The following is a 144179-nucleotide window of genomic DNA, read 5'->3' on the forward strand; positions in this document are numbered from 1 at the left end:
TTCACACAATTGTGATATTTTCACGCCAATTTCGATCATTCAAGGGTGTTATACTAGCATGAATCTGTGAGTAAATTAAATTCCAACTTGTGGTAAAAATTTCAATGGATTTAATGAACTTTTACATGAGAAATTAGATCCAAAAGGGAACATCATCCACCCAGCGTAATGAAACGGTGCATCGTTTTTAGCGTTGAGTACGTCGACTGTGGGAGCGGTTGTGTCAACGAAATGTGATCGGGGTGGTGGCGGGACGCATACGCCACTAACGCCATCTGTTAGCTTATTGCCACTTGGCGATTTGTGGCGGCCATGTTTTTACACAAGTGGCTGAGTCTAACTTGAACGTCTGTCTGCGGTTAAACTCTAAACACAAATTGTAATTGCTAAGGTAAAAATAAAAATAATTGAAATTGAAAAAATAATGACACTAGACATTAAAACAATGTTTTCGAGGTCGAATCCGATGTGGCTGTTATTGCCCCATTGCCCTTATTATTGATCAATAACGGCGCCGGTATAGTTCTTACAGTCAGTTGGGATGGGGAAGGAATGTTAGTGTGTGGTGATTGTTGCTTCTAGAGACCGAGAATACCAAAATCACGACGGGAAGGTTGTTCATTAGTGAGGGAAGAAAAAAGATCTGGGAGTCACCTTTGGTCGGTGGTGCGATTTATGGATAAGAAGAAAAAATACAACAGTAACCTGAAAGTATTTTTGCATTTTTTTTTGTCTGGTGGTGAAAAAATATTGGTAGAACAATAAAAATGTACGTCGATATTTACAATTGAAACATTTAAAGTTTATTTTTAGTAATGACGAGCAAAGGAAGGTATGTGTATGTTTACATTATATGAAACAGGAAAAAGGGATCATGTCGACAGTTGAAGTGACGAATCAACTGTTCGAAATCATAACGTTGCCGCGACAAAAATGTATTATCATCAGCATGGAACGAGCTTTCTTGTTGATAATACATCCTCGACTGAACACAAATATCTTTTCGCACTCGAACATCACGACACGACACGGTTGAACTTGATTCTGTCGCTCGTCCTACAAGAGCATGCAACGAGATCAAAAGAACACACACTACTCAACCTGGTATCAATCTCGGAGTTTCGGAGAAAAAAACATTAACAAGGTCCTTTTCTGATAGATAAATTTTATTACATCGTAAAGCCAACATTTGATAATAAATATTACGGTTGTTTTTTGCACATAATATTAGTTAGACTGAGTTATCATATCAGTTGCCTTTATTGATGGTTTTTATATGATGTAGGTAAGTTTGCAATTATTAAGCGGTTATGCTGCCTATATATGGATGAAATGTTTACAGTTATTTTCCAGTTCTGTAGTGTTGAGCCTTCATCAAATATCTTTCAGTGTTGAGTCCCTCTAAAAAAGCACGGATGTCAGACTTAACTTCTTCAAATTACAATTGTTACCAGCACTTGTATTTCGTAATGAATATTCACATCTCGTCCGTCCATTATACTGACATGAACTATTTCTTAGCTTGGTTTAAAGTCCCTATCGAATCCTCAATAGGGCCTAATTGAATTTCATATAAGCGGTGATGCTGTTAGTGATGTTAGGGAAGGTGTCTGAGGGATTGGTGACTTCTTGTCAATGTCATCAAACTCATCGTTCTGATTCATTTTCAACTCGTACAATACAGAATTAAGCTTATTCCATTCGTCCATCCGAGGGCTGGCCAAGTTATCTGCCACATCGTAGACATAAACGCGACCTGCTTCGTCACCAACGGTCACATGCAATCCCGAAGGTGTCCAGGAAACTCTATTCAAGGCAGGTTGGCCTTCCACCACAACCGATGCCGTTGGAACTTCTGTATCTTGATTGAGATTCCACAAATCTAGTCGACCACTGCCATCAACTCCAGCGAAGAGAGCCGGATGAATAGGGGACCAAGCGACATCCATCACATAATCGGAATTATCTTCAAATGAGTACAACGGCTTGTTATCTTTTAGACTCCACAGTTTGATGGTCCAATCGATGGAGGATGTCAGGAACAAGTGCCCAAAGTCAGGCGACGATTGGTTATGATGTGCCGAAATACCAGTGACAGGTCCCAAATGCTTTTCGTACGTTTCCCCGATTCCGGAACGATTACCGTGACGGCAGGCTGAGTAAACGTATCCGTCTTCGCTACCGAGAACGAAATTGTTGACTTCATTGTGCGGGAAGGCCATGCAAGTGACAGAAATCGCCTTCGATTGTCGCTGTTGTAGTTCTAGGACGTCCTGCGGTTGCGAAAGCATATCCAAACTCCACGAGCACAGCTTGCCGTCCGAACTGATGGAAATCACGTTGTGGGCATTTTGTGTACCCACCATGGAAAGACAGTACACCGGTTGCTAAAATTAGAGAATTTACAAAAAAGTTCAATGATCAATTTACCTCATGTCATACCAAGTGTCCACAATTAAATACAAACGTGTAATTGATCATCATCGATTGCGACCAAATTTTGATCTTATGCTCATTCACTTGAAACATGCAAAAAAGTCATTTTTTATGTCTATCGGAACACGGCTTGGCCTCCGTGATTTCAAATTTGACAAAAACCTATGGTTTTGATTAGCTTCTTAAATTTATATCTTCGAAACTATTAGACGTTGAAAAAAATGACTTCCAGCATTTTTTACGAAAGACTTTTGATTTTTTATACAATCTTGCCAAATATATTCATTTTCAATCTTTATATTTTGGATCTGCTGGTAGGTATTAAATTTTAAAAATTTCGATTTAATTGTGTTGATTGGGCTTTTTCCTGCCGAAAACACTTAACTCTTCCAGGTGTTTTGAATGAGTCCCGAGAAACAGTATTTTGTAGTTAAAACCGCCCCGAATTTTCCATTTAAATCTCAAGCAATATTGACGGAAACTTCTGAAAGCTATTCAAAATTAAAGAAACAGTCATTCAAGTCATCGTGCAACAGCTTGGGTTCACCTGAACTTACTTGAAACACGAAAATTCTGTGACAGCTCAAACCAGTAATGTATGCGCCATTATTTGCGTTTGAAAAGGCTATGAACTATGAACCAAAATTTCGTGAGTGCTGTTCTAAGAATATAAGATTACGATTCTAATAACACATTGATTTAAAATTTTGGTCGATCCAATGCTGAGGAAATAAGCTATGTTTTCTCAGTGTGTTTTTTTGAAAAATGTCTCAACTTTAAGTAAAAATTTAGTACGCATAATTCAAAATATGTTTTTGAAAAAAATGCATATGAAGAACGAATAACTCATTGCCTTCTGAATGCGCCATAGAGAGATTCAATTCGACGTTTTTTCACAGAGATAACACTTTTGTATGTTTTCAGGGTGGCCACCGAATTTCGATTTTGAAATTCCCGCTTTTTTCCCGGTTTTCCCGGTATATTTTACATAATTTTCCCGGTTTTTCATCTATTCTTTCGAACAACTTTAATTGAGTTTTTCTGTATCAAAAATCGTTTCTATGAAAAGCACTGCAACATTTTTTTTAAATTGGTTTAAAAATTTTCAGTTGTTTTTTTTTTTCATAGTAATTTGATTGTTTATCAATAGTTTCACTATTGGAACAATAAGTTGACTATTAGATTGTCCTAATCTGTATGGAATCTTATTCCGAAAACTATGGCTATAGTATTCATCTGAATCGATTTGTCAAATCAAAATCAATGGAGCTCTGGAGCTACCTATCATAGGAAAGAGATGGTTAACTGTGCTAATAAAACAAATCCTACTCTAGAAACGACAGGGATTTAATTTGAATGTTATTTGAACCCTATTTACCAACAATATGACCTTTAAGCCAAACTTCGAATTGACAAGTTTAAGTTTTAAGATCTACAGAATCTGACAACCGTTCGCGGTGAAGATTTGATGGATTGTTTACATTCTGGTAATGATAAAACGATCACAATTTCAGCTCAGAGCTCTGTTTGGTTCTCAAGACTCGTGCTCTTGAAATTTTTAGATTTGGCTTTGGCTTATCATCATCTTAAGTGCATCTTAATGCTGAATTTCAGATATTTGGCCGACAAAAGCCCCAGGTGTCTAAGTAAATCATCAAGATGCCCAAGTGGTTTTTACCGTAATTGAAATTATTTCAATTCTTAATCCTCTGAATTTTCTTCATAAAAATAAAGAGTTCTCTAAAGCAAATAAGTTTAAGGTATGGATGGAACAAGGCCACACATGTAGAAGCACTTACCTAGTGCTCGCTCACCGAAAATGGTCATTTTTGACATACACACACTCTCTCGTAATGCTTTTTGTATGAATATTCTACACATTTTATACGAGCTGTAACAACTTGATCGTATATTAAAATCGTAAATGAGCCCTTATTCAAAACTTTGTCGATTAGATCACTAGTGACATATTAAAAGCATTTATAAATAGGATTGTTTTCCAGATAAGTTGTATTGAGCTAAGATATTGAGTATTGAGATAAGATATTGAGCAATTACAGAAGAATGCTAAACCAATCTGCAATAAGTAATTCAACTTCGAATCAAAACGTGTGTACAAAATATATAGAGAAAAATTCAAAAAATCGCCTTGACAATGCGAGGACGAAAATAAAAAAAAATGTTTCGAAGCATTGCTAAGAGAGAAAAGAGTGAAACATTTTTAAGAAACATGGTGTAGCATAGAAGAAATTGAATCATGAATGTTTGAAAGCAACTGGTTCCAAATTGCGGATGCCTCATGGAAATATCATTAAACATAACTACTTTCTATATCTTATTTTGGAGGTTGGTTTGTAGATTACTGCTTGAAGATGTTCGTTCAAAACGATTTTCCCGGTGATCGCCTCAAATTCCCGGTTTTTCCCGTCTTTTTCCCGGTGGATCCAAATTCCCGTCTTTTTCCCGCTTTTCCCGGTTCGGTGGCCACCCTGTGTTTTGCAAACTTTTGCACGAGAGGGTATATTTAACTGAATAAATTGTAATTCAGCCTAAAATGTTACTTGGGTACCTCGCATTTAAGTAGTAACAACTACGAATTGTACGATCCTCTATGCTAATGCTCAGCTTTATACATTCAAATATATTTTGAAATGTCACTTGTTTTCAATTTATTTGATGTTTTTCTTAGTTTGAAAGGTTTGTTTATTATTTGATTCCTGAGGAGCTTTGAATACAATAATTGAATAGATTGAGTACAGGGCTGGTAGCGACTAAGTATCTCTATATCAATAACATATAAAAGTTGCTTTTCGTCCTTTGTTTAACTCAAAAAGTATTTAATACATTTTCTCGAATACTCCTTGGAGGATTTTTTGAGCAATTCCTGGGAGTAAATGTGGGTGAACTCTTAAAGGAACTCGTATGAAAATGCCTAGATAACTGGGGAAATTAACGTAAGAATGCTTGTACAGCTTTTTGGAAAATTCCTAAACGAATTTCATCAAAAATACTGAAAGGAAATTTTACGGATGTTTACGGAGTTCTTCTTAGGATTATTTGGAAGATTTCGTAAAATAATAATTGGGGAAATCGGTGGGAGAATCAATCAAAAATACTCAGACTAAATCCTGAGTTAGTCTTTGGAAAATTCTTTGGAAGAAACACCGATGTAAGAATTTATGGAGAATTGGTGGAGGAATCACAAGAGAAATTTCTGGAGAAATTTTTAAAATTATGCCAGTTGAAAACTTTTGAATTTGAAGCAAATATTAAAACAGACAAATCAGTTTTCTTCAAAATAATCCACAAATTTAAAAAAGTAAACGCATAGCTGATTTATTTCCCAAAGAAAACTGCTGTGTTTTACTTTGCTGATTTTGTTTTGACATTTGCTCTAATTCAGTTGTGAAATTTGGCCCAATTTTACTTGGGCCTTAAAACCTTTGAGACCATAGGACTCACTATGAGCAGAATAAAAAAACTGACTTTAAAGACCATTTTGGTTAAAAGGACTTTAGAGACCTTCCGTTAGACATAGGGACTTGCATTAAAATAGAGACCAGGGCTAGCCCTGTAAATAATACGTTAATTCAAAAAACGACGTAAAACCTCACTTTTTTTTCAAAAAATGTCGTAAAAATAAACTGAATCAATTTTTTTTTTCGTGCAGAGCAATGTTCTACATGATGGTTCGTATAATCATAAAACATTGAATAACACAAAACCCTTTTTACGTCGTTTTTTTTTTTTTTTTTTTAATTAACGCGAGTTTGTTACGTCGCTTTTAAATTGACGCAGTTTTTTTTACGCGGAACGCGGGGCGAGTCAGACTGCTTGACGCGCTCGCTTGGTACAAAATAAGCAGGAAATCATAAGCATATGAAGGTTTAGTATTATAAAAATAAAATCAATTTTAACGGGACTTGATTTTTTTGTTTTTTTTAAGAGCTAAGTCCTGAAAATACATGTGAAGTGGTGTCGTTAAGTAACATACCTTATTTTCGTCAAAAATGTAGATGGGACACATATGCGACCACCGGCAGTGTAGTGACGAACCATCTATAGTTTGTTTGATAAATACCTATATGAACGTATAACGTTACCATGATAAAAATATGTGATAACATATGAATAAAACGAGCTCACCAATTGTTAATCGCAACTTTGTCATCAACACGTTCTACGCACAAGGCAGATATATATATATATATATATATATAAAATCATTCGTGTCAAAACCCGATTTTATTCAAACATGCTGGAAGTCAGTTTTTCTCTATGACCAAAAGTTCCGAAGATATAAATTTAAGAAGTTAAACAAAATCATTGGTTTTTGTCAAAATTGCAACCACTGACCGAGTGATGGTCCGATAGGCATAACATTTGAGCTTTTTGCATGCTCCAATTGAATGAACATTTAACTAAAATTTTGTTAAAATCGGTGTTGGTTGATTACACGTGTTGTGGACACCTGACGTGGAACAACCCATCTAACAATATCCAATAACTTACCGTGTGTGCATTAGTGCTCAGAGGGGTCCTCTGGATGGGTGTTCGCTTCTGTACTCGATTGTCCCACAGTACGATCTGACCGGAGTAAGTTCCACCCAAAATCAAATTCGGGTGAAACTTGGCAAAGCAGGTCGACATGACGGCGCTCTGACAGTGGAACACATCCTCCGGGGTGTGCTTCTTGAACTTTGTGTTCCATACGATGACCACTCCGTCCGGTTCGTTGGGCGATTCTTCGTTATTGTGATAGGAAGCTACCATTAGCTCCGGGTGGTGCGTTGACCAATCAAACGAAGTGACGCATCGATTTTTCGACCACCGATCACAGTAAAATGTACGATTCAAAGATAATCGTGCAAGGGAACGTTCATCGCTAAAACAAATGGTTTGTGAGGCTAAAACAATGACCGTTACTTATGGGATCTTACTTTATATCATCAGTATCGCCTCCTCCAATATAATCCATGTAAATATCCACTTGTTCGGATAGAGCGCGTTCCATAATTTTACCAGTCCTTAGGATGAACCGCTGGAAGTCTTCTGATAGTATGATCATCTGTTTTTGCTCCGCGGACAGCTCTTTGACTACAATGAGGAAAATGGTGTTTAGGTGATCATATTTGAAACTACCATGGGTACAAAACTAACCTTCCTTAACTTCTTCCTTTTTCTGTTCTTGCGGTGTGATTGCCGGGGCCACTTCCTTGACCGTTGGCAGCCCATGGGGTAAAATGCCCGGCGGTAGTTTCGAATGGAAGCCATGATCGATATGAGTCAGGGAGTTCTCCTCGTCGTCACCTTGACCATCGCCAAAAGTAAGCACTGCATGAGTAAAACTAATCTTGCTCTAGACATCTGATAGCGTCGCAGCGACATGGTATATATATATTACATTTACACATTTGGGGTTAGTCAGACATGTGCGAAAGCGGGGGAATCAGGACTGTGCAATGGCAATGAAGGAATGTGAAAGGATATTTCAGCAACAAAACAGTAGATATTTGTCGGTAGTAAAAAACAATAGCAGCGTTGTCGGTATTACCAGTATTACCAAACAAAAGCAATTTTGTCGTTCCTATACTCCCATATCTCAGTTGCAAATAATAACATGGAAATTCAAGTAAATTAATCATTTTTTTATACTCATATGCTACTAAACTATGTTTTTGCCACATATAACCCTCAAATCTAGACATTTTGAGTCCCTTTCTTATTTTATTTTTCATAACAACAATCTCCAGAGTTTTTACCGTATTTTTTTTAAGTTTTGATGATAGAAAATATTAAACTTTCAAAGTTTGTTTAAGGTATTTACAATTTTATTAACACAGCAGAAATGTTGCACTTGGATGCAACTTTAATTAAATTTAGATTATTTTAATTTGATTTAACATATATGTAACATTTTGTTTGTAAAAATATATCACTAGGTTTGAAAAAAAAAATGATGAAAATTGACCTTTGTGACTGTGAGATAAATATGCATAGAACGGCAGTAGGGACAATGGAAATTCGCAGTAAAATTCTTTAAATTTCACGGGTGACGAAGGTAATGAAACTAAAATTGCTCGGCTTTGTCGCGGACCCATTCAAATTTTGCACTAAAGCGGTGTGTTAATAATTGTAATTTGTATTTTGCAGATCAAAATAAAACAGTTTTTGCCAGAGTGTTATTTAAAATTTGAAACGAAACAAGAAATCAGAATGAGCAATGTTGGAGGAACCTTGCTTCCTAAATAAATAAACCATTTACATAAGCTAAAAATTACTGCGTTTTTCATATAAATTAAAACGATCAAACAAATTTCGCGGATTTTTCTGTATTTAGCGTGAAGACTAAATTTTGTGAAGGCCGAAATCGCGAATTTCCATCGTCACTAGTTGTAAGTGTCCTGAAAAGCAGCTTTGATGGCACTTTTTCTATATACGGTTTATATTCATAGAGCGAATTTCACCATAAATATGGTTTTATTCTTTAATGAAGAAATAGAATCATAACGTTTACACAAACACAATGAAGACTAGGACAAGAACCTTTGATACGCAGCTTGTGGATGATGATCACGCTTTCAATATTTATACGTCCAGAAGAAGGAGGATCTAATAGGAAAACAAGCATTCGAATAAATTTCAAGAGCCAATCACTGAATTGATTTGAAAAATTGATTGTTCATTGAAAGTTTATATAAATAATAATTCATGGAAATCACTAAAATATTCTATTTTCAAAATCTAAACTGTTATAGTAAAGTGGCGTAAACGTTATTCTAAAAGAAAAACGTCAAAAAAAATCCCGCATCTACAAGCATTATTAAACTTATAATCCAATAACATCTGTTATCTAATGTCATATCGTAAGGACGAATGACAAAACTAGCACAAAAAAAAACAACACTAAAAAAACATTTTATTTATTTCCCCCCTCTGACTTTTTGAGAAATTTGAAGGGGAGGGGGCTGTGACAAAAGTAAAATTCCAAATTTGTTCCGGCCTTATGGGAAAAAAAATACTTCTCTGAGGTATATTTCCACAAAAGGGTAAAGTTCGATAGCCAATACATTCATAGCCTGGCTGATTTCTAAAGAAATTCTTGATCTGGTGGATCCCTTGTTGAATCCAAGGAGAGATCTTTTCAACAGACAAAAAAAATATTGTTCTCCTATGAAGCTGGCTATTTTTTTTTTTTTTTGACATAAATCTAAAAAAGCAACGTGTTTATCAAAAATCTCGTTTAAAACTTAACAAAAATCTTTCTAATAATGCCTAAAAGGACCTCTCTATTCATTTATCCATCAAAAATCTTACCTTGAATAATGTTAGAAGACATTTGTTGAGAATGATTTAATGAATTCGCTGTAAATCTGCAGAAATCTCGCCAGGGCCCTCATAAGAACTCATAGATCATTCGCACCGCCGCTCACTGCCCTGTGACGACGGCGTATCTGTCTGCGAAGCATAGCTGTCAGTGAGTATGTTGGTACACAAAAGGGAGAAGGCAAGGACATAAAGAATAGTCAAACTAATCGTCCAGAATTAGTATCATCACTTATTCCAGAAATCCGCCAAACGTAATTCTCAATCAAGATTTCAGTAGATCTCTCAAGAAGTTTGTCATTTTTGTTTTGTTTTAGCTTTTCGCCAACCTCTACGAAGCTTCTAACAAATTTAAGAAAAATTACCCAAGTATTTTTTTTTCTGAAATTCATTAAAACCTTATTAGAAATCTACTAACTACTCTGGGGACGGACCTGGCATAGTGGCTAGAACACACACTTCTCACGCCGAGGATCTGAGATCGAATCCCATCCCCGAGCAGGCATGGGAAAATCAGTTCACGTTACATTCATTTTGCACTCCTGAGCCAACGTGTCTTACCTGTGAAGCCCGATCACAGCAACACTACATAGAAAGTGTCGCTCGTTCATCCCGAAGAGAGAGATAAAATGCAGACAAGAAAAATTAACCAACACTCTCTGATGTGTGTGTTCATTTGTAGATTCATTCGCATCAATATGAGTCGCGCTGCGAATGTATCTCAACACAATCACAAGTGAATGCAATCTTTCATTCTCCGTGATTCTTTCGGGAACGTTTGTAGGATTGTTTGCCGCGAACGTTTGTTGGTCGCGCTTTGTGCTGGTATCTGACCGATGCAAACAAAATAAATAAAAACTACTCTTCGTATCGAATATGTCTACTGTCCACTGTCCAGCTTATAGTTACTGGATGAGGGTGGACAATTAACTAGGCATTGTACACAAATTACGTAACGTAAAAAGGGGGTGAATTTTTCGTTACTGCTGTTACAGGAAGGGTCAGCGTTTCGTAAGCAATTTACACAACTGGTGATATAAACTTCTACAACAACAAAAATTTTTATTGGCAGACGAGAGGAAGATACGTATCATTTTCAAATAAATTTGCAAAACGATGTAAGGGGTCGTCCATAAATGACGTAGCTTTCTAGGGGGGAGGGGGGTCTTCACGAATTTGTGACGATGTGTGACGAGGGGGAGGGAGGGGTCCTAGCTAGCGGACGTAGCATTTTAAATCATGTCGGTAAAAAGAAAGGCGCAGAAAAAAAGCATACAGTTATTTTTTATCAAACTTTTTTTTTGTTTGACTTATAAACTTGTCTTATAAAATGATGATTCAGCTTCAAAACATTCGTATGACAAGATTGAAAAAAATCTAGGAAATTTTAGATTTTCTTGATAAATGCAATCAAACAGATTTTTAAAGCTTTCAATAATTATGTAAATATTACATTAAAGTCGTGTCTAAATTAATAAATTTATAAATAAACAAAATCCAAGTTTAAAAAATTTATTAAAATTCAATGCTTTAACTACTTGAAGAACATTGTTTTCTCATTTGTTAACAAGTCATAAAGTCAGCCGTTTTCAAGAGAATAAAATATGCTCTTTTTGGCAAATATTACATGAAACAAGATATTTATTTCGTGTATTATGCATTCACTGTTACAGGAGATCTCCACTCAATCAACTCATCGATTTATTTTGATGTATCAATGCTCTTGATGGAATAGCCTGAATATTAATGTTAATGTTAATATTAATATTAATATTCCACAGTTATTAACTGAGAGCTTACTATGCCAATGACCATTTTTACATGTATATATCGTGTGGCAGATACGAAGATACTCTATGCCCTGGGAAGTCGAGAAAATTTCCAACCCGGAAAGATCCTCGATCGGTGGGATTCGAACCCACGACCTTCAGCTTGGTCATGCTGAATAGCTGCGCGTTTACCGCTACGGCTATCTGGGCCGCATCGTTCAATTTAATTGATAATTCGGTTATTTAAAGATGTTTTTAAATTATTTAACTGTTTCATTATAGGTTGTGTAAGTTTATTTTAGTATGAGGAACGATAATAAAGTTCAGCTGAAATATTAATAGAGATCAATAATTTGTATAATAATCGCTCAAATTTTCTAAACATTCTAAATATTTCAAGTGCAATCATTTCTTTATCTGGCCACTGATTGCTAAATGAATTTGAATTTGGATGATAATGACGAAGATTCATTTAGAATTAAAATATTTTGTTGTTCATTTTTATTGAAATCTATTTCCTTACAAAGAATAATTAAAAAAAAACAATCCTCCAATAACAAAATTTCTGTTCAATATACTAAAAAATATATTGTACCCTACAGTAGCGCAACCAGGATTTGGTTTTAGGAGGGGTTTTGCAAATGTTAAAATACTTCTTGAGAAGATATTTTTTATAAACAAAATCGACTAGAAAAAATAAGGAATTTAATTTAAAGAATTAAGAACGATTACAAAAATAAGCATGATTCTATTTAAAATTGTTCCTTAAATATGTTTTCGAGTTTTCCAATAAGAATGACTTCTAGAGTATTTTTTAAACGCAGCAATTTGCAATAGGAATATTGTAACAGTAGGTCGAAAGTAGATCAACATTCGAAAACTCAACTGCCGGTAGAAAACTTAGTAATTATCACTTCTTAGAGAATTGGCAATCTATAAAATCGAGTCAGAAGATTTTATGTACAAATATCTTACAATTTTCAATACGACCATTAAAATTTGTTTTTGGATTACTTTTTAATCTGATTGATATACTATTGAAGTGGGACGCTAATGCATCCATATCTCTAATGGACAAATCCGTGTCACATTTTTTTTTTCAAATTTTTTTTAACGAACGCTTTACATTCTTGAGCTTGAGCTTGAGCTTGATTGGCCGCCCGTGGTTGCTACACTCCAGTATCGCCAGATCAGCTGCACTTACACAAGGAACCAATCAGATGACTGCTTGGGATTAACAATAAGTGCTGGTGATCTTCTATTTTTAACTGGCTCCCACGGTTGACCGTATATACCACTGCGTCAACGCCAGTTCATGCGGGAAGGGTGAAAGGGTGGGGTAATTTTTATGGCAGAGAGGCTTGCTGGTTTGGTTAGCAGACTGCCTATGTATCAGGCGTAAAGGAAGGCATGCTTCAATGATGAACGAATGGAAGTGTAGGGAAACGGTTTATTTCTGTCCGTCTCGGTTTCTAGCAAATGCTTTGAACTGTGATAGATACATCAACTGTGATATATTAAGAGTGGTAGATAGAAGAAAGTGAAGATACAACTACAAAGTACGAGGAAAAGGACGGGCCTGGGATTGAACCCATGATTTTCTGCTTATGAAGCAGAAGCGGTAGCTAATAGACCACCAACCCCGTCTTCGAACGCTTTACTTTCACGATTTACTCAAAACCGAAAACCAAATAAATCAATAGCATTCGCAGATATTTCATCTCCGTAATCTTTAAAAATCAAAGAATTCTGAAGGTTGCAAAATTTAGCAAAATGTTAAGGCAGTCAACTATAAGAATTTTGATAATTCGGATGCTAGACCAATGAAAAAGTTCCAAAATATCTTAAGGTTTGCCAAACTGTTGACACAACGCCTTCAGTTTGGTTTTTTAAGAAGGCTTGAAAATTGTGTTTTTATCAGTAGTAATGTAATTGTGTTTTAAGAGTAGTAATAACTCTTTTAATTTTGTTTTTATCGAACTTCCTGTAGAGTTTAAGAATAAAAAATCACAATTTAGGAGAATATAACTATGAAAACCACCGACTTTCCCAGTTTTAATAAGAAACAAACTAAATTACTGCTCTGTAGTTGTAAGATGTGTAGTGTTGAATTTCAAAAATATATTGGTAAGTCTTAAAATTTTACGGCGCTGGGGGGGGGGGGGGGGTGACCCCCCCCCCCCTCGCCTGGGTTACGCCACTGGTACCCTAACTCAACAGTAACGAGCTTCATCAATCCAATCATTTTTTTTCACATTTTCTATAGTAAACTTGTTTGTCATTGTGACAACAGCAAAAGAAATAAAATTCAGCTTATATGAAACTGGACACCAAAATTATGTAACAGTAAATATGTTTATTTGAAACTGGTTTTCCAAATTACTTCTGAGCGCTACTGTATATCAAACTGTTAGATTAGATTATCCTTACATTTTAGTCAGTAATTAATATCAAATTTTGTATTGAACTTCTGAATTCCAATTTTTCGTTTCAACCCAATTGCTGAGGAAAACAAATAAAAAAAATATAGATGGGGGGGCGTGCTTGATATGCTACGTATTTTAAAAGGGGGAGTATCAGCATTTGTGACGAATTGCTACGAGGGGGGCGGGGGTGTAAATCAGTAAAAAAAATGCTACGTCATTAATGGACGGCCCCTAAGGTATTCTTGAGTGAGCGTTATGAAATAATCAAGCAGGGGGGATAGGGGTTTGAAAATAACAAAAAGAAAAACAAAATAAGCAAATTGGCCAACTGCGATACTTTTATATTTTGAGTTTTTCGCTCACGAAAAATGGGTTTTTTCGAAACCCATGCTTCGGAGCTAGATCGAATAGGGTGCTTTTTGTAGCACACCCAGCTTCGCAGTCTAGCACTCTATGCCGGGCGTTAGGTCTAACGCAGAAAAAATGATTTACGTGATTCGTTGGTTCTGGATTTAAAATGCAGTTGCGATATGAAAGTGTGTAACCGTCATCGATCATATTATAACACATAAGCATTCTTTCCAAATATTACATAAGTTTTTGTAAATAATGAATCTTAATAATCTGAACAATACTCCCAGACGGGGCTACTTTTGATTCTAGGGGCGGATACTCACGTTTTATTAGCAACATAAATGTTGTGTCTTTGGCACTTATAACAACCAACATATGCTCTACAATCAGTCATGACCCAATTTGTTTTTGGAAGAAACAGCCTAATAAAAATCGATTTCTGATGAATAAGGACGCATTCCGATTGCAGATCTGTTTGTAATGCTTACCAAACCCGACACCATTCCGATATTTGTCAAGCCCGAATTCGACCATTACCCGATATTTAATTTTTAGCCTTTCAAATCCGACCCGCTCCTAAAACTGAACAAAATAAAATTTTCAAACTCGAACCCGACCATCTCTACTACCTATGTATGTAACGCATCATCAGCTGCACAATTTGCGGAATCAAACAGCAATGCTATGGATCGAAAGAATGAATACAATTTCGCATTCAGTTGCGAACCAAGAATTGAATCACTTGTGAATGTTTGAGCGACAGCCCTGCGATCCAAAACAAACAAGCGAACTACGATCGCTTTGATTCATTTCTTTTTGCGTTAGTCATTCGCTGTTCTCATTCTTTCGGTAGTTCATCTGTATTTAGAGTCGTAGTGTTCCATTGGGAGAGGAACCATGCGACTGCGAATGAACAGTTGGAGCCTGACAACACACTGAACGGATTCATAAAGAAGAACGTGAATGAATGACTTTTCCCATAGTCTCTAAAAATTTCAGTTACGGTTTCCTTTGGAAGAGAAGTAAAACCGTTGGTCCCGAGATGAACTAGCCCAGGGCTAAAAATATCCAGAGTTGCTCGCTGTCACTATCAACGCTTAAAATTTGCTGATTTGTACAGGCCGACTGCTATACAATTCGGATCAATCTATATCACATCAACATCATGCTGTATACTCCATCACCAGTGCATTGATGGCGATAGACTATGGATATCACTGATGGGTTAAGTTTAGCCTTAAATTAAGCAAATAAAATGGCAATTTATCAGTACGATATTTTTGACATTGCTGCAAATAGATTAAAACTATGTGTTGGTCATAGAAAAACAATGGATGACATGGATAATTACCACGTGATCACTCATTCTGCAGTGATTATGATCTAGAGTGCGCTGTCGCATCACTGCTGTTGGTTGTCAAATCAAAGTGATATTGAGAGCTCGCAAGTGATATTGATAGTTTTAGAGCATCAAAGCATAAAGACATTGAAGGTGAGTTGAAAATTGTTATGTGGCAGAGCCGCATTGAGAATTGAGGAACTGAAGTGGCAGAATGCCACTGACGTTTCCGATATCCAAAATATGCAAACATTAAATTGACTCGTTTCCCTGTCATCACTACTGCAAACATTTGCTAGGTATAATGTAAACAGAAGATTTTTTTTTACATCCGACGAGCACTATGAGTGCAGACATCAAGCGATTGCCCGGTATAATACATTCAGCATTTTCTGCAAAAGAATATTCGAAAATTGCACCAAAGAATTGAAGGAGCAGGGGTCTACAAAAGTTTGACAATCGTATTAGGTATAGAAAAATGCACGTATTTTTAAAATCCTACATAATCATAACTATGGCGTGTACCTTGGACTTAGCGACCGATTCTGTTTTCCGATCTTTTCTGCTTTTCGGTACTTTCCGCCTTTCGGTCTTTTCTGCCTTCCGGTGTTCTTCACCTTTCAGTACTTTCTGTTTTCTGGTATTTTTTGCCTTTCAGTTCATTCCGCCTTTTGGTAATTTTGTATATACATATATACAGCCATTCCATGAAAAACCGATCTAGTGGGTCTCCGAATTCCGTGAAAATTTGCTATTAAGGATACACGTATTTTTGGATTTTTTGATTAGGGTGACCATTTTTGAACCGTTTGACCGATTTTCAACCTTTTTGGACGAAATGAAGGCTAAAAATTTTGACTTTTCGGGAAAAATAAAAAAATTCACAAAAATTGTGTTTTTTTACATGAAAAAACTCAATAGTTTCCGTTTTTTCGTGTTTTGAAGGCCTCGGGACCAAAGGGGCTATTGCTGCTCTCATTTTTTCTTAAAAGTTCAGGAAATTTTACGTAAACTGTCAAATTTTCAGCGATGTATGTTTTTTAGTTTTTGAGATATATTTTTTTGAATCTAAAAAATCAGTCATTTTTCATCGGCACACACTGTAGATCTCAGCGCATTAGATTTGTAATGTTTAAAAAAAATCATAACTTTTGAACAGCTCAACCAATTTCCAATCTTTTTTTATGGAATGAAAGCTTAGCTTAAGGTATATATATATATATATATATATATATATATATATATATATATATATTATTATTTTTTTTTTTATATATATCCCAGTGAGCCGTAAGTTGTGAGACGAATCTGAAAACTGATTGCGATAGAAATGAAAACGATACGACGAATTGAGAATACGGCAAGATGCAATTTCATTGCATTATTTTCAAAACGACGAACAAGATTTATCCAAACCTTTCGTACAATGTGAAAGCCATTTTGGGTAAGAATTGTTTGGAATCGGTTTGTATCAGCATCATTCACTGCAATACTGAGAAAATTGCAGGTTTTCACTGATCAAAGCTTAATACGATGGATACTAATACATCACCCTACCGGATTTTCGTAAATTTGCTCACCAAGGCATCCGCGTTAGTTATGATTTTTCAAATTTTCATTCTGTAGTCTGCTAAGTTTAATTATTTTTTACATATAAAAATCAACAATCTTGCGTTTGGTATTGTTTTGAAACAAATTACAGGGCACATAATTTTTTTTTCAAACTTATTTTTATCCAGTTTTATGGTGTGGATCTTGGAGAGAATAATGTAATTATAATGTAATTATGTTCTGCTACATGTTTAAAGTAGTCATTCCTTGAAAACTAATTGAAAAAGTAATACCTTCATACAGTTTGAAGCAAACTTCATAACTATTTTTGCTTTTCTCTTTTCTCACAAATCCATGAAGATTTACGAGAATCCGGTACCTGTGTATTTAGGTACTTTGGTATAAGCATGAGCTAACTAATGGTTTTAGTTCTTAAAATTTCATAACTACTAGGCAGTGGGCTAACTAGCACTTTCCCATAACGCGGATAGATCACCTTTTCGTGGTGCGTTATGGGGCGAAGATCTACCAGTGAACCCTATTCCTGACTGCTTCAAACGAAGAGAACCGGATATTATAGTAATCAAAGGAACATTTTTTAGTCCTTGTTACATTTTCAAACCTTGTTGAAAGTGACAAGACTCGGTTTTCCCATTTGCCGAGAATGATCTTGAGACAAGGAAAAAAATGAGTCGAATACAACAATTTGTTTTCTAATCTTTTATTTATTTAGATCTCTAGTTTGAACAAGTAAGGACTAGGATTCTAAAGGACATGGACAGCATCGGTGTGATTTCTTGGCTTTATCAAGGGATCCGATTTTGACTGATAAAGGGGCGCTCCTGTGGAGAGTGTACCCACCACATCCTTCAAAGGGTATAAATAGCGGAACCTTTCAATTAGAATCCTTCCTGCGATCAAGTTAGGAATTACAAACGTAAGAAAACCGAATATTTTATCACTTCTCAATAGTGATAAGGTAACACGACATGTACTAAACAAAGGCACGAGGTATACTACAATAGATCAAATATTGGTCGCAGTGGTTTATGTTCCGAACAGAAAAAAAACTTACACTTAATGATAAAAATATAACCAAAACCGAAAAGAAATTTTGTTTGATTGAAGCTAGGATGTTTGCATATTTCATTTGATACTGTCAAATTAGACAACCTAAGCCTAAAATGCAAAGGTTCGACTAAGCGATACAAAATAGAAGTCAAAAATCCATGTTGTACTACATCGCAATTTCCCAAATAACAGACAAAATTCAATATGAGTGTTTGTAGTCCATCATTCTCATTTGAAAGTTTTGGAAAGAGTACTAAGCGCACCATTGGATCTTCTTAGCTTTATGAAAACTTTCGTAACTACAAACAAAGGCATACTGGCGTTAAGGTTCGATTCCACGAACGGTCGAAGATCTTTCGCGGGAAAACAGTTTTAACTTTCTGGTCGTTTTTCGAAATGCAAATATAAAACATGTACCTTTGACTCTGATTGTTTTCAATTACTTAAGAAAGTTACCACTTGCGATTTTAACAATTACTATAAGGTAACCTAATTCATAAGTATGCCTTAACAAGTCTAATGTTTTGAATAGATAAATAGGATGTAGGACTGAGGATAAGGGAAATTTTAATACTTCAAACGCCTGTTACACGATGAGTGAGTTCAATAGACAGTTGGGAATGAATTCAGTTGATGTTATCTGTGTATATTAGAGCATAAGCGGTAAAACGAAGGGATGCGGGTTATATACAGATGTTTCTCTAGCGTTGCTTTGTACAGAACAGAATAGAAACTAGTTGTAGTCTCCTTAAATTTAAAACTATTCGACGAGCTGAATTGCAAACATGTAGGCACTTCCTGAAATCCGTTCACTGATCAGTACATACGGTCATTAATAGAATAAAAATTTACAAACTCTAATTTCTCCACCCATTTGTTCGACATTGATCCCGTTTTAGCTCGTTCCTTGTGGAAAACGCATATGTCTTCAAATTGTATTACTCATGGAATGAACTAGCCTTCGATGACTCGTTATGCGTTAGTATATCGGTTCGATTTCCGCTGGATGGTTGGTTAGGTATTATAGAGTTTTATTAGACGTGATACTGGAAAAATGTTAAAACCCGCAGCGAAAAGCCGAAAACCAACAAGTGGAATCAGGAGTAGCAGGATCAGGAAGAATAGGACTTAACATGAAATTTGAACATTGAGTTTACGAAGCAGGTTTGGGGTAAATCCTATTCTGCGAAAAAAAAATCTACGTATTGGTAGCACACATATTTCAAAAAGTGTTGGATGCAGAATAAGGAGGAGATAAAGTGAAGAATGAGAATAAGGGAGAGCACTAGAGGTAACAGAGTGAAAAGGCAAAACATTCACAGAAAAGTCATTCATTCAAAAATTAACCTTCAAAACTGCAACTATAAAATAATATTCGTTAACAATATAAAATATATCACGGTATTGTACAAATCTATAGATAAAAGTGCATTTTTACGGCAAGTAAAATGAAAAACTAAAGCAAACGCATTCGCAAGTATATATTCATTAAGATACTGATCTATCTATATGTAGGTATATATGCATAAGAGTAGGAAGAAGGGTCATTCTTGGTTCACTTTATTACAAAAATATTAACAGGAAGTACGAGACTCTATATAAGCTGTTTTTAGAGTGACTAATAGGGATTAGTCATGTTAGGAAAAACCTACCTGTAAACTCATCCTCCCACTCTAAACCGGGGTTTAGATTGTATTCATCTTGAAACAGAAAGAAAGTTCAACTTTAACTTGGTTGTCGTTAATTATGAACTGAAGAATGGTAATTGATCATAGAGAGTGGGAAAGGGGAATAATATATCTGGTGGGAGCAAGCATTCTTTCCAAAGGATGGTAAGGGTACTAAATAAAATAAAGCAAATTTATCACGAGTGGAGTTATTATCTTAGCCTGTTTCAAATCACTACCTCCCCTAACAACTGATGCTGGATGCGTTTGGCGAGTTGCAATCTTATTGCGTTTAATTTTGCTTTTTGAATGAATGGGAACACAACATTGAAATGAAATGGCGAATAGAAAGTGATTGTGTAATTTCATTCCATATTGTCCGCGGTAAATGGTGACCCTTACGATTTATGTTACCATTTTTAGGAACGCAGCCAGAGTGGGATAGAACAAATGGTTTTCGCAGGAATGTTGCACTTTTATGGAATTGATGGAAATAATTTGCTTATTGATATAATAGACCTAGTGCATTGATTTCTGTAACGACATTTCATATTAATTAGTATTGGAAAAACTTTAATCGTGTTTGAAAACATATGATAGAAAGAATTAATATCGAATATTCAACGAGCAATCATCTTTACTCACTAGTTGTTTTTATGCCGGCTTGCATCGACTGTTACTCGAATCCAGGATAGGAATTCCTCATGTACAGCTAATTGTTATGCGTATAACGACTTCTATAATTCTATATCTTCTATAAAGGATTTTATGGAGCATTTCTTTTGTGGAACAAACTAAGCTTAAGCTGGATCGAAGTTTTACCCGGTTCGGTATGACTTGATGTGAAATATTTGATTCCTCCGAATTTTGACTTGAGTTTGAAGTTCAACACAGTCACTCCGGTTGAGCCATTAGAAAATTCCAATGATAACGAACGAAATAAAAACTCACCTGCTTGCATTTTCTAGCAGCCTAACTGAAGCTTAAGGTGAAACAATTCGGAATACAAAGATGACCGACTTGTGTCCCTACTGACCTCAAAAGCATTAAACTGAAAAAATAGTCGTCAAACGTTCCTGATTTTCTTATACTGTGCACTGTTGTACGATGCTTCCAATCCAAGTGCCTTTGCAGTTTTGGTGTAATATTTTTAAGCTGTTTCACCTTAAGCTATTGCTAACAGACATCGACCAGTCTTTGATATAAAAACAGCTTGGTTCAAAATGCACTTGTCGAACCCTTATTAGGTTTTGGTATGTGATGTAAAAATGCCAACAAATAATCAGTCTTTTACAACAAGTACTAAAACATGGTGGAGTACTCATCAGCTTTATGGGTTCTATAAAGCTCTATAACAATTCTCTTTGTCCTAGAGTATGGCTTTTTTGTTCTCTCAGCATCAAACCTTATTAAGTTGGAATGAATTCAATATCGTGCTTTGCGTATCGTCCTAGATCATGGTTTCCCAACCGGTGGTCCGCCGGCCCCTAAGGAACCGTTACGACATCTCAAGGGGTCGGTTACGCCATTGCAAAAAAAAAAAAATTGAAACGTTTTTTTACTAAGCAAATACTATTCGGCAAGGTAAAATCACGATCTAGTTTTTCCTCTCCCAGCCTTTTTAGTACGATCTTGTAAATGAAACTAAGATCGTTCCAGAAAGCATCCGTTTGAAATAACTTGCATATTTTCAGCCTTATCCTTGGTAGACTTACACAGCTTCATAAAAATTGTTCGTAACCCTGGAGGACTATTGGTGGAATAATTAAAAAATCTTTATTATATCCACACACACTATTCCTCAAACCCTTTCGAATCTATCAGCAAGATTCAGGAGAGATTTTCGAATGGGTTTGTCCTGGAATATATTCTGAAGGATTTTGGCAAGATCTGTTTTTGGAACATCCTTATCGGTACTTGGTAGACTCCTGGCTATATTTTATGTAGACTTTTTCAAAGGATGATGACAATATTCTAGCTTTGTCTGTGGTGGATTACAGACAGAGTATGCCTGTCAATAATATTTGTAGAATAATTCTGAGAAATTCGGCAGGTTTTTTCATAACATTGATTTCAAGAACACCAGTTTTCAAGGGCCCGCAAAATGTTAACAAAAGAAAAAACAACAAAGGGGGCGCAGCTTCAAAATGATTGGGAGCCACTGCACAGTGGTCCATAAAGCAGTTTTACGCGGAAAGATGCATTTTGAGTTTTAGAATTGGAACATACGATGTGCGTATCGAGAAGACCAGCAAGCGGATTCGATTTTCACATCGCCGGAGTTTAAGTTTCTTTTTTTTCCGGTTTTCGGACAGTGTACATCGAGAAGACCAGCAAGCGGATACCATATAGCTAACGGTCAAATGGTTCTACGACATTGTTTTGACGATCAGCTTCAAAATACTACACAAGGAAAAGCCGGTGAGATCTTTTCATGATGGATTGTATTATTTGATTATATTTCCAATATTATATGCATTGTGGGTTGGGTGGGACCATCAGGGCACCCGATTGAAGCGAGATGGATAGGAAGAGTGAAACTGTCAACTTCCTATCGCTAACATTTCGCGGTAAAAGGGCGGGCTCTTCTCTTCATCTATTGGGTCTTTCTGACAAACAAGGACTTGATTGTACGATTGTTTGTGTGAACTTGCTTCTGGAAGGAGATTTTTTTTCCCTTGCGGGTTTCGCGTAAGTGTCTCTGCTTAGAAAGGAGTATGATTGAATGCAAATAGTCATACAATCTTGAACAAATTGTTCTTTTAGAACAGGCCATTGCTATCGGTGGATACCTTGCTACAATAGATGGCTGTTTTAGTGAACCGATGAAGCTGAAATTTTATTGGGTTGTGCACTACATATATAGAATCATAGTGATACATTTTTCGCATCGATATATGGAGTGGTTCTTGGGATTTGCTTCTACAAATGGATAGGGTGATCATGATGACGTCCCGTGCGGCCTTAATGCAAATTAGGGTGGTCCACATCAGATAAAAGTTGTAAAAACAACCCTTCGATTTTGGCAGCATGAAAATTTTTGGAGATATTCTCCAAAGGAACATCTCTGGCTTTCTTAGATTTTTTTTTCTTATCTTTTAGATTTCAACCAAGAATTTTTGTAAGTGGCCAAGTCATCCATAAAATTATCCAGGTACTCTTCCAGGGATGAGACCAACGAATTATGACGAAATTTATCATCCAAGAACTTTTGATTAGCTTTGGCAGTGTGGTTTTTGAACTACAGAGCTCATATTAGACCACAATATGCGTCGTACTGATGTGTTTCTTATTGCAAAGTTGCAGATAGTTTGACCGAAAAAAACCCCCCCATGCCGAAGTGAATCATGGTAGTGCCCAAGGGGTTCTGCACCCTAAATATTGAAGAAATCCCGGATTTTTTTTTTGAATCACATTATAAAGCAATCTCTTATGAAACTTCTGTATAAAATCCTGGTGAGCTCCGGCTTGGACTCTTGAGGAAGTGTAAAATGATCGTCTAGCTAAGATCTGCGGAATTCCGTGGAAAACATCGAACGAAAGATACTTGTGTAGAAGTGATAGTAGAAATTACTGGAATAATTGCTGGTATGAAGTGTTAAATTAACTTTTGAGATTTTATTTGGGAAATTAATTTAGACATATTCGGAAGAACTGCAAACAAAAAACCATGGAGAATGTGTTGGAGAAATGTGTGGAGGAATTGCATAAGGGATTCGTGGTCGAATTCAACGATGAATTCGTGGCAGAAATCTTGATCAATTTTCTGGCATAATCCCTGAAGGAAGTCCTGGGAGAAACCGTTGATGGATTCTTGAATCCACATTCATCCCAATGTTGTGCGCATCTTCACCAAAAGGTCGTATAAATTTAATTTGCATCGTGCTAGAAGCACATTTCCAAACTATGTAACAATTATCACACTTTTGATTTCAAGAGCTAAAAGTAGTAAAAATGGTGCAAAAGTCCAAACTGATAAAGCAGTTTTCTCCTTTTAGATAGCCAAATCGAAGAAAATAAAAACACACAGCTCTTTTATTTGCCAAATGGGGACGGACCTGGTGTAATGGTTAGAACACACGCCTCTCACGCCGAGATAGTCACTAACAATTTCAGTGACGACTTCCTTCGGATGGGAAGTAAAGCCGTTGGTCCCGAGATGAACTAGCCCAGGGCTAAAAATCTCGTTAATAAAGATAGAAAAAAAAAATTGCTTTTATTTCGCATTTTTTTTTTTGAAGGCTGTGTTTTTATTTTTATCAATTTGTTGTTTTAAAAGGAGAAAACTGCTTTTTTCAGTTCTGACTTTTCTGCCATTTTTGTTGCGCCTTAATCTTCTGTTTTGCGTTTTTTTCTTCTTCTATGAAACGCTATCCAAGGACATCGTTTTTCGATCTATAGTGAAAAACTTCGCGAAAGCTTTCGTATTGCACTATTATAATCGAGAAAGGAGGGAATCTATCACTAATACATAGGCCCTTTCGAAAAAATACGCGAGACATGTACTCGACCGATAATGGGAACTTTTGCTAGCATACTTATAAGGTTTGGAGTGAGCAACAAACTCGTTTCATCGATATCCCTAGGAATCTAAACTATGGTCTAGAAGATCAATAATTCAATCAAAAATAACTCCAGAGGTGCATCTTTTTCTCTTTCTTCTTTCTTTTTTGTGCAAAATTGTTATTCACGATTTTATTTATATTCAACCAAGAATTTCTCTAAGTGTACCTCCGAAGAAGCCCCCAATGAATTAATACAGCACCTTTTTCAAGAATGATTCCAAGGATTTTAAAGATATTATTGGAGAAATTCCCAATTTTTTTAGGAGAAACCGAAGCTCAAATTTTCAAGAGCACAAATACGGAGAACCAAACATCCGTTCAAGCTGAAAACTTAAACGATTGATCACTAGGTGGTGGTGACCAATTGATTAAGTTTTCAGTTTAAATGGGTGTTCGGTTCTCCAGATTTGTGCTCTTGAAAATTTTAGGTTTGGCTTCGATCCAATGTTGTGCGCATCGACACAAAAAGGTGGTTTTTAATTAGATTTTCAGTGTGGTATTATTCTAAAAGCTTATTGAGCTCATATTTTGCCACACTATGTGTCGTATTGCAGGGCATATTATTGCAAAGTTGACCATTCAGTCTGTGTTACAATTAACAAAAATAAATTTAAAAAATGTTGCAGACAATTCGACCTTAAAAAAACCTTCGATACCAAGTAATAATGGAAGTGCCCAAGTAGTTCTTCTATTGCTTTACACTCTCCTTCAAACATTACAGTGCTATTGCTAACCATAAGGCTTCGATCCATCGAACTCGACGAAACCTCGATTGAAATTTTGGGCTATCATAAAGGCAAACCTTCGTAAAACATCTAAGGCAGGCCTGGTCCAACCTTTTAAAACCACGTACCAAATCGCAGAACGAATTTTGAGCTTCGGGCTATTCTTTAATGCACAGACCAGACAACCGCATGAAATCTGATTAAAGTAAGTAATTTATGGAAATTTCTTTTAGTAATTTCGAAAATAAAATAAATGCTGTTCACCATCTTGCTTTGATATTGCGAGAGTGCCATCCGAAATTGTGCAATAATCTCATCAAAAAGCCTACAATTCTTGGAAAAATTGTGTTATGAACTCTGTGACAGTGATTTCCAGGATTTTTTAAGTATCCTACTCAGAATTTTGCCAGAATCTTACTAGTACAGAGTTTTGAGAAAATTTTTTACAAGAATTGTGTTTAGGATTCCTTCAGACTCTCGCCTTCAAAAACCTACGTTGAAATTATTGAGAAAACTTCAAAAGAAACCAGCTAATAATCCTATTTTGAATAAGTCTAGAATTTCTTCAAAATTCCACCCAGGGCTATATTGGAACTTTGCTCAGGATTTTAGAATGTTACTCATCGACTTCAGAGTCCTGGCTATAAATCTATGTAAAATCCTGCACAAGTTATCCATGAAAGTTGTATCCAAAATTGTTTGAGAAACCTGCCCAGGATTGTGTGAAAGGTCTGTCCTGATAATCCTGCCAAGGATTCTACGTAAATCACTTCAAGGATTAGGTTAAATTCATGCCCAGGATTCTGTGAGAATATTAGCCTTTCTTGAGAGGAATTATGTTTAAAAAATAAGTCGTGATGGAGAAATTGTTACTGTAAATCCTAAATTCATATAAATTAAAAACTTGTTTCATAATAAACCTTAAATTGGTTAGATTAGTGTGTAGAGTGTTATTCAGCAGTTATTCAAACTAAAAATGACAGTGCTTTCAACCTAGCAGTAGCATATTCAGAAATGAAAATTGAAAACATATCCTTGGTATGCTTCTACTTCTAATAGTCAATGGGCCAAATATGAGACGAGTTTTGAAACACTCCGCGGGCGGCATAAAATGGGGTCGTGGGCCGTACGTTGAACAGGCCTGATCTAAGCTATTCGAGAGTGAACTATCTTTGAAGAAATAGAGGCAAAAATAATTCGGCCACACCATTGCCCAAAACATTATTAGAGGGGCAGAAGGCAGAATGCATTCGATTATGGAGAGGAGATTTAATAAATTAGATTTCTAATTTCAATGTCGCGGTTTTGTTTTTTTTAAATCGGAATTTTCAGTGATAGTTTTCTGTGAATACTTTTTTCGAGTACAGTTTGAATGTTAGAATCATAAAACTAGCTCCGATCTTGGAGAACATTCCGGGTCTCCATAAAAACCGATCCCAACTAGGTCATTTTATTTTTCACAAAAATGTGGTAAACTTTGTCGTTTCGGAAACTTACTTAAGGATATAAGCCATCTAGAATTAAAAAAAAAACGACGTAAATATGCAAAATAAAAAAAATGAATCGACTGAAACGGTACATTTAGTGTCTTATTTCCAATGACTATGAGCATGAGATGACTTACGGGACAGTTACCCTACAAATCCATGCAATATTAGTCAATGCTAGCTGTGAAAATGCTCATGAAAATACCAATTTTACGAGGCGGGGAATGTAAGTGGGAATTATACAGTTGAACATTCTCCAACTTTTTGTCTGTGGCCTGTGTCACAGTTAGATGGTGTTGTTAAACGAAGCATCTTTTTGTAGTACGCCGCAATCGAACCACTACTTGCTGCCCTGCTAACTACAAACAAAAGTAATACTATTCCTACAATACTTGCTCAGAATTTCACATAGTTGGATAGTCGACAGTGTATTTACAAGTGATTAGATTCCCAGTTATTCTACCTGGCTGCGTTCCTATATACTCTTATTAGCAGATACACCGATTTATCTGAATAGTGAACTCTAAACCATGCGCATTTGGATTTATGTTTTCTTCCATTTCGGAAGCTGCAATCATCGAAACCATCGCACAACTCAAAGCAGATCCGGTTGATCCACCCAACAAGCATCAATCTTAACTACAAAGGAGCAGCATTTATCTTCTTAGATATTAACTAACTTAAACAACGCATAATGCTAAACATAAATAATGGGTGGAGAAATTAAACTTAACGACGTATTCAATGACGAACAGAGGCATTCATATTTTGCGAGTTTGATTTGTATTCAACTGATAAAACAGATATTGAAGAAGGAAAAATTAACTAGTCAGCAACTTAAGGAGACGACTAACGGAAGAAAAAGCTTTCTTACAGCAACTAATGATGCTGGTTTTGAAAAAAGGTAATGAAAGAGATAAGTAGTAGTAATATTCAACAAGAGCTCCTATAGGCTATTATGTGTTAGCGAAGAAAGAAGAGAAATGTGATTTGTTGTCTGGGGAACTGAAACAGTTCCTACAGTCAACGTGACCTAAATTGTTAAGATAACTAAATGATGAAGGTAGTAAGGAAAACTAACACTCACCGTAATAATCCGTGGCATGAGCTAAAAATGACGGTAGGGTACAGAGAAGAAATACGAAATCATTAGTATACATGTAAATACCATTTGGCGTTGCTAACGATTTTACATATATATCAGTCTATGCAATGCAAATTTACATGAGATGGAGTTTTTCCGCTTCGCTTCTGCGAAATGAGAACCTAAACCATACAAACAAAGTGATGTATAAGACTGATAGAAGCGCGCTGGAAAATCGGATTCGATCCAAGCAACAAAGCAAAGCAGTAAGCTTGCCGGCAGTTTTGGTAACACCATGCCTAGGAACAACACTTAAGGATTTCCCAGATATTTATCGTTGAAATTGTTAAGTGCTGTTTGGAGCATGAAGAAAGTAGCGATTCGGTGCTGACCAAAATAACAAAATGAAAACAGAAGAAAAATGGGAAAATACTCCATCGCAACCGAACAAGCAGCTCTTCTTCGATTGATTACAACAAAATATAACAACTATTATACGTATATTGATTAATTGATAGAATCGAAGTAAGATATATAGAGTAACTGTATAATGCGACACACTGAATATATGGGTTTTGGGGTATATGCTGGTACAATATAGGCTATCATACTCGTTTAGCGTTGCAGGGTTGTTTACCTTTACGGGGTCTCCACCAATCCTCCATATATCCTGACAGAGGTGAGGAATGGCAAGAAAAAACTGTATTTGTTATTTCATTTCAATTAGTTGTCTTTTTTATTGGAACGAGAACAGTATCAGTCTGGCTATTAGTATGGGATCGAATGATTGTTTGATTCACTATCGGTGTCAAGGGGGAAAAGTAGCGATCATAGGCATACAGGGTGAAGCACTACTTGGGCACCTTTATGATTCACTTTGTCATGAGGAGTATTTTATCTATTAAATTGTTCGAGACTTGGCCACAACATGGTCTATTATACAAAGAATATTGAGTCAATTTTGAGTCCAACAGTTGACAAAGTAAATCAAAAGTGCCGGGAATAGGATACGTTTCCTTTAAGGCTAAGTAGCCCGTCATTCGTTTTGGCAACAATGTTGACTTTTCAGCTTGCATTTCAAAGTGATAAAACTCAGTCTTGATAGTTTATATTAACTTGAAAAAGTATCACTGTACTCGCTAACATGCATAAAGTATGCTGATACTTTTTCAGCTGTATCAGTGCAAAACCAACTGATTTTCTTTGATTCGAAATCGTGAGATGAATTAGCAACAATCATCAACGACGCGTACAAATGTCAATGACGGCCTACTTCGCCTTAAGAGACATGTAAAAAGCAAAATACTTAAGGATTTAACGATGTACAGTGTGTGGAGAAATACAATGATATCCCTGCACGGACTAGTGTTGTATAGCTGAAATGTTGTCCCAACCCTTTTTTTGGAACGAAATTGATTTTAACTAGCTACAAATACTACATAGTTTTAGTTGTTTGTTATGTTTCATATAATAACTGATGTAGTTTAGTAATGATATGCCTTTTTAAATGCTAATGCCATAAAAACACTCTATATAACAAAAGTCACAAACTGAGAAAACGAATGCCAACGTTTGAGAATCCATAATCGTAATCATCATCAGAATTTGAAACTTCAGAATTAGTAGTAGCAGATTTTCTTTTCAAAAACTGCCTTTGAAAATTCTAGAATTATTGATGGATTCTACCCCCTTGAAGTATGAGTTTACATTTCAAATGCAACTAAAAGAAAAGTTATATCGAATCAACTTCATGAGTTATTGGCATCATAAAATTTCATAGTTTTTTACTTGAATATGATCATAACTTTTATATGACAAGAATTATAAACTTGCAATTTTCGGCAAAGATGTGTTTTATTACTTCCTATTCAACTTTTCCGAAGATCACAAAAACGTTAAACTAAACAAAAAAGTTTCTTTAGCATAGTTGTTGATAATAACATTTGCTAAAAGTTTGCAGATGAAGGCATCACAAATTCACAAATTACCTGAAACAGAAATGTTCATTCAAAATTTAAACCTTAAGGGTCTTTAAGGACTACGGTAAATTAGAGATGCGCGGAAACTGACATTGCAGTCAAGGGGTGAGCCAAACAAACTTGCGTTAGGTATATTTGTTTTGATTTTGTTTTAACAATTGAAGTTGTTGTGCTAAAATTCATTTTGCATAGAGACAAAACATGAAATGTTCGCATTTTTACACATTTGTCATTGCGGTATTAAGCTGTTGATTTTCTGCTCTTTATTAGTTTCGAAATGATCTATTACGTATCATTTCAAATCTCTCATATAAAGGATTCCTAAATAGGGCCACCCTATCCAACTTTTTGCTTGGAAAATGCAAACACAATTATCGATTGCTTAAGTAGCTTAAGTAGCGATTGACGAAGGTAGCTTTGAGTTTGTAGAAAAATAATTGAGAAGAACTAAAAAATTATTTCGAAATCTATTTTACAACAAATCTACAATTTATAATTTTTCTTCATGTGTATTCTTAAAACTACATACAAGCAGCACGTCTAAAATTCTTATTTTCTATCATGCTCCCACAAAAACTTTATGATAAAATGGTACACCGTTTTGTTCAACTACTTACGACGTTTTGTCTCTCCATATAACAAAAGGGGAAAGTAGTGTTTAATTGCGAAAGTTGAAAATCTAACTGACGTCGTTTTGTAATTCGAAATTAGACGTTATAAAAGTGGAAGTCAAGTTGCTTCAGGGCGAAACGTGTAGAATTTTGTGTGTGAAACATTTAAGATCCATGAGAAGGTTTCTGACTGATACCCAGTTGGTTTGACCTCTATTTTAATCTGAAAACTTTTTAATTTGGCACCCCGGTAATCATCGTTCAAATTGATAATGGTTCGTCATTTAGTTCATGGAACGAGCGAAATGCGTGTTGGAACGTCGTGAAACAAATCAAACATAGTGAAAAACTCATTCAACTGCTTAAAACCAAGGTGGTATCAAAATCCAAGATGGCCGCAAGATTTTTTAAATCAAAGTGATACTTCTATTCTTGACTCGAGGAAATAATCAACGATTGAAAACTTGATACTTTGCTGTGAAACAAATGATGTTTCGCATTAATTGCACTCGTCATGTACCTACCTATATCAAAATGATAGAACATGATTTAGAAAATTGTTCATTTCATAGGGTAAATATCATTCAGGATGGACACCAAATTTCCATTTTGAAATTTCCGCTTTTCCAGGGATAGGGATGTGAAACGGTGAGCCGACAATCAGGAAGGAGCGTACAACATAGCTCTGGTCCTTATATGTCCCTACCTCACGCTTCCACGGGTCAAACGATGACAAAGACCGCCAGCTAAAGGTTGCGTACGTAGCTGGTAGTGCAGCCTGGGCACGGTTGTCTGTCTGAAATCAGCTAGAGTGAAGAGGTGCGTATCAAACAGCGTCTGTTCTGGCATATAGCGGCTGAGTATGAAATGCTGTATCACGTCAGCTACACATAAGGTGACAGCATCACCATCGTGATGTATGTATCGTGACCCTGGTAAGGTAGTATATCGTATTTGTCACCTACCATGAAAAATGGTGAAAGGAGAAATGGTACTTGCGGCAACCGACCTGGCAACGATATAAGGACTATAGGGTCGATGTACCAATAGCCGCATAGCTAAGAACAAAAATTCGTATAAAATCGAAAAATAACGCTATCGTAATTATTTTTTCATCATCTGAAAGCTTTTTATCTTGGTTTTGTGGGAAAAATATGAAAACTACGAAAACTCAAATGTTTGCATTTATTATCGCGTGTGCCACTATAGGAATACATGTGCCTATAGTAGCACTATTTCTAATTTCTGTTCCTATAGTAGCACTAGCATCCCGGCGTTGGCAAAATACTTATCGAAACCGTATTTTTACAAAAGTTTTATATTTTTCCTACAAAGTGTGGATCATAAACTTTCGTTTGATGTAAAAAAAGTTTTCAATTCATCAATTATTTTGTAAAATAAAAAATAGTTTCTCTCAGTAGTGCTACTATACGAACAATAGGTTTACTATAGGCGCAAGGGAGCTCAAATTTTAAGCAAAACTAATTATTTAGATCATTTTTTGAACAAAATCAAGCTGTGTATCAATGGTACTTAGATAAATAGCTCCTGACCTTCATGTCAAAAAATGTTTTGAAAAGGTTTATAGCAAAACGGCCGTAAAAAGCCACTAGTGCGACTATAGGGGACTGTCCACTAAGGGAACACCGACCCTAATTGAAAACTCGGTACCTAGAATGTCAGGTCGTTAAATGAACTTAGACGAGTGAGCCTTTTGGATCGTGAATTGCAGGAGATTAGTGTGAGCGTGGCTGCTATTCAGGAAGTAAGATGGCCTAGATCAGGAGAACGTGATTTCAGGGCGATGGATCCCGTCGCCAACACAGCTTTCAAATATAACATTTACCATAGGGGCAGCGATAAGGCAGAACATGGTGTCGGATTCATAGTGATCGGGAAGCAGATGAAACGTGTTAAGAGATGGAAACCGATGACAAAACATGAGGTGAAAATTGTTATCGAGATTGCCATTGTTCAGGTCGGAAGAGATGACTTTTTGCGAGCCTTCACTCCGCCACCAATGACAACGGCCTAAGATTAATAACTTTCGATGCAGCTCCGGATAATCGAGTCCAACCTGTACTTCAAATGCCAAAATCTTCTAAAATAATTTATTAAACTTGGATTCTAAACTTCAAGTCAAATAAGTTAGAGAAAAGTTCAACTGCTATTTCTGACGAAATTCAAAATGACGACTAAATTAAAAACGGCCGGTATTTTTTTTGCTTTAAATGATCGAAGGAAGGATGTAGTAACTTTATACGATGCCAGTAATTTTGCTATGTGTTCCTAGGAAATATGGGATATATCACATAAAGAAATTCTCAAGATTTATACTGCCCATAACTGCATAACAGTCACATTCGACATTTTTGGCAAATTGGAGTTAACACCATGGAGAGCCATCAAATGATAAGTACTTTCGATCAACTTACTGAAATCTGTGAGATTGTTCTAGAAAATTCGAAAAAAATACCAAGTTGTTTTGTCACATTGGCAATTGTAACCGCATAACAGTCACATTGAGATTATACATGAGCCTCATAATGTAGTAGCAACGAAATTTCTATCAGAATTATTTTCTGACTATTCACCCAATATGCGATATGAGTTGTACAAAATTTAAGCCTCAAATAAGCTCTTTTGAATTCTCAATGATTTTTTGAAATTTTAGTTTCCTCCCATACTGCAGTAAAATGCAAACTTGGTATCCCATTTACTCAATGCCTACTTTTGTCGAATGTTACAAATATGCAGTTATGGGCAGTATAAAAAATGGGCTTTTTGCAAACTGTTTAGCTAGCTGGTAAAAGAGGGGTGCACCAATTTGAGTAAACCAAAACGATCCTCCGCTAGTTTCAATATATACTAGGGATAGCTTTGGTTTCAGGGAGAATGGCTCTTAGACCTGTTCATATTTGAAAAAATGTCTAGAAATCTACCGGTCAAGCAGTATTCTGAATTCTCATGCTAAGTACAATGTCTCGTCAAATTTTCAGCTCATTCAATAAAGATTTCAATATGCTTCAAGTTAAACATGTGTTTTGTTTTGTCTATTTTGTTAAAGTTTGTCAAACACGCTAATAAGATTAAATTGAGTTTTAACATTGTTTGATCGAGATTTAGTCACCACAGTACCCTGAAATCACAGTTTTTCTAATATATATGGTACAAAAAAACACACATTGACATTATTTTTTTCAGGGCATAGTCAAAGGGAATAGAATATTGTAAAGCTATAAATTCATTAACCATGAACAGCTTACATGTTACCTAAGGCAATAAATTACCAAAAATGCCCAAAGATCGAACACTGCATCGCAACCTGATGATAGTTAATTGCGCATGACACATGTACCGACGAATGCATTAATTGAACACGTTAGCATTGCTTTTTCTTTCCGATTGATGATTGTTTTGATCGCATTTCATTGACGATTTAGAACGATTTGAAAACAATCATCATCATCGACTGAGAAAAAGCAGTGCTAACGTGTTCATTTTTTACATTCTTCAAAGCTCACGATGGTGCTTTTTGCTCCCCCACAACGGATTTACATATGTGCTTCATAAAGATTTTCAAGAACCTCGAAGCACAAACCTCAACCAAGCTATGTTGAAACTTGCTCCAATCATAAAATCGTGTTCGACAAAAGTTCGTAGAATTGAATCAACTACTGTGTAGAGGTATTTTCAATAATTTTTGGAGGTCCATTCGGTAGTTATGATTTTTTAAAGCTTGAAATTAGCCCAAAAATACATAATTGATTTGAAGCACATCCAATTTTTCTCCAAATTGATTGAAATTTTGACCAGAAGTTCATTTCAATATGAAAAATCTACATATTGGTTGACTGGCATTTTTGAAAATATGAATAGGTGTAATGGCTATCATTCATTAGGAATTTTCTTGCAAAAATCATTGCACCAATAGTAAGAACACTGTTATTTAAGAAGGAGATATGCTTTAAGTATGGTTCCTATAATGGTGCAATCCACTGAATTCTTATGAGACCTTCACAATGGGTACTGGTGCACAATCATAGGTGCAAAGAAGCAAATTTTGAGTACAAATTATCAGAGTACCAGTAGCAATTGGTTCAATATACCTTTAAGAATTCAACCTGGAACTTTATAAGAAAAAACCCCAGAAATTAATTCAGATTTTTTTTCACAAATTTCTAAAGAAAAACATAGGGTTCATCCAGTTATTCTCCTACTGATTTCGTTAGAGCTTCGTCCAAGATTCCCGTGTTGAACATTTTCAAAACCTCAAGTACCGTGACCTGCTCTAATTCCGTGTGTTGCCTAATACCGTGTATTTGGGAATTATGTGGATTTCTAACATATTATATTATTTATTTTTCTAAATGATTGGCACAAACGTTAGCACATTAGGTAGTATTTAGAAAGCCATGACAAACTTGAGCTAAAGTTGCACACACAAACAAACAAAAATAATGTTAGAATGTAATCGCCTGGTGCCAACACACGGTATTAGGGCATGGTTGCTTATGTGTTCCAAATACCGTGTTTCAGTTATGATTCCAAAATGGCTAAGTGAAATATATATTTTATTTCCCGAATCAATCATGCAAACCTCAATACGTTGTTTGATACAAAGGTTTTATTTTTGATGCGCTTCGTTCGTTCAATTGAGAGATGTTTCAAAATGTAACCCGGCAGTCGGGGTCAGATGCACGGTATTTGGAACACTGGTATGTTTAACAATATCAACTGTAACTATGGTTAAAAATTTCAAAATGGTTCAAATCATATTTTTTATGCAAAGTATATAAAACGGTTTACTATAAAAAAATGAAAGACTTGAAAATAATCATACGTTATTTTTATTTGATCGATTGAAACTTGAGTTTTTTTGACCTCACGGTAATAGAGCATGTCACGGTAATAATTTTGCCAGAGATGCCTTCACTGATTTCTTAGGATTTTTAATTCAGATTTTTCATGATTCCAACCAAGAATTTCTCTAAAGATACCTTTAGAAATTACTCCATAGATCCTCCTATGACTTATTCAGAAAGTTCAGCAAAACTTCCTAGAGAAATTTCCCAAGGAATTTAAAAAAAAAATATTCAGAATTTTTTTTAAAGAAATTTTTGAAGAAATTGTTGATCCCTGAAATAATGCTAAAAGTAGTCCTACAGTAATCTTTGATGATACATCTGTAGAAAATCCTGATGAGCTCTTGCGAGGATCTCTGAAAAACTACCTATTGTGTTTTTAAGATGAATTCCTAAGGTAATTATTGAAAAGTAATAAATTGAATCCCTGGATAAAATACTGCAAGATTTCCAGGAGACATTTCTTGAAAAACATTGAACAGAAGAAACTTGTGATGAAATGGTTGGAATAATTGCTGAAGTCAGGATTCGAGGAATCTACTGAGATTTTATTTGAAAAATTACCAAAGAATTGTCTGGAAAAACTGCAGAAGTGAATGAAATGTTGAAATTTTTTTTTTTCTTGAAGAATGTAATGATGAATCGATAGTCTAATTTATTGAGATATTCATGAAAGTTAACCGTTACATTCATACGAATATGGCTGAAAACTGGAATTAACCGTACATTCATACGAATATGGCTGAAAACTGGAAAAAACGGTGTAAGAACTTTTCGAGGAAATCTTGTAAGGCTTACAGGAAAAACCATTGACGAATTTCTTCAACACTCTGGAATAAATCTTTGGGATTTTATTTGAAGGAACTACTGTAGAAATCTTTAAAAGACCTGCTATAGTTATTAGGTACTGTAAAAATCGGTATAACACTGGAATGGATCATTGAAAGTAGCTCTTTCGGCACTCATCGCATGAAAACAGCGACCGGATTCTATTCAAAACACTTTTGCTTCGCTTTGGCAGGGGGGTTTTCAAAAGCTCATTTTATATAATAATATGCACCGTATTGAAGTGCTTCTTATTGCCAACTTTCAGACAATTTAACCGAGAAAACCCCTTCATGTTGAAGTGAATCATAGAAGTGCCCAAGTAGTTCTTTTAGTAGTTTTAGACAACCACCCATACAAAGGTGCCGAAAATAGAACAAATCGCCCTACATTCTTCGATTGCTTGTATAAATTTTGCAATCGTAGCAAATATAAAATAGTCATTTATTAGTGTGAAGCATGGAAATGAAACGTTTTCATTTATTTCTGTATACACACTACATCCACTGAGAGAGCGTTTACCCTATAAAAAATGTCCATAAAAAGCATTGCTATACTCAGAAACACGGATAGTCAGAAAATCACTAGCGTATGACACTTAGTATGACTATTCTCTATGTGCCTCTCTTTCACTCTGCCGGCAATTTGTATGCTATATGTCAATTCGCTTGGGTTGAAGCAGACGGTTGAGGTAAAAATCCACAACATAATAGAAGAGACAGATAAAAATATCATTGAGGTGAAACATCTCGGAGTTCAAAGATGGCCGGCACAATGGCCGACTTTTACCCCTACTCACGTTTTCAAAGGCACAAAACTGGAGAAATAGTAAGCAAATGTTTCTGATCTTCTTATTTTGAGCTTTCTGCTAGTGCATAAAGCCAAAATAAAAAGTGCACTGTTGTTGGATGCTTTCTTCGCGAGATTTGTGCCTTTGAAGTTTGAGTGCAATCTTAGAAGTTGATTCCAAACTGTTTCACCTTAATGCAATTCTGTGACTATTTTTAATGTTTTAAACTTCCGGGACGCACGCCATTCTAAAAAATGCAACAAGGTAATGAAGGATGCCTCGCTTGTCGTACCTTGTGGTGAACATCACGATCACACTCTAAAGATTTGTCATAAAAAAAAAGAAAACTGGAATAATTTAACATGCCAACGGAAACAAAACTAAACAAAACAGTTGCTAAAACTAGACGAACATTTTTGGATGACAAACAAACGCACATGAGGAATTTTAATGGTAGGTAGTGATGAAACGAATGCTTCGACAATATACTCCACACATTGATTAAAACATTTTTGACCGTAAAAAAAAACGACGTATCGTTATGTGGAACTATCAGATGTCAAATTTGTTTTGTTGGATTTAAGGTGAAACATGTCGGAATCCAAACAAGGCTGTTACAATAGCCGACTACTCACGATTTCAAAGGCACTTATCTGTGGAAATAATTAACGTACGAAGTCGATCTTCTTATTCAAAAATTTTTGCTAGTGCACAAAGTTTAAATAGAAATTTCACTGTCGTGTGATGCTTATTTCGCGAGATTTGTGCCTTTAAAGTTTTGGTAAATTATTGAATTTGAATTGCAAGCTGTTTCACCTTAAACGAAGTGATTGATTTGGGTCTCTTAATAAATGCGGTGAGATGGTGTGTAGTCTAGTGATATGGAGAAAACTATCATAGAAAGCAAACTTACCATCGCGTTCGTGACCTCCCGTGCTGGTGGTTTGGGTTTGTTTCGAGTACACTACGGTTTCTTTAGGGGGAATGTTTGTTGCTTGAACCGACACCAGGCTCAGGTTGATCGGCTTCTTACGGGTACTGGAATCGGAAAAAAATAGTTCAATGAATTCCAAGATTACTTGCAGTCACAAATGCTTACGTTTGTCCATTTACGCTGGGCTGCAAACTGGCATCTGGCGTATGGTTGGCCGACTGATCAGATGTGGCCGAGTTTACCGATGAGAGCGATGAAAGCACTTCCGAGACTGGTGCCACGCCTAACGAAGAGAGCATCTCATCAAGGTCCCTGTAGAAGATGTAAATAGAATTATTTTCATTGGCGTAAATAGGGAGGGGCCAGGTGGGGCCTGGCCCTCCCGAAACGTGGACTTGGCCCCCCTTAAAAATTTTGAAAAATAGATGATGAGATAATTCAACTGCATGTTGAATACAAATTTTAAAAATTTCTGGGTGATCCCTTTTTTGTTATACCGTAAAGTGCCGTAATTCAGCGCAGTTAACGAATAAAACATTTCAAATGCTTAATTAAAATTTAGTATTGCATCAACAAAAAAGCTTTATGGGTGGATCGCTAGCAAATCTGTTTTAGATTATGGCAAAAATATAAACTAGACTGTATTCACACGTTACAATTGTGATTTTTTTTTTGAATTAGTTCACTCGTTAAAATTGCTTAATTCCGCGCATATTTTTAACGCTTTTCCATATTCCGCGCAGAAGAATGCCTAATTCCGCGCACTTGCCAAACAATCAAATTAACATTAATTTTGTATAAGGCAGCATCCATTCATTACGTAACGCTGAAATTGAACATTTTCAACCCCCTACCCCCCCTCCACAACACTTTTTGTATGAAAAAAGTAAAGTTTTGTATGAGCCGTAACGTAGACTTTTTTATATTTTTTTGACTATCACATGAAATAAGGATAAACCTTTGTTATAGTCTTTTCCTGAGACGAGACTCGCGAAGACGGTCTTCTTATTCTGTCATTGCTGAGTTTTTTACTTATTCCTCTGGGTTTGTATCAATCATGCGCAAACCCTCACATGAACATCCCAGCAAATATGCAATTGCGATTGCATCACACCGAAACATTAAAAGCCTTTGAAGTGAAATTTTATGCCAGAAAAAGTTGCAGACATTTGAAATAACTATAGTCTTGTGTTTAGATTTATCAGCAGCTTTGGAAAAACTGCTCCGAACACTGAGGTTTTTATAACAGTTTATTTTGAATACAATACTTTTCAATTTTTCAGCATTTGGACGTTTCGCGACTGCGGAGACGTTGATATTTTTTCCTTTTCCTTGTCAGCTTTTGGGTTGCATGTTATTCCAGAAGAAATTTAAAAAAATATGCAGTTTGACGAAATCGCCCCGACTACCTCTATACACTTAAATTATTTTACCGTAATTCGTGAATTTCACCGTAATCTCAACAGCTGATCAGTTCGGTAAAATAAAACACCGTAATTCCGTCGAAATTCAACGGATTGCGGTGAAATTTTACCGAAAACTGTAAAAATTTACCGTACTCCGTTAATTTATTTCACCGAAATTTTCAGCTGTTGGGATTACGTTGAATTTCACGGATTCCTGTAAAATAATTTAAGTCTGTTATTCGTATTCTGCACTGTTCATTAGCCTGGGACACGATTATTGTAATTGTAATTGCTCAATCCACACCCTGGCAGACAATTATCCGCCAATCTAGACACGGGCTGGGTGAGGACCTACCAAGCCTCCCCCGTTAACATGTCCTATACCGTTTAGCACACCGGGTTCTTCCACAAGCAGGCGCCGGAATTAAAGCGGTCCCACAAGTTTCAGATACATTAAATAGATATAGTCCCTCTGCCACTAAACCGAATAGCGCCCTCCACCTCATCACCAGCACTGCCCATCCCGCACACCAAACAAAATGTCGGAAGTGGCGTGCCGTGTAGCACATCAGATGTTCTACAGAGCACACCACCTCCGACACCATGCTCAACGTACAGCAAAGACAGCGCTAATAAAAGCGGAATGCGCCATTCGATTCAGTACCAGAGGGACTATAAATGTAACGAAGAGGAAATGAAAAGATAGTAGAAATGGTTTGGCTGTTGGATTGCTGGAACGAGAAGAAAGAAATAAAGTTATTACGTTAAAACGTGATTTTTATAGTTGAATAAATGTATCGATAGTTTCTCATCTGTTTCTTTTCCGTATCGTAGTTCCGTCGATTCTATCCACCTCGAGTTTTGTCGACTCCGCTCGGGCAATGAGGACCGTGATGAAATGAAAAATATAAAAATATAAAAACATGAGCATTAGTGTTTATCTATTATTTAATGTGGTTCTCATTTGCTTTCAAATACCTAAGTAACATGTGAACTCTGCCTCTATTAGAAAATTCTAATAAATCATAATTTATTCTCCTCCACTTTCCCTAACACAAAGTATTCCTATTTAATAAGACAAGTGCAAAAGCACAAATAAAAGTGTGAGACCGCATCGAATCATGTTGATGCCCTCAGAGCACTCATTCTTCGATTTGCGAAATATGAGTCCGCTGAAAACACCGACCCGACTCGACGCAATCGCGCACCTCTACCGGCACCTCCGCACATGTAAAAACTTCTGCGATAATCCTGTGATGTGAAAGAAATGCGCAATATTATTTTGATTTCAATCCTAACTTCATGACCCGTAGGCTCTACGCGTATGATTGTTCATTATTTAGGCTAAATATACCTGTTTATACCTGTACATCAGAAAAAAAAACGAAAAACGACTACGAATATCTTGCAGCGTAAAGTTTAAGTGATCAAATATTCATCCTCTCTTCGACCCTGCACTATAATAACCTCCTAATATAACGCCGAGCTAAAGATTCTTTCTTGCGTTACACAATCTGAACAAGAAACCATTTTCAAATACTTCCCATAATTTATGCGAAGCAAAACAGATTCCACTTTCTACGTAATGTAACCCAGCATAAACAGCTGCCCAACTCTCCAGACCAACGCCCTCCACGATCCAAGGTGCTGCTGCCTTACGTTCAAAACTTCTTTCCTTAAAGTCTGTCTATCAATTCCGAACTCTATTGCATACTACAATACCAATCAGACCCTATTCCTGACAAGACACAGAGTCACAACCCCAATGTGATGGATTTACCCACAACCTTGTCATAACCCCTCTTACGTTTCGCTATCCTCGGAAGTCACCCATATTGATGCTTGGCAAAAAATATCAGTATTCAATCCACAAATCCCAGATTACACCACATTACGTTGGTCCGTTTGGCGTCGCCGGTGGATACCTGTTCTGACATTCTTTTCTTTCAAACCCCATTTCAAGCCTGTCCCCCCACTTTATCAATAAGAATGTTGACGAATCACGATAATCTGAAGATCGTGACCAGAACGGAGGTAGGATTTATCACTAGGGACCAACCACCACCTTCATTAGCCTGGGACACGATTATATGAAAAAATTAGATTCTCGCTCCAGTCCACTTTTTGGATTGCATTTAGGTCCCATAACTACTGTGCAAAATTTCCGCTCGATCGGAGAAACTATATTTTAGCGCCAGCCGTTCAAAGTTTGTATGAGATTTACTATGGGAAAACTTACTTTTGCAAAGAAAAATCGCCAGGGGGCGCCCATTGACCTCTATAAAAATTTTGAATACAGATCTCGATAGGTATTTCTACGATGAACAACATTGCGAAGACCGCAAAGCAATCCGATGCTTGTGAAAAAAGTTATTAAGCATAGACTATTCTGAAATTTTGCCCAATTTTGTTATTATTGTTATTCCTTTACGTGTTAATCAACGTTGCATTACCAATAGGTTTTCATTGAATAACTTTCTTCACAAGTGTCGAATTGTTTCGCAGTCTTTGGCAATATCCTTCATCGTTAAAATACCTATCGAGGTCTGTGTTCAGAATTTTTATAGAGGTCAATGGGCGAACTCTGGCGATTTTTCTTTGCAAAAGTAAGTTTTCCCATAGTAAATCTCATACAAACTTTGAACGGCTGGCGCTAAAATATAGTTTCTGCGATCGAGCTGAAATTTTGAACAATTGTTATGGGACCTAAATGCAATCCAAAAAGTGGACTGGAGCGAGAATCTAAATTTTGTCCCACACTACTGTTCATACAATAACAAATGTTTATGGACCATGGTTTTGGACAAACTTTTCCTCCCACCATGAATGACCACGTGGTTTCTGAACGGCCGCTAGTTTCCCTGTAAGTGGGCTTTCCCGATATTCTGGTTGTTTGCGAAATGTATTTATGCATGAAAATACTTCCTCAGATAAATATTCAGCTGTGAAGACCAATATAGCATGTTTTACTTGTTTGTTGTTCTGTAAATAGCAGTGCGCGGAATTAGGGACTTATAAAAAATGACGTGCCCTAATGCCGCGCAATACTTTTTGGGATTAATCTCAATAATTATTCTAATTTTTTGATAAGATTTCATAGAAGCATCCTGAAACACATCTGTAGCAAGTAGTTTCATAGAATATTGCATATATAACAAAACATTTTTAATAAAGAAATCACGTTTGTTTGTGTCCTACAGTCTTAGCACGGACGCTAAGAAAATTGAAAAAATGGCGTCTACTCAGACGGGCCTCCACTGATTATTTTTTTACGCCGCGTAAAATTGCTCTATTTGCTTTTATTTGTGATTCAAACTTATTCTAAATCAAAGTAGCATCAAATGGCGTTAAAAGTTGCTGCAGTATTGATGTGTATTTCCATATGTAAATAATGTTGTATGAAATGCGCGGAATTAGGCAATGCGCTGAATTAGGGCACTTTACGGTATATGTTCCGAAACAGGTTTTACAATTGGCTGAACTCGCTTGATCCGTTTGTAGTCCTATTGTTAATTAGAAAACAAAACGGACAGCTTAACCGTATGATTACCAATTTTATAACAAGCTTCGAGATTTTGGGATCAATTATTGTCCTGTAGTCAAAATTTTACGCTAATTTGCTGCTGAAAAGAAAAAGTAATCGCCTATCTTGATGATGTGTGAAATTAATTGTCTATAATAATTAAGAAAATCTTTTTTTTATCGTAGTTTTCAGTTGAGAAGAAATGCAGTTTGAAATAAAATTCTGTATCAAATTTGTTGATCCATTCGGTCAAGAATTTCTTTTCTTGTAGAAAACTGCATACGAAGCTTTACGGTTCAACTAAAAGCTGAATAGCATTGATTTAGTCTGGCGAATCATCAGTTGGCTTCAATGATGCCTTAGATACCACTCTACGAATTATTGTTTTCTACTAGTATTCAAAGCGTTCTCTCCTCAAACATGCTATAATTGGATTGCTTGCTTCCATGATAAAATGATTCACAAACCTGCGGTAGAGCTTCTTAACGATTCAAAAATGTGTATAAGAATTTTATACTTTTTATATCAACTCTGTCCAAATATTTGTTCAATCAAAACTGTTTCATCATTCGGGGAAGATCCCATAGTGCGCGGACAGCACCCAATACCGGACAAAATCTAAATATTGAGAAATCGTGGTTTGATCAAGTTGGTGTATTAGAATAAGAGAAGGCTATTATGGAGAGTAATGTTTACGTAGAACAACACACCTTGACGTATCACCTTAAAATTTGAGCCTATTTACTAATTATTTTGAATACGACAAAATAGTTTGAAACACGCAAATATGATTGAATATAATCATTATTTTAAAGTATGAATGTATTTTATACCATATTTAAACTTAATGTGGACAAACTACAATTTTCGTCAAGCACCTCTTGTCCCCCTGTTTCAGACAGCTTGATTTGACATATGTTTGTAGTTTTTGCACCTTGGTTTTTTGTAAACTTTCTATACAAATTAGAAGAAAATTTACAGAAATAGAGCCATTTCCAGATTGTGTCTTGTATTGGGAGCACCCTTTTATGATTAGCCGATTTAGTACTATAATACATCGTCAAAATGTAAGAATTGATATTTATATTTTTAAAATTTATTTTTGTACGCTACACAAATGATAAAATTTATCATGAATGGGTAACAAGATCTCATAATTCTACTATTTTTTTTATTATAAATTTAGTGCATTAAGTGTCCGGTACCGGGGGATCTCTTCCTATAGATAGTTCCGATTTGTGTAAACGGTTTGTAATTCAAAAATATGACGTTATTTGAGAAAAATAAATAAAACTTGCTTCTATCGACAATGAGACATCGACGATATATAGTTTCGTGAAGGTTTGGAATCATTTTGAAAACTATGTTTAAACACCAAAATTTGGGGTGAAAACTCTAACATTTCTCTATGTGATTTTAATGCACGTTGGAGAATGCCTTATGAGAGGAGAGGAGAATACTAAATACAAAGATGTTTTTCAAAGTCTCAATAGTTTATGAAAAAATAAGACATGTTGAAAAGGAAAATAGTCTAAAATATTTCTAGGGAATTTGATTTCAATTTTGTTATTTTACCAAATCCGATGAAACTTGCGTAAAGTGAGCCTCATTCTACACCTATTCCAGTTTCCTGGGTAAAATCTGGTGGGCTTAGCTCATGTATTTCCTAGTAAATATATATTGATCAGTCGTACATTTTTTGCTAGATCAAAACAGATTTCTTCTCCATTTTGTATAGTAGTTCAAATGTTAATATTTCATCAAAATAGTGTATTATTAAATTCACCAACAAGGTACCATCCGTTTTGCTTACTTTGAACCTGTAATCGTACGAATTTAAGGTTGACAGCTTTATTAGAAAAACACGTTAAACCCTTTAATTTGATGATAGCCACGCAGAGTTTAACTTCAACAGAAAAGGTATTATTCAATCTTATGTTAAAATTTCAGAAATTTCTAAATTTTTAAGTTTTTTTCCGTTAAGAAGTTGAAACAAATAAGATTAATCCAGTAGTAAAAACTATTGATAAACAATCAATTTACTAATGCAAATCAACTTTTTTAACTGATTTCGAAAAGTTCATTCTATTTGCAACATTGTTTGCTCAAACGCTTTTTTCCGTAGAGAAATTGTCGATCAAAGTCGTGGGAGAAAGGCTTAAATCTCTAGTTAAAACACAATTATTGTGGGTGAACTTCAACTTATTTCACTTTTTGAGCCACATCATCTGATTATGTAAAAAACGTTATCTTGCCAAATAAATTAACCTTATTAGATTTTAGTGGTGTGTATTACACATAATTATCAAACAATTTGAGACACTTTCGGAAATTATGGCCTACCTTTGTGTGATCGATCAACTGTTATCGATTTACAAATATTGTCTAAACAAGCATCGGAATTTTTGTAAACCTTAACAATCCAACATTTCCAATGCTAAGGATCCGAGGCCCCCCCCGAAGTCTGATGGCTATTTACGCCCATGATTATTTTGAATATATTGTTAACTGTTCGACATTGCCACTGAGGTTAGCCATAGTTGCCCTACAAAAAGTTGTAACAAACTAATTGTTTTGTTTGAAACCAACTTGTATAATAGTTGTACGGTTGTACTGTTATGTCTACCACTATACCGTGACCTGCTTTTATTCCGTGTGTTGCCTAATACCGTGTATTTGGGGACTTTATAGATTTTTAGCATTTTATATTATTTATTTTTTTGTAATAATCATTAACACATTAAATAGTCTTTAGATAGCCATGACAAATTTTGAACTAAAGTTACACACACATACAAACAAAAATAGTTTTCGAATGCGATCGCCTGGTGCCAACACTTTCTGGAAGTTTCTTGATGAGGATGTAGAAAATTCCATCATCTCCAGGAGCTTTCATATTTTTGAATTTTTTTCTCACTTCTTCCAAATCAGTCTCACAGGCATTTTTCAAAACGTTCTCATGATTGAGAATAATTCTATATGAGTGATCAATGTTACTAGCGTTGGGCAATTTTAAATCGATGTTTCGAAAATCGATGTTTTTATTCCGATTAATCGATTTTTTAATCGATGTTTGGAACAATTAAAATCGGGTAAATCGATTTTCTTCATTCGATTTTTTTATTCGATTATTAAAACCGATAAATATTTTTAAAACGTTGATGAAACAGAAACCGAATATTGAATTTGTCTTGAAAAATTAAATCGGTTCTAAAGAATATCAGCCCAGATTTTATTGAAAGATGTTAAAATCGAATGCGTTTGATCTCATTTCCAACATTATGAATTTTAATTTTTATTTGATTCAAAGGAATCGTTTAAATCGGTGAATCGATTCAGCAGTAACATCGTTAGTTAGTTCTAATAAACTCCGTTATATGAAATATGGGTGGCGCGTCGATCGTGGCAAGTTTATCGTTAAACAGTCAATAGGAATAATTCCTGGACAAATTTTTAACAAAGTTGATGAATAGTTTTTTGGTTGAAATTTCAAAGAAGTTTTCAAGGTTCTTTCATGAAACGCTTTTATTGAGATTCCTTCAAATGGTAAGACCCTTTAAGGATATTCTTCGTTGATTTCTCCAGAATTTTATTTACTCAGAAACTCTGTCAGGAAATAAACCGACATTTAAATTTCAAAACATTACCAGAGCTAACAAAAATTCCAACATATTTATTTTAAATATTCTGTCAAAAATATCTGTGCAATATTTACTTGAGTTATTCCAGAAAGTTAGCAAATAATCCTTTCCTCTTCAGATACTTTGATATGCTGATCAAAACAAAATGTTTGCATTAGAATAATAAATACCAGTAAAACATTACTGTCCTGCTACTCAATTTTAAGAAGTTGATCCAGGTATCGTTAATTTATCATCAGGTCGCGGAATTGTGATTTTAGTGACTATTTTTCTAAAATAAGGGACTTCTTAGTTGAAAATAGTGACTTTTTAGCGGCCACGTCGAAAAAAAGTGACCAAGTCACTAAAAAGTGACCCGCTATCAGGCCTGAGTGTTAATCGGTATGGAACCTTAAATGAACTTTTGCAGATTTCATGGTTTTTTCGGAAAAATGTTTGGAAGAAACTGCAGTTGTAATTCCTCAATGAACTTTTGGAGACATTCCTAGCAATAAAGCTAAAGATCTCAATAATGGAACACAGGATTTTTTTCAAAAGTTCCTAATAGGTTTCCTCGAATAACCCCATGAAGATTTTTTAGAGTTACTGTGGATGAAATAATGTAGAAATTGTTGTCGGGTTTTCTTGAAAAAAAAAAAACCAGAACATTTTCTTTGTCGAAACTCCGAAATTAACCTTTGCAAATTTTTTTTGGAAAAAAAATCAGTACAAAATTTTTGGAAGACATCCTAGAATTTCGGTGGAAGATTACCTAGTGGGAAAATATCTGAAGGAAGTTCTAAGATAGCTTTTGAAAAAAAAAATAATAATAAAGTTATCCCTTAGCAAATTACTGGAGATAGTAACTTTAAAGTGTTCGAGAAATTCTTGGAACGAATTCTGGAGAAATTTCTAAGGATTTCTTTAAAAATCGCTGAAAGAATATCTGGGAGAATTGGTAAAGGAATAACTAGAATAATTTCTGGAGAGATCCCTGAATGTATTTCTGGAACAACCACTAGGATAATGCATAAAGCTTTTCCTCGAGAAATCTGAGATTAAATTTTTGAATAATTAATTGAAAAGTCTCGTAAAAGCCTCTGGTGGTTTTTCTGAAGCCTGAATAATTTTGCAACAGAATTCACTGCAATCATATGGAAAAAAATACTTTAGACACCATTTTTCTTAAAAAAAAAAAATCAGGGGAGTTAAGGAAATTTTCATTAGGAACGACCGGGAATCGAACCCAGACACCTTCAGCATGGCTTTGCTTTGTAGTCACGGACTCTAACCACTCGACTAAAGAACGCCCCAAGATGAGGATGTCTTGAAGTTTAAATTGCAGAATAAATATTTGAGGAAAATGATAAAGGAATCGATACCCTGATTAAATTTAATTATTGAATGCATCACTCACTTTTCTGGTGTTACTTTCAGGATGTCCGAGTTTCCCTGCCGCCTCCTCCAGGTCCTTCATCTCCTTCTCCTTGCGGCGTCGGTCCTTCTCCTCGCGGAGGGCCTGCAGTTTGGCCTTCTTCCGCTCCAATTCCGCCTTTCGGTCCATTTTCGAAAGTTTCGCAAACTGCTCTAATTTCTCCAGCTTTCCTCTAATGGCGATTGTTTTTTTGGTTGTGTTGTTGACAAACACACATAGTTTTGTCACGCGCAGCAGGCGATGATTGCGTTTCAGCGTTGCAGTGACATAAATATGACAGAAGAAAAAAGAAGAAAGAAAAGAGGGTGACGTCACTTTCGGGACTGCAAATTATCGATTTTTCGCTACATGATACGGTGAAAGAAAGTGGGCTGAATTTTGCACTTGCATGTGGTGAAAACAGATAAATAACTAACAATTTTCATTAAACTAGTCAAATTAAAGGAGATATAATAAAACTAAAATAACGAGTTAGTAGCGTGAGAAATTGAAACGATGATGGCAGCAGGTTTCCAAAGGCAAGCGATAGAAATTTGCAGCTCTGGCAGACACGGTAGTAGGAAGAAGCGTATGTAGGAAAAAGTAGGCTGTGGCTGATCCAATTTTTTCACTCGTAATTTTTCGCTTTTTCAAACACTCGTAACTGGGGTTATTTTACGTTTTCTTTATACCACAAGCACCGAAGAAACTATCCGAAGGGTTATTTTCTGGTTTTCTGAGCTGTTAGTTGGGGATTTTGTGGATGAATGGTTTTACTACTTTATTACCGAAGCGGAGCGAAAAATGTTGTAGCACTCTCGGCTACGCTACACTTGAACTTCTGAACACGAAATCAAAAGTGAGGGGCAAAGATGCCTACGGAAAGGTACACCTCTTCCTGACTGTATGGTAGTAGTGTACTGTTTACGACGCCGCGAAGGTTCGCCCGATGGAAAACGCTATGGCTGTCATCACGTTGTCAAACACTATCGTACGTTTCATAAGGGTCCGTTGTCGTGTTGTTGCATAGGCCTTTTCACAAGACGTTTCAAATCAGCTGATCCGAAAGTTCTTTGACAGTTCTTCTATGAAAATGACAGGCCCGTGTTAGCACCGGTCCTCCACCAATATAAACAAATGCATAGACGGACCTGCCACATGAAAAGGCACATTACGAAGTGTTACAGTTTGTTATTCGGGACTACGAAGCTGCTGCTGTTTTCCTCGGTTTTCTGTGTGAAAAACAAAGAGAGATATACACGGAGAAATCAGACTACCCAAAAAATAAGTTCTATTGCTCAAATTTGAGTAAACTGCATTTAGTTTTTACTCTCGGTTGGGTTGTTTTGCCTCTCTCGCAACAGCAATGTTGTCAAAAACAGAGAGAGATGCACCGACCCATCGTCGAAGTTCAATGGAATAAGCCAAATTTGGGTTTCTTTCGAGTTTACCCAACGTTAAGTTGTTTTTACCCATCACGGAGACTTCGAAAGCTAACGCTGGGTAGTTTTTTTTGCACTGAGTTGTTTGTTTTGCAGTTGTCAAATGAAAACAACCTAATGGAAGGTATATGTCAGTTTACCCAAATTTGGGTTGTCCCACGGAAGAGCCGAATTGCGTCAAAAGAAGTCAAAGTTGGGTTGATTTGTGGCTCCGTGTAATTTTTGCTCTTTATGCAGCGAGCGAGATATACAAAAAGGGTAAAAAATACCCATCCATTGACAGAAACCAATTTTACCCGTTAAAGAGTAAACCGTGTTTACTAATTAAATGTGGAGAAGCACTTCTAGCGGACATGGGTGAATTTTTACCCATTAAAGGGTATCCGCAAGCTACCGTGTGTAGTAGGGCACCAGATTACTAATTCTTTGGAATAATGTACTATCGTAGTAACACTAATGCCTGGTAGAAAACTATTAGAGTGTCAGAGCTAAACCACATTCAGCACGCAGCCTGTACTATGTGTTGCGGAAATTTAGGCGTCCACTAATATGTTGCAGCGTGCGTTGCATACCCATCAGGCACACTCCACGTTGGAATGCCTTGGCGACGGTTGCTTAGCAGGAATGGTAACGACCACATGTTTGTGTCCCTACGTTTTGAATTAATTTCCAAAAGTTCGAATCTGGGTGAAATAATCCTTACAAACGAAAAATGAGTCACGTGACGCAGATGAGCCATTTAAAGTCCACATCCGGTTTCGACGATGGCAAATCGGATAAATCCGATCGGTCGGAGGAAAACTTCGACTTTGACTCGTCGGAAGATGAGGAAATTACGATGATTTTCGGCTTCAAGGAGGATGAGGCGCGCCAAAGGTTGATCAATTTTCCGAAATCCACCCGGATGGTAATCAGTCCGGATCTTCAGGCGGAAATCGGCATGGAAATCGGTCAGACGATCAGTGCCGAGCATCCCTGGAAGCAAATCAAGAAGGAAGTCCTGGAGGATCATATTCCAGGGAAGGACGAAACGCAGCAGCAGTTGAAGGAAAAGCTGAAAGACTTGGACCCCGGAAAGCTGATACTGGTCGGATATTCGCCGGAACTTTCGACGGAGGATGACGTTTTCATCGTGTTTGTCGACGACCGGGAAACGAAGGAGGCTAGCGAACTGATCAAACGAATCGAGTTGCTGGAACGTCATAAAGCACGTGGCATTATTAAAAAGCGCGCCCGCAAATGGAAAGACCAAGGAAGCCATCAGAAGGTACTGCAATCATTGTTTTTTTTATTATACAGTAATCCTTCCAAGTAGAACACAAAGTTTGTCACACACTGATGTCGCGTAATTGTGAGGAAGAAAGCTTTATAACAAACCAATAAGGTTCTACACTAGGCCTTCCCTTATTTTTCGAAAATGCGAAATGTTATAAGTTCGTCATTGTAAAGTGCTCGTTTCGGTAAGAAAGAGAATCAGGTATAATTTGAAGTGTAATTTGAAGGTACGTGAACGCTAAGTGGTCCACCAACGACCCTGAAGGTACAGGTCGGACTCGATTATCCGGAGTATCGATTTTTTTTTCACTCCGGATAATCGAATCACTAAGAAAAATATTGAAATCTTCGATAAAGAAACTTAAATATTATCTTTTTTCGTTGTTTTGACTATATGATGCGGTGGCGTTGCAAGAAATTATTTCAAGGGACAGTAGGGGTCTTTACAAGAGAAAACAAAAATTTTCCCAGCATACACAAAAAAACACTTTTTTAAACCCCCCTTTTCTTAAATATGTTCAAAACTGCAAAAATATTCACATTGTATATTGCAATACCAAATTATCTCTGATTTATGCATAAAAATTGAAAAACAAGAACATCAAAAAACAAATTCCGGATAATCGAGTCCAAAATTCCGGATAATTGAATCCCGGATAATCGAGTCCCCGGATAATCGAGTCTCCGGATAATCGAGTCCGACCTGTATTAGGCGTCGATGACCCCGTGCGCAAAATCGAGCTCGCTGCTCTAGTGCACGCAGCATGATTACGAAAAACCACCAGTAACAACTCGTCCTGCGCGCGTTGATAATCAGCATAGAAGTTTATTTTCTTAGTTCTGTATTTTATGTCAGCGTGTAGTGTTATGAAGATATCCACAGTATGAAATATTATTTTATTTGAATTTCTATGCTTTTTTTTATTTTTTTTATTAGTACCGTAATTTCGGGTGAAATTGATCATTTTTCACGGTTTTTCTAGTATGTTTTCGATAATGATAACAATGCCAAACAACTAAATGCAGGAAAACAAGTACGAAGGTGAGCCTCATCGACTTATGTACCGAAATTTTCTAACAAATATCATTTTAGTGTTAACAAATATCTCTAAAATAAAAAATCAGAGGATCTCATTTCGGGGTGAAATTGATCACTTGTCAATGCCATTATTGTTAGTTTTCAAAACAACTCTATATGATAAATTTGAGCTCCCTAAATCCGAATATGCTTGTCAAATTCTTAACAATGCAATATTTATATAAATAACGAACAGTTAAATTTCAAGAATTACGCGGAAAACGCCTAAATGTATGCAATTTCCTAAGGAATTCAATGATATCTAACAGAAATTCAATTATTTCAACCATATGAGCCAATTGGTACGAGTTTTGGTGATGAAATCTGGTTTGGGGATATATCTCAAGCATCCTCACAAACTTTCAGGTCTATACCATGTTTAAATCCTTACTTATACATAAAAGTTCATAGGTGTTTGTCAATACTGCACCGTGCATGATTTTGAAATTTTACGTTATTTTCATAGTAATAAACATTCTTTAACGCAAAAAACTTCACAACACACAATTCGACAATAGTTACGACAAGCAACGTTCATTTACTGCAGCTTACATCAATATTTGTGCTCCATTACGAGTAAATAAAATCGTGTGATACGATGATCAATTTCACCCTTCTGATCAATTACACCCGATTTTACGGTATCATTCCAAACATTACATTCATTTCTTATATCTAAGTGTTCTGTGTTATTAGACAACACTATCTTCCTAATTTGGTAAAACAAATTTAGGATTTTATTAGCATTTTGTTAACAACATATTACATTTCATTTGCCGTAGCAGTTCAGATTTTTTACAGGTGAGTTGATTTCACCTGCTTATAAGAGAAAATAACGCTTTGAATTTTCTTAACCTAACTTAAGGGGCCGTCCATAAATGACGTAGCATTTTTTTCACTGATATTTTACACCCCCTCCCCCCTCGTAGCATTTCGTCACAAATACTGGTACTCCCCCCTGGAAAATACGTAGCATATCAAGCAACCGCCCCCCCTCCCCCTTATATATTTTTTATTTGTTTTCCTTAGTGACGAGGTTGAAACAAAAAAATTGGAATTGAGAAGTTCAATACAAAGTTTGGTATTCATTACTGACTGAAATGTAAGGATTATCTAATCTAAAAGTTTGATATACAGTAGCGCTCAAAAGTAATTTGGAAATGGTTTAAATAAACATTTTCCTTGGTTTTGGTTTCCAGTTTCATATAGGCTAAATTATATTACTTTTGCTACTACTATTATATTTTATAATATATTGAACAAAAATTTCGTTATACTAGAGGATTGTTTTTTTTTTAATTATTCGTTGTTAGGAAATAGATTTCAATGAAGATGATCAAGAAAATATATTGATTTGAAAAGAATCATCGTTAATATTATCCAATTTCAAATCATTTTAGCAAACAGTGGCCAGATACAGAACAGATTACACTTGAACTATTTGTAATGTTAAGAAAATTTTAGCGATTATTATACAAAAACAATAATCTCTATTTATATTTGAGTTGAATTTCATTATCGTTTCCATACTGAAATAATCTTACACAACCTATAATTAAACAGTTAAATAGTAAACATTCTTCAAATTACCGAGTTATTAGGAAATTTAATGATAGGGCAATTTTGATAACATTCGAATCTATTATCCTCATCAATATTCAGGCTATTCCAGCAAGAGCATTGATATATCAAAACAAATGATGAGTTGATTTGGTGGAAATCTCCTGCAACATTGAAGGCATAATTCACGGAATAAATATCTTTGTAATATTTGCCAAGAATTGCATGTTTTATTTTCTTGAAGAAATAAAGTCCCAACAGAAAATATGGATAATACTAAAACGGCTGATTTTATGTCATGTTAACAAATGGCAAAAAATGAACTCCAAGTAGTTAGAGCATTGATTTTTAATCAATTTATAAAACTTTTATTTTGTTTATTTATAAATTAATTATTCATAATTTTAAAACCCAAGTTTATAAGTAAAAAAAAAAGTTTGATAAAAAATAATTGCATGCATTTTTTTTCAGCGCCTTTCTTTTTACGGGCTTGATTCAAAATGCTACGTCCACTAGCTAGGACCCCTCCCTCCCCCTCGTCACACTTCATCACAAATTCGTAAATACCCCCCTCCCCCCTAAAAAGCTACGTCTTTTATGGACGACCCCTAACCTAAACATATAACGCATTAATCGTGGCAATAGAAGATTGTAACGATTTTTGCCTGAAATTATGACTTATTTTATTTGACATTTGTTCTAATGTTTCAACATTGGATATTCTATGTAACTCATTGGTACTACAGTAAGGACCCGATTTTGTCAGCCCCTCGATGAATTTTAGGCTGACAAAATGGGGAACCTGACAAAATCGGGTCATTTTATTTTGCTCTTGTTTTTCAAATTTTGACGTGTTACATGGTGACATGGACTTTTAAGAGGGCAATGGACATGGGCATAGCCAGTATACCAGGGAGGAAGCCTCAGAATCATTTTCAAAATTTTATATTGAATTATCTGCAGAGCTTTCTTCCTGGTATTACAACAGCTAGTCCATATTGGTACAGCATACAACATGGCTGGCCTGAAAATTTGTTTGAATATCAAAAGCTTGTTCTTAAGACAAAGTTTGCATTTGACATTTTTGCAAGTATGAAGAAAAAATATCCAAACTTTTTTGCAATCGACTACAGATGACACGCAGACTTCGTCCTATGGCGGAGAGGCCTGTGTCATCCGCAAACAAGGATTTTTGACAACCCTGAGGTAACTCAGGTAAGTCAGATGTGAAAATATTGTATAATATTGGTCCCAAAATGCTGCCTTGGGGAACACCAGCTCTTACAGGAAGTCTTTCAGATCTGGAGTTCTGATAATTAACCTGAAATGTACGATTTGCCAGATAATTTTGATTATTCTAACAATGTATGCTGAAAAATTAAAGTTTTTAATTTTACAATCAAACCTTCATGCCAAACACTGTGGCTTTTTCTATGTCAGGAAGCGCAAGACCAGTAGAATAGCCTTCAAATTTGTTGGAACGGATCAAATTTGTTACACGTAAATGTTGATGAGTGGTCGAATGTCCATAGCGGAATCCGAACTGTTCATTGGCAAAAATTGAATTGATAAGCTACTTTCTGGAAGTTTCTTGATGAGGGAACTTTCAAAGTTTTTAATTTTTTTATAATAGTTCTCACTTCTTCCAAATCAGTCTCACAGGCATTTCCGAAAACTTTCTCTTGATTGAGAATATTTTGGAAGTCCTGAGTAACTTGATTTTCAATTGGACTAGTAAGTCCTAAATTAAAATTGTGCGCACTTTCAAACTGCATAGCAAGTTTTTGAGTTTTTTCGCAATTACAGTTAATTCTCCCTTACTCGATATTCCGTAACTCGATATCGAGTTAGAGAACCATAGTAAAAGTTGGTTTTCTTGGCTAACTCGATAGTCCCTTGGATCGCAGTTGCACTGGTTTTGTGTTCTGTAACTTGATACCTCCCTAACTCGATGGTCCCTTCAATATCGAGTTAGGGTGAGTTTACTGTATTTAGTAATAATTTGTTTTCCTCTTTCAATGCCGGTATTGGCTTATTTATTTGTTTATTAAACAAAAAAAATATAAAGAGGGAGAAACCCCTTTGAGTGGTTTTCTTTGAAATCGTTTTCAAAAGGGCACAAAACCTCTTTATCTTTTCAAATAACGTTATAAAAAATCGCTTAAAACTAAAGGCTCAACCGGAAATGATCCATATCATAATCTTGAGAAGCAGTTTCAATAACCAAAAATGGGAGAAAATGGAAGAGTTCAAGGGAGGCCATAGTTTTTGATTTCTGAAACAAAATAAAATAAAACGCAAAACAGTAACACATAACATAACGAATATCATTGAAAAAATCCTATAAAATTCTAATCATAGGAAGTGATCTAATTCCAAGAATATCACGAACAGATACAGGTACAGTAGTTTCTAAATTCTTGATGTTATCTATGAGTTTTTTCCTAGGTAAAACATATATTTTTGCAATAAAAAACTATGTGATCAATGTCTTGATAAGTTTTGCCACAATCACATGAATTTAATGTTAATACGATATAAATGACTATTACAAGTATGATTAGAAATAAGTCTAGGAAACATGCAAATCAAATTTTTACCAGCAGATAAATTTTTAAACCAAGGTTTTTTTTCCACAATTGGTAAAATGGAATGACACCATCGACCTTTGTCACTTGAAACCCAATCAACTTGCCAAGAATTCAAAACATATTTTTTAAATTTTGTGTAATATTCCGAATGAGCAACATCTCGTTTATAAATAATTCCACGAGTAGCTGTTCATTGTTCATTGTTCATTACCAAATATATGACTGTGGGATGGAACCCAAACAAATTTAATAATAAATCCCCGAGAATGCAAATCATATAATAATTTTCTTAACAATAATATTAAATAATGGTCTTTAAAATAGAAATTACATGATTCGATAGAGTTGATACAACTCAAACTATCTGTACAAATGATGAAAATGTTTGGAGAATAATCCTTTATTATATTACATGTAAAATACAATGCAGTCAATTCAGTTACAAAAACTGAGTATGGAGATTGTAATTTGAAGAAATATGCTACATCAATATTATAAACACCAAAACCTGCATTACTATTAATCAATGCTCCGTCAGTGTAATTCACAAATTTTTGATCAAATCCACAAAGTTTACGTTAAAAAACAATATATTATTTGGTATTTGATTCAATTCCCAATGTAAAGATTTATCAATATAGGGCTGAAAAGAATGAACATTTATATCACAATTGTAAAACGTATTTGATAAAACGGGTAATATATGCTCTGTAGAACAATGATTAAATGAATTTAACATTTTACTAGAAGGATTTATTGTGTGTAAATCTCTTAAAATATTTATTAGCGGATGCTGATTTGTGAACCATTGCACGAGGAATTACAATTTAGTTCTTGAAAATCGAGTTTTAATAGGAACAACTCTAGATAAAACTTCAACAGATTTAGTATGAGTGGAATTCATTAATTTCAAACAAAATCTTAAACAACGAAATTGAGTTTTCTCAAGTTTTGCAAAATGAGTTTGAGTGTCACAACCAAAAGTAAAACAACCGTATTCCAAAATTGAGCGTATTGTTGTTTTATAAAGAACTATCATATCAGAAGGATGAGCACCCCACCAAGTACCAGTAATAGTTCGGAGAAAATTAATCCTTCTGGAACATTTTTTCTAGATGTATTTAATATAAAACCCCAATTTAATTTTGAATCATTCCAAATACTAAGATATTTATATTTATATACTTGTTCGATTTCATGTCCATTAAGAAATAGATTTATATTTACTGTAGAATGTTTATGTGATAATATAATACAGTTTACTCTCCCTTACTCGATATTTCGTATCTCGATATCGAGTTAGAGAACCATATTACAGTGAGAGGCAAAATAAAGTGCCCACCTTACCAGTTTTCGAATTTCTCTCATTGATTTGGTTCAAATTAAAGTTAACACACCTAAATCTTTTGTGATATTTTATTTTTGATGTTCTTTTAAAGTTGCACTTACGAAATTTTGATAAAAAAAAGAATTTTACTTAAAGAAAAAGAAAATCAATTTGTATTGAAAAAAAAGTAGTGACAAAAATAAGTGCCCACTTCCTTCTTGGCCCCAGAAAAGATGATTTAAGAAAAATAAAAAGCAATTTAATAGTTAATGTGTCCTCCTTTGGCCTTAAGGACTTGCTGGAGGCTCTTCGGCATGCTTTTCACCAGGTTTTGTAGGTGTTGTGGATCTAGTTCTTCCCAGGCGCGCTCCAAGGCTTCAAAATAATTATTTTTGTTGGTAACACCAGTTTTTTCAACCCTGGCATCGAGAATCGCCCACAAATTCTCGATGGGGTTGAGGTCTGGGCTTTGTGGAGGCCATTCCAGCGGTTTAATCCGACAAGACCGGAAAAAAGACTTGGTCTTCTTTCCAGTATGCTTCGGGTCGTTGTTCTAGAGAAATATGAATTTCTCTTCAAGGCCCGTCTGGATCAGCGAAACCTCCAGATTTTCCAGCAAGATGTTAATGTAGGAATCTGCCATCATTATTCCGTCGATTTTCACGAGGTTTTCTACTCCACTCCATGAAAAACACCCCCAGACCATCACATTTCCTCCTCCATGCTTCACCGTTCCTTGGATGTGGTGCTCTGCATCACACACGAGCCCGCCGCTCTCGGTTAGACAGCTCGAGCTTCAGGAGCGCCACATCCAAGGAACGGTGACGCATGGAAGTGTGATGTGATGAAATGTGATGGTCTGGGGGTGTTTTTCATGGAGTGGAGTAGGAAGCGTCGTGAAAATCGACGGAATAATGACGGCAGATTCCTACATTAACATCTTGCTGGAAAATCTGGAGGTTTCGCTGATCCAGACGGGCCTTGAAGAGAAATTCATATTTCTCTAGAACAACGACCCGAAGCATACTGGAAAGAAGACCAAGTCTTTCTTCCGGTCTTGTCGGATTAAACCGCTGGAATGGCCTCCACAAAGCCCAGACCTCAACCCCATCGAGAATTTGTGGGCGATTCTCGATGCTAGGGTTGAAAAAACTGGTGTTACCAACAAAAATAATTATTTTGAAGCCTTGGAGCGCGCCTGGGAAGAACTAGATCCACAACACCTACAAAACCTGGCGAAAAGCATGCCGAAGAGCCTCCAGCAAGTCCTTAAGGCCAAAGGAGGACACATTAACTATTAAATTGCTTTTTATTTTTCTTAAATCATCTTTTCTGGGGCCAAGAAGGAAGTGGGCACTTATTTTTGTCACTACTTTTTTTTCAATACAAATTGATTTTCTTTTTCTTTAAGTAAAATTCTTTTTTTAATCAAAATTTCGTAAGTGCAACTTTAAAAGAACATCAAAAATAAAATATCACAAAAGATTTAGGTGTGTTAACTTTAATTTGAACCAAATCAATGAGAGAAATTCGAAAACTGGTAAGGTGGGCACTTTATTTTGCCTCTCACTGTTAGTTTTCATGGCTAACTCGATGGTCCCTTAAATCGCAGTTGCACTGGTTTTGTGTTCTGTAACTCGATACCTCCCTAACTCGATGGTCCCTTCAATATCGAGTAAGGGAGAGTTGACTGTATATTTAGTTTTTTGAACGAAAAACGTAAAACGGTGACACGTCTAAGAAAGTCGAAATAGTGTCTTGTTTTTTTTTTTTTGAAAGAAAGCTGAATTTTAGAAGCCAAAAGTGCTGTGCAATCACGGATACCGTAAAATCGGGTGTAATTGATCAGAAGGGTGAAATTGATCATCGTTTCACAAGATTTTATTTATTCGTAATGGAGCATAATTATCAATGTAAGCTGCAGTAAATGAATGTTGTTTGTCGTAGCTATTGTCAAATTGTGTGTTGTGAAGTTTTTTGCGTTCAAGAATGTTTATTATTATGAAAATAATGTAAAATTTCAAAATCATGCACGGTGCAGTATTGACAAACACCTATAAACTTCTATTTCTAAGCAAGGATTTGAACATGGTATAAACCTGAAAGTTTGTGAGGATGCTTGAAATATATCCCCAAACCAGAAGAACGAAGACATGATAGTAAACTTATTGGTGTACGACTATCAGCCAATGAAGCATCTTTTCCTGGAAAATGAATTGTAAATTGATAATAAATGAACTTTCCCTTCGTACGGTAATTTTTTAGGAACGATAAACTTAATATTATCGATACCTGGCGCAGTATTATTGGTAATAGATAATGCTAAATTGAACTCATGTATTGAAAATGGAGAACATAGTTCTCGAAAATAACTAATTGATTGTTTGGTTTTAAAATTAATAGATTGAGGAACAAAATCTGGGAAAATTTTAGATGCAAATTGAATAATCCAATTATCGGAGTACTCCAATAAAGCAGGAGAAGAATTATCATAATTTCTTAAATTTCTTGCTACAGACCATAATGTAGACAATGAAGTGCCACTATCAAGATTCTCAATCAAATGTTTCCAATTCTATATGTTTTTTTTTTAAATCTAGCTCCTGCTTTACAATATAGTAAATAATTTTCTCTAGTACCTTTTATATCCTGCAAATAAAGAATAAAATAGTATGTTAATCAGTCCACAGTCCGGGAAGTCTCCCTTCTAGGCCAACGGCAGCCAGTATTTATAGCTCAGAAATCATGTAGGTACGATCAAGTAAAAGGTACCAGATTCATAAGGAATATCACTTGAGATAGGTAGACATTACAGTACCCAAACGACGAAATTTTATAAAAGCTTCCGATTTATTTCTAAGAGCAATTGAACAATCATTATCCCACCAAAACGTAGGACGAATATGTTTTTTAATGTTGCAAAGAATTTTCTTCTTCTATAATTTAAGTAAACTATCTATAATAATTTTAATAAATTAAATATAATTTTCGATTGGGGAATTCGAATTTTGCAAATGAATTAGTGTCACAGAAATTAAATCCGAAAACTTACTCCAATCAACGTTTTTGGTATAATTTGGAAAAGAGGAACTTACACTATTACTATTTTGCGTTAAATGATTCAAGTGAATCAAAATTGGGAGATGATCACTATTACAGATCGGACTCGATTATCCGGAGTATCGATTTTTCTTTCACTCCGGATAATCGAATCCTCCGGATAATCGAATCACCAAAAAAAATATTGAAATGTTCGATAATATGATGCGGTGGCGTTGCCAGAAATTATTCCTAGGAACAGTAGGAGTCTTCACAAGAAAAACGAAAATTTTATCAGCATACACAAAAAACACTTCTTCAACCCCCCCTTTCCTTAAATACGTTCAAAACTGAGCAATACCACATTATCTCAGATTTATGCATACAAATTGAAAAACAAGAACATCAAAAAACAAATTCCGGTTAATCGAGTCTAAAATTCCGGATAATCGAATCCCGGATAATCGAGTCCCCGGATAATCGAGTCCGACCTGTATTTGGATCATTTATTATGTTCCAAGTAGATTTGAAAGATAAATCAGTTGAACACAAAGATAAGTCAATACATGATTTTTTTATTGGAGGAACAGCAATTGTGGTAAATGATGCATCATTTAGAATATATAAATTATATTCATCAATCAAATCCATTAATAATGAACCAAGACAGTTCTATCACTACCCCAAGAATAATTATGAGCATTAAAGTCACCCAAAATGTAAAATGGATGAGGAACACAATCTAAAATCATTTTAAATTCAGGTATTAAGAAGTTTGCATTGGGAGGGATATGTAAACAAATAATATGAAAATTATAATCTATATGTTTTACAGAAATAATAAAATATTCCAAATGTATATTCAATGATAAATATTTGAATTCAATGTCATTACAAATACCACTCATAACTCCACCAAAAGAAATATCTCTATCTTTACGAATTATATTAAATGATGGAATGCGTAATACTTTTGACTCCGTTAACCAAGTTTCATTCAAACAGAAAATATCAATTTTGTGATGATCGTTATGCTTGATCAATCTATCTATTTTAGGAAGTAAATTTCTACAATTCCATTGTAAAATATTCAAATTACCATTAGAATTTGAAGCCATTACGATGAAAATAATGAAGCAATGTATTCCAAATGTATTCAATTTATCAAGAAGAGAGGCAATAAATGGTAAAATCTTCTTATTATCTTTTTCCAAAAATCATTGAATCCCAACATTTCTACTAATTACTCCAAAATTCCTAAAATTAGGGAATTGTCATTAATATTTTTGTTATTATTCGACGAATTGGCATTTGTATTCATACACGGAAAAAACAGTTTACCTAATTATTGAGTTGACTTTACCCAAATTTAAGTATATCGATTATTCTCTCAACCCAAAATCTCTCGGTATTCTTTCTCTTCTCCACCAATGTTGTAAAAAACAGAGAGAGCTGCACCTACCCAATGGGGGTAGTTCGGCCCAATAAGCCAAATTTGGGTAAATGCATTATTCTCAAGCTTGGGTTGAATGAACTCAATTTTGCGTTGAATCAAACTAAATTTAAGTGAATTTTGCTTATGGCTTCAAAAGCAAAGTACCTAATGGAGGCCTTGGAAATTTAGCCAAATTTGGGTTATTGGGCTCAACTACGGTTTTGCGTGGGGCCCAGATAGCCGTAGCGGTAAACGCGCAGCTATTCAGCAAGACCAAGCTGAGGGTCGTGGGTTCGAATCCCACTGGTCGAGGATCTTTTCGGGTTGGAAATTTTCTCGACTTCCCAGGGCATAGAGTATCTTTGTACTTGCCACACGATATACACATGCAAAAATGGTCATTGGCATAGGAAGCTCTCAGTTAATAACTGTGGAAGTGCTCATAAGAACACTAATCTGAGAAGCAGGCTCTGTCCCAGTGGAGACGTACCGTAATTTCGGGTGAAATTGATCATTTTTCACGGTTTTTCTAGTATGTTTTCGATAATGATAACAATGCCAAACAACTAAATGCAGGAAAACAAGTACGAAGGTGAGCCTCATCGACTTATGTACCGAAATTTTCTAACAAATATCATTTTAGTGTTAACAAATATCTCTAAAATAAAAAATCAGAGGATCTCATTTCGGGGTGAAATTGATCACTTGTCAATGCCATTATTGTTAGTTTTCAAAACAACTCTATATGATAAATTTGAGCTCCCTAAATCCGAATATGCTTGTCAAATTCTTAACAATGCAATATTTATATAAATAACGAACAGTTAAATTTCAAGAATTACGCGGAAAACGCCTAAATGTATGCAATTTCCTAAGGAATTCAATGATATCTAACAGAAATTCAATTATTTCAACCATATGAGCCAATTGGTACGAGTTTTGGTGATGAAATCTGGTTTGGGGATATATCTCAAGCATCCTCACAAACTTTTAGGTCTATACCATGTTTAAATCCTTGCTTATACATAGAAGTTCATAGGTGTTTGTCAATACTGCACCGTGCATGATTTTGAAATTTTACGTTATTTTCATAGTAATAAACATTCTTTAAGGCAAAAAACTTCACAACACACAATTCGACAATAGTTACGACAAGCAACGTTCATTTACTGCAGCTTACATCAATATTTGTGCTCCATTACGAGTAAATAAAATCGTGTGATACGATGATCAATTTCACCCTTCTGATCAATTACACCCGATTTTACGGTAATGCCAGAAAGAAGAAGAACGGTTTTGCGTTGAAACAACTCAGATTTGAGTAGTTTCGCGTTGCCGTGTATTACAATTTGATGGATCAGATTCAACTCGTTGAAAACCTGGTATTACACGGGAAGTGGAAGAATTTAATAGCGGAAAATTTTCAATAAATGACTTTGTATTAGAATCCAATTGAATCTGAGCTTCGGGAGAAGATTTTTGAATACTTTTTCTTTTAAATAAAGTTATCTAAATTTGAAGTGTCATCAAACTCGTCATCAGTTAGAGATTCATAAATATTAGGAGAAGTAATATCTCTGGAATTTTTCAAAATTTCAGATTTCAGATGACTGATTTCTGCTTTTCAGTTTTTGATTGTATTTGGATTGATGACTGATTTCTGCTTTTCAGTTTTTGATTGTATTCGGATTGATTACTAATGTAAATAGGACAATCTTTCAAAAGGTTATGTTTTAGATTACAATATATACAAAGCTCAGAATTTTTAGTGCAATCTGATGATAAATGTGGTTGACCACATTTTGTACATTTAGGTTTATATGAGCAAAATAAATTCGTGTGTCCAAAAAGAAGGCATCTTTCGCAATGCAATATTTTTGGAAAAATAAAGTCTAATGCGAAAAATAACATTATTACCTCTTACAAAATCAGGAAGCACTGATCCAGCAAACGTAATTTTCATACAGTTAGAATGAATATATTTAGAGCCTTTATCGTTCAATTTAAATTTTGATATAGGGGAAGTGGTGGCAAAATGAACAGGGGTGGTAAAATGAACACCGTGCCTTTTACCGAGAAAAAAACAAATTTGATTGAATTTTTATCACGCACGGATAATTTGAGCATAAATCAGAGTGTTCGGGTTGATACGGAGGTCAACTGAAGTAAAAATGTCAACGAAAACTAAGATTTAAGAAAATCGCGTTTGGAAATTAGAACTGACGTAACTTTTATCTCGGGAGTCATTAGGTTTTTCAGTGAGGTCAATATCGTTATAATTTGAAGTCAAATCTGATACATTTAGATTTCTTTTTGAATGGGTTGCAATCATTAATGAATATATTTCCTGGAATGCAATGAAAATTTTCAAAAATATTCGTTTTGCTCACGTTTTTTGCATGATGGTCATTTTACCACCAACAGCTGTTCATTTTACCCACATAGTGCAGGTAAAATGAACATTTGTAGCATTTCTTGCTAGCGATAAAAATAAGTGAAAATTCAACTTTTTCAGTCTGAATTCGTGTTGCAGCTTTAGATAACATCCCTATTTATGATGTTGTGCGATAGAACTATCCAACTTCCTTGTTTTTATATCCGAAACAGGATGAAATCTTTAAGGTGTTCATTTTACCACCCCTTCCCCTACGTTGGCAATCTAAAACACCAACAGAAGAAATGGCTTGATTTTTTAAAATTCCAATACCGTAATTTATTACTTCATCACATTGAAGAGATTCATCATATAAACCACCATCAATTCCACAAAAATTACATGGTGCATATACACGATTTGATTCTGAAAAAAGTTGCGATTCTAAAATTGCATCATCACGAGAAGCGAAAACAACACGTAAAATCTGTGAAATAGTGAAATCTTTTTAATTTCCTTGACGGAAGAATATTTTTCATATATTTTTGCCGAAATTAACAAAACATTTATAGGAATTTGTTTTTATTAGAAAATATACTACAAATGGACCAGCAAAAGAAACCATATATATATTGATACGAGAAGGTTTTGCAGTCGAAGCTGAATGCAGTTGACATAGTTATTCAATTTAATCGATTATCAGAAGGTTTACTTTGATGCGTTTCTCTCAAAACTCCTTGATATAGTGGCCACATTATAGCCGATTCTGGAAATTATCTGTGACTTGAAATTTGCCTACCTCCAGGGATACAGAAGCACAGAACCCTTGTTACCCGACCTGACCCAGTGATCCGACGCAATAACTCCGGCCACAGGAACATTCCCGAGATCCTATGACCACTTTTAGAAACTAGATAGATAAGGTGGGGCAAAAGTTCGACCTTAGTGGTATAATCAAAGTTTCCAGGAAAACAATAGCAGTTTAAACAAAACGAATACCATACAGTGAACCTTCAACATATTGGCTATAATTTTGCTGAACAAACTTGTGTCCAAATATACACCCATTTTTAGTTATAACAGTTTCAAAATTTATTGTCTTATTCGAACTTTTGCCCCACCGGTGGGGCAAGAGTTCGAATCTAGTGTGGGGCAAAAGTTCGCTGGCTAAAACACTAAATATCGATCCTTTTATGACAGGCATACTTTACACCAGCCATAAACTTAAGTTTGCCGAAAAATACACACTAAATTTTCATCAAAAAATTGCCCAAAACCGGGTTAATTGTAATATACTCAAAAATAGCAGTTTTTCGCAAAACTAAGTGGAAATGTAAAATTTTGGTGACAGTTTTCAAACGATCAGACAAATTTGACTAAATTTGAAGATAATATGTGGATTTTAGGCAATTTTAAAATTTTTCCGTGATTTTATACATGGGTCGAACTTTTGCCCCGCTGATTCGAACTTTTGCCCCACTATGGGCCAAAAATTGTTTTCAAGCATTTATGCAAAATCTAATACACGTCAAAGCAACCTTATGATAGGCCTAGAAACGCCCTTACATAAAATATTGAAAAAGATTTTATCTTCAATTGGTTCCATGCAACGAAAGTTTGACCAAAAATTACAATATTCACGTCGAAAAACAACAAATAGCCATAACTTTTCCAAATCTCAATCGATTTTTATGATATTTGGAGTAAAAGTCTCTTACTTGAATAGCATTCTATCCACAATGACATTTATAAGATTTGTTTTGAATTGAGCTAGAAATCTTAAAAAGAAACTTTTACCCCACTCGAACTTTTGCCTCACTTTACTCCATGTGTACCAGTATACTGACAAAAAATACACTGAGGCAAAAAAAACTTAATAGTTTCTTAAGGAATAATTATGATTTGGCGCCACAACGATTTTTGTTGAAATTTGTAAGTTTTACTTATGATTTTGGTGAAGAATTTCAGTAATGAATTTCATAAGTCAATCAATGAAATTCGGTAATTAACGCAATGATAATAACTCAAATCGAACTATCAATCGATAATGTTGTTCGCCTTTGATTTCAGGCGTACACAAAAATTGACATGTTTTGATAACATGTGATCTACTTTCGATCAACTTGTAGCCAACATCGAAAGCTGAGTAGTTCTTCTAGCGATTGCTATGATAAATATTTCAAGTAATTGTTGTTAAAGAATTCAAAGCTCTCACTTATGAAACTTATGATCCCATTTTCGAAATTTTTAAGCTTGCAATGAAACCATAATTTGGCTGGTTCATAAGTCTTGATTTATGGAACACCTAAGTATTTTTGCCTCAGTGTAATTGAAATCCGTTAAGTATTCGCTGAGCAGTGAGAATTTTAGAAATTTTTCTTTCACTCAGGCCTATACGGGTTTAAACTCCCATGATTTTAAAAAACCTGAATGCATGTTTTTGACAATTATCAAATGTAGTCTGAGGGATTCCACGGAGGCATGCAAGTCGATTCTGATCGACCATTTCAAAAATATCTGAAACTTTGCACAGTTTTTCAGTTCCATCTAAATCGTCATTTTCCGATATCAAATCTTCAAGTTGAGTCACGACTAACTTTTCAAAAGGGTGTATGTGAAAATGGTTCAAAAATATTCAAAAAGCTGCACAGCAAAAACGGTTCGTTCGATTGTTAGACAACTACAGAAACAGACAACAGCTAGACAACTAAATAAAGATTCAAAAAAAATACACACAGTAAAATATTTTTTTTTTTTGCATTAAAAAACATCATTTTTGTCACAAAAACTCAAATATCTCAAAACCCTATCGGAATACCAACGTAATTTTTTGAGGGAAAACGATCCATTATATTAGCTATCTACCATAAAAATTTGGTGATGGTAAGCCAATAAACAAAAAAGTTATGACATTTCAAATATTTCACAAATTTGACACTTAGTGAATTTTTTTTTCATTGTTAATTTTTTTAGGACCGCAGTTTGTTGCTGAATTTTTTGTTAAGAGTACCACATGAGGTTAACAAGTTGTTTTCATGATATTTTATTTAATTATTCATAACTATTATAGCATCTATTAGAAAGTTAGACGCGATCCAGTGTTGTGATCTAAAGTCTTGATAGTGTCATATTTTTTATTGTACGTAACTGAAGAAAAATTCTCTCAATAGTGTTGAAACCTTTTGATAAAAGAAACCTATAAGAAATCTAATATTGAAGACAAAAGCTCCAAAAAAATTTTTCTATACAGGTATACGACTAGTTTACCTGCAAAAAGTTTACCTCGTAGAGAACAAGACGGGTCTATACCCAGGTGATCTAGTATACGTAAAGCAGGTCGGTTTTCTCGGCGCTGGTTTTCTCCACAAAGTTAAAATCTGATTACACCTGGGTATAGACCCGCCTTGGTAGAGAATAGACTTTGTTAATCATATTTGGGAGAAAGCGAGTAACTTCAACAACATCAAAAACATGATAGGTACATACCATGAACATACTCACGAAAAAGCTAAAAATATACTACCACTATGGTTATAAAAGATTTAATTGTAAATTTTTTCTTCAGTCAAGCAAACGACACCAAACTAGTCAGTAAAAACTTAAAAGGGATTTTGTTTATTAAAATCTAACGAGCAACATGAGTAGTCGCTTTCTCAACTGTTGCAGGCCGTTTGCAGAAAAAAAGTGTTCGAAAGAGCTACGAAATCTCACCGAAAGCACCATAGATAAACTGAAAGCGGCTGGTTATGCTCCAATGTCTACATTGAATACAAATTTACGCATTTGTACGTCCTGCCGTTTAAACGTTGACAAACGGGCAATCTGTACATCATCGGTGGATCAGGTTGCAGGAAGTTCGAAAACAACAACAACTGAGGAATTATTAGATGCACCGACAACAACTGAGGAGTTACCAGAAGTACCAAGTGCAGATAGTCTTGCCACGGTACCATCAGCGACATCTGTTTCAACAAATCAATCAGAAGATGAGTGCATCCAGAAGGTCAACATCGAACGCTTCAACGAAGGGATAGCTGGAATAAAAGTGACTCCGATTAAATGGACGAAGATGGGTTACGTCAATTATCCCGAGAAAAAATACCGTGAAATCAACGAAGCTGTACGAAGAAACCTCTTCAAATTAGGACCTGAGGATGTGGAAAATACAGACTACGATGAGGTAATTATGAATATGAAGGAAAGGTTCTCGAATCTAGCCACGACAAGGAAAGAAAAATTATTGATTTTTTCGATGCTGCCAAGCTCGTGGTCTATTCAAGACGCCATTGATGAGTTCAAAACCAATAGAAATACAGCAAAAGAGGCAAAACAATTCAAAAATAACTGTCTTTCAACCAAAAATGCTAGGTCGAGTACTTCATTAACAGATGAGACAAAAGAAAAAATAATTCAATATTTTGAAGACGATGAAGTAAGTAGAGCTATGCCTGGCCAAAAAGATTATGTATCTGTAAAAAAAGATGGAAAGCGTCAAGCAATCCAAAAACGATTAATGATGACTACTTTGAAAGAAGCGTATACACGCTTCAAGGAAATTAACGAAAATATTAAGGTAGGTTTTTCCTCATTTGCAAGCCTTCGTCCAAGGCAATGCAAGCTTCTATCCAATTCAGGAACACATAATGTTTGTGTGTGCACAACACACGAAAATATTAACCTAATCTTACATAGTTTGAAAAGAATCAATTTATCAAAGGATATTAAAATGTTAACTGGTAGTCTTTTGTGTGAAAACACAACATCATCTTGTTCGGATTGTCCAGATTCTTCATCATTGGAAATACTTTATTCGCTGAATTTGAAGAAAATTATATTGATCAGTTATCATTTGAGCAATGGGTGACCACGGATAGGTGTGACCTAGAAACTATTGTAAAACCTGTAGATGAGTTTGTGTCATTTTTTTGCTTGAAATTAGAAAGTTTAATTCCTCACGACTTTATTAAAACAGAGCAATCCCGCTTTTTAAAAAATACGAAAAATACATTACAAGATGGTGAATTTTTAGTCATTTGTGATTTGTCTGAAAACTATAGCTTTGTATTGCAAGATGAAGTGCAGTCCCATCACTGGAACGTACAACAAGCTACAATTCATCCATTCGTTATTTATTTCAATGGAAGTACGCAAATTGAACATTTTAGTTTTATTGTAATTTCCGAAGATTTAAGACACGACTCAGTATCTGTAAATTTGTTCATTGCCAAAATGATTAACTTTTTACGCGTTGATAAGGATAAAGAAATCAGAAAGATATATTTCATGTCTGATGGAGCAGCATCGCAGTACAAAAACCGTAAGAATTTTTCGAGCCTATGTCAATTTAAATCAAAGTACGGAATTTATGCAGAATGGCATTTCTTTGCTACGTCACATGGCAAAGGTCCTTGTGATGCTATTGGAGGAACCATAAAGCGCATGGCCACAAGAGCAAGTTTAGCCAAAGAACGTGAGCATCCAATTAAAACTGCAAAAGAACTATTTGATTGGGCGAATCGCAGAAAAGAAGAAGATTTAACAAAATTATCATTTTGTTTTACTACTACTGAAGAGTACGAATTAACGGCATCAGAGCTCAGCGAGCAATATAATAACGCGAAAACGATCCAAGGAACCCAAAAATTTCACTGTTTCATTCCATTGTCAGAAAATAAAATTAAAGCAAAACTATACTCGAACTGTACTGATAATGATGCAAAAGTGTTCGATATTGTAAAAAAATTGAATAACAATAAATTAATAAATATTAATAAAATGTTTTCATGATCTCATAACGCATACCCAAATCCAAAACTTTTAAAGTTTATATATAACATTTAGAAACTCATCGATCATACTCTAAAAAAAAATATCCTGGTAAAAAAAAAATATTTTCGTGTAATCTGTTAATTCATTTTAATTTATACATATATACATATACATATAATATTTATACATATACATAACATTTATACATATAATATACATAATACTAATGAATACATGAAAACGACTTGTTTAATACACGCAAGGCCCTTAACAATAAAATCAGCAACAAACTGCGGTTTCCGTAATAATTTACACCGAAAAAAATTTTTTTTTTTCTACTAAATGTGAAAATTGTGACATGTTTGAAATGTCATAACTTTTTTGTTTATTGGTTTACCATCACCAAATTTTTATGGTAGATAGCTAATATAATGGACCGTTTTCCCTCAAAAAATTACGTTGGTATTCCGATAGGGTTTTGAGATATTTGAGTTTTTGTGTCAAAAATTATGTTTTTTAATGCAAAAAAAAAATTTTTTTACTGTTTGTATTTTTTTTTGAATCTTTATTTAGTTGTCCTACTTTGTTTCTTTAGTTGTCTAACAATCGAACGAACCGTTTTTGCTGTGCAGCTTTTTGAATATTTTTGAACCATTCTCACATACACCCTTTTGAAAAGTTAGTCGTGACTCAACTTGAAGATTTGATATCGGAAAATGACGATTTAGATGGAACTGGAAAACTGTGCAAAGTTTCAGCTCAATAGAAAAAAATGAATTAAAAAATTTACCAAATTTTGGTGCTGTTGCTTGGAATCACTCAGTCTATCAAAATTTTAAAATGACCCTGACTGGAGATATATCGATCCAAGGTAAAATATTCCTGGAATAAGTTAAGTTTGGAATTGATTAACCTTCAGATGTGTGTCCTAAAAAATATGAGAAATTATTTTCAAATGCTCTCGTGTTAGCCTTTTCGCCCCCTTTCTGAATTTTTCGCCCCCCAAATTCTATTTAACAAATTTTCGCCCCTTGAGCCAGAAAATCGCCCCCAGGGCGCCGAATTCGCCCACTTTGGGAATCAATGTTCTAGCTTGAAAAATAAATCCCGAGGAGATATCACGCTCCACAAGTACAACGTCGACTCGAAAACCTTCTACCGCACCACACAGGAAACACCACAACACCGCGCCACACAGGAAAAAGTCCACTGTCGCACCACACAGGAAGAATGGAAACCAGCTACTCGAATCACAAATGACCCGAGTTCAATCTTCAAATCGCTTGAAAATTTCTCATCTGAAAAATAGAGAAAAATGTCATTAGCTTGAAAAGCCTACTGTAGCAATACCGGTATTGGCTTCTGAGGTTTTTTCTAAATTTTAGATAATTTCCAAGATGACTTAGAGCCAGGGTCCAATTGAGAAATATTATTTTCAAAATTTTTGCACAATTACAAAACGTTTCTTGATTGAGTAGTGTTTGTTCCGTTGAATCTGTTGCATGCTCCTTTGTGGGTGAGCGACGGAATCCGGATCGTGTCAGGTTCGCATAGTAACCGCACTATCGGTATCGATCATTCATGTACATGGGCGTAAATAGCTATCAGACTTGAGGGGGGCCACGGCCCCTTCTCATGAGAGATAAAAGTCGTAAAGGATTTAGATAACTTAACAATGCTTGTTTCGATAATATTTGTGAACCGATTATAGTCGCGTACTTTCATACAGAGGTAGATTAAAACCTAAAAATCGTCCAAAACCGACTGATCAACTTTCTTAGATACAAAATGTGACTTTTATGGAAAAATAGTAAAAATTTATTTAAAAATCTATGTTTTCGTTTTATATTGCCAAGATGACGTATGCAACCCAATCTTATATTTAGATCTCGAATAGAATACAAGGATTTAAAAGCAGATTATAATCAGGATTTACCTTTCCAATTCGATTTGAACTAGATGTTTGAAAAGTTATAAAACAAGATAAAAATGTAAATGTAACACCCAAGCCTTTGAAAAAAAAATGCTTGCTAGTTTGAAAATATGGATTATTGTTGCTCAACATTTCTGTAGCAAACGATTCATTTCTCTAAACCTCTCGAATACAAAATTTGAACATAGGATTAAATAATACCTTTTTTTGTTAGAGTTAAAAACTTTAAATCCTAAGGCTGCTTGGCTACCATCATATTGAATGATTGAAGTTTTTTTGTATTCAAATAAAGCTGTTGTCAGAAAATTCGTACGATAACAGTTATTTGAAGAAAAAGGATGGAAGGTATTTTGCTCATGGATTTATTAATACCCAATCATAGTAAGGCAGAGCAAAACTTCGACCTTAGTGGTATAATCAATTTTTTTATAAAAACAATAACCTTCAACATATTTGCTACAATTTCGCTGATTGTCTTAAACAAACTTTTGCCTCATCGGTGGGGCTCGACACTTTTACGATAGACATACTTTATATAAACTTATGTTTACAGATAAATACACTCTAATTTTTCATCAAAAAATTGCCCAAAGCCCAAAAAAACGTTTTTTGCAAAACTAGGTGAAAATGTGAAAGTTGACTTTTTCGCACGATCAGGCAAATTTCGCTAAACTTGAAGATAATATGTGAATTTAGGGTAATTAGTAAATTTCTCTGCTAGATTATATGGGTCGAACTTTTAGCCCGCTGATTCGAACTTTTGACACACTATGGGCAAAAAATTGATTCCAAGCAATTATGTAGTTATTAATATATTTCAAATCATCCTTATGATGCATAAAAACGCCCTTACATAAAAAATCGAAGAAAATTTTATCCTTATTGTATGCACCGGTCCTCCACCGATGTAAACAAATGCATAGAGGGACCTGTCACATGAAAAGGCCTATGAAAGATTGATAAAAAATTATGTTTACGTCAAAAAACAAGAAATTGCCATTATTTTACCAAATCATAATCGACTCTTATAATATTTATAGTGAAAGTCTCTTACATGGACACTATAGCATTTATAAGCTTTGATTTGATTTGAGCTAGATCCCAAATCGAATCCTAAACATTCGATTTCTTATCATTATCGTTATTATACAAATAACGCAACGTCTTCTAATTACAAAAAATTTACATGAATGCATATATATTTATAACGAAAATAACATCTCTGAACCGAATTGATGTGGTTCCCATTCTGGAGATAGTCACTTATGATTTAAAAAGTTATAGTGGCGACTTCATTTGGAAGCGAAGTGAAGCTGTTCTTCTCGAAATGAATTAGCCCAGGGTTAAAAATCTCGTTAACAAAGACAAACAAAAAAAATGATGTAATGTCCATATAAACTACGTAAGACGCCAAAAAAATTGGCGCAAGAAAAAATAATAAAAATAAATAAAAAAAGGTCATATTATACATAAACACTTATAGAAGAATTAAAATCGTGTCTTAAAACAATCTTCAGTATGAATAAGGTTTACGTTTATTCTACAGAAACAAATAGTAACATGGTCTTATAATCTTTCCAATCAAAAAACTTCAGAAAATTGGTGTCAACATAGCATTGAAAATTGTTGCGACATTTACGATTTTACATGGTTCGATGTGGTTTTTTGTACGAGTCCGCCACTAACTTACTATATGTAAAGAAATTTCAATGTTCACATTTGAATGCAACTGCTTCACTGTCATCTACGTACGAACTGCTACGCTTACTGCACAATTGTTTATTTTCGAGATTTTTTTTGTAGAATCTCATACACAAACATTTTCCAGTAACAACGATTCGTTTTAGATAATTGATCACAAAATATCGCAGCTTGTTTTAAAATATGAAAAGACTTTGGTTTTCTAATTAACAATACCACTACAAATGGATCAAGCCAGTTCTTATAGTTCTAAAACAAACAAGACAAAAAGGAAACAGTATGGCAGTATGTGACGTTTTAAAATTACATATTGCTATTGCCTGTCAAACAATGATCATCCATAAATTCATATTCAAAATGCATTTAATGCGTCTAGTATCATAAGTGGGCTTCGTGGCCATGCGGTTAGTATCGTCAGGCATTTAGCCGCATCGTGTCAAGGAGTGTGGGTTCGATTCCCGCTTCAGTCCGGAAAACTTTTCGAGAGGAATGTTTTCCGACTGTGCCACTGGGCGTTGCATGCTAGTCCGTTGTCTAGTGTGGTGCTTCCTTCAAAGGACAAATCCGTCCACTGGAAGCATTAACGTGTTGGTGTCTAAGTGTTTGATACTAAAAACTAGTTTTAACTATATTGTCATTTCTTCTCCATTTTTTTCGGGGGAGCCAAGGCCATGGTTCGGGGGGGCCAGGCCCCCCCTGGCCCCTCCCTATTTACGCCAATGTTCATGTATATGTTCACGTATTAATTTAAAAATATATCATTATCGTTTACCAAAACGAATCCTTTCCCATATCCAAACTCCCAGTGTTTTCTTGTGGAAGTGCAGAGGACTCCTCGGCTTCCATAAAGCAAGTAACACGTCAACATTTCCCTCCCATTCCCAAATTGACCTGCATTCGGACGCAGCCGGCGCCGGTATTGTTTGTTATAATAATGAGAGCACCAGTACTTACACATTGAAGATGCTACTGACCTGAGTAGCATCTGTTGGTTCCCTGTGTAAGTACAGTTGTTCTTGCAATAACGGAGTAGCAACTGCGGGCGGTCAATCATGCTCATGCTCATGCTCAATTACAAAACGTTTCTTGATTTCTTTCTGCAAATCCTGCCATATAATTTTCATAGCAGGATCGCGAGTGCATTGAAATTGCCTTCTCCTCACGTTGTAAAGACGGATCAAGAGTTCAGGATCATCGTCTATAATCACGGATTCAAATTTTCACATTTTGGAATTGCAATGCTCCTGGCTTCCACAATGGAATTTGTTAAAGTTATAAGAGCATTGTCAATATCAAGTTTTGTTTGTAAAAAAATGTTAACATCAAGATTAGAGTCAATATATGTTTCATATATATTCCAGTCGGCTAGAGACTGCTTCGATTTAGTGTTCGGAAAATTTGTCCTTTGGGATTCAAATATTGTCAAATTTATTTCGGTGAAATCAGTACTTCATTGATCTTTATGTAATGAATTTTTTATGAAATGAAATTTAACATATCATAAAATTAGATTTAATATCAAAAATTGAAAATGACACATTGGGGCGAAATTGATCACTATATAGTAAAGCAAATTTTAGACTGTAAAATTTCCCTATGTACTAAATTTGGGCCTCCTGAATTCGAAAATGATATCAAAATTCTTACAACTCGTGTATATCATCATTTTATTGCAAAATTAAACTTTGTAAATCTGCAAAATACGCCTAAATGTATGCAATTTCCCTTGAAATAAGCACTTTATTCAACAATAAACGGTTTTATGAGCAAAACACTATGTTTGTTATGCTAAACGATTTCGAAAATGAGTTTAGCAGTTCACACTGAAGCTTACACAACACTTTTAATACTCAAAGCTTACATACAGGCTTAGCACCAGCAGATTGTTTAGTACCGACATTTCCAACAGTATTGCTAACATCTTCAAAAACTGTGAATATTTCTATGCAAAACTGACCATAATAAAAATAAAATAGTTTGAAATCATTATTAGATATCTATACACTAGAAAACATTGAATGTCTGTGATGCCAACGAAGTATTAAGCATCCTTGAAAGGAAATGCTATTTGGTACCGACTTGATCAAATTCACCCCAGTGATCAATTTGCCCCCGGATTACGGTACCTTTTATCCCAGATTGGTCGATCAGAAGAAGGCGAAGAATACGAAAGGGAGGAACATCGTCTGCTATTCAAATTGTGTAAAACATACTACTTTCGACTGACTCGGTTCATTTCATTTAAACTTTTGAGCTAGTAAGAGCTCCTCGTGATAATCGCAGCATCGGTACAGTCAAGATACAATCCCGTTAGGCACCATTACAAGAAGCCTCATGATCGGCTGATCTGAAAAGCTGCCAATCTTCGGGTATGTGGAATCGCTCAAGATTGCGCTACGTTTCCAGATTTCGACTTAATCCCTGTGGTTGTCATATAGCCTATTTTCCAGATCAGAATGCGAAGAAATAAGCTATATGAAATTGATGTCTTGGCAAGGGATTCAGTTTCCGGTGGTTAGTGCCTGTGCTTTTACTGTTCATAAGTCGCAAGGTGGAACTTACTCCGAGGTCGTGTACGACTAGGACAAAAGCCAGGATCACTAATTGGTATATGTTGGTTTATCGCGGGTTACTTCACTGCAAGGACTATTTTTGACCAACTCTAACAATTCTTTCAAGTTCCATCACGCCAAAGGCAGCAATTCTCCCAAGATGGTTGACTTGGGGAACAAGCTGCAGCGCTTGGGCAATCATCGATTACGGACGCTTGGAGACGAACTGCGTGAAATACTGGATCATAGCGACCCTGTCTGCACATTGATGAGTATCGATATACAGAGCCTAAATGCTCATGCAATGGATATTGCTACAGACCAAAATCTGACCAGTGCAGAATTCCTTGCACTGAGCGAGACTTGGCTAGACGATCACTCCTCCGTCGACATTGCTGGCGTGAGAGCTGGAGGTGTGGAGATTTACCAGAAGCTGTTCCTCACACAATTCAAAAGATTAGTGAGGAATATGATGCAATGCTTGGCGTAGCAGATCAGGTTGGATACATTTGTGCGGCATTGCTTTTGGTTATGGACACTGAAATACTGCTAATAACAGTGTACATTTCTCTTACTACTGTGCAAGATACGAAAATGTTCATGACTCGTAATTATTCAATTATGTAAAACAAGATACTCCTATTGGGGCCTTCCTTAGCCGAGTGGTTAGAGTCTGCGGCTAAAACGCAAAGTCATGCTGAAGGTGTCTGAGTTCGATTCCCGGTCGGTCCAGGATCTTTTCAAAATGGAAATTTCCTTGACTTCCCTGGGCATAAAGTCTCATCGTACCTGCACAGTTAAAAATAATGAAGATTACACGTCATGTAAACTTCATTTATGCGATGTAAACATGACATCATGTAAATTTAAGTCTAAAGTCATGTAAAAATGTGTTATATGTCATGTAATCACATAGAATCCTGCTGGATTACATGACATATAATTGAAGTTTACGTGACATATCATGTAAATATGTATGACATTCCACGCTCCAATTATGTGCATTATATGTCTCAGAAATTTACACGTTTCGTTCGAACTGTGTGCCACACGATATACGAATGCGAAAATGGTAACTTAGGCAAAGAAAGCTCTACGCTGAGTAGCCGGCTCTGTCCCAGTGGGGTCGTTTATGCCAAGAAGAAGAAGAAGATACTTCTACTAGAAAACTGTAATTCAAACATCATAATCAAATCAAATCCTTGCTAAAATATTTTACTTTGAATTGCTAATTAATAAATAACAGACATTAACCACCCTAATTTTTAGAAAAAAAAAAACAGAGCTGCTTATCATACTTAGAGTAAAGTGGGGCAAAAGTTCGAGTGGGGTAAGAGTTTCTTTTTGAGATTTCTAGCTCAATTCAAAACAAATCTTATAAATGCCATGGTGGTTCGAATGCTATTCAAGTAAGAGACTTTCAATCCAAATATCATAAAAATCGATTGAGATTTGGAAAAGTTATAACTATTTTTCGTTTTTTGACGTGAATATTGTAATTTTTGGTCAAACTTTCGTTGCATGGAACCAATTGAAGATAAAATCTCTTTCAATATTTTATGTAAGGGCGTTTCTAGACCTATCATAAGGTTGTTTTGAGGTGTATTAGTTTTTGCATATATGCTTGAAAACAATTTTTGGCCCATAGTGGGGCAAAAGTTCGACCCATGTATAAAATCACGGAAAAAATAGTAAATTGCCTAAAATCCACATATTATCTTCAAATTTAGTTAAATTTGTCTGATCGTGTGAAAACTGTCACCAAAATTTTACATTTCCACTTAGTTTTGCGAAAAACTACTATTTTTGGGTATATTACAATTAACCCGGTTTTGGGCAATTTTTTGATGAAAATTTAGTGAGTATTTTTCGTCAAACATAAGTTTACGGCTGGTTTAAAGTACCGTGGTGAATCAAAATCCGGACGGTACCAATATCCGGACACTCTTGTAATATTCATTAATTAAGAGCTAAACTAAATGTTAATATGTTAGTTTCAGTTCTTGGCTTCTTCTATGAACATAGCTGATCATTTAACATTCATTTATAATCTAGTTACCATTGCTAATTAATAAATAACAACAAAAATAAAATTTTACTTCAGTTGAATGCTCTTTCTCTGCGGTACAAGTGATTTTTGTGATTGCGTCAACGAGTCATCCACAACATTTAGGAAACTATAATGCATTTAAATGAATCTATTTGTGTAGTGTTTCCTGAAAAATGTTTACGAAGTGATAGTTGAAGAATTCAGTGACACCACATTTCACAAAAATGAAATAAAGGTATATTTAAAACAGTTAAAACGAGCTGTCCGGCATTGGAATCAAGTGTATTGAAATCCGGACATTGGTTTTATATCGTGTAGTTATATAGTGTAGGAACATAGTTTCCAACTGATATTAACAAGGAAGCTTTTGACATGTTTTAAACATGTAAAATGGATAACAAGAACAATTCAGTGCATCGTTTTAAGCAGAAAAATGAATGAATCAGTGGTTGTTGCAGTTCGTACCACAGGCATTTCAGATCAGGTAATCAAACCACAATTTTCTCTTACATTTCAATGTTAAAATGATTATATGGCACCCGCATTGCTTAGGTTCTTGAAAGTGTTTTAAACTCTGTTAGTTTCAAAACCTTAGCATGGTTTAATTTGATAATTCCTCGTTGAAATAGAGCTGTCCGGATTTTGATTCAAAAGTGTCCGGATTTATAAACAAGACTTGATGAGGTGTCCGGATTTAAGGACAAGACAAGCTTCTGTTTTTTAACAATTTGCATGATATAATAATAATTTTTGTGGTAAAATTCATCATTTTCACTAATATCCCGACTAGAGGCTTGTAACAAAAATATAATAAAATTTTATCAGAATATGATATGCATATCATATTATGATACAATTTTGTTAGGCTCCGTTATCCATAGAACATAATAAAACAGAAATATAACATAATGTGTTTTATTTTCCTTTAAGATATTTTTTTGTTCATTTTTAACAACTTTATAACAAAATAAATAGATAGTTATGCATTTCAATAATATACAATATTATCGTATATCGAACAGTATTATAATTTTGATACTTTGTATCAAACATTATAACCTGGTTTGATATGTTTTTGATAGAATTAAAACACATTTTGTTATGTTTATGTTACTATTCAAACACTTTTTGTTATAATTTTAGTTATTTTAACAACATCCTGCATCAAAATTGTAACAACCTATGTTCGAAAAAACCTTATAACATAATAACATATGCTGATATGATTTTGTTATGTACCCTTAGTCGGGATCTATCATTAAACTGTTTGTTACATAACAATATTTAAAAAAATTAAGAAATAAATTTATTGAAACTGGGGATTAAACATTTGTGACAGCTTAAGTGTCCGGGTATTGATGCAGCACGGTATGCCTGTCATAAAAGGATCGATATTTAGTGTTTTAGCCAGCGAACTTTTGCCCCACACTAGATTCGAACTCTTGCCCCACCGGTGGGGCAAAAGTTCGAATAAGACAATCAATTTTGAAACTGTTATAACTAAAAATGGGTAAATATTTTGACACAAGTTTGTTCAGCAAAATTATAGCCCATATGTTGAAGGTTCACTGTATGGTATTTGTTTTGTTTTATTTGCTATTGTTTTCCTGGAAAATATGATTATACCACTAAGGTCGAACTTCTGCCCCACCTTACTCTATATGAAGGTTCAACTAAGGCTCTCCAGAACGAGCGATTTATTCTAAAATATGTTTAAGTAAGGTACACCGGGGCAAGTTGAAATGGGTGGGGCAAGATGAAATGCTAAGTTTTAAATATGATGCCAATAAATATTTACAGGTTCTTCTTCCTCAAAAGTTTGTTCCATCTGTTAACTTAATGTTGCTGGAGATAATTTTCCTATTATTATGGAATTTCAATATGATACCATGCCATTTCATCTTACCCCAACCGTTTCAACTTGCCCCGGTGTACCTTATCCAGCGCTACAGGTGAAACTTCGAGACGAGGCCTGTGAAGAATCTTTTCCCATCGTTGACGTTATAAAAGTTTTAACTCCAAAGAAATTGAACTCGATGACTGCATGATACAATTTTAAGGTAAATTTTTTTCAATTCTTCTCTAGTATGGAGAAAATAACAGATATAAATTACGTCTGAACAGATTGAAAAATATACAAATAAATGATTACTCTTTTTTGTTTCGTTCTCATTTTCCATACACAAACTACATCGGAACAATGTGACAATTTTCGAATTTTGTTCATATTACGTGCTTGAAAATTAGCATGATAGTTTCAAATTGTTTGAATAACCTATATTTTTGCTCGGACTATTACAGGTGCAATGCTTCATTCCCGTCAAACGCTTGAATGTGGTCAATTTGGAAACGCAAAGTATTTTCCCAGTCAAACGATGCAGTTATATTTTCAGTCACCGTATGGTAGACGACATCAGAGATGGTTACGTAGAGCTTGTTCCCGGTAAAGTTAAGTTCGGTAACATCCAAAGAAAATTGGTAGATTTCGCCATTCAAACTGGTCCACCGAAAGTTCATCGGTACCAGCAAACAGATCCCACATTTCCGACGAATGCATGGTCTCAATATTTGTACGAAATTACTCAGGAAGAAACTGAGGCAGCCAACAAATCTGCCATAGCTGGGGACAATGATCAAACCCCTAAGCCAAATAGTTACGCTCAGGAGCTACTGAACACACTGGAGTTCAATCAGGTGGATATGTACAAAAACGATTATCCCTACATTTCAAAGCGAAAGGTTCACAAATATCAAACTCCAGTTGTCGAAGAATGTCTTAGCTTCGTGGATAGATCAAAATGTGAAAATCGTTATGTTTCAGCCATGGATTGGCATCCAAAGTACTCGGGAATATTCGTTGCAGCCTACAATTTCAACACGCTATGCACGGTGGTGGATGTCGATGATAGAGAAGCGAGTTCAATCGATCCCGTGAACCGCATTGTCTTTGACAAATGTCCGGTCCTAATGTGGAGTTTTGACGAGACCTTAACCCAGAAACTAGAACTGAGATCAAGTCGAGAGGTGACCTCTCTGTCGTTCTGTCCATATGATGGAAACTTACTTTTGGCTGGTTTGGCATCAGGGCAAATACTGATTTGGGATCTGAAAGGGGAAATAGAACGAGTCGAAAAAGTCGAGAATATATCTCCAAAGCAGCAAATGTATCGTCAAGAAATTAGAAAACTTATGGGTTGGTCGAAAGTAGATGAGGTTGATCAAACAGTTGAGCCTGTTGCTATCAGCGCTATGGATAAATCGCCGAGGAAACCAATCACGGTCATCAAATGGTTACCACGTAACTACTATTGTGCCACAACTGGCCAAATTCGTGAGCATGCCGATAAGCTACATCGTTTTATATTGACCACATCCATTGATGGCTCTGTTTGTTTTTGGGATTTAGATTTTACGGTCCCTGCATTAAAGAAAGCACCACCAACTTCGAAAACGGTTGCAGATGGCGAAGCATCTCCGTATCAGTCGTTGGACAATGTGTTTTATCCCATATTTAGGATCAAGTGTGACACACCGATCACATCCATATCCATAGATGAAGCCCTGTACGAATTCAGGCCAATTGATAGCGATTCTAGAAGAGCCGACATTACTACTAGAATCGAACATCAGGCTCATCCGGTATCCATGGAATATCGCATGAAAATGGTGATTGGAAGTCTTTTGGGAGATATCATTTATGGGCACTGGGAAGGACATGACTTCGATCAAGGTGCAGCGACCAATGAGGAATCTTTGAAGCAGAAGGAGAAATTCGCAGCTATTCATGATGGACCGGTGCTAGTGGTGGAACGAAACCCATTCTGCTCCGATATATTTCTAACCATCGGGGGAAATATATTGGCTTTGTGGAGTGAAGAATGTCTCACATCACCGATATTTTGGAGGAGACGTAATACACGATTAACTACTGGCCGATGGAGCTTGGATCGAGCATGTGTGTTTTTCATTGCCAACGCCAACGGAGATCTAGAAGTTTGGGATACGAATGGTAAGACTTTTGTTATTATTCAACATTAGTGATAAGCAAACGACATCCCTTTTTTGCATTTTTAGTAAGAATTGATACTCCTTGTTTGATTGTGAGCCTGGGCGGAAATATCTTAACGTATCTTTCGCAACACAAGCTATCAGCAGCCAAGAAGTTGTTGGCCGTCGCAGATTACAATAGCAACATTCGAATCATGACTATTCCGAACAGCTTTTCCGAACCTATTCCATTTGAAATAGAGGTAAGATAATTGCTAGCACTTAATTCATTCTGCTTTAATGTTAGTCAGTTGTAGTGCACACTTCTTTGTAGACATGGAAATTAGTAAAAATCATGTGATAAATTGAGAATTTTGTTGTTCAAATGTTTGTACCTCATAATTAACAAACAATCTTTGTGATAAAGCAAACGTATGTACTAAAAAGTTTGTGATTTTTATCGCATCAGATTTTCATAAATAAAATCTTTGGAAAGTCATCGTCTAAAAATCATCAACATTTTATGGCCTTCTATAGAGTTCTCTCAAGTGACTATAAGTCACCTGAAGAGATCAAAACTGGAATAAATGATTTACTTGGATTTTAGCCAGTCCAAGTAATCATTATGAAAAAGAGAAACCAATCTGGCATTGTTCGGAAAGGGCTTTCTCAAGAATATTATTAAGTTCACTTTAACAAAAATGAATTAAATAATATTAAAGCTTTAGAAAAAGCAAAACTTATGTTCGATGTCCGTGTGACGTGGGAACATTTCCAGAAACCTGGAGGAAATTTCCAGAACCCCACTCAGTGCCGTCGGTGCCAAAAGTGGGGTCATGGTACGAAAAATTGTCGCATGGATGCTAAATGCATGATTTGCGTAGGTTCTTCTCACGCTAAGGATGTCTGTCCAGTGAAAGAAGATACCACCAAGTTTATATGCTCGAATTGCGGGGGTAATCATAAGTCAAATTTTTGGTCTTGCCCTTCGCGAAGGAGAGTCGTTGAGGCTCGTGCAAGGCAGATGAAACATAATATCCGTTACGACAACGATCGTTTCCGGAATTTGCCTGATAGAGTATCGAACAATACTCATTTTGCAGTTAACGATCGCTTGATTAGGAACCATAACCATCAGGAAGATCATAATCATTCTCATTCACAAACTAATTTTAATCGGTCGGGTAGCCGTTCGAATCTTTTAATTTCAAATGTATCTACCCACGGAAAATCCTTTGCCGATATCACAGCGTAACAAAAACGACATTTTTGCGTGTCTCAAAGAACAAATTATGTGTCTCTAGTAGCTTTTGGTTTGCTGTATCTCATGCCGTTCTCAGAAATATTCCAGCACGTCACAATTTTTAGCTATAGGTCGCTAAAGTTGTATAAAACACTATTTTCTATGATCTTCTTCTTTCTGGCGTTACGTCCCCACTGGGACAGAGCCTGCTTCTCAGCTTATTGTTCTTATGAGCACTTCCACAGTTATTAACTGAGAGCTTACTTTGCCAATGACCATTTTTGCATGCGTATATCGTGTGGCAGGTACGATGCTACTCTATGTCCTGTGAAGTCGAGAACATTTCCAACCCGAAAAGATCCTCGACCGGTGGGATTCGAACCCACGACCCTCAGCTTGGTCTTGCTGAATAACTGCGCGTTCATCGCTACGGCTATCTGGGCCCCTATGGCGAGATCTATGATGTTTACGTGAAATTTAAAGTATGATTTATCAAACTTTTTGATGATCTTTTTTGTGAAACATGCCAAATATGACTTAAACTTTCATTTCAAACATAATTTGGTTGAAATTGCACGCTTAAATTTAGATTAAATCGATTTTTTCAACGTGCTTGCAGTTTACATACATAATTCTTCGTTTCTCTTATATGGAAAAATACAATACTTTTCTTAACCATCAAAAAATAAAATTTGAGCATCGAAAGTATTACGAACTTTATTTATAACTATTGTTATAGACATGAAATTTGAATTATATGGCAAATTATGCAAATATATTGCCATACAAGCTGACAAACTTGCATGAAAGTTGGCTGAAACAGTAAAATTTTGCATTGTCAACAGCCTAGACGTGCTATGATATTGTTACGGATACACCCTTTGCATTTGCCGCAGATGGTAAGGACAATAGAAACGTCAACGGATAACGCAGAGAAGTGTGAATTACACAGAACAGAATTCAGTCACATGTAGAACGTGGATAATAAAACACATGAATTACACATATATGTAACGTTATCGCTATTTATTCGTAATTATTCGAAAGTCTCATTACTTTTAAACGCGCGGGGTAGTTTCGTTCGGTACTTAGCCGGTGCTAAGAGTTTCGTGAGTGCTTAGTTAGCGAATTTCGTAACACTGGTGTCAGAAGTGGGGTTACGTCATGTCTACCGCACCGATTCCTACAGACTCCGGCTCACAGTCCGAATCCGGTCAGAAGGACATTACTGCTTTGTTCGCTGAGCTCACTTCATCGATTGCCGTTAAATTCGAACAGCTGAATGATAAAATCAGCAATAATTTGGATGAAATGCGGTCCGAAGTAAAGGAGTTCAGTGTAGAACTGGAACGCGTTAAAAATGATGTTAGCCACTTGAAGAATGTGCGAGATTTTAGTGCAGCGATAAACGCCTTGCAGTTTTCGGATAATCCTGTCTATCAGAGCTCACCGAACGCCTCGAAGGCAGATGCACCGACACCTTTTACAAACAACGAAGTATTTGGAGGGCCAAGTTCGAGAGTTGCATCGCCTCAGGGGTTAACGTCGCTTGCAGATAGGAATCAGTTAAACCAAGGGAACGTAAACAGTGGTGAAACTAGAGCGATGAATGACTTATCGATTGTCAATACCGGACTCAAGGTAAAGTTAACTCCGGAAGTGTTTGATGGTACGAAGCGGTGGGCCGATTACGTATTGACTTTCGAACTAACAGCCGACATCAACCACTGGGATGAAGCACTGAAAGCAAAATATCTAGCAGCTATGCTTCGTGGCCCTGCTTTGGAGGTGTTGCGGTCACTGACGCCGGTCCAAAGAGCGAGTTATGTCTTTTTAAAGGCAGCTCTAGAAAAACGGTTCGGCGAGACGTTTCATCGAGCTCTGCATCATGCTCAACTGCGATCTCGTCAGCAACATAAAGGAGAAGATTTTATCACCTTCGCGGATGAAATTCGTCGACTTGTAGCTTCCGCTTACCATGATTGCTCGGCAGTCGCTCAAGACAAAATTGCAATGAATCACTTCCTCGACGGCCTCGGTGATCCAGTTGTGCAAGATCTCGGAAGATTTGGGCTGCCAGACACATTGGATAAAGCAGTGCAGCTTGCGCTACAATTTCACCTTTCACGTAGTGCCACTAGGTCCAATCATAAGCCTGTTCGACTCGTACTCGTACGAGACACAGATGCACAAAACAGTAGTTCGGATTCAGAGACCACGTCTTTGTGCGAAGAAAATGTTTACGGGTTGCGATCGGCCGGCACACAAACCTACAGTAGACGACGAAACAAGTATCGCAGCAAAAGGAATTCGGGAAACGATCGGTCGCCAGCCTAAGGGGGCATGAGCTGGCCGAGAACAGTGGTCCCCCAAACATCTTGTTTGTGCATTCACTGAATCGTCGACGTGGTAGTTATTTAGCCGATTTACGTATTGATGGTGTTCCTTGTGAAGCTGTCGTGGATTGTGGAGCTGCTGTGACAATCATAAGCCAGAAGTTTTGGAAGCTAATTGAGAAGAATATTACCCAGCAACAATCATCAAAATTCATCAAGACGTTGTCCGGAGAACTCGTTCCAGTGAATCTGGAAACCACAGTTGTGTTTAACTTCGGAAGGTACGCAGTAACACATCCGGTATGGATTGTTGATATATCGGAGGACTGCATCATCGGAAACGATTTCCTGAGAGAACATCAATGTATCATCGATTTTGTGAGGAACAAGCTAGAGATCTCTAAAAATACATCCATCCAATTGCGTCCAGCGTCAGGTTCAAGTAAAGAAACCAAGGTTTTCCATGTGACGACCGAAACAGAATTAGAAATTCCTGCATGGAGTGAAACCATTGTCCAAGGAAAATGCGAACATCGTTCGAGAATGCCTATGCTCTTGGAAGGTACTTTGGATCATCCAGATTTATTCATTGCCAAAATTCTAGTCTGCGTGAAGAATGAAAAAGTGCCACGGTGTGCCAGAAACCATTATTAACGCAAAAAAATGTCCAAGAATTTGGCACCTACCATTCGAAAGATATGGTATTCAAGCATCTTCTCCGTGAATTTGAAAATATTCTAACGAGGGAATCGAAAGTTATCGTGATTTGAAGGTTTTGAGCTATTTTGGAACGGATATTCACATACTTCAAAATATTCCCCAACGGTGCATCATTATCAATTTGTAAGCCAGCCAAGTAATCATCAGCTTTGAATAAGGCATTCAAAACATATGATATCCAAGCATCTTCTCTGTAAGTTTGAAATCATTTCTTCGAGGAAATCAAAAGTTAGAGCAATTTGTATATTTTTCATTATTTCTATGATGTTTAAATTAGAGCTTATTTATATGGCTTTGTATATTAATGTACATAATTTACAAATGAAAATGTCCATAGGAGTTACACTCAGCTTTCAAAAGATATATAAGTCAAGCTACTTTGCAATTAGTTTGAGAAAACTTTATCAAAAGACAACATAACTAGAGTACTTTGAAGTTTTGGACCTAGCAAATTTTGAATATATATTAGACCGTCAAATGTTTTTACCATTACTAAATAAAACAAATTCTTGTCAATATGCTAGTCAATGTGATTAAAGATTGCGCGTGATTGACCGCCCGCTGCTGCTTCTTTGTTATTACAAAAACAACTATACTTGCACAAGGAACTAACGAAAGCTATTTAGTATTAGTTGCATTACCCTCAGTGTGTAAGTAATGGAGTTCTCATTCCTTGTACTAAGCAATGCCGGCACCGGCTTCGTTCGAATACAAGTCAATTTGGGTTATAGAAGATATGTTGCTATTTTTAAATAAGCCGTTGGGATCCTCTGCACTTCCACGAGAAATCACTGGGAGTTTGGAAAATAGAAAGGGGTTAAATTAGAGGACTCGTCTTGGTAAACAAAACACCTAATAAAGTGTCCTAGGTATCATCGCATCATTTTCTCTGGTTACATCTCCCTCCAAACATAATAAAGTCGACATCATAATGGATAAAATAAAAATAATTCTTTTATTTGTTCAAAATTTGACTGAAGACTCAATATGACGACACCTTTGGTGACGAACCATTTAAAGATTTTGCATAATGCGAATCATGCAACATCAATCCACAACATAATTTGTCACTATCTAAAGGAAAAGTCGACACTTATAGTATCGAATAGTTCATGGATCTTGTTTTATTATGTGAAACTAAACCAAATACAAGGCTTGTTGCATTCAAACATTTTGCAAAACATGAAACATGGTTTATTTCCACAGTAACCGACTACTAACTATCATTTGAACAAACATATAAACACAGAAGTAATGTCACGATAAACAGAGAAGTAATGTCACGAAAAAAAAGTGAACCATAATATTTGGCCCATTTATAACAGTAGCATAAAACGATCTCACCAGTTGATAATCCATCCTAGACTGAGCAACAAATTCAAATTGTTCAGGTTCACCAATATGCTTATTTGGGTCGTAACGAATCACTGCCCAGCAAAACGCCGAATATGGAACAAAATTTACAAAAACGAGAACGTTTGCTTATACTGTAACGAAGCACTGCCTTTCTTCAATGAAATATACAAGTTCAATAAAAAGCTGTTAAATTAATTTGTGTCGCAATGATAAAATGCGTGTTGTGAACACTATTTTAGACGATTTTGTTTTTCATCTTAAATACAGATCCAAAACTTCAAAGCACTCCAGCCATGTTGTCTTTCGATAAAATTTTCTCAAGCTAGCTGCGAAGATTTTTTTTTTCTGTTCGGAACATAAACCACTGCGACCAATATTTGATCTATTGTAGTATATCCCGTGTCCTTTGTGTAGTGCATGTCGTGTTACTTTGTCACTATCGAGAAGTGATAAAGTATTCGGTTTTTTTACAGTTGTCATTCCTAACTTGATCACAGGAAAGGATTCTAATTGCAAGGTTCCGCTTTTTAAACCCTTCGAAGGATGTGGTGGGTACACTCTCCGCAGGCGCGCCCCTTTATCAGTCAAAATCGGATCCCTTGATAAAGTCGGGAAGTGATACCGATATTGTCCATGCATCAGAATCCTAGTCCTTACTTCTTCAAACTAGAGAACAATAAATAAAAGATTAGAAAACAACTTGTTGATTTCGACTCATTTTTATCCTTGTCTCAAGGTCATTCTCAGCTACTGGAAAACCGAGACTTGTCACTTTTAACAAGGGTTAAAATGTAACAAGGACTAATAGTGTTCCTTTGATTACTATAGCATCCTGTTCTCTTCGTTTGAAGCAGTCAGGACTAGGGTTCATTGGTAGATCTTTACCCCATAACGCACCACGAAAAGGTGATCTACCCGCGTTATGGGTAGATAGCTGCGAAGATACTTGACTACTATATCTTTTTAATGCGTCAGTCCTATGGACATTGATATTTATAAATTATGTACATTAATATAAAAAACCATATAAGTAAGCTCTTATTTAAACTTTATAGAAAAAATGGTAAATATACAAATCGCTGTAACGTTTGATTTTCTCGAAGAAATTTTTTCAAACTTACAGAAAATATGCTTGGGTATCATATGTTTTGAATGCTTAATCCAAAGCTGATGATTACTTGGCTGGTTTACAAATTTATAATGATGCACCGTTGGGGAATATTTTGAAGCATGTGAATATCCCTTCCAAAATAGCTCAAAACCTTCAAATCACGATAACTTTCGATTCTCTCGTTAGAATATTTTCAAATTCACGGAGAAGATGCTTGAATACCATATCTGTCGAATGGTAGGTGCCAAACTCTTGGACATTTTTTTACGTTAATAATGGTTTCTGGCACACCGTGGTGCCAATAAGAATAATGAACATCTCACAATTTCCTGTGAATATATCGCTCGGAACCGTTATCGCCAACTGCTCAAGTGTCCAGGTAATTGATAAAACTAAACATGTTGTGGATTTACAAAATGACAGTTTACATTTACAGTCCGTGATAACGAAAAGTACAAAGCATCTTGACGCAAAACAAAAGGAGCGATTCGTTAAGCTGATTACGGAAAACCATGACGTTTTCAGCAAAGGATCTGATGATATGGGACGCACAGGCTATCGACATGATGGAGACACCATCTTCTATGGTGACAGAAGGCTCGATTGGCTTGTCAGATAGATCGGGCCCGGGACATCCTGTCTACTGCAAATCGCTGCAGTTGATATAGGGCATGTCCATTGCCTGGGGACGCACGAGTTTGACGCAACATCGTATAGACACGGGGAATCATTCGCCGATAAAAATACCACCTCGAAAAATTCCGCTGGCTAAAAGAGAATGTGCAAAACAGTTGGTGCACCAAATGCAGAAAGAGGGCATCATTGAACCGTCGCAAAGCCCATGGTGTTCACCTATTGTGCTGGTTAAGAAAAAGGATGGAAGCCAAAGGTTTTGTGTTGACTACTGGAAACTGAACGACATTACTAAAAAAGATTCCTTCCCTCTCCCCAGAATCGATTTGACACTTGAAGCCCTTGGCGGTTCGAGCTGGTTCTCTACCATTGATCTACAAAGCGGTTTCTGGCAGGTGGAGATGGACCAACACGACAAAGAGAAAACAGCTTTTTCTACCGGTAACGATCTTTGGCAATTTAAAGTTATGCCGTTCGGTCTGTGTAACAGCCCTGCAACATTCCAGAGATTGATAGAGCTCGTTCTGCATGGGTTATCCTGGCACTTCTGTTTAATTTACATGGACGACATTATTGTGCATTCCAAGAGCTTCGAAGAGCATGTTGTCCACCTAAATGAAGTTTTTAGTCGCTTGCGTGCTGCTAATTTGAAGCTTAACCCAGCTAAATGTGCGTTTTTGCAACGGGAAGTAGCCTACCTTGGTCACGTAGTATCAGCGAACGGAGTGCACACCGATCCAGAGAAAATAAAGTCAGTATTAGAATGGGAAAGACCACTCAACAAGACGCAAGTACGAAGCTTCATTGGTCTGTGCGCCTATTACCGGAAATTCATAAAAGACTTTTCAACTATAGCCCGACCGATGCATAAGCTGATGGAGCATCATACACCATTTACATGGGACGAAGAATGTGAACAAGCATTCGAGAGATTAAAGCAAAAACTGTTGGAGGCGCCAGTCTTGGCATATCCTTGGGATGATACTGAGTTCGTGTTAGATACGGACGCCAGCTATTGCGGCATTGGGGCTGTACTTTCGCAAGTCCAGGAAGGCAAGGAGCGGGTTGTAGCATACTACAGTAAGTCACTATCCAAGGCAGAGCGTAATTACTGTGTCACGAGGAAGGAATTGGTCGCTGTAAATAAAGCCGTGCAACATTTCCACCACTATCTGTATGGAAGACATTTTAAATTGCGAACGGATCATGCAGCTCTCACATGGCTTCGCAGTTTCCGTAATCCTGAAGGATAAGTTGCTCGATGGATTGAAAGATTGTCTCAGTATGATTTTACTAGTGAACATCGCCCTGGAACTCGACATGGAAATGCGGATGGGCTTTCAAGGAGACCTTGTTTTGACCTTGGATGTAAACATTGTAGTAGATTGGAACGCGATGTTACCGCCGAAGCCAAAGGTGACGCACAGCCTTGCAATCGAATAGGTGCGGTCGATGATGCGTTTAAATTAGGCCAGCAAAGTGACTTAGTCTTGCAGCAAGTTATCCAGTGGGTACAGAGCGGGAAACGTCCAACGTTTGAAGACACATCTCAACTTGATTCAACAACTCGAAGTTATTGGACAATGTTCGACAGTTTGTTGGTGCATAACGGTGTTCTTTGTCGTAATTTTGTAGGCCCACATAACGAGTTCTTGCAAGTAATTGTCCCTAAGAAGATGGTGCACTATGTGATGGAACAAATTCACGGCGGTTTAACTGGTGGTCACTATGGTGTTGCAAAAACTCTTATAAAGGTCAAGGAACGGTTCTACTGGGTCGGACTCTCAAGAGATGTCAAGCTATGGTGTATGAATTGTACGGTGTGTGGTGCTCGAAAAGGACCAAGTACTAGATCTCGAGGAGAGTTAAAGCCTATACTTGTCGGGGAACCATTTCAGATGATTGGAGTCGATATCTTGGGACCATTTCCAATAACCGAGAGGAAATCGATGGATACTCGTGATTACTGATTACTTCACAAAATGGCCAGAGGCCGTTGCCCTACCATCACAAACGGCAGAAGTGGTAGCAGATGCTCTGCTTTCAACTGTTGTATCAAGATTTGGAGTTCCTCAACAGATTCATTCTGATCAAGGCAGGAATTTCGAAAGTGAAGTATTTGGTTGTTTAATGGATTTACTTGGGGTCAAGAAAACTCGCACCACGCCGTTGCATCCTCAATCTGATGGACAGACCGAAAGATTCAACCGTACTCTTCTTGATTACCTGTCCAAATTTATCGATAAGGATCAAAAGATATGGGACACATTACTGCCACTGGCACTGTTGAGTTACCGAGCATCAACACACGAATCAACGAAGTTTTCACCAGCTATGTTGAATTTGGGCCGTGAACTGGTACTGCCTATAGACTTATGGAGAAGCTCATCTCCTGACGCACTTCATTCAGGTCCATCCTATGTTCAGAAGATTAGAGAAAACATGCAGCGTATTCATGAAGAAGTAAGGAACAACTTGAGCGTAGCCGCAGAGTCAATGAAGAGGCGCTATGATTACAAATCCAATGCTACAACATTCAACGTAGGGGACCTTGTGTGGTTATTCAATCCACAACGTCGTATAGGAAAATCACCAAAACTCCAATGTGATTGGGAGGGCCCATACAAAACACTGCGACGAATCAGTGATTTAGTTTACGAAATCAAGAAGGATGCCATTGGTAGTAGAAAGAAGATAATCCATGTGGATCGATTGGCTTCCTTTAAAGGTAGCCGGGACGGCTAGGATCCAAGAAGGAGGCTGTGTTACGGATACACCCTTTGCATTTGCCGCAGATGGTAAGGACAATAGAAACGTCAACGGATAACGCAGAGAAGTGAGAATTACACAGAACAGAATTCAGTCACATGTAGAACGTGGATAATAAAACACATGAATTACACATATATGTAACGTTATCGCTATTTATTCGTAATTATTCGAAAGTCTCATTACTTTTAAACGCGCGGGGTAGTTTCGTTCGGTACTTAGCCGGTGCTAAGAGTTTCGTGAGTGCTTAGTTAGCGAATTTCGTAACAATATTTTTGAAAACGGCAATGGATTCAGCAACTCTTATGTAAGTAAATAGCGGTATTTTGGTGCTTGAGACAAAAACGTGTTCCGCAGTGTATCGTAGCAGGTAATTTGAGCTCCTCCCCTATTCGTATTATGAGTACCCATTCTACATGTTTCAAATCAAATGAAACAAAAAACCCTACCGCCACAGGTAACATCTACTCCGCCTCTTCGTCTACCGAAAATTCTAACGGAAAATCATCAAATGTACTTACTTCAAGTGATATGTCCGCCTCTGATTTTAATTTTCTAACTTAACAATTGAATCTAATGATTGATGCAATGTTCAAAGCCACCAATATGACTGAAGCAGTCCAAGTAGGTGTAAAATTTACAAATCAAATTGTTATTGGATTACGTTTTTCTAATGGATTCAAATAATAATTTAAATTGGAATGTTCGTTCTCTGAATGGTAAAGAGGACGAGCTGTTTAATTTTCTTACAGCTAACGCCTCCGGCTAACGCAGCACACTAGTATTCCGATGAGCTGAGAGACGGTTTGGTTGGAGGCTCGTCAGAACATTTATGTGTTCCTGAGAAATATGTAACTCTACTCGTAGTATCGAGCCTTTCAAGGTTTTTTTTTCATCATTACAATAACAAAAGCATAGGGGACTGCACGCCGCGGTTGCTAAGGTAAAAATTTCTAAGTGTTTGACGTTTCGTGGCCTTGTTGTTTACGGTTTGGACTTAGAAAATTTCTGTTCGCGTTGGTGAACAACTTAGCTATGCAACGCTTCCTGAGGTTTTCAAGCACGTGGGCACATCCACGTGTTCAATTATATTGATCGGTTGCTATCAGGACAAATGAACATGATATTAATACGGGTGAAGTAGCGGAAAATCATTCGAACCACTGATTGGAAATGCCAAAAGCGGTCAAACACAGTGTAAACCAGTGGTTCTCAACCTTTTCGGAGCTGTGACCCCCTTTGAACCTTTACAAACATCTAGAGGACCCCTAGAGATGGATGTTCTTAAAACCAATGTTTATGGGAAAACCAAATCTCTCAAAATGATTTATCTTTCCGGTCGTCACGCGGTTGACCATCGCCAGAAACACCACGTTATTGCTGAGAACGAAAAGAGAGGTTTTTTCAACTGTGTTTTACAAAATACACAATACGAATATTGAAGTGTCATCTGATGTACTGAGCAGGCACTCCTACAAATCATGCCTGTAATCCACAACAGATCTTAAGAAATCGTCAATGCAAGAATCCTGCTGTTATCTTTCGGAGGAGTTCATTTTGAATTGAGTCAGGAATCTACCTAGTATTTTTACAATAATACGACAACGATCTTCCATAAAGGTTCTTGACAAAGTTCAACAATTCATGTAAGGCTAGTAGGAACAACAGAAAGCCGCAGTGAATCAGAAGTGCAAAGAATTAAATACATCACATGCAAACATTTCTAACTTCGCTAATAACTCGTCAAAAATATTCCCAGGAGTTAACTACAGATTTTGTTGGTTGCTTAGAAGCCAACTATCTGCCGTTGGGAGAATTAACACACAAAAAATTGTCTGGGAATCTCCGAAAACCTTGGATCTCGTCAGTGAGCTGGCATAATCTACCAAGGATTATGCCACAAATATTTCAGAAATTTCCTATTGAATTCATTGTTTTTGATTTTCAATATCTCACTGGATATAATTTGATCATAGTAATTATAGCTTATGGCTTCGCGGACCCCCTGGAAGCTCCTCACGGCCCCCTAGGGGTCCGCGGACCACCGATTGAGAACCCCTGGTGTAAACGGTAAACTATGCACTACGATATCTCAGCATATATAGAAGACCGATTGAAATTGTATGCAATCATGGCTGAGAATCGTCCACAAAATCTGCCTATCTCCCGCTTGTTCCATGTAAGCTAGTTATTATTATTGGGGCCGGAGTTCACCCATTTAGATGGGTAATGTCTTGGGAGCCTTGTACAGGACAGTGCTCGCTTCCTTTCAGAATATGTCATGCTGAAATAAATCAACAACTACGTGGTACTAGTGTACAATATCACTTCCTGTGTGGCACATTGAGGGATATCTCGGAATCTAAACGAGATAGAAAATCTTCTATAAAGTTGTGCTGAGAGAGCAAAGGTTTCCCAAGGGCGCCTGAAAAGTTCCAAATTCATCCACTACGTAGCGCTAGTGTACGATAACACTTACAATATGATACAATATGAATATTTCTCACTTCGATAAATTTGTTTAAAGAAAGAAGATCTTAATCAAGGTAATCTGAAAATTTCCATATTCATTCAATACATGGCACTAATGAATGTTAGTTCTTCTGGTATGATGCGACTGAAAAATATCTCTGTATCTCATTTAAATAGAAATTTATTTCTTCGTTGAAGCTGTTCAGAGTAAGCGGAACTTTTTCGATGGTATTTGCAAAGGTTCATATTTATCAAATCAATTTTATTTCTCTGTAGAAAATTTTAGATGAGTCCCAGGACAAAGTCGTAAAGGAATCCTTTGCAAAGAAATTCTCTTAGACTTCCATTTTATAAAGCTATTGCATAAGCAAATTCTGCAGAAATTTCTGAAAGATTGCATTGAAGAATTACTATATATCACTGGACAAATTCCTGAGAGTATTTCTGGGCAATTTTCTAAGTGAATACCAGTGAGAATATTTGCAATAATCCTTGAAGAATTTCCGGAAAGAGTGCTCGGAAGAATTTCTGATGGGTTCAATTGTAAATTCCTTGAGGAAAACTTGGAGTGGTTCCTGAAGAAATCTTTTAAGGGGCTTTGCATAAACTGTTGTAGAGAATTCTATAGGAATCCTTCGGGGATGGAATCCTAGTGGGAAATCCTAAAGGAGTTTTAGTTGGAATTTGTCCAGGAAACCCTGGAGGAATTCCTCAGGTAATCCCTGTGTAAATTCTTTAATGGATTCATGGGCAAATTCTTGAATTACACAGCGTAACAAAAATGACATTTTTGCGTGTCTCAAGGATCAAATGATGTGCCTCGAGTAGATTTGGGGTTGCTGAGTCTGATGCCATTTTCAGAAATGTTTCAGCACGTCACAATTTTTAGCTACAGGTCGCCAAATTTGTATAATACACTGGTTTTATCGATGTTTACATCAAATTTAAAGTAAAATTTATCTAACTTGTTTGTGATCTTATCCACCAAGTATGCTATTTTGCACTTAGACTTTCATTTTAGACATAATTTGGTTGAAATCGCACGATTAAATTTAGATTAAACCGATTTTTTCATCATGCTTTCTGTCTCCATACAAAATTCTTCGGTTCTCTTATGTGGGAAAAAAACAGAACTTTTCTAAAAGTTCAAAAAATAACTTCTCCGCATCGATAGTAGTATAAACTTTGTTGATAAGCATTGTTATACACATAAAGTTTGAATTCTGTGGCAATTTAAGCAAAAAAAAAATGCCTTGCAAGCTGGCAAACTGGCATGCAAGTTGACTAAAATAGTGAATTTTTGCATTTCAACAGCCAATATTACAAAATCTAGACGTGCTATGATATTTTTGAAAACGGCAATGGATACAGCAACCCTTAATTGAGTGAATAGCGGTATTTTAGTGCTTGAGACAAAAACGTGTTCCGCAGTGTTATTTCCTTTGGGATATTCCTGACTGAATTCCTGGAGAAATCCGTCCCGGAGAAATCCGTTGAGGAATCCTTAAAGCAATGGTGCTCACCCTGCGGCCCGGGAGCCGCAAATAGTTCTCAAAGCCCAAGAATGCGGCACGCGGAACATTTTTGGATCAATTAAAATTATAAGTCAGTTATTAAAAATGAAGGAATTAGTTTTATTATACGACATAAAAGTGTACCAATTATGGATTATTGAATTTTGCATGAACTCAAACGCCATCCAAAGTGAATGATAATGCAACGCTAATATGTAATGAAGTGATCGCTCATGAAATTTTCCAAAAAAATTGTGTTAAATAGATGTTAAATAAATTTATTGCAATGTGTTCATTGGAGCAAATGAATTTTCGAAAAGGTGTCGAAATGTAGTGAAAATGCAAATTATGATACAAAACAGCATTGATGAACTCATATTACCTTTCCAGCGCCTAATTTTACAAAAAAAAAGAGAAAATTCAAAAATAGAGTATAGCTGAAAACCCCTATCTAACATGTAATTAGCATCTTCCGCTTTCGAACGTATTCGAACGTGCGATTGTAAAATCTTAGTAATATCAGGTCCGTCCCACTCGGGCTTAGATTGGGTACCACTTCTAGTACTGCATTTAGTCCCTCGGTAGTGCAAAAGGTATCCAAGTTTGACAGATCGCAGTACACTTTTCACGGCATTCTAGATTACCATATGAGCCATAAAATTTTGGGCTACTGCAAGGGACATGGAGGTCTTTAATTTGTCTTTGGTAATATAGTACAAAACGTGAAAATAATGCCTCACCGAACCGTCCCGTCGTGGAAGTCACCCGTATAATAGCTTTACTTCTTTTATTTCACTAACCAAAAATGTAAACAAACCGCCTCCAAAATATCGCCATAATTGGGCTTTCATACACTCTTTGTACCAGTTATCGACATAACTACATGTTACATGTTTAGATTTATGCAGGAATCACAACTTTCTAAGAAGTATTACAATCCCATTTGAATTTTGGAAAATTCACAAGCAATCAAGAATTTTTAAGGTGAAGATGAATCGAAGCCAAAAAAAAAACTATATTTGTATAAACGAGAACTAAATCGTGAGTTTGAACCGCAGTCTTAAGTATACATTTTACTCTTTATGGTCGTTTTACTAAAAAGTCTCATACTTTTTAAATCATGTCACAACATTGTACAACACTAGTCAAACGATGCAGAGAAAACTGATTTAAATTTCATTGGTAAATTAAAGAGATACAGCATGCACAAGGTGTCCAAAATGAAATGAACAGTCCTTAAGTTTTACTTTTGAATGACAATCAAAATATTAAAAAAAAACATGTAATAATATTTATAATTGGTTGAGTATTCATGAATTACAAAAAAAAAAGTTGAATTTTTCAGTAAAACAGGAAAAATGTAGAAAACTACTTGTAACTAAGGCTAGTTTTAATTTGAGATTAATTTGATGTTCTAAAAACTTTTTTTAATGAAGGGAATGATGGTAAAGATTTATTAGAAAATAACAATGTTACGAAGGTCGTATTTTATAACTTGAAAATTCGCCTTCATCAACCTCTTAATCTTAATTTTTGGCTCAAATTTTAAGGTTTCTCTAGTAATGTGATTTTAATTCAGAAGAGCACATGCATTTTTGGATATGAGAACTTTCGAAAAGTAAACCGCACCCTAACGCAATTGAATTTTACAGAAGCATCAAGCTAGGTATGCTGTTCCGCTCAAGAAAAATAAAAATTTCTGCGCATGATATGGTCAAGAAATTTACTTCAGTGAGCTCCATTTGAAATTACCTTTTTTTTTAACTGCGTACTGCGATCAAAGAAAAATTCTTTTCGTGAGCATTTCTTGCAAGAAATTTCCCACACATCGAGATAGGCGATTACCATGACCCCACAGTTATGGATCAAATTGTGTGGAGTCCAACCTATAAAATTCAATTAAATGACATGGAAAACGTAAAATTGTAATTTAAAAGCACGAATTGAATCGTTTCAAATTGGAATTTCGGTTAGTAAACTGTTTTGAGTGTAATATTTACATAGGATTACATAAAAATTAAAAATTGCATCGGTTTCTGAAAACCATATTATGGATCAATTTTCATATTATGGATCAAATTGTGACATATTACGGATCAGTGCGCAAAATCAAGAGATTTTGAACTCAATGCATCTGTATTGCATGATTTGGTGAAACTTAACAATGTGTCACATATTACTGCAAAAAATAGCATTGTTAGAGCTGGAATTGTAGTTACATTGTAGTAACTGAGGCATGAACTGTTTTCGCTCCACACCAAGTTTTCCACCCATTTTTGTCTGCTAAAACATGAAATTTACCAACCTTGATGTTGTATTAGTTTTATCCTTAGTGCTATTGTCTGAAAATGTCGAATCTAATGCTTAAAATGGTAGAAATCTACATTTTTTGGTAGTGATCCATAACCGTGGTAAGCAATCATTTCCTGGTCCATATGGTCGGTATTCAGACAGACTGAACCAAGTTTTTGATGGTTTCAGGAAAACGTACCCCAGACATTCTAAATGTAGAAATATTGGCATCATTAGCTGTAATAATGTAACTTATCTATTTGATGATACATCTGTATCAAAATAACATCGGGAAAATTAAAATTGATGGAGCCCTTAACGTATCTTTTGAACACCAAAATATCATGTAGTCCGGTCTGTCTGAACACCGACCATATTATGGATCACTAGTTAGAAGTGCTAATATTTCGGTATTTAGAATCAACAATAAAGAAAACTGTTTTCTAAAGATGAATTCACACTAAATCGAAGCATGTTTTATGCTATAGCATATGAATTTTACCACTTGTGGGAGCTTATGAATGCTGACGGCCCTTCTTACAGAAAACGACCATATATTGATAGCTGTGTGGTACCAACTAAACATTTGTCAAATACACCGTTATTAAGCGGTTGAATGTTGTGCTTAACTTTACAAATGCTAGAAGACAAATAGTATAACATGGGAAAAATATGTTTTACGTCAACGTTTATGTTTTGAGCGAGTTATCCGATGTTGAACGCCAAAGTGATCCGTCACTGTGGGTGATCCGTAACTGTGTGGGCATGGTACTTTTCTGTTGAAGTGCATGATTCGTTTTAAAATTTCGACGACAAATCGCAATTTGGCCCGCCGCCATATGCTGCAACTTGAGCACCACCTTCTAAAGAAATCTTTAGGGGTATTCCTGAAAGAATCCCTGAACAAATATTTGAAAGCATCTCAGCAAAATCCATAAAGGGATCCACAGGAGCATATTGAGGAATTCCTGTAGCATTTTCTAAAGACAACTCTAGAGTAATTCTTGAAGTAATTCCTGAAAAAACAGGAAGCATTGCCTGGAAAAAAAATCTTGAGCAGTTCTGAGAGGGTCTCTGAAGAAACTTCTGAGAAATTTCCTGGAGGAATTCCTTGAGAAACCAATGTAGGTATTCCTAGAGCAAAACAGAGATCCCCAGAGGAATCTTATCTTAAAAAACACCCTAAGAAAACATTTCAGTAATTCAGGAAAGATGCAAGGACAGAATCGCTTCATAGTTTTAGAGATTCTGCAGGAATGCCTTATGAAAATTATAACTAGAATGCATGATCGAATAACAATTCTTCTTGCACTTGGAAATTGAAAATTATTGTAGTCCATAATTTTTATAGATGTCTGAATCAGTTGTTTTTTGGCTTTTCCGGGTTATGATAAACGCATGAAATTTCTCCCGCGGCAACAAGTACAAAGAAAGTTATACTCACATATCAGCTTAGATATTGTCTCATAGAAGGGCTACATCTAGCCTGTATCAACATGATCAAAAGCCACGTAATTGTCGATGTTTTTAGCATGACATATTCTGAAAGGAAGCGAGCACTGTCCTGTATAAGGCTCCCAAGACATTACCCATCTAAATGGGTGAACTCCGGCCCCAATAATAATAACTAACTTACATGGAACAAAAGGGAGATGGGCAGATTTTGTGGACGATTCTCAGTCATGATTGCATACAATTTCAATCGGTCTTCTATATATGCTGAAATATCGTAATGCATAGTTTACCGGTTACACTGTATTTGACCGCTTTTTGCATTTCCAATCAGTGGTTTGAATGATTTTCCGCTACTACACCCGTATTAATATCATGTTCATTTGTCCTGATAGCAACCGATCAATATAATTGAACACGTGGATGTGCCCACGTGCTTGAAAACCTCAGGAAGCGTTGCATAGCTAAGTTGTTCACCAACGCGAACAGAAATTTTCTAAGTCCAAACCGTAAACAACAAGGCCACGAAACGTCAAACACTTAGAAATTTTTACCTTAGCAACCGTGGCGTGCAGCCCCCTATGGACCTTTGCACGAGTTCACTAATTTAACGTTTGAGCGGTGCCGAATTCACTGGTTTCCATGGCCACATAAATAACACGGCACCGCTGAAACGTCAAATAGTGAACCCGTGCATAGGTCCATAGGTATGTTTACGTCAATGCACAATGGGCAAAATGTGGTCTAAAACGTTACTAAATTGAATATCTCGGCTGGGTAATGGACTTGATAGGTGATGGTTTGGAACATATCATATCTGGAATATCCCAAAGAACCAGAAGTCGAATAAGAATTAACGTAAAAAGTCGTTTATTTGTACAAAATACATCACACCTGTCAAATCAACTTTGTTATCATAAATTTAGTCGCTTAAGATTACAGATTAGCTCACAATTATATTTATACACTCACATTGTATGCCAATTTTCATCATATAAAATGCACATCATTCTAATTTTGATGTTAACATTTCTTTACAAACAAAACTTGATATTGACCATGCTCTTGAAACTTTAAGAGGGCTGGATCCGTCATTGATTTCGGAATTTTCAAAAGCAGTTTTTTCGTTCAAAATCAAGAAAAATTACTGGAAAAACTGTTCACTGTATTCTATTCTCCAACCAAACCGAAGTAAGCACATTTTCATCGAATAATGTTTATTTTTGAACAGAAAAACTGCTTCTGAAGTTTCGATGATGATGATGATTACGATGATGGAGCGTTGCACGTTAACAAATTTCATTGTTGAAGCCAGTAGCATTGCAATTCCAAAATGTGAAGTAAAATTTGAATCCGTGATTATAGAGGATGCGCTTAAACTCTTGATCTGTGAGGAGAAGGCAATTTCAACGCACTCGCGATCCTGCTATGAAAATTATATGGCAGGATTTGCGGAAAGAAATCAAGAAACATTTTGCACAATTAGGAAACAAACATTTTGAAAATAAAATTTCTCAATTGGACTCTGGCTCTGAGTCCTTTTGAAAATTATCTAAAATTTTGAAAAACCTCAGAAGCCAATACCGGCATTGAAACAGGAAAACAAATTGTTACTAACTGATTGCGAAAAAGCTCAAAAACTTGCTATGCAGTTTGAAAGCGCGCACAATTTCAATTTAGGACTTACTAGTCCAATTGAAAATCAAGTTACTCAGGAGTTCGAAAATTTTCTCAATCAAGGGAACGTTTTCGACAATTCCTGGGAGACTGATTTGGAAGAAGTGAGAACTATTATTAAAAAATTCGAAAATATGAAAGCTCCTGGCGATGATGGAATTTTCTATATCCTCAACAAGAAACTTCCAGAAAGTAGCTTATCATTCTTAGTTTATATATTTAATAAATGTTTTCAATTAGCATATTTTCCTGACAAATGGAAAAATGCTAAGGTTATACCAATTTTAAAACCAGACAAAAATCCTGCAGAAGCTTCTAGCTATCGTCCAATCAGTTTGCTTTCCTCCATGAGTAAGGATTTTGAAAAGGTCATTTTGAACAGTATGATACATCAACGAAAATTCAATTTTTGCCAATGAACAGTTCGGATTCCGCCATGTACATTCGACCACTCATCAACTTTTACTTGTAACAAATTTGATCCGTTCCAACAAATTTGAAGGCTTTTCTACTGGTCTTGCTCTTCTAGGTCGGCATCTTCTCTCGGTCGGTTGATGGTCAGTTTGATTTGAGCGAAGCAAGACAAACGGGGGGGGGGAGGGGGTCCTTCGCTATCGATGTCTGTGCTTGAGAAGCACGCCCGGTCAGAGCAAGCCGATCTGTTGCCTGCTGAGATGCGATCCAAGCGGAGAGCGAAAAGCAAATGACTTTTCTCTAGCACCCCTATTTATAGATTTGCTTGAAATCAACGTTCTTTTTTTTAAAACCTTTATTAAACTATTTTGACAGGTATGTTGGATTTAGTTAATGACATGAATCTTTAAAGCTTTGTCTTTCGATTGAGGTGCTAATCAAGGAATTTCGTTAAGCCAGCAAAAAGTTATAAACGTTTAAAATATTCTATGCCAACGTAACGCTCTTGGATTTGAAATTCCAATTCCACTCATGTATAGAGAAGAAAGACGTAGTCTTATGTCAAAAGTTTTAGAGAAAGGTTTTTATATAGGGGGAGATTTACAGTACCGGATATCACCCAAAACAGAACATCATCGAAAAATGGAGAAATCATGGTCCAATCAAGATGCAATGTTGCACATTCTTGTAATATGCATGCCTTTTTTGGAAAAGGAGATATGTTTGAAAACCGATAAAAAAAGTTGAAGCATTGCCTTAGGTTTGAACTTGAATAAATTGTGGATAAATCACAATTTTGGTCTCGTACGGTCCTATAACACTTCCCTGAATATTGTGCTCTGCAAGATAAATCCACGTAATGCGATTATCTAAAAATGTCGATATACCGTCGCAGTGATAATGAAAATCACCAAATGTTTCAGATAGGGCAAATTTTGAACATTTGTGTCCTTGAAGGACGAAAAAATCCAAGCCTACTTGAATTTTGACGTTGCGTTTTAATTGCGCGCATATCTTCTGCGCGTTACCGCCGCCGCTGGATGTGGATTTAATATAAGCGCCGCAATACCATTACCCCGAAAACTATCTCCCCGAAAACCAGTACCCCAAAATCCATTACCCCGAATGCAACGTTACCCCGAATGACACATTACCCCGAAAATCATTACCCCGAATAGCAAATTACCCCGAAAACCAGTTCCCCGAATGCGACACTTCCCCGAAAGTCAGTGATGCACATTAAGAAATTATTCAAAGACGCTCGCGAATTTGAGCCAAAAATTCCATCTTTCTCGTTCTATGTACGACAAGCGAGGTTTTCCTGGCAGTGTTAAAATAATTGTCGGCGTAATAACTACTAACATTTCTATCAATATTTTTTTATTCTTTCAATAATCGGCTGTTCTTTCGAGGTTGTATAATGCCAGTGTGAACGTTTTAACCAATGATTTTCCCTTCTTTGAGTTATAGGCTGTTCTTTTGAGTTGTACTGTATGAGTTAAAGTTTGAGCGATAGCTGCCAAAAAAAAATCGACTGACGCAATGGATCATTAAAATAACCAAAACGGCCACTATGGAAAGCATAGATAGCGCCACCGTAACCTTGTGTGTTTGACAGAACAGCAATGCTGTCACAATGTTAAATCCCATATACAGTGGCGCTTTTGTTTTGATGCGGTGAGCACTTGCAAAAACTACCTTCAATGATCCATTGTCTTGAGCAAAAATCAAAGTTGACAGTGACTTCAGGCGGGCGACTTTGAAAATATGCTCCTGCATTACTTGTCTGTATTAAATCTACCTACACAACTTCCATCAAGAGAATCGTCCTTCTTTTAATTATCGGCTATTCTTTCAACAGTTGCACTTGTAAAGTGATTATCGGCATCATAATACTTAACGTTTTCATCTCTTCTTTTATGATCGGCTGTTCTTTACCGATGCATTTTTTAAATTGTTGTCAGTATAATATTCTAGTGCCATTCCAGAATATGTTGAACATCAAGTATGCATTGCCGTATTGTCAATTATTCAAGAAAAGGGCCGATTTAACGGTTAGATTCGAGTAACATCGTCAAAAATCAATAGTTTTCTCCATTTGAGTAAAATGTTGTATGAATTTCCGACCGATTGGTGGGAAAATATTAAAAATTTATCGATAAATGGCTAAGTTATTAGCGTTCAAAATCTAACATAATTTTGTGACGGTCGCTACATTTTGGATTTTCAATTGACATCAAGTATAATGCCGTAAGACGTAATTGACGTAAAAAAATATTCAAGGGAACTTACGACAAGTAGAGATGCCTCGAATCCACATTTGGGGAGTAAGGGTTCTACTACCAAATATCTTCTTCCAATCTGACGACATTCATGTTCTGACACACATGGCTATCTAAAGCCACTACTTTTCGTATTCAATAAGCAAAGCAGTTGGTTTTCATTATTTACACTTTAGACATTCATGTTTGCTTCACATGACAATCTAATGTTGATACACATGTAACTATATCGTGAAGTCAATGATGAAATCCATATGGCTACCACACTCGAGTCATGTGGGATTTCTCATTGCGCAAATCTGTAAGTTGACGTGTAGATTTTTTGTCAAAATTGAGTTTAGTTCAGTTTTCAACATATTTTCTAATGCTCTTTCAGCTGCCCTAATTAGATAATAAGATTTGTTCGGAAAAATTAAAAATAAACAGCAAGTCAAATTGTCCAATTATGAAAACAGCATATCAGTTCCACTACAGAATACCGCACCGTGTAACACAAAAACGAACCGTGTTTTGATTATCTTTATATTTTTATCAGAAAGATATCGTAGTGAAAAGCAATTTTGTGAAAGTTTCATTAAGATTTGAATATGTTCCAATCCTTTGGAATTTTTCGAATATTCGTATGGAAAATGAGTTTGGAAACTGCACACCCCATTTTCTCAATGTCTGATTTTTAGGATCTTTAAGTTTTGAAACATAAAGAATGTTTGTTCATCATAAAGTACAAAAAATCATACCACAAAATATTCTGATTGAAACACATGATATTCAGCTATTAACTTGATAACACAGAAATGGGCACTGTAATCACCGTTTAATTTCATCATAATGCATAATTATTGAATTTCTTTGTTTTATCAATGTCTTTCAATTAATAAAATATTATTCCCATTTTCCCAGAAATTCAAAAGTTTCATCCAGTATGAGCTAACCCGTAAACAGTCACAAGAAGAATGGATACAATCGTACTATGAAGCGCATAAGGAAACTATCGAGGCTCATGTCAAGGCAAAGCGTGAAGCCAAAGAACTTGCTGAGCGTATGGAAGTTGAACAGAAGGAGCACAATGAGTATATGAAGCGGCAAGCGGTCGAAGAAGCCAAGAAGAAAGCCATGAGGGACGCCGAGAAGCGAGTTGATCTGGCAAAGCGGCTGGATGTAAAATGGAGACAGAAAAGCTACAAAAGGTTACTGCATAGCATGATGGAGAGAAGGAACATAAGTCCAGATCAATTGGCCAAACAGATGAAACCGGAAAAGGAAAGGAGAAAGTATAATGAAGAGAAGCGCACAGCGATAGCAGAGGATTTAGCAAGAACTGATGAGGATTACAAGGAAGTTAAGGCTCAGTTGATTCCGGTAGAAAAGGTCGTTGTGACTCGAGCAGAACAGTTGAAAAGTCGAATGGGCAAGTTCAAGGAAGAAATGTTGGACTATCAACGCGTCGAAGAGGAAGCACGGGAGGTCCTTGAACATTTCCAACTACCACCAGTTGCAAGCTTTTCTGAGGTTTTGATCAAAGGCCGCCAGCGAAGAGAAGTGATTAATCGAGAATTGGGAGCAAACATCGAACACTTGGAGAGCTACGAACGGAAAAAGATACAACGTCGTTTGGTTGCTAATGAGGCCCGTGGTGACACAGATAGCAATGCCAGCGTGACAAGTCCAGACGCTTTACTCCGAGCACGGTCAGTCACCTTCATCGACGATATTCCGGAGGAAATACGCAGACAAATGTCGCAAGAGCAAGAACTAGAATCCGCTCGAAAAAACACACCGGTTAATGACGAATAGAAACGGTTCGCAACACGCAGAGCGAATACCCAATTGCCTGTCATGTATTGTAATGTGTAAACTCTGCAAAATGTGATTGGTTGTCGGTCGTTTCTTTTCCTGATGACCGACAAAACCAAATTGGAAATTCGGAACACGCTGCAAGTCCAGTTTTTTTTGTTAATGCAAAGCAAACGAGTGGGTTGGATTGATTGAACCTTTTTCACCATTCATTTCGTGACACATTTTCGCGTTACTTTTTGACTTTGATGTTTAGTTATATAAATAGGTATCTACACTGCAGCATAACACCTTGAATGTAATAAAATATGAATATCGTATTGACACGTTCGTTTTCGTCTGATGTGCTTCTAATTTCTATACGCATTCATTGTTTTTTTTTCAGCGCTTCTCAATCACATTGAATATTGAAAATAGAGATGAAAAATGATTTTGCTCGACATTTTAATTTGGAGATGTACAAATTTGCGAGCATTGATGCTTGTTTTGGTGATCATTCCATTGCTTAAAAATCAATTCTCCAGATTTAGTCCTCGGTGTCAGTTTAACTTTACCGCTCTGAGAACCGGTTGACGGTTACCTGCCGTATGTTATGTATATGGAGAAAACAAGACCATTATTCTCATGGCTACTATCGAAGATAGTAGCTGGAATGGGCAGCCTATTTAATGCAGCAATAAAAAAGTAAAAATTCTCCATAGAAAATTAAAAAAATGCTCCATGATAAAAGCAGTAATACTTGTTTGTGGCATATTCTATAAATAAATGAGATTGAACCAGATACGAATAGAGCCGTAGTAGTCGGGTTCAGAATGGGTACCACTTCTAGTACTGAATTTGGTCTCTTGGTACTGGAAAAGGTACCCAAGATTGACAGATCGCAGTACACTTTCCACGGCATTCTAGATTTTGCTCTATTACTTTCTGTGCCATAAAATTTTGAGCAATTGCAAGGAACATGGAAGTTTTAATTTCGTCTTTGATTGAACCATAAATACTGGATTACCTGCTTTGCTCTTGTTCACAGTTGATCAGCAGAAGTTTTCTCGTTTCATCTTGTATGGGGAAAGGCATCTAACTTCGAATTTCTCGTAAATAAAAGCATTAATCGAAAAAATATTTGGTAGGCGTGATAGCCATTAGCATTACGTACAATCGGTACCAAATATTTTTTTTTGAAAATAGTTCCCAATTTTGAGAAATAATTCGTTAGATGTATTTCGCCATACAAATATTTTTCGCGTTATGGGTAGTATCCACTTCGTAAGTACTGTGCAAAAGGATAGGACAAGTAATGGCCAAGAAATACTTCAGCTGTCCACATTACTTGAGCTGTATCCAGTTGACAAGTAGAGCTGATTTCGTAACATTGGTAACGCCTGCCGTACAAATCAAATGGATCTGTCACTATTCCGTACGGAAAAATGTGCCGCTCAATTATTCCGCAAGTAAAAGTGACACTTCGCTCATTCTGAATCAGCTGTCAAAATTACTTTTTAAGACACTACACGTTAATGCTTCCAGTGGGCTATTTGCCCTTTGAAGGAAGCACCACACTAGACAACGGACTAGCATGCAACGCCCAGTGGCACAGTCGGATTACATTCCTCTCGAAAAGTTTTTCGGCCTGAGGCGGGAATCGAACCCACACTCCTTAGCACGATGCGGCTAAATGCCTCGGTGACACTAACCGCACGGCTACGAAGCCCTTTGGTAATTAGCAACAAATTGTACTTGACCGCTCTACTTAGGATGTGGATACCAGGCTTTACCTGTTAGTGATTTTTCGTGCATAGACACTAGCACAAGTGCGTTACTATGTGGCGAGTAGCGAATCAGGGCATGCATGTAACCCATTTCAGTGTAACAGAATTTGAAGTGGAAAATTATTGCAGTAAATAATTTTATTGCGCAGTTCCCACCTTACTGGACCCCGCATTTTATAAGTGCGAGCGGGTTCATAAGTGCGGAAACGTCAAACCTATTGTTTTTTCCGTTGGCGGGCAAGAAAAGGCAGTGAATTGGTTTCGCGCCAATGAAAATTGTTTACGTTTTAACAGAACCATGTGCTTTCAGCAGGGTTGCTAGTCTGTTTGTTTCACATGTTTTACAAAAAAAACTTGTTTGTAAATCATTTGTGAAAGTATTTCTGCCACTTATAATAAGCCTGTTCGACTCTAATCAATTATTGCAATTATGCAGTCACCTAATAATCTGCATTTGGATAGAAAAGCTTCGTAATTTGTCGCGTAAATGTACACGTGAAGGACTTTGGGTATGGATCCATTTGTCCAATTGCCCAACCGAGGCTCGCTCTCTTTGTGCTTGGCGCTCGTAGGAGCCAGTTATATTCGAGACTGATAGTTGGCGTGTTTTGTGGAATCCTGTTACCCGCGAATCAAAACCCGGACGTTGAAGTGCCAAGTGAAGAGGTCAATATCGGTGACCACGTGAACCCCGCCAAGGACAGTATCCACCAAGGCTGATTGATTATTTTGATTTCGTACGCTCGCCTAAAAACAAAAAACACACAAAAATGTAGGAAAGGCTGCCAACGCCTGCTAGGTGCATAACATAAACTTTAGGTTCATTTTCTCATTCAAAAATTTCTTGAAATAAATCCAGAAAAAATATTTTGTTTCGATAGAACGTATCGAAAATTAAAATCGTTAAATCAAAATGTTACTGTATTAGTATTGTTGTTAAATGATTGCAAATGCAGCAGTTTACGGTGAATAATTTAATATTATTTATGGAGAATTTTTGATGTGTTATGTTATAGATAAAAATTGAAGTTATTATGGAACATCATTTGGAAATAGTAAATAGCTTCATTTATCATGAACAGTTTTTTTTAATCTCTATGGACAATTTTCATTTTCTTCTAGTCGCAAAACCCTTTAACCTCCGGAACGCAGTGACTAGTAGTTATATGGTTCCATGTGAGAATGTAGTAAAATTTTCCAGCATCCCATCGCCAAAGTGCCATTGCTGCAGGTCGGGAATGCAGAATGAGCTCTTTCGGAATTCATCTTATTGATCCTGTTTATTTTTTATTTTATTTAAAAGAGAGCGAGAGCATCTTGCTGGTTGCCAAGCTGTTGCTCACTGAAATGCACCGCCCAGTGGATGTATGACAGGCGTGATCAGTGCTTCATAAATGCCAAGGACGAGTGTTAACGAGATGCAAACTCTTGGATTTCCGGTAGACATGTACGAGCTCTGTTTTAAGTTCTTTGCGATGCATCAAATGGATGCGATGCAATCAAAGTGCGTTATACAATACTATAGTCTCTTTTCCACATATATCGGCAGTTGACACGAGCCATTGAATTCTATAAATTTTCAACAAATTATTAAATTACCGGTAGAATCCATCAGGGTTGTTAACGTTAATCAACGATTAACGCCGTTTCGTTAATCCGTTGACGTTAACCTGTAACGTTTAACGAAGCTTGCGTTGATTGCATTGAAAAATAAATTAACGATAACGTTAACGTACAGCGTTGATTCAACGTCAACGACTTCGTTATTTCTAGCGTTAACGCTTTCAAGATTCCCATGTCTAAAAAAAATATTACAGGTTGTCATATTCGATTGGTTTATAAATAAGTTAATGCAAAAGCCCAGAAAATAATTCAGTTTACAAAATAATAAATGACGAGTGAACATTTTAATATTACTGACATTAGAACCAGAACCAGATGGCAGACATGAATGCCATGGCAAACAAAAAAGAACCAGATAATTACGAATTGTGTGGACAGTATCAACGGTTTCAACTTAGACACTGAAACATACCATGTTCAGAAACGATTATTTAGAAGAAAAAAAAGCTTGATCTCATTGCAGGTTTAATGGAATGTTAACGGAATATTTCTTATTCGGATTTGGTGGGAATGCTGGTTATATGATAGCTCAATCATATCGGAAGTGGGAAAATCTGCTCTACGATCATTGCCACTTTCGATTCCAATGAATACTTTTGTCTGCTGTGGTATGTTAGGGTTTTATGGCAACTTGTATATATGGCAATGAGAAGTCGGGTCATCCTGGCGGTCACTCAGAAACATTTGGTTGTTTGATGGGTAAAAAAGGACGTCGTGTGCTGGCTGGAGGCAAAGGAACGGTTTCAGCCCATTGTTGCGAGTTGCTGGAACAGCGAGGTCATAGGACGGATGAAATATTACTAGGAACATCTTTACAATTTGTAAGAGGTTTCCCAAGCAATCACAAACTGACGTTCAAAGAAGCTGACTTTTGGGTGTCTGCACTGTGAACTTAGATTTTTTTCAATCAATTTTCCATGGATACGGGGTATCAGCATAGAAACGTGTTGTTTATTGATGATTCGAAACATTCTCGGAGAACCTTTTCGAAACATAAAATCAACGATTGAGTTAGCGATGATCGTTGACGTTGATTCAACGCAAACACGTTAACGTTGACGCTAACAACCATGAAAATTAACGCAACGACGTTGACGTTGATCTAGAGCACAATCAACGTTAACGGTGTTTATCGTTGATTAACGTTAACAACCCTGGAATCCATGTTCATTGATAAATGATTTACTCGTATAAGCTTTTCAAAGCAGAATATCTTAACGTGCGTAGTTGAATGTGTATTAGGGTGCGGCTTATTTTTTAAAATTTCTCAAAACCAAAAATTCGTATGCTCTACTGAATTATTATCACATTAAAAGAGAAACCTCAAAATATGAGCCAAAAATATTAACATTTAGAGGTGGCGCAAGCGTCTTGAAGGTGAATTTTCAAGTTATGAAAAATGACCTTCAGTGAAATAAACATAACTTTGTAATTTTTCAACCGATTTTGAAACTTTTAGCATAAATACCTTCAAAATTAAATTTGTAAAAACTTTGTAGAACATCAAATTTATCTAAAACCAAAACTAGTTTTAGTTAAAAGTACTTTTATCTAAATTTTTCCTCATTTTACTAAAAAAATCATTTTTGTTTGACCATAACATCATAATTACTCAATCGATTCCAAATCTTTCTTCATGTTTTTGAAGCAAATTTATTTGTTTTAAAATTGTTCATACAACACTTTTTTCTAAAAAATGGTTTTGACTTAGTAATTCAACAAAAACTACCCAAAAACTTAATTTTTCAATGAAAAAATCAAATTTTTATTGATTATTTAAGTTTTTTTCGCCGGAAATTGTATTTTTCTATTAAACTTAAATTTAAAAAGCATCTTGCCTTAATTAAGAGTTGAATAGTGCATATATATTTTCACATGCGCAAAAATATTTTTGTTGCAGAATTATTTCAAAATTGTTGCAAAGTCACTCACAAAGGTTAAACAAATGAGAAAAACCAGTTTCAGCTTTAGAGATAATATTTAACTGGCAAATAGTTAAAGAAACTGTCATTTTTCGTTAAAAATCATCTTTTTGTTCAGTTTTTGCTGAAAAACTTGGTCAAGACATTTTTTTAGTGAAATGTGATGTATGAAAGGTTTAAAACCAATTGAATTAGCTTCAAAATCATATAAAAAGATTTGGAATCGGTTGAGTAATCATGAAATTATGGTCAAACAAAGTTGAAATTTTTAGAAAAACGAGGAAAATTTTTGAATAAATTACTTATAACTAAAACTATTTTGGATTTTAGACAAATTTGATGTTTCATAAATTTAATTTTGAAGGTATTGATGCTAAAAGTTTCAAAATCGGTTGAAAAATAACAAAGTTATGTTTACTTCACTGAAGGTCATTTTTCATAACCTGAAAATTTACCTTCAAGACGCTTGCGCCACCTCTAAATTTTAATATTTTTGGCTCAGATTTTGAGGTTTCTCTTTTAATGTGATTAGAATTCAGAAGAGCATACGAATTTTTGGTTTTGAGAACTTTTGAAAAATAAGCCGCACCCTAATGTGTATCTATTAGTAGAAAGTAAAATATTATATATTCCAATTCAACCAAGGAAGTGAATGGCCTGTTGATTATCTGAATGGTGTAGAGTAAATATCTGTATCTGGATAATCGGTGTGTATTGAAAATTAAAAGTAGCTTTCAAATGCTTGTTGAGTTGATCTTGAATTGGGTCAAGCATCTGAGAATTCCAACTGGTAATCAAATTTCCTTCGAAGATTCCTCCAAAATATTAACACTAATTTCCTTAGGATCTTGAAATTTTATTAAGGTGCATCGAAGCCAGACCTCGAATTTTCAAGAGCATAAGTTTAGAGAACCTGACAATTGACCAGTGAGTTTGCTTTTCAGCACAATCGCTTGTTCTCTAGATTTGTGCTCTTGAAAATTTATGCAAAGATTTCTTCAGAAGTTCTTCAGATTTCTAGAATGATTGATTAATTTCTAGAAATTACTTGAAGCATTTTCTTTTCGTTATACTCCAGAAAATTTACCAAAAACTCGTAGAAGGATTTACCCAATCCTTTTAAGGCAAATCTCAATGATAGTGTGAATTGATCCAGAAACATGTTGAGGAATGACTTCAAGGATTTGTTTTTGATTGGATCGGAAGAATTAAAAAAAAAATACATGGGAAAACCCTGGAAACGTGTGGAGGATAGACTTTATATATAGAATGGCAAGAATTTTTTTTTCTTTGGGAGAAATAAAAACACTGATCGATGTTACCCTAAATTATGGTAGTTTTTTGCGAATTTATTGCAATAATTCCTACATTATCTATTTGAGAAGTGCTAGGATACCGAATGAAGAATAACTAAAGAAAAAATAGCTGAAAAAATATAGAAAATATGAGATTAAAATTTATCTGAATGAAATGACACCTGAAGATAAACTTCTGGTCTAATTTTCGAAATATTTTCCGAAATCCTGAAATCAATATAAACACGTCATAATGATCTTCCTGATTAGGTACGCGAAAATAAGTCAAAACTATCAAATACATGAATGTATGTTCGGATCGGCAAAGGAGGTGTGATCTTCATTGGGTGGAAATTCGTTTGTTTCCATGGATACGTAAATAACACGGCATCGCTCAAACGTCAACGGGTGAACTGGCTCATAGGGATCGAAAAAAATAATGTTAAAAAGATGAAAAAAACCGAAATTAGTACTATACCATTTAATTCCACTAGAGTTTGTATCCTTTGACAGATACGCGTATTTCGACCTCAACTGTACGGCCGGCTTCAGTGTCGTGTACTAGACTCGACTTGGTTCAATCATAAAAGGTGGCTCTCAATTACGAACATAATTTGGAAATGGCTCGAATTCTGTAAATTTGATGTACAAGTATAGTCACATAAATAACACGGCACCGCTCAAACGTCAATTAATGAACTCGTGCATTGGTTCATAGTAATCCAGTCACATAGAGTGACAACTGTCGATAAACTCGAGTAACAGAGCCGAGTCGAGCAAAAATGTTGTTCGATAATGACTCCAGTCGAGTTATTTTTTATCGACTCCAATACAATGTCTGAACTTAAAAACATATGGCTCCACACTACATAAATAGCATTTTTTTCATTCAATACAGTTGTATAAATGTTGTGAGTGTATTCGTCGGTACCAGAGGCGCTTCCACGTTCAAAACCATGGGTAGGACAAACGATGGCAATTGTTTTGTGCACAGTGAAGCCAATAATTTTTTTTTGCAATTTCTAATCGTAATAGGCTGTTTTTCATTACGCCAATGTGTCATGAAACGGTCTACTTTCCTGCACTGAAGTATGCAGTGCGGGAACAGTCATTACGCAACTGAAACCAGTGCTGTAATGATTCATTACGCAACTGTAATGCTCGTTTTGCAGTAGTTTTATTTCATATATTACTCCGATGATCTCTTTATTTTCCTAGGTTTTCCTCCAACATTCCCATATTTCAAGAAATAAAAACTCCCTCAATAATTCTTCCAAATTTGTTTGAAAAATTTCCCAATGGTGTCATCAAAAATTTTTATAGTAATTCAGGGAGGTCTCCAGGGAATTATCATGGAAATTTTTCAGAATTTTCCGGAGAAAATTTTGAAACAAAACTTGGTTTTACTCCTGCGTTTACAATGCAATGCTTCCTAGGATTTTCTTGATTACTAAGATTAGGTCGATTCAAATTTGACTTTGGCTTTTTGTTTCCACTCTTCCAAAATGTTTAGGCCAAATTAGGTATTTTGAGGGGGCAGTTGAAACAATATTTATCAAATCCTGAAGGTTTCATCAAAATTTCTTCTTTGATATTTTCACTATTTTATTGCATATACCCCCCCCCCCTTCGACCATTCAAATGTCGATGGGTCAAAAAGTCAATAAATATTTGTATTGGCCTCACTGAAAAAAACACCTTCAAATTTTGATATTGAAATAATTTCTAGAAAAAATCGGGCAGAATCCCGTTAGAAATATATCTATGAATGATTTAGCAATAACTGTAATAATTACCGTGATATAACCTGGTGTGAAACATTGAAAGTTTTGAAAATGTGAAAATTACTAGAAGTAGTAGCGTTGCTTTTGTTCGCCAAAAAATTTTTTTAAATGAAATTGATTACAAATAGCCATGAACTAACAAAATTTCTGACATAGGACATTTAAAGTTAGTCAAAAAACGATAAATTAATTTCCCCTGAAAAAGACACCATCTCCGTGTCGAAACGTTGGGTTAAAATAAAACTCGTTCAAATCATTCCAAGACTGCGTAGCCGTGAATTCCACTATTAAACGACACAGTCAATTCATCCACAAATTCCAAAGATTATTAAAGAATCATCTGATAATTCTCCATGGATGTTCCAGAAGCTTCTCGAGAATTAACGGTCGTATTTTGGACCTCCTAAGGAAGTGATTTTAGTTTTTTGTCCCAATTAATTCAATGCACAGCGTGACCAAGTCAAAGAGCATGCCAAAATGTAGAGAAAAACTTCCTCTACGAGATAAAAATGCCCATATGGTCATGTAGGATTCATAAAACGTCGAAAATAATTGAATTGTGAAGCACTGTTTTCCATTATTTTGGACACACCAATACATTTTGAACCCTCAAAGTATATATTTTGGACCCCCGGCATTTTTTATCGTTTGGCGACAAAACCCACGACACTGGTTAAATAATATGCTCGCCCATAGTCTAATCAATCGATTGACAATGGAAAACTGTAGACATTCTACGGTTTTAGTTAAGAAATTTGAAAAAAGTTTTTGTTTACATTTGAAAAATTTCTGACGGCTTCAATTTATGTGTGTAACGTGTTGTAACGGTAGTATGGATGAACCAATTAAATTAAATTAATTTCAGATAAAATAAATACAGTTTCTATGTACAAAGGGTTGATGCAAGTGCGGAATAGTCCTATCTTTCCAAATGGCATGCGAATTGAGTTGGTCTTTCGATTAAAACTGGGAATTATGCAGGAAAATGGCCCAGGGGGTCCAAAATATATAGAGGTCCAAAATATATTGGTTACCCTATACAGGGTTGATCGTAGATTTTTATAGGAACCATTAATTGATTCATTAAGAAATGCCATAGAGGATTGCTTCATTAGTTTTTCTAACGGTTAAAGAAGTTTCTTGTAACAATTCTTACGGTTAGCTTACCAGGACCTTCACTATTGCTATTCTCAATCAATATTGAAAGGAGCCAGAACTTTTGAAGCTCATGACATGATTTGTTCACTAGACATGAGAAAAAAATGAATACCTTATCGTGTCATCCATACTCCATAAGAATATATACGGCTTTTAAGGAGTATGTATGTATTTCAGATAAAATAAATACAGTTTCTATGTACAAAGGGTTGATGCAAGTGCGGAATAGTCCTATCTTTCCAAATGGCATGCGAATTGAGTTGGTCTTTCGATTAAAACTGGGAATTATGCAGGAAAATGGCCCAGGGGGTCCAAAATATATAGAGGTCCAAAATATATTGATTACCCTATACAGGGTTGATCGTAGATTTTTATAGGAACCATTAATTGATTCATTAAGAAATGCCATAGAGGATTGCTTCATTAGTTTTTCTAACGGTTAAAGAAGTATCTTGTAACAATTCTTACGGTTAGCTTACCAGGACCTTCACTATTGCTATTCTCAATCGATATTGAAAGGAACCAGAACTTTTGAAGCTCATGACATGATTTGTTCACTAGACATGAGAAAACAATGAATACCTTATCGTGTCATCCATACTCCATAAGAATATATACGGCTTTTAAGGAGTATGTATGTATATTAGATCGATGCAAATTTTGAAGTTTTTGCTCCCCTCTGCTTAAACGGTGTCAATTGTGATGTAAATCATTCTCCCAAAATTTGAAGTGATTTGGAAGAAATTTGGTTGTGCACAGGTCTTTTGAAGTTTCTATGGAAATTACCATGAAAAAGACAAACCTTTTGTGTTCAGTCCTCTAACTACTCGTAATAATAATTTATGGAAAAGTGAACAAACTCTACTCATGCGAAATCTTCCCAGCTATAACTTTGTCAAAGACCGCATTTTGAAGGGACGTAAAGATAATTTGTTATTAGTGATAACAAAATCTAAATCATGCTGAGATAATCATTCAATTACTTTCAGAGCAACACTGCTGATTTGCTGTGGAACATAGTAGCCTGGATCACTTTGATCTATTCTACCCGCCAGGAGCACAACTGTTGCCTGCCAAGCTGAGACGAGACTCGCGAAGACGGTCTTCTTTTTCTGTGATTGCTGAGTTTTTTTCTTATTCCACTTTGTGTTTATACCAATTATGCGCATGCTGTTCAAATCCTTACATGAACCTCTCAGCAAAAAAACATTGAGTTTGCATCACATCGAATCATAAATAGCCGTTTGAGTGAATTTTCATGCCAGCAAACGTAGCAGACATTAGAAATAATTAATCTTCTGCTTAGATTTGTCGGCAACTTTGGAAAAAACTGCTCCGTCGACTGAGGTTTTTAATAACAGTTTACTTTGAACACAATACTTTTCACTTTTTCAGCCATAAATACGGTGGGCTGCATTTGACGTTTCGTGAGAGGGGAATCTGGGCTGCATATGACGTTGATATTTTTCCTCTTCGCGACTCTCTCTCAGCTGCCAAGCAGTTGGTTAAAGCTAAGTATGCTGTTTCGCTCAAAAAAAGTAAAGAAATTCCTTGACTGAATGGGTCAAGAAATTTCCTACAGAAAGGCCCATTTGAAGTGACGTTTCTTCTCAACTGCGTACTTCGATCAGAAAAATGAGATTTTCTTGACCATTTCTTGGAAGAAATTTTCAACGCATCGAGATAGGCGATTCCTTTTCTAGTCAGTAGCAAACCAGCCTTAAGCATGTAAAATGCAAACCCAGTTTATGATTAAGAATAGCAATTTATCCTTAAGTCCTATCAAAATGTGGTCTGGAGCAAAGTTGTAGCTGAAAGGATTTCACATGAACAGAGGTTGTTCACTTTTCCATAAAACATTATGTCGAAGAGATAGAGGCCTGAACACAAAAAGCTGGCGTTTTCCATAGTAATCTCTATATAAACTTCAGATGGCTTGTGCACAGTCAAATTTCTTCCGAATTATTTCAAACTTTAGGAGGATGCTATTTTCCATAATATAAATCGTTTAAGCATAGGGGAGCCTATATTTCAAAATTTTCATCACTATAATTTATATTGAGCAGGTGATAAATGATTTCTGCTGATGTTGTTTTTTTTTGTTATTCAGTCATGGGTAGGACAAACCTTTGACTGCTCTACCCAGCTGTTTTTGTGCGTAGTACATGTCCTACCTGTCCTACCCACTTTCCGCGCCACTGGTTGGTACTATCACTAAAATAAGTTGGACCACTAAGAAAAGAAGTTCGTCTGGAGCAACTTTTTTTTTTTTTATTTTTGTTATTTTATATTATTTTTCAACTAAATTATAGATGCGTGTAAAATGATCAATCATATTTATAGCAGAAGGAAAGAATTAAAATAAACATATGAATCTTCGATTTAGCCTTTAATTGGTAAATATTATCAGAGTGTCCGGATATTGCTACCGTCCTGATTTTGATTCACCACGGTACCCCTCGAATAAAAGCCCTTGAGTTCCCATACAAAACATCATATTTAGTTTTTCGACCCAGTTCGGTTGACAAAAAAGTCGATTGAAAAATAAACTATTTTCTCGATTTGGAACATTTCTTTAAATTCATTTACCATGTTCATTTTTTGAAGTTCATATAACGTAAAGTAAATATGCCAAATTCCATACAAGTCCGTGCAATTTTTTAGCCAAAGTATTTTCAAATCCCAGCCAAAGTATTTTCAAATCCCAGCCGATCACGTGGATTTTTTTCACAATTTCACCAATAATTTGTCCATCTTTACCACGTGTAATGTGTCAATTATTTTTGTTTCAAACCAACATGGTGAAAAAATATTGGTAAGAACAACCAAATTTTAGCTAAGCTCAACCAAAATCTCCGTTTGAAATATGCACAAACAAAATTGTGTTTGAATGTACAATGAACATTGTTTGAAACAAACTAAATCTTTAGGTTATATTTTTTACTGTTTTCTAGTTAAAATCAACTAAACTGGATTTGAAACAAACAAAATATTGGTTATTCAATCTGACAGCAGTAAAAAAAAACTAAAAATGTAGGTTGTTTTAAAGCGAGATAAATTGTTTGATATTAGCAAAAAACGCTTTAAAATAAACAAATTCGTTGGTTGTTTCAACCTGCTCTTTTATTTGATTCTGGTGTGTATTCTTGGTTCTCTTGTAATTATTATTTTTGTGGCAATCAAAGAACTGTATTTTTTTCCATTTTATTCAAAGGTTGAAAAAAGCAATACATAGTGCTCTCATAATTATACCGATTTATTTAGAATTGTTATGTTGGATCTTCTTGATCACCTTCGGGCAAATGGAGGATGAACGTCATCTCAGTTGTTCTTTTCCAGAATAACAACATGGCGAATGTGATCACAAATACTCCGGTCTAGAAAAATCAAAAATAAAAAAAATCAAAACAACCGATAGACATTAGTCGCATAAAATCAATCTTACCTTAGCTAAAGCGTAAGAGGCAGCGTCAATCAAGTTTATTTTTCTATATTGAGAAGGCCTTGCATTCATTTTGCTAAAATTGGGATGATCTTTATGAAATAATATTAAAATAGGGAAGAGAACAAATGATTTACTAACTTACCTCTATATTTTGAAAACTGATCCTTCAGGAACAATTCCAAATCTACTTGACTGCAAATATTTATGGACATCGTGCACAGTGACCGAGTCGCGGGATAACATGACTTTGTATGGAGGGATTCCACGGAGGCATGCAAGTCGATTCTGATCGACCATTTCAAAAATATCTGAAACTTTGCACAGTTTTTCAGTTCCATCTAAATCGTCATTTTCCGATATCAAATCTTCAAGTTGAGTCACGACTAACTTTTCAAAAGGGTGTATGTGAAAATGGTTCAAAAATATTCAAAAAGCTGCACAGCAAAAACGGTTCGTTCGATTGTTAGACAACTAAAGAAACAAAGTTAGACAACTAAATAAAGATTCCAAAAAAAATACACACAGTAAAAAAAAATTTTTTTTTTGCATTAAAAAACATCATTTTTGTCACAAAAACTCAAATATCTCAAAACCCTATCGGAATACCAACGTAATTTTTTGAGGGAAAACGGTCCATTATATTAGCTATCTACCATAAGAATTTGGTGATGGTAAGCCAATAAACAAAAAAGTTATGACATTTCAAATATTTCATAAATTTGACACTTAGTGAAAAAAAAAAATTTTTTTTTTCATTGTTAATTTTTTTTAGGACCGCAGTTTGTTGCTGAATTTTTTGTTAAGGGTACCACATGAGGTTAACAAGTTGTTTTCATGATATTTTATTTAATTATTCATAACTATTATAGCATCTATTAGAAAGTTAGACGCGATCCAGTGTTGTGATCTAAAGTCTTGATAGTGTCATATTTTTTATTGTACGTAACTGAAGAAAAATTCTCTCAATAGTGTTGAAACCTTTTGATAAAAGAAACCTATAAGAAATCTAATATTGAAGACAAAAGCTACAAAAAAAGTTTTCTATACAGGTATACGACTGGTTTACCTGCAAAAAGTTTACCTCGTAGAGAACAAGGCGGGTCTATACCCAGGTGATCTAGTATACGTAAAGCAGGTCGGTTTCTCGGCGCTGGTTTTCTCCACAAAGTTAAAATCTGATTACACCTGGGTATAGACCCGCCTTGGTAGAGAATAGACTTTGTTAATCATATTTGGGAGAAAGCGAGTAACTTCAACAACATCAAAAACATGATAGGTACATACCATAAACATACTCACGAAAAAGCTAAAAATATACTACCACTATGGTTATAAAAGATTTAATTGTAAAATTTTTCTTCAGTCAAGCAAACGACACCAAACTAGTCAGTAAAAACTTAAAAGTGATTTTGTTTATTAAAATCTAACGAGCAACATGAGTAGTCGCTTTCTCAACTGTTGCAGGCCGTTTGCAGAAAAAAAGTGTTCGAAAGAGCTACGAAATCTCACCGAAAGCACCATAGATAAACTGAAAGCGGCTGATTATGCTCCAATGTCTACATTGAATACAAATTCACGCATTTGTACGTCCTGCCGTTTAAACGTTGACAAACGGGCAATCTGTACATCAACGGTGGATCAGGTTGCAGGAAGTTCGAAAACAACAACAACTGAGGAATTACTAGATGCACCGACAACAACTGAGGAGTTACCAGAAGTACCAAGTGCAGATAGTCTTGCCACGGTACCATCAGCGACATCTGTTTCAACAAATCAATCAGAAGATGAGTGCATCCAGAAGGTCAACATCGAACGCTTCAACGAAAGGATAGCTGGTTGGTTGGTTGGTTTGACTTTATTAACGAGATTTTTAGCCCTAGGCTAGTTCATCTCGGGACCAACGGCTTTACTTCCCTTCCGAAGGAAGTCGTCACTATAACTTTTTACGTCATAAGTGACTATGTCGGGGATGGGATTCGATCCCAGGTCCTCGGCGTGAGAGGCGAGTGTTCTAACCACTACACCAGGTCCGTCCCCAAGGATAGCTGGAATAAAACAATAAAATCAGCAACAAACTGCGGTTCCCGTAATAATTTACACCGAAAATTTTTTTGTTTTCTACTAAATGTGAAAATTGTGACATGTTTGAAATGTCATAACTTTTTTGTTTATTGGTTTACCATCATTTTTATGGTAGATAGCTAATATAATGGACCGTTTTCCCTCAAAAAATTACGTTGGTATTCCGATAGGGTTTTGAGATATTTGAGTTTTTGTGTCAAAAATTATGTTTTTTAATGCAAAAAAAATTTTTTTTACTGTGTGCATTTTTTTTTTTGGAATCTTTATTTAGTTGTCTAACTTTGTTTTTTTAGTTGTCTAACAATCGAACGAACCGTTTTTGCTGTGCAGCTTTTTTAATATTTTTGAACCATTTTCACATACACCCTTTTGAAAAGTTAGTCGTGACTCAACTTGAAGATTTGATATCGGAAAATGACGATTTAGATGGAACTGGAAAACTGTGCAAAGTTTCAGCTCAATAGAAAAAAATGAATTAAAAAATTTACCAAATTTTGGTGCTGTTGCTTGGAATCATTCTATGGCAACTAAATTAATAGGTTTTTTTTTCAAACTATATGTTATTATTTCTGCTAAATTGAATATTGACTAGAAACAACCTAACACGTTTGTTGAATCAAACTATGAACTGAATTTGTGTACTCTGTTTCAAAACAAAAATCAATAAACCGATATTGTTGAAAACAACCTAATGTTTTGTTGAAAACAATAAAATTAATGGCTTGAAATAACAAACAAAAATAGTTGTTTGTTTGTCAAATCCTTGGTAGAAAAAAACCAAATTGCATGTTTGTTTCAATCTAAAGTCTTTTAAAGCAACAATTTTCGATTTTAAAACAACTAATTTCTTGGGTTGTAAAACAACAATAATTTTAGTTATTTCAAACTGGACTGTTTTTTTTCTCCGTGAAGGGTGTTGTACAAACTTTGTAGGTACAATAAAGTACAACGCGTGACTACTCGCGAATTTTGATTCTTGCGACAGCCGAAAGGTTAATAACGGTTTCAGGCACACGTGCAAACACCTATATCTAATAGAGCATCTATATATAAAAGTATATAGTTTTATATAATATATAATTATAAATAGATGCGAAACGATATTATCATGGTATCAATACTTTTACTTGAAAATAGTGTCACAAGAACGTATCGATACCAAATAATGTATATTCTATTTATATTGAAGATAGTCATTTTAAATTTCAATATCTTAAATCTCAGCAAACCAACACCAAGCTAAACTTTCGTTGAAAATAACTGGTAAAAGTAAAAATTAATTGAAAAATGCTGAAATTAGAAAAAAATTTTGTACACTCGAATCTGTTTTCGCACTATTTTTTTAAACGGCCGTGCAAAAAAGTTTCCATACATTTTTTCGTCAAAACCTTATTTTTTCATGAAACATCGAGAAATGGCGTTACTTTTTTCTCGGTTTTTGAAATTTTTAACTACGTTACCAAGCTTTGTTTGTACGGTACGCATTCCCCATGCAAAAACAGAATCGGATGTATATTACATCATATAAGCTCCAGTCTGACCATAGAATTATAGAGCAGGAACATTTCTTGAAAACCTGTTCTAAAATCAGACAATCTAATTTATTCAGCATCGACAAATAGACGTGCTGAATTTCAACTTCCTAATCGACTAAAATTCTCTGAGAATAAACAAGATGTGTATCTATAGAATTGGCAGAATAATCAGAAGCTATTAAAATATGTTCTACCGTAGAACTTTATGTTTGAGCGTCTAAAATTTCAAGTTTCAAGTTTCAAGCACCTCTGTTACTACGGACTAAGGATATCTAGGACTAAGACATTAGTGTGGATCAAAAAATTGTTTTTACTCCACCCCGCTAATTCCATTCTATATCATATTCTGAGTGTCCTCCCAAAATTTGAGCTCATCTGGATGAAAACTGAGACTGCACAAGCCCTTCAAACTTTATTTGGGAATGACTATGACAAAAGCAACCAATTCATTGAATCCGGCATAATGTTTGCCCTAGTGGTTGTGATTGTTTGAATACATTTTGTACAGTCTCAATTCTCAACCAAATTAGCTCACATTTTAAGAGGTCACTCAGAATTTGATCTAGAATCGAATGAGCGGTATGAAACAAAAATTATATTTTTAGAAAGGGTTAAAAGTAAGGGGTTGCAAAAGACAAAAAATATTTGGTTTTGAGAAAACAATTTTGTAGTACATTTTTAGCATTTTTTTTATTCCATATAAATTTTATGGGACGGAAAAATACCGTTAAAAGTCGTCACTTTCTCCCCTTTGCGATTGGGCCCCTCAATTGTCTTTAGCATGTAGGTTCACATACCACGATAATTGCACCAACAGATGCACTTTTGTTTTTCCACTTATAAAACGTCAACGAATTGAGAGTAAGAGATTATGAATTGTGCTGTCGTCATTTTGGGATAACTTCTTCAGGTGTTATATGCATCACTCGAATCACGCGCCGGCCTATGAAAGAAGCTTGCTGCCTAAGAGGAAACAAAATGTGCTACTCCATGGCGATGGCACATAGTTATTTAAACAATTAGCCAGTTTAATGTCCCGTAAATTGATCTTTATGTGTCTATCGTTAGCTGTCATTGCATTGCATTGCAACCATTTTCGGTGCTGCATCAGGTGTATCTTTACATAGTGCATCATTAAGGAAAGCATACCTATATGCAAACCACCTCATTCAGTCAGGGTAGACGCCTTAGTTTCTGTCATTTATTTAAACTAAATACTTTATTATGTCCATTGCACAGAACTAAAGATTTTATTAAAAACCAGTTCTATGCAATGGTCATGATAGTTTTCTAAATATTTAAGAATGAAGTAGTTTTTTTATTTGCGTACAACTAAACTATTTTATGGTTACTTTGATTAACAAACTAATCTAATACAAAAATAATTAATTTAGTTAATCATTTTATAATTTCTAAAAGGACCTACATTGTCCCATGCACCTGAAAAGAAAGTAATCGCCTATCTAGATTCAAAGGAAATTTCTTGCAAGAAATTGTCAAGAAAATCATTTTTTTTAATCGCAGTCTAGGACAGGACGTGACAGCTCAACTAAGATTGCCCCGTTGTTTTCAGTTGAAAACCTTGACGATACAAAAGCCAGTGTTACCAGTATCATTTTTAAGCAAATCTTGTTAACAAATTCAAAAATCAAGGCTTATATTAGATTATTTCGTGCACGCCTCATTCATTTAGTGTAACAGAGGATGCTATTTTTTTAAAACTCAGGTTAAAATTCAAACCCGATTATATTTTTAGAGGGAATTGACACAAATTCTATTGTATTAGTCTCAATTAGGTATTTTTTAAAATTTATTTTAGCATTGTAGGAGCATGATTTGAACTTTACATCGAATATAAATTGATTTGAGACAAAAAGATTTAATGAAAAGTTTTTAAACTTTTGATAAAAACTCTAATCTATGAAATAGCAACAAGGCCGAACTAGCAACAAAGTGCCCTGTTGCAATCCAACTCAACGATGTGAAAGTAGGCTTTTGCCAAAACGACCAATGAGAAGTGGCCTTTTTTACAGGCAATTGGTTTTATTTTTGTACTTTGACCTGTCACGTCTTGTCTTAGATCGCAGTACGCAGTTGAACAGATATGTTATTTCAAATTAAGTTCGCTGCAGAAAATTTCTTGACCATTTCTGCCAAACATTTTTTTTTAGAGAAACAGCATACTTAGCTTAATATTGAAAATTGACGTCTTTCATAAGGAAGGACAAAGGATCAACTCTGTTTTGGCCTGATCTAGCATCCTGTCACTACTCTCGAAACGTGTTGGAGTGGTACCGAGTAGCGTTGGGCGATTTTGAATCGATGTTCCGAAAATCGATGTTTTCTTTCCGATTAATCGATTTTTTGAATCGATTTTTGGAGCACTACAAATCGCATGAATCGATTTTCTTCATTCGATTCTATGATTCGATTTATTTTGTTGAAATCGTTAAATATTTCTTAATGAATTTGTAGAAAAGAAACCTTATTTTGAATCAATCTGGAAGTAGTAAATCTGTTCGATTGATTTTTGAAACTTATTTGTTTAAAAGATGTTGAAATCGAATGCAAATGCATTTTGTTTCATTTCAAGCTTTATAAATGACAATTTTCATCCGATTCGAATCGATTCGAAAACATCGATTTAAAGGATTCGATTAAATCTGTGAATCGATTCGGCAATTCAAATGTGAATCGATTCAGTAACATCGATGTTCTGGACAAATTTGCCCAACGCTAACCGAGCCAACGGAATCAATTATGTGCCAAAATATATGAACCCACCGAATTCACCGGAATTTCGCCCAATAGAGAAATTCTGGGTAATTGTGAAAACGAAACTTCGCAAACACCCTAAAATCATCAAAATAGAACTGGAATTGAAGAAAATTTGGGTGAACACAACAAAAACACTGGGAAAATCTGTTGTGCGAAATTTGATGGATGGAGTGAAAAGGAAAGTGCGGGCATTTGGGATGGGAGAAGAAATTGAATAAAACAAATGTTGTAAACCATAACCCATTAGTGGTTTTTCAACCCCTGAAAATTTTAAGAAAATCCGATATCCGGATCAATTTTTCTGACAAAATATGTTTGTGCCATTTTTTCGGATTGGAGCTGAACTCATCAAAATGGGCCCGGAGAGGTTGGCCGCCTGTCTGCACCGGCTGATTGTCAGAATCTGGGAAACGGAACAGCTGCCGGAGGAGTGGAAGCAAGGGGTCATATGCCCCATCTACAAGAAGGGCGACAAACTGGAATGTGAAAACTATCGTGCGATCACTATCCTGAATGCCGCCTACAAAGTGCTATCTGAGATGTGCTATCTGCAGATTATCTTTCGTCGTCTATCACCAATAACAAATGAGTTTGTGGGAAATTATCAAGCTGGTTTCATCAACGGCCGTTCGACAACGGACCAAATTTTCACTGTACGGCAAATCAGAAATGCCGTGAATACCAAGTCCCAACGCATCACCTGTTCATCGATATCAAAGCGGCTTATTAGCATCGACCGCAAAGAGCTATGGAAAATCATGGACGAGAACAGCTTTCCCGGGAAGCTCACGAGACTGATAAGAGCGACGGTGGAGGGTGTGCAAAATTGTGTGAAGGTTTCAGGCGAACATTCCAGTTCATTTGAATCCCGTCGGGGACTACGACAAGGTGATGAACTTTCGTGCCTGTTGTTCAATATAGCGTTAGAAGGTGTTATGCGGAGAGCCGGGCTCAACAGCCGGGGTACGATTTTACGAGATCCAGTCAGTTTGTTTGCTTCGCGGATGATATGGACATTGTCGGCCGAACATTTGAAAAGGTGGCAGACCTGTACACCAGTGTGAAACGCGAGGCAGCAAAAGTTGGACTGGTGGTGAATGCGTCGAAGACAAAGTACATGTTAGCTAGTGGGGCCGAGCGCTACAGGTCTCGCCTAGGTAGTAGTGTTACGATAGACGGGGATACGTTCGAGGTGGTCAACGAGTTCGTCTATGTTGGATCCAGTTAGATAAGTTTGTTTGGGACGCATCTGACAGATTAGCTCATCGTTTCGAGGCCATTAGTCAATCTTTGCTTCTGTATTAGTAGTTTGTGTCCCATAAAACAAAGGCAAATATTTTTATTTCTTCTTCTTTCTGGCGTTACATCCCAACTGGGACAAGGCCTGCTTCTCAGATTAGTGTTCTTAAGAGCACTTCCACAGTTATTAACTGAGAGCTTTCTTTGCCGATTGACCATTTTTGCATGTGTATATCGTGTGGCAGGTACGAAGATGCTCACTTTTCATTCATCATCTCTCATTTCTCATTCCTCATTCTTCACTCCTCAATTCTCACTTCTTATTTCTCATTCGTCACTTCTCACTCCTCATTCCTCATATCTTATTCCTCGTTTCTTACTCCTCATTGCTCATTCTTCATTCCTAATTACTCACTCTTCATTCCTCATCTCTCATTGCTCATTTCTTACACCTCATTCCTCACTCTTCATTTATAATTACTTACACCTCATTTCTCACTCCTCATTCCTCATTCCTCACACCTCATTCCTCATTACTCACTCTTCATTCCTCTTCTCTCATTGCTCATTTCTTACACCTTATTCCTCATTCTTCACTCCTCTTTCCTCATTCCTAACTTCTCATTTATCATTCCTCATTCCTAACTCCTCATTTCTAATTTCTAACTTCTCACTCTTCATTCCTCGATCTTCTCATTCCTCACTCCTCATTTCTTGCTCCTCATTCCATATTCGTCACTCCTCATAGATTTACCCTCTCGGGGGAATTGCTTTACCCTCTCGGGGGTGTTACTTTACCCTCTCGGGGGAATTGCTTTACCCTCTCGGGGGAATTGATTTACCCTCTCAGGGGAATTACTTTACCCTCTCGGGGGTGTTACTTTACCCTCTCGGGGGAATTGCTTTACCCTCTCAGGGGAATTACTTTACCATCTCGGGGGTGTTACTTTACCCTCTCTCGGGAATTGATTTACCCTCTCAGGAGACTTCATGCATTGCCTTGAAGTATTTCACTGTCGCTGAAACAATACTGTTATCTGATTGTGTTTCAAGTTAGTTATTTACATTACGCTGTGTCGTTCATAAACATAAAATAAAGTAAAATCTTATCAAATATTTAAATTCACTTAAGCAACAAAACGAATTTTAAAATACTTTTATCGCAACTCCATCACAGCAATCTAGCATAAAGTCAACAATTAACACAACCGTTTAGTGCCGAAAATATGACGACTCACCCTGAACGAAAAAACAGCAATCAGCATCGACTCAAGTCGTTCTGTCTTCCGTTCCAGGCCGAGGCTTCAAATGTTTGGGAGCGCACAATTCACTTACCAACTGTGCCATTGTAGTGTCCGGAAGGAGGAACCGGCATATACAATGTTAGTGGCTCAACCAGCCGACAGGAGCAATTATAGCGCAACTTCATCGCTCGAAACACTTTACTAGACTGACGTGTCATTCGTCTCTTCCCGTTTGCTTAGGTTTTCCTTGTTACTCAAACTATATGCCCTTCTGCTTAGTTTTTATCTTCTCTAGTACCCCTCTCAATCCCTACACCCTGGGAATCCAGAAAATTTCCTTTACGAAAAGATCCTCGACCAGCGAGCTTCGAACCCACGACCCTCAGCATGGTCATGCTGAATAGCTGCGCGTCTACCGCTACGGCTATCTGGGCCCCCTTTTTTATAACAATAAATTGATATCATAAAAGTTGCTTGTTTTCAATTTTATAAATGTACCTTCTTAAAACCTAGATCGTTCTTCTTTATTTTACTGCTCTAATAATCATTTACTTTTCTCTGTTAGGAACATAAACCACTGCGACCAATATTTAATCTATTGTAGTATTTCCTGTGTCCTTTGTTAAGTGCATGTCGTGTTACTTTGTCACTATCGAGATGTGATAAAGCATTCGGTTTTCTTACAGTTGTAATTCCTAACTTGATCACAGGAAAGGATTCTAATTGAAAGGTTCCGCTACTTATTCCCTTTATTAGTCAAAATCGGATCTCTTGATGAAGCCAAGAAATTACACCGATATTGTCCATGCATCAGAATTTTTATCCTTACTTCTTGAAACTAGAGAACTAAATAAATAAAAGGACAGTTTTGGATTGCCGAAGAGAACAGAGTAGTGTTTGATCTTTCGACCTTGACGCTTGCTCCTGTGGGGGCGGGCGATGAGGACAGGATCAAACATGTCGCGCGTCGGTCGAGTAAAGTGAAAAAGTGCCGCGTTCGATTTTTTTTTTTTTTTTTTAATTTCTTTATTAGTATCATTCCAAACATTACATTCATTTCTTATATCTAGGTGTTCTGTGTTATTTGACAACACTATCATCCTAATTTGGTAAAACAAATTTATGATTTAATTAACATTTTGTTAACAACATATTACATTTCATTTGCCGTAGCAGTTCAGTTTTTTTACAGGTGAGTTGATTTCACCTGCTTATAAGAGAAAAAAAAAACGTTTTTAATATACTTAACCTAACTTAACCTAAATATATAACGCATTAATCGTGGCAATAGAAGATTGTAACGATTTTTGCCTGAAATTATTAATGATTGTATTTGACATTTGTTCCAATGTTTCAACATTGGATATTCTATGTAACTCATTGGTACTATACCAGGGAGGAAGCCTCAGAATCATTTTCAAAATTTTATTTTGAATTCTCTGCAGAGCTTTCTTCCTGGTATTACAACAGCTAGTCCATATTGGTACAGCATACAACATGGCTGGCCTGAAAATTTGTTTGAATATCAACAGCTTGTTCTTAAGATAAAGTTTTGATTTTCTATTAATAAGGGGATAGAGACATTTTACATATTTATTACATTTGGCTTGAATGCCCTCAATGTGATTTTTGAAAGTTAAATTCTTATCTAGCATGAGCCCTAGATACTTAACTTCATCTGACCAATTTATTGGAACCCCTCTCATCGTGACAATATGTCTACTTGAAGGTTTCAAATAAAGAGCTTTTGGTTTATGTGGGAATATTATCAGTTGAGTTTTGGAAGCATTAGGAGAAATCTTCCATTTTTGCAAGTATGAAGAAAAATTATCCAAACTTTTTTGCAATCGACTACAGATGACACGCAGGCTTCGTCCTTTGGCGGAGAGGCCTGTGTCATCCGCAAACAAAGATTTTTGACATCCCTGAGGTAGCTCAGGTAAGTCAGATCTGAAAATATTGTATAATATTGGTCCCAAAATGCTGCCTTGAGGAACACCAGCTCTTACAGGAAGTCTTTCAGATCTGGAGTTCTGATAATTAACCTGAAGTGTACGATTTGACAGATAACTTTGAATTATTCTAACAATATATGTTGGAAAATTAAAGTTTTTTAATTTTACAATCAAACCTTCATGCCAAACACTGTCGAATGCTTTTTCTATGTCTAGAAGAGCAAGACCAGTAGAATAGCCTTCAGATTTGTTAGAACGGATCAAATTTGTTACACGTAAAAGTTGATGAGTGGTCGAATGTCCATGGCGGAATCCGAACTGTTCATTGGCAAAAATTGAATTTTCGTTGATGTGGGCCATCATTCTGTTCAAAATAACCTTTTCAAAAAGTTTACTGATGGAGGAAAGCAAACTGATTGGACGATAGCTAGAAGCTTCTGCAGGATTTTTGTCTGGTTTTAAAATTGGAACAACCTTAGCATTTTTCCATTTGTCAGGAAAATATGTTAATTGAAAACATTTGTTAAATATATCAACTAAAAATGATAAGCTACTTTCTGGAAGTTTCTTGATGAGGATGTAGAAAATTCCATCATCGCCAGGAGCTTTCATGTTTTTGAATTTTTTAATAATAGTTCTCACTTCTTCCAAATCAGTCTCCCAGGCATTTTCGAAAACGTTCTCTTGATTGAGAATATTTTCGAACTCCTGAGTAACTTCATTTTCAATTGGACTATTAAGTCCTAAATTAAAATTGTGCGCACTTTCAAACTGCATAGCAAGTTTTTGAGCTTTTTCGCAATTAGTTAGTAATAATTTGTTTTCCTCTTTCAATGCCGGTATTGGCTTCTGAGGTTTTTTCAAGATTTTCGATAATTTCCAAAAGGGCTTAGAGCCAGGGTCCAATTGAGAAATTTTATTTTCAAAATTTTTGTTTCTTAATTGAGCAAAACGTTTCTTGATTTCTTTCTGCAAATCCTGCCATATAATTTTCATAGCAGGATCGCGAGTGCGTTGAAATTGCCTTCTCCTCACGTTTTTAAGACGGATCAAGAGTTTAAGATCATCGTCTATAATCACGGATTCAAATTTTACTTCACATTTTGGAATTGCAATGCTCCGGGCTTCAACAATGGAATTTGTTAAAGTTTCAAGAGCATTGTCAATATCAAGTTTAGTTTCTAAAGAAATGTTAACATCAAGATTGGAGTCAACATACGTTTTATATATATTCCAGTCGGCTCGTAAATAATTGAAAGTGGAGCTGATAGGATTGAGAATCGCTTTTTGGGATATTTGAAATGTAACAGGGACATGATCAGAATCAAAATCAGCATGAGTAATCAGTTGGCTACAAAGATGACTAGAGTCGGTTAAGACCAAATCAATCGTAGATGGATTTCTAGAAGAGGAAAAACATGTGGGGCTATCAGGGTATTGAATTGAGAAATATCCTGAAGAGCACTCATCAAATAAAATTCTGCCGTTGGAATTACTTTGAGAATTATTCCATGACCGATGTTTGGCATTAAAGTCACCAATGACAAAAAATTTTGACTTATTGCGAGTCAATTTACGCAAGTCAGTTTGGAGCAAATTAACTTGCTGCCCAGAGCATTGAAAAGGCAAATAGGCAGCTATGAAAGTATATTTACCAAACTGTGTTTCAACAGAAACACCTAAAGTTTCAAAAACTTTAGTTTCAAATGATGAAAACAGTTGATGTTTTATACGCCTATGAATGATGATTGCAACTCCCCCACATGCCCCATCAAGTCGATCATTACGATAAACAAAAAAGTTAGGATCTCTTTTGAGTTTAGATCCAGGTTTTAAATACGTTTCGGTAATAACTGCTATATGCACGTTATTAACCGTAAGAAAATTAAACAGCTCGTCCTCTTTACCATTCAGAGAACGAGCATTCCAATTTAAAATATTTAAATTATTATTTGGATCCATTAGAAAAACGTAATCCAATAACAATTTGATTTGTAAATTTTACACCTACTTGGACTGCTTCAGTCATAGTGGTGGCTTTGAACATTGCATCAATCATTAGATTCAATTGTTCAGTTAGAAAATTAAAATCAGAGGCAGACATGTCATGTGATTTCCCATTGGAATTTCCGGTAGACGAAGAAGCGGAGTTACCTGTGGCGGTAGGGTTTTTTCCATTTGATTTGAAACAAGTAGAATGGGTACCCATGGATCGAACAGGGGAGGAGTTCGAATTTCCTGCTACGATATCGGCAAAGGATTTACCGTGGGTAGATACATTCGAAATGGAAAGATTCGAACGGCTACCCGACGGATTAAAATTAGTTTGTGAATGAGCATGATTATGGTCTTCCTGATGGGTATGATTCATGATCAAGCGATCGTTAACTGAAAAATGAGCATTGTTCGATACTCTACCAGGCAAATTCCGGAAACGACCGTTATCGTAACGGATATTATCTTTCATCTGCCTGGCACGAGCCTCAATGACCTTTTTGCGTGAAGGACAATTCCAAAAATTGGACTTATGATTAGCCCCGCAATTACAACATATGAATTTGGTGGTATCTTCCTTCACTGGACAGACGTCTTTGGCGTGAGAAGAACCTCCGCAAATCATGCATTTAGCATCCATGCGACAATTTTTTGTACCATGACCCCACTTTTGGCACCGACGGCACTGAGTGGGGTTCTGGTAATTTCCTCCAGGTTTCTGGAAATGTTCCCATGTCACACGGACATCAAACAAAAGTTTTGCTTTTTCTAAAGCTTTAATATTATTTAGTTCTTTTTTGTTAAAGTGAACTAAATAAAATTCTTGAGAAAGCCCTCTCCGAACAATGCCAGATTGGGTTCTCTTTTTCATAATGATTACTTGGACTGGGGAAAATCCAAGTATATCATTTATTCCATTTTTGATCTCTTCAGGTGATTTATAGTCACTTGAGAGACCTTTCAAGACAACTTTGAACAAACGTTCAGTTTTGTCGTCATAAGTAAAAAATTTGTGCTTCTTCTCTTCAAGATGTTTGAGAAGAAGCTCACGATCTTTAAGAGTTTCCGGCAAAACGCGACAGTCTCCTTTCTTTGCGATTTGGAAGGAAACCTTGATTCCCCTAATGGAGTTCAAGATCTCCTGCCTAAATCCCCCAAATTCGGAACAACTGACCACGATAGGCGGCACTCTTTGCTTCCTCACTTGAATCAAAGAGCCTGGGCTAGAGGCTGCTTCGATTTGGTGTTCGGAAAATTTGTTTAGAGCATCGAACTGATTGCTCATTTCGATACAATTATTCATTTCACCCTTGGAAGAAAGTTCGCATTCCGGGGAAGCGTCCTTTCTTCCATTCTTGCCACGTGTAGTGACAGTTTTAAAACCCACTTTTTTGGAAGGAAGTAGTGAATTCAGAGTTTCACCTTTCCTTTTGTTTGTTGTTGATACCATGTTTAATTAATAAACGAAATAAGACGTGACCTTCGAGAGGTTTTTTCCCAAGACGGTGTTCAAGAAGGATTACCACCGCTAGCTTTCGCCAACGGGTCCAACGAAAAATCGAAGGCACGGGTCCAAACAAGGATCGTAAAGGGATCAATAGTAGAAAAAATAGTACTGAAAAGTACTGTTTTAGTAGCACTGAAAAGTACCGTTTTTAATTTTAGCACTGAAAAGTACTGTTTTTGTAGCACTGAAAAGTACTGTTTTATTGCTTTAGGTAGTTTTTAAGAAAACTTCCAAGAGCAGAGAGAATTCGTGTACGCACAGCACGAAGGTACGATGCGCACTGCCGCGTTCGATTAGTTCATTTGATCTTTTGACCTTGACGCTTGCTCCTGGGCAGTGCGTCAAGAAAGCCTGAGCAGTCGTCAGTTGTTTTCCCTTTCGGGTCGCGCGCCTACTTTCTCTGAGTGCTTTTATATAGCCGAGCAAACGAGTGAGGCTGAAAGTGGATTGTTGCTGCTAAGTCAGGAATGACGGATCAATTGGTGAGCTCGTTTCATGCTACTATTTCTTATCTATAAAATATGTATGACTGCACATTCAATCGTTACAACGGTTGGACGTAAATATGATTTTTCAACAAACTATGAATGGTTCGTCACAGTGAGTGTCGACATAAATTCTGATTCATGAATAATTTATGTTTAACTTTTATTTCCCAATACACCCCTTTCTTTTAACCTTTTGTTTTGTAATTAAAAAAAAACTTTGAATGGTTAGACACTACAAGTGTAGACTTGCGAAAGGTTCACTTTATTCAACAAACTTTTGATGGTTCGCCACTGTAAGTGTCGGCATAAGAATAAGAGTGTTTTATGATGTTCCAGCCAATCGAGTTTTTTGATACTTTTCAAATAAGTAAAACATAATAACACATGCTTTCGTCCTGACAGCTGTAGGAATGTTACATTTAGGTATTTGTTCAATAAACTTTGAATGGTTCGTCACCTCAAGTGTCGGCATAATTTTCCTCTACATAGAAATTGTTCATATCAAATGAAAATATTATATTTACATATAAGCATGTTTATTGTTTATATCTCACAAATAATTATTTATCATGGTCTGATCGCTTATCAAAGTGAATCCTGTGACCCAACGATCCTCCCCATTGACAAACATCCCTCCCAGTAACCTTTGTGGAGATGCAGAGGTAAACACGGTATCCAAATAGCAAAGTGTTAATATTGTTCTGCTTAAAGCTGCTCCTTATTTGAACAGAAATTTTCCCTTCTTTATGTAGAAGGCTGTTCGTCATAGATAAATATATCAATAAAAAATAACAGAGCTATTTAAACTTAAAGCAAATTTCGTTCTGGTTAGCTATATGTTACTCCTTCAAATTTTTATTGTAAATGCAAATACTACAGATTGTAATGTTTTGACCCAACATTTTAAATGCTTCCGATAATGATTTTTCATTGAATAGGCATGTTTTTTCCTATTAATGTAGTGATTATTAGCATTTTGGGTATTCATTATTAACATGCTCACTTTATTTGATGTTTCCGCTATTAGTTTTAGGTCATTTTCGGCAAAATTGTTTCTAATGAAGACATAACAAAGACATTTATCTTAACACTGATATTGATTGTCAGAAAATTAAAAAAGAAGCATGATGTTGCCTCTTTTTAAAAGTTTCTAGAAGGAAAAATCGATGTCTAGTTATGTAGGGCAAGACCCATCGTTCAAATTCCAATTTTATGTCATTGATCGCTAGTTTTCTATAAATCTTAAGGGTGGTCCTTTCGGTTGTCTCAAATTGGTGGACCTCTCGTACGCCAGCTAGCTAAACAGTTTGCGAAAAAGCGCATTTTTTGATAAATCTTGGGTATTTCTTCACGTGATATGTATCATATTTTCCTTGGAACATATAGCAAACTTAGTGGCATTGTATAGAGAAAGGATATAGCTTTAATTTGTAGTTAAAAAAATTTGGCGGCCATTTTAAATTTGGTCACCATCTTGTTAGAAAAATCGATTGTTCACCATTAGCGCACCGCTCGTTTTGAACTATGAGATCACCATCAGAAAGCTGAGGAAAAATTTCGTAAGATAGGCTACATAAACTAGGTGAGCAATGCATTGCAATGGTATTTACCCTATTTTTTTTGTCCTTGTCTGTAGAGCCTTTTACCCACTGCGTCCAATAATTAGGAATTTTGTGGTATGACCCATATTTAATTTTGTGCTCATCAAATATCCTCTCACAATTGAGATGTGGTGGACAATGGTTGATGGAGCACGTTATCCCAACTAGGCTCAACTCGTTTAATAAAGTTTATTACCCTGTTTGGATTGCATTGCCAAACTTCGGAGGGCTCCAATAACCCTTTTTCAAATATTGACAACCTTTGATTGAACAATGCTCCACAGCTGCAAAGTAAGTGTTCAGTGGTTTCGTTTTCGTTCAAACAAAATCGACATTCTGAGAATTGGATTTTTCCAATCTTGTAAAGGTAATACCTGCTCGGGCAGTGACCAGTCATCAGACCGGTTATTACCCTGGTATTCTTTTTATTAAGATTTAATATGGCCCGGGCTTTTGACAGACTGGGTCTAATAAATCTTTTCGCTTGCTTGGCTGTATCCGTGGCATTCAAATTAGTTTCTACCATGGACATTTCCCAAGTTCTTAGTTTCATCCTAAGAGTACTCTCAGGAACTCCACAAAAAGGTTCAGGGCCGACGAAGCTCGAAGCTGCACCTTGTCTTGCTAGATTGTCGGCGATTTCATTCCCTTCAATACCACAATGGCCGGGAACCCAGTACAACGTTACTTTGTTCCTACTGGCCAATTGCTTCAAAGAGAGAATACATTCCCACACTAACTTCGATTGACATGTAAATGCCTTTAGCGCATTTAATGCTGCTTGACTGTCCGAGAAAATACAGATCTTAGCAAACCTGTAATTCCTTTTGAGACAAACATTTGTGCATTCTAAAATTGCTTGAATTTCAGCCAGAGTTGCACAATATCGGTCGTATCAGCTGATGGCTGATGGACTAAAACTATCAACTAAACTATCAGTTGCGAACTATCAATATCACTTTGATCTGACAACCAACAGCGGTGATGCGACATCGCACTCTAGATCACAATCACTGCAGAATGAGTGATCACGTGGTAATTACCCATGCTATTAATGTTTTTCAGTGACCAACACACAGTTTCAATCCGTCTGCAGCACTATAAAGAATGTCGAAATGAAAAATTACCATTTTATTTGCTTAATTGAAGGCTAAACTTGACCCATCAGTGATATCTATAATCTATCACCATCAATGCACAGGTGATGGAGTAGACAGCATGATGTTGATGTGATATGGAATGATCCGAATTGTATCGCAGTCGGCCTGTACAAATCAGCAAATTTCAAGCGTTGATAGTGACAGCAAGCAACTCTGAATTTCAGCCTGAAATACAGTGGGGCTGCATCCCATAGCTATAGACTTACTAATACCGGGACCAAAAACTCCAGCCCCGGTATTTTCGCCCATCTTTGACCCATCGGTGTAAAATACAACAGACCCTGGACGTAAACTTGGCCCACCAGATTCCCACGTATTGCGGTTTGGTTTAACCACTTTGAAGGGCACATCATAGTTTGTCTTCGTTATCATCCAGTCTTCTACTGTTTTTATATCTGAGTTCAAGTTGAATTCCTTGATAATCTTCAAGTGTCCCATCAGATCACCATCTAGTATTTTATTGTAACGGATAAATTGCAAGGTATTTTTTGCAGCTTGCATTTACCCTATGAAATGAACGATTTTCTAAATCATGTTCCACGATTTTGACGTATATGGCGAGTGCAATCAATGCAAACATTATTTTTTGACAACAAAGAACAAAGTTTTCAATCGTTGGTGTTTTATTCGATTCAGATGAAGAATAGGAGTATTATTTTGAGTGATAAAATCTGGCGGCCATCTTGGATTTTGACGCCAACTTGGTTTTAAGTAGTAGAATGAGTTTTCACCTTGTTAGCACTCAACATGTTGAATTTTAATGCTACCGTTACATTTACTCTTCTTCTCGTCCTTCTGTTTCATGACGTTACGTCCCTACTAAAACAGAACCTGCCGCTAGCTTTAAAAATAAATTATCAAATATGTTTTATTATCGCTTGTTTGATACCTGGATGATTCTTCAACTAGCGATCAATGACATAAAATTACGAAATAATTTGAAATAACAGCCTATCATTAAAAGAAGGGAAAATTCAAATTGAAATATTATCAGCCAAGTGCCAATAATTATTGAAACAGTATAGATCAAAAAAATAGAAGGCAAAACTCAGCCAAATGTTCATTAGCCCAAAACAGACATAGACCATGCCATACCGCTTACAATGAAACTGCCTATCATGAGCTTGCTTTTTCACGTCAGGCTATCACAAGGGCGATTTTTAAGTTGTTTTGAGTTTAATGAACGTGGCACATCATTTTGAGCACCAGTTACTTCAACCACATGGATTTTATAACAAATGTAACAAATGTTCATCTAATCTCACATCAGTTAGCACGTTGAATACCTTTTGGCAGCAGGATTATGGATAGCTTTCAGTATGTAGCTAACATTAAGATTTTTTTCGGGGAAATGGTACATTCGGGAAAAAAGTTTTCGGGGAAGTGGTTCATTCTGGAACACGTCATTCGAGAAAGTTGCATTCGGAGAAATGGTTTTCGGGGAAATGTTGGACAACCATCTTGACTGACACGACGCGAATCGCAGCTAAATCGCGTCGCTGTGACTAAGACGCGCTCATCAAACAGTGCATGCAGCGAAACATCAGCGAAATCGCTAAGATTATTTGTCGCTGACGCCATAAAAAGTCGCTTAGATCTAGGGGAACCCTAATAGTTAAAAGATAAGCCATGTGAATTATTTTATAGTCAATTAGAGCTAGCATAAACTGTTTGTTTCAAATCTGGAATGATTTGGTTGCTCTGGTACGCTCACGTCAATATCAGAACGAACATACGCGGATGTCTTCCACGGGGCCGCTGACCTACACCTGAATGATGCAACTTTTTCTTACGGCATTCGCACTAAATGACCAGCTCACTGAAGTTTGCCTATTTTATTCGCTCAATAGATTTCGCTCCTGTTCTCAAATAAATGTGCTTAAAGCCAAGAATAAGCGTTTTATACGGCGCGGTAAATGGCTGGGCATGGCGTACCATTGGTACCTCGCGTACCTGCAGGAATAAAATAGACCCCTTTGTGCGGTCCTTAGCCTCTTGCCCAGCAACTCCTATCCCTACCTCCTCGTGGTACTGGCCGGGGTACGAGTAACCTTGGGGAAGATCGGGTAACCAACCCCCGGTGGGAACTTTGGTCGTATGCTGACAGGGAAGGGGGGGTTTGCTTTTGCAAACCTGGAGCGTCTGTACTCCACGTTAGGAGCGGCTCACAACAGCGTCTGTTCCCCATGTCAGGGGCGGCTGATCATCGTCCGAGTGCCAGAGAAGGACTCTAAGCTAAACTGCGCACTATGGCCCTCCGAACATTTAGGGGGAATGGTTCTCCGGAAATCTAGGGGGTTGGTGTCAGGCCCTGCGAGCCAGCCGTAAAAACACATCAGCACAGGAACGTCAACGAGAGAATACGGACCGGAACAATCGGCAAAGACCACAGCGACGAAAATGGACTAGCGATTGGAAACTCGGTACGTGGAACTGCAAATCTCTCAACTTCATTGGAAGTACTCGCATACTCTCCGATGTACTGAAGACCCGCGGTTTCGACATCGTAGCGCTGCAGGAGGTGTGCTGGACAGGAGCATTGGTGCGAACGTTTAGAGGTAATCATACCATCTACCAGAGCTGCGGCAACACACGCGAGCTGGGAACAGCTTTTATAGTGATGGGTGATATGCAAAGGCGCGTGATCGGGTGGTGGCCGATCAATGAACGAATGTGCAAGTTAAGAATCAAAGGCCGATTCTTTAACTTCAGCATAATCAACGTGCATAGCCCACACTCCGGAAGCACTGATGATGACAAGGACGCATTTTACGCGCAGCTCGAACGCGAGTACGACCGCTGCCCAAGCCACGACGTCAAGATCATCATAGGAGATTTGAACGCTCAGGTTGGCCAGGAGGAGGAGTTCAGACCGACGATTGGAAAGTTCAGCGCCCGCCGGCTGACGAACGAGAACGGCCTACGACTGATAGATTTTGCCGCCTCCAAGAATATGGCCATTCGTAGCACCTATTTCCAGCACAGCCTCCCGTATCGGTACACCTGGAGATCACCTCAGCAGACAGAATCGCAAATCGACCACGTTTTGATCGATGGACGGCACTTCTCCGACATAACCGACGTCAGAACCTATCGTGGCGCCAACATTGACTCCGACCACTACCTGGTGATGGTGAAACTGCGCCCAAAACTATCCGTCATCAACAATGTACGGTACCGACGCCCACCCCGGTACAATCTCGAGCGGCTGAAACAACCGGATGTCGCCAATGCGTACGCGCAGCATCTTGAGGCAACGTTGCCGGATGAGGGCGAGCTCGATAGGGCCCCTCTTGAGGACTGCTGGAGGACAGTCAAAGCAGCCATTAACGACGCTGCCGAAAGCGTTGTCGGATATGTGGAACGGAGCTCAAGAAACGATTGGTTCGACGAGGAGTGCCAAGAGGTTTTAGAGGAGAAGAATGCAGCGCGGGCTGCAATGCTGCAGCATGGTACGCGGCAAAACGTGGAACGATACAGACTGAAGCGGAAACAGCAAACCCGCCTATTCCGGGACAAAAAGCGCCGCCTGGAAGAGGCGGAATGCCAAGAGATGGAGTTGCTGTACCGTTCTCAAGAAACGCGGAAGTTCTATCAGAAGCTCAACACATCCCGCAAAGGCTTCGTACCGCGAGCTGAAATGTGCCGGGATAAGGATGGGAGCATCTTGACGGACGGACGCGAGGTGATCGAAAGGTGGAAGCAGCACTACGATGAACACCTGAATGGCGCAGAGAACACAGGCACAGAAGGTCAGGACAGCGAAGGCGATGGCTACGTCAGCACAGCGGATAGCGGAAATCAACCAGCTCCCACGATGGGGGAAGTTAAGGATGCCATTCAACAGCTCAAGAACAACAAAGCCGCTGGCAAGGATGGTATCGGAGCCGAACTCATCAAGATGGGCCCGGACAGGTTGGCCGCTTGTCTGCATCGGCTGATAGTCAGAATCTGGGAAACGGAACAGCTACCGGAGGAGTGGAAGCAAGGCGTTATATGCCCTATCTACAAAAAGGGCGACAAACTGGAGTGTGAAAATTATCGTGCAATCACCATCCTAAACGCCGCCTATAAAGTGCTATCCCAGATTCTCTTCCGTCGTCTATCACCTATAGCAAACGAGTTCGTGGGAAGTTATCAAGCAGGTTTCATCGACGGCCGCTCGACAACGGACCAGATCTTTTCCGTGCGGCAAATCCTCCAGAAATGTCGTGAGTACCAGGTCCCTACGCACCATTTGTTCATCGATTTCAAGGCGGCATACGATAGTATCGACCGTATAAAGCTATGGAAAATCATGGACGAGAACAGCTTTCCCGGGAAGCTCACAAGATTGATCAGAGCAACGATGGACGGTGTGCAAAACTGCGTGAAGATCTCGGGCGAACACTCCAGTTCGTTCGAGTCTCGGCGGGGACTACGACAGGGCGACGGACTTTCGTGCCTGTTGTTCAATATTGCGCTTGAAGGTGTCATGCGGAGAGCCGGACTTAACAGTCGAGGCACGATTTTCACGAGATCCGGACAATTTGTTTGCTTCGCGGACGACATGGATATTATTGGGAGAAAATTTGAAACGGTGGCAGATTTGTTCACCCGCCTGAAACGCGAAGCAACAAGAGTCGGGCTAATGGTGAATGCGTCGAAAACAAAGTACATGCTGGTTGGCGGAACTGAGCGCGACAGGACCCGCCTAGGAAGCAGTGTTACGATAGACGGGGATACCTTCGAGGTGGTGGACGAGTTCGTCTACCTCGGATCCTTGTTGACGGCTGACAACAATGTTAGTCGGGAAATACGAAGGCGCATCATCAGCGGAAGTCGTGCCTACTATGGGCTCCAGCAGAAACTGCGGTCAAGAAAGATTCACCCCCGCACCAAATGCACGATGTACAAAACGCTCATAAGACCGGTAGTCCTCTATGGGCATGAGGCGTAGACTATGCTCGAGGAGGACTTGCAAGCTCTTGGGGTTTTCGAACGCCGAGTGCTAAGGACGATCTTCGGCGGCGTGCAGGAGAACGGCGTGTGGCGGCGAAGGACGAACCACGAGCTCGCTCAACTCTACGGCGAACCCAGTATCGTGAAGGTAGCTAAAGCTGGAAGGATACGCTGGGCAGGGCATGTTGCAAGAATGCCGGACAACAACCCTGTAAAGATGGTGTTCGCCACGAATCCGGTCGGAACAAGAAGGCGTGGGGCGCAGCGAGCTAGGTGGATTGACCAGGTGCACCAGGACCTGGAGAGCGTGGGTCACAGTCGAGGATGGAGAGAAGCGGCCATGAACCGAGGGAATTGGCGAAATATTGTTGGCGAGGCTTTATCAAGATAATTGATGTAAAGCCAAATAAGTAAGTAAGTAAGCGTTTTATACAGGGCAAATTGACAATGATGTTTCGTTTAGGCATGCTTGTATTCATAGTTGCTCTCTTTGTATTAATATTGAAAACTGATCTAGTTTTCGAAACACTGTTCACTGTTGTGCGATAAAGGACCGTGAGCTGTTTTGGCGAAATTGTTAACGAAATAACTCAGGTTACGTTGGTAGCTGAACTACGGTTTATTCGGTAGAGGATGCATAAACCGCATTTTAGCTTACTAAGCAAGTTGCGGGTCCCTAACTGATTACATAATCCATAAGAAAAGATATTCACAACCAGTACACGTGTTTTTACTACACGGGAAACATTCCCAGACAACCAGAAGTCGCATAGCAGTATACGAACAAAGTCGCTTATTTGTACAAATTGCATCACTCCCGCACTACTTGGTAGATGAAATCGTCTGATCGATGAGTTTCCTCGCATAAAACGCTATTTTATGAGTTCATATATACATTCCATTTCATCCCGTATACTTGTACAAAGTAAGTCGGATCAATCCGTAGCAGCTGTCAAATAAATTTTGTTATGATGAATTAAGTCGTATAAGAGTTCTGACTTATTCGCAAGAAAATCTACGCACTCGCATTGCATATTATGTTTCATCATATAAAATATGCACGTATATCGCCTCCACTTTTGTACGTATAAGGCCTTTTCGCGACATCTTATACTTGAAACTTTGCTCATATAAGCATGGCATAACGCAAAAGGTGATTTGGTTATATGTACATTCTGGTTGTCTGGGTTATTATCATACATTACAAGTGTTATATGGCTCTTCAACAAAATCATTAACACCTCCATCAAGCACTGCTTCAGCAACAACACATCTGAACCTGCTTCTGCGATCTACTCCAATAAAGTCATCGTCTGCAAAATCAAGGAGTATTTGCGACAAATGCAATGTTGAACAGTAAATTCGGAAACTCATCTCTTTTCATTCCATGTAATTTTACAAAGAATAGGCTCCTCGTCAACAATTCTTACACTTGATTGTATTTCTCAGCTTAATCAGCTTTAAGTCTTATTTTTCAGCCTTTGATATTGCCTGCAACAGCTAGATTTTCGTCACTGAATTGAACGCGACCTATAAATCAATAAACAGATTGGCGAAAAATCCTGAAAAAATAAAACGTAAGTAAATGGTTGCAGGTATTGCAATTTCAGAGAAAACTTTCCGTTTTACAGTCCAACGAAAAGCTACCGCAGCTGTCACATCACTGATTTGTACTGATAAATCATCAGTAGGCTTCAATGATATCTTGGATACCGTCTTGATGATTGTTGTTTGTTGCTATTTTCCATACCGTTTTCTCTTTCAAGCATACTATGATTGAATTGTTTGCTTCAATGATAGAATGATTTCGAAGCCTGCGGTAGAACTTTGGCAGCTGCGGTAGAACTCGGCGGCTACCGCAAACCGGAAAATTTTCTTAATAACCGTAATATACTGCCGTGAATCGCAAGTCAGTCCCATCTGCATTTTCGTCAAAATTGAGTTGAGTTAAGTTTTCAACATATCTTCCAATGCTCTTTCAGCTGCCCTAATGAGATAATAAGATTTGTTCGGAAAAAGTAAGAAAAAACATCAAGTCAAATTGTCCCATAATGAAAAGTAACCGCGTATCAGTCCCACGCCAGATTTCCGCACCGTGCAGCACAAAAAAAAAACCGTGTTTTGGTCATCTTTATATTTTTCTCGAAAATATATCGCAGTGAAAACCAAATTGTGAAAGTTTTATTAAGTTATGAGCATGTTCCAATTCTCTGGATTTTTTTGAATATTCGTATAGAAAACGAGTTTGGAAACTTCTAAGCCCATTTTCTCAGTGCCTACTTTTTACAGATGGGACTGACTTGCTATTCACGGCAGTATATCCAGCTTTTTACGCTCGCTATAAAACAACGAGGGATAATTCATATTTGGCATTTCTTACGTACCGATTTTATAGCTATATCTTAGTAGGCTGTTATTTGAGATTGTTGATTTAATTGTCAAATTGTTTCATCAACATTGTATTCAGGGGCCACAGTATCTACAAAAATTATTTTTTTTTTAATTTAATTTTTAATTTTTAGGCACAATAATACAATATAAATTTTACAACTCAAGTGGTGAAAGGAGTACGCTAGCAAAACTCATGGAAAGGACGAAAATATAACGATTCTAAGACAGCTTGCCGATGACGTGCCGCTTCATGCATATCACACGAATTCAGTTCGGTAGATAGTATCGATTTGGTTTATAAAACTTTGCAAACTGTTGTAATGGA

General features: G+C 36.4%; 2 protein-coding genes across 15 annotated transcripts; one reads left to right on the plus strand and one right to left on the minus strand.

Moving 5' to 3' along the window:
- Window positions 1-1145: 1145 nt before the first annotated feature.
- LOC5576012 (cytoplasmic dynein 1 intermediate chain) lies at window positions 1146-48694 on the minus strand. Of its 14 annotated transcripts, none has more exons than XM_021850372.1 (11): window positions 48556-48694; window positions 47772-47960; window positions 37970-38116; window positions 37784-37908; window positions 28438-28500; window positions 27804-27824; window positions 19925-19972; window positions 7597-7746; window positions 7377-7533; window positions 6949-7321; window positions 1146-2387 (listed from the first exon to the last, which is right to left on the minus strand). In XM_021850372.1, the coding sequence occupies exons 2-11, from the start codon at window positions 47915-47917 to the stop codon at window positions 1569-1571; spliced, it is 2049 nt and encodes a 682-aa protein (XP_021706064.1). In that variant the 5' UTR covers window positions 47918-47960; window positions 48556-48694; the 3' UTR covers window positions 1146-1568. The 14 variants fall into 14 exon arrangements, with proteins under 14 accessions (XP_021706064.1, XP_021706075.1, XP_021706054.1 ...); XM_021850383.1 differs by having other exon boundaries at window positions 28438-28470; window positions 37970-38115; window positions 47771-47960; window positions 48556-48693; XM_021850362.1 differs by having other exon boundaries at window positions 37970-38115; window positions 47771-47960; window positions 48460-48614.
- Window positions 48695-49371: 677 nt separating this feature from the next.
- Window positions 49372-106265, plus strand: LOC5576009 (WD repeat-containing protein 63). The gene is made up of 4 exons (XM_001662302.2): window positions 49372-50476; window positions 80195-81902; window positions 81968-82143; window positions 105052-106265. The coding sequence occupies exons 1-4, from the start codon at window positions 49922-49924 to the stop codon at window positions 105943-105945; spliced, it is 3333 nt and encodes a 1110-aa protein (XP_001662352.2). The 5' UTR covers window positions 49372-49921; the 3' UTR covers window positions 105946-106265.
- The last annotated feature ends 37914 nt before the right edge of the window (window positions 106266-144179 follow it).

Source organism: Aedes aegypti, chromosome 1, assembly GCF_002204515.2.
Source record: "Aedes aegypti strain LVP_AGWG chromosome 1, AaegL5.0 Primary Assembly, whole genome shotgun sequence".
NCBI lineage: Eukaryota > Metazoa > Arthropoda > Insecta > Diptera > Culicidae > Aedes > Aedes aegypti.

Coding starts and splice junctions, on each gene's coding strand:
- LOC5576009 (XM_001662302.2), top strand. CDS start 49,922: ATGAGTCACGTGACGCAGATGAGCCATTTAAAGTCCACATCCGGTTTC. Junction 50,477..80,194: donor ACCAAGGAAGCCATCAGAAG/GTACTGCAATCA, acceptor GGACTATTACAG/GTGCAATGCTTCATTCCCGT. Junction 82,144..105,051: donor CTATTCCATTTGAAATAGAG/GTAAGATAATTG, acceptor CCATTTTCCCAG/AAATTCAAAAGTTTCATCCA.
- LOC5576012 (XM_021850372.1), bottom strand. CDS start 47,917: ATGGACCGAAAGGCGGAATTGGAGCGGAAGAAGGCCAAACTGCAGGCC. Junction 37,909..37,969: donor CCCAGCGTAAATGGACAAAC/GTAAGCATTTGT, acceptor TTCCGATTCCAG/TACCCGTAAGAAGCCGATCA. Junction 19,973..27,803: donor TCATGCCACGGATTATTACG/GTGAGTGTTAGT, acceptor TTCTGTTTCAAG/ATGAATACAATCTAAACCCC.